Source organism: Pelophylax lessonae (genome assembly GCF_965119305.1).
Source record: "Pelophylax lessonae genome assembly, chromosome: 4".
Classification (NCBI taxonomy): domain Eukaryota; kingdom Metazoa; phylum Chordata; class Amphibia; order Anura; family Ranidae; genus Pelophylax; species Pelophylax lessonae.
The window spans coordinates 11,653,849-11,798,027 of NC_138771.1; the positions used below are offsets into that span (position 1 = coordinate 11,653,849).

General features: G+C 45.3%; 3 protein-coding genes and 1 long non-coding RNA gene across 6 annotated transcripts in view; 3 read left to right on the forward strand and 1 right to left on the reverse strand.

Moving 5' to 3' along the window:
* The window catches only part of BLM (BLM RecQ like helicase), a gene marked incomplete at its 5' end in the record, with an annotated part of 97,740 nt that extends 92,181 nt beyond the window's left edge, over positions 1-5,559 (forward strand). The window contains 3 exons of the mRNA XM_082253460.1: positions 2,193-2,315; positions 4,011-4,215; positions 5,314-5,559. Coding sequence (XP_082109586.1) covers positions 2,193-2,315; positions 4,011-4,215; positions 5,314-5,488 — 503 coding nt within the window. The 3' untranslated portion in view covers positions 5,489-5,559. The remainder of the gene's footprint in view (positions 1-2,192; positions 2,316-4,010; positions 4,216-5,313) is intronic.
* An 18,119-nt stretch (positions 5,560-23,678) lies between these two features.
* WDR76 (WD repeat domain 76) lies at positions 23,679-87,701 on the forward strand. 2 transcript variants are annotated; one of them, XM_082253004.1, is made up of 15 exons: positions 23,679-23,768; positions 32,054-32,305; positions 41,562-41,828; positions 44,319-44,552; positions 47,189-47,278; positions 49,389-49,444; positions 50,506-50,617; positions 51,818-51,925; positions 58,730-58,776; positions 65,008-65,161; positions 70,716-70,874; positions 74,553-74,770; positions 78,066-78,218; positions 81,199-81,252; positions 87,291-87,701. In XM_082253004.1, the coding sequence occupies exons 1-15, from the start codon at positions 23,766-23,768 to the stop codon at positions 87,550-87,552; spliced, it is 2,169 nt and encodes a 722-aa protein (XP_082109130.1). In that variant the 5' UTR covers positions 23,679-23,765; the 3' UTR covers positions 87,553-87,701. The 2 variants fall into 2 exon arrangements, with proteins under 2 accessions (XP_082109130.1, XP_082109131.1); XM_082253005.1 differs by having other exon boundaries at positions 44,322-44,552.
* Positions 87,702-110,055: 22,354 nt separating this feature from the next.
* LOC309554308 lies at positions 110,056-110,492 on the forward strand. Its single transcript, XR_014225227.1, has 3 exons — positions 110,056-110,134; positions 110,228-110,310; positions 110,406-110,492. It is a non-coding gene; the product is annotated as an uncharacterized lncRNA (long non-coding RNA).
* Positions 110,493-119,218: 8,726 nt separating this feature from the next.
* FRMD5 (FERM domain containing 5) overlaps positions 119,219-144,179 on the reverse strand; it is a 244,657-nt gene continuing 219,696 nt past the window's right edge. For both annotated transcript variants that reach the window (XM_082253018.1, XM_082253017.1), the window contains exons 12-14: positions 143,848-143,916; positions 133,703-133,809; positions 119,219-120,206 (exon numbers count right to left, since the gene is read on the reverse strand). In XM_082253018.1, the coding sequence (XP_082109144.1) occupies positions 119,659-120,206; positions 133,703-133,809; positions 143,848-143,916 (724 nt within the window). In that variant the 3' untranslated portion in view covers positions 119,219-119,658. The remainder of the gene's footprint in view (positions 120,207-133,702; positions 133,810-143,847; positions 143,917-144,179) is intronic.

A 144,179-nucleotide genomic window follows, 5' to 3' on the forward strand; every position in this document is an offset into this window, starting at 1 on the left:
TGGTGTGGTACAACGTACAAAAGGAGCATATGCCCCCACACGTAGAAGTGCTCTGGAGATCCCCACTGTTAGTCGTGTCTCCCCCAAGAAGCCGTATCCACACAGTGGTCACAAGGAGCACATAGAAGGGAATGGTTTAACACCTAGGGCATAATAGTAGAAGGAAGGAAAAATTACTATGGATCGCTGAGAATTAAAATGGAGCGCATCCAATTTTGTGAAGGAAAAAACTATAGTTTTTGACTTACCCGGTAAAGGGGATAGGATCCTGTATGGACAGCACAGATTCTTTATCCAACTGCAATGACCCAAAAGGTAATGGGGCATGCTCCTCAGAGTGCATTTATATGCTGCTCAGGGTGGTACTTACCTAATTAGGAAAGTGTATGTCTGTGTGGGGAGGTGTCGGTGGGTGTGTCCACCGTCCGTGTCCCCATGGGTCCTAAGTCAAGTGATATCCTGTCATATCGATCCCGGGGTGTATCCCCCTCCATAGAGAATGGAGGGAGGGTAGGTAAATCCATTCCAAAGGGTGCTCCCCCGATCAATGCGGCGTAGGGCACCGTCGCGCATAGATGAGGCAGCGGCGTCCCGATGTCACATGACCGCCGGCACAGGCGTGGGCCGCTGTCGCGGGAAGATGTAAAAATTCCCGCGAATGGGCGTGAACAAGGGACGCGTGACGTCAATGAAGGCGTCCGAGTCCCTCCACATCCCGAGCAAGCCGCCCAAACTACAGGCCCCAGCATGCATTGCGGGGGCCTTTGCGTGCCGGGGAACACTGTGTGGCCGGCCAATGGGAGAAGAGTCAACAAAAGCGGGTATGAATAGTAAAACATAAAACATGAAAATACGATCTACTGAGTTTTTTGGGGCCAGATAATGAGTAAGGTGAACGGGTATATATCTATTGATTGCTATAATGAATATCCCTTGAAGGAGGATGGAGGGATGGACAACGGTAGCACAACACAATAGCACAATACTTCACATATTGATTATATACGAATACAAAATATTAAATATTAAGAAAGTTCCTATATTGAATATACATATATATAAATATATATACAAATCCGATTGGTCAGTCAACATCTTAAACATTTAAACACACATCTTAAACATTTAGTTCATATTCTCTTATAGGCGGAAATAAATATATTGCATTACAAATCTAAACAACACAGTATATAAATAGTACATTTCATGAGAGGGGAAAAAAGAGGGGATGAAAGGGAACATAGAGGAGGATGTAATGTATACATAAAGGGAGCCAAGGAAAGATGAATCGGAGTTTAAAACAGCAATGCGGCAATGTATAAAAAATCTGGTATTTAGGGATTATCCTATAAGTCCCATTCAAAGCCACCCGAACTAAATCCCGGAAGAAAGGGTTTGAAATTAAAGGCTTCATTGAGCCCTGGTGGAAAAATCGCATTAAGGTCTGAAATCCATCGCTGCTCGCGTTGGAGGAGGACCTTATTCAGGTCTCCACCACGCGGGCTGGGGTGGAGTCTATCCAATGCCAAAAAAGTAACAAATGGAGTATTGGCCCCATGTACTAAGGCAGAGTGCTGGCCCAAGGGTACATCAGGGTGTTTCTGTTTGATTCTGAGGATGTGTCGGTTGATCCCTTTCCCAAATTTTTGGATAGTCTTTCCGACGTAGTAGCATCCACACTCACAAGATAGTAGATATACAACCGCTGTGGTTTGACAGTTAACATAATGTCTTGGACGGAAATTCTATCCATTGGGAAGTATTATCTTTTTCCTAGTATCAATATATCGACACTGGGCACATGACCCACACGGAAAGGTACCTAGATAGGTACAGGGATCACTCCTAGTATGGCTCCGATTTTCGCTACTTACCAAAAAATCATTCAGAGAGGGAGCCCTTTTGAAAGTAATTTGGGGTTTATCTGAGATAAAGGGGCTAATGGTGGGATCAGATGTAAGGACATACCAGTATTTATTGAGAATTTTTCTCTACCCAGTATCAGAACAGCCTGTCCCCCGCCAATAGTCTGCAGAGAAGGACCGCTCTACTCTGTATCAGAACAGCAGGCCTTCTGCAGCAGCCCCACATGGCTCCCTATGAAACCGCAGCAAAACCGAGGCAGAACAGTGTTGTATTTATGAGGCATGCTAGTCATTCCTAACCATTGACTTGTGAATTTTTTATTTCAGAGTCTCTGTCTGCAGAACCGGACGTTTTACTACAGATTGACGGAGTCACGGAAGATAAATTGGAGAAGTATGGAGCAGAGCTAATAGATGTTCTTCAGAAATATTCAGAATGGACTCTTCCAGGTAGGATGTGTTCTCTTAATATACAGTGCCTTGAAAAAGTATTCATACCCCTTGATATTTTCCTAATTTTGTCATGCTACAACCAAAAACGTAAATGTATATTATTGGGATTTTATGTGATAGACCGACACAAAGTGGCACATAATTGTGAAGTGGAAGGAAAATGATAAATGGTTTTCAAAATATTTTACAAATAAATATCTGAAAAGTGTGGTGTGCATTTGTATTCGGTCCCCTTTTACTCTGATACCCCTAACTGAATTCTAGTGGAACCAATTGCCTTCAGAAGTCACCTAATTAGTAAATAGAGTCCAACTGTGTGTAACTTAATCTCAGTATAAATACAGCTGTTCTGTGAAGCCCTCAGAGGTTGATTAGACAACCTTAGTGAACAAACAGCATCATGAAGGCCAAGGAATACACCAGACAGGTCAGGGATAAAGTTGTGGAGAAGTGTAATGCAGGGTTAGGTTATAAAAAAATATCCCAAGCTTTGAACATCTCACAGAGCGCTGTTCAATCCATCATCGGAAAATGGAAAGAGTATGGCACAACTGCAACCCTACCAAGACATGGCCGTCCACCTAAACTGACCGGCCGGGCAAGGAGAGCATTCATCAGAGAAGCAGCCAAGAGGCCCATGGGAACTCTGGAGGAGCTGCAGAGATCCACAGCTCAGGTGGGAGAATCTGTCCACAGGACAACTATTAGTCGTGCGCTCCACCAATCTGCCATCTATGGAAGAATGATAAGAAGAAAACCATTGGTGGAAGAAAGTCATAAGAAGTCCTGTTTGCGAGAGGCCATTTGGGGGACACAGCAAACATGTGGAAGAAGGAGCTCTGCTCAGATGAAACCAAAATTTAACTTTTTGGCCTAAAAGAAAAACGCTATTTGTGGTGGAAAACGAACACTGCAAATCACTCCGAGCACACCATCCCCACCGTGAAACATGGTGGTGGCAGCATGATGTTGTGTGGATGCTTTTCTTCAGCAGGGACAGGGAAGCTGGTCAGAGTTGATGGGAAGATGGATGGAGCCAAATACAGGGGAATCTTAGAAGAAAACCTATATTAGAGTCTGCAAAAGACTTGAGACTGGGGCGGAGGTTCACCTTCCAGCAGGACAACGACCCGAAACATCCAGCCAGAGCTACAATGGAATGTTTTACATGAAAGCTTATTCATGTGTTAGAATGGCCCAATCACAGTCCAGACCTAAATCCAATTGAGAATCTGTGGCAAGACTTAAATTGCTGTTCACAGACGCTCTCCATCCAATCTGATAGAGCTTGAGATATTTTGCAAAGAAGAATGGGCAGAAATGTCCTCTCTAGATGTGCAAAGCTGGTAGAGACATCCCCAAAAAGACTTGCAGCTGTAATTGCAGGGAAATGCGGTTCTACCCAGTATTGACTGCGGGGGTGAATACAAACACAGCCACACTTTTAACAGATTTTTTTTTTTTTTATTTGAAAACCATTTATCATTTTCCTTTCACTTCACAATTATGGCCACTTTGTGTCGGTCTATCACATAAAATCCCAATAAAATACATTTACATTTTTGGTTGTAATATGGCAAAATGTGGAAAATTTCAAGGGGTATGAATACTTTTTCAAGGCACAGATGTTGTGAGAAATGATTGTTTTGCGCTTGGTTATTGATTTCTTCATGTTCACATTTCTGGTCACAGCCGATGATGCTGCCCAGAGGTCCAGTGTAGCGAACAGCAATAATACGAGGAACTATGACAGCGATGAAGAGCAGGACACCACTAGGTCAACTTATTTCAAGGGCAACAACCAGAAGAGCGGAACGAAACGTAAGACGGCTCCCTACTTCCGTAAATCCAAGAAACGGAAAACTGGTGGAGAAGGGCAGCAGTTCCGCCCCAAAGGGTGAGATACCTTATCTGTACAGCGATGTGTCACTCCTGATTTATAATCAAATCGCAAATGTTTGTTTAACCACTTTAAGACCGGAAGATTTTACCCCCTTCCTGACCAGGCCCTATTTTGCGATTCAGGACTGCGTTACTTTAACGGACAATTGCGCGGTCATGTGACGCTGTATCCAAACAAAATTTATGTAGTTTTTTCCCACAAATAGAGCTTTCTTTTGGTGGTATTTGATCACCTGTGCGATTTTTTTTTTTTTTTTTTTTTTTTTTTTTTTTTTTTTTTTTTGCGCTATAAACAAAAACAGAGCGACAATTTTGAAAAAAACAATATTTTTCACATTCTGCTATATAACATTCCCAAAAAAAAAAATTAAAAAAATCAAAATTTAACTTTTTAGGCCAATTTGTTTTATGATTGTAAAAAGCGTATTTTGATTGGTTTGCGCAAAAGTTATCACGTTTATTAACTACGGGAAAGATTTGTCATTTTTATTTATTTTTTTTACAAGTAATGGCAGCGATCTGCAATTTTTAGCGGGACTGCGACATTGCGGCGGACAGATTGGACCCCTAACTGACATTTTTTACACTTTTGGGGGACCAGTGACATTACTACAGTAATCAGTGTTAAAAATATGCACTGTTACTGTAATAATGACACTGGCAGGGAAGGGGTTAACCCTAAAGGTTCAAAGGGTTAAATGTATGCCTCATGCTTACTGACGTGTGTGGGGGGAGGGGGTTGTGTGACACAGACACAGATCGCAGGTTCAGCTATGCTGAATCCTGTGAGCTCTCCCTGTCTGTCACAGAGAAGATCCGCCTGCTTTGTTAACATAAGCAGGCGGATCTTCTCACACTTTCCCCGACGATCTGGGAAGGGAGGCGGCGCTCGCCGCCTCTCCTCCTCCGGCCCGACTCCCGCTGTGTCTAAACACAGAGGGAGCAAGCCTCCGGCGGCGCCGAGACCACTAGGAGTCCAGCGACGTAGACCCAGGGGAGCCGCACTGCCGCAGTAGGATTACTGTGAGCAGTCGGCAAGTGATTAATAAAAAATATATCTAATCTTTTTATTTCTCCGTGTTTTCCTCACCAGTGGCAACAATTCAAAATCGTTCAGAAACAATGCATCCAGTAAAACGTTTGCAGAGTATAGTAACGATCACAACAGTGGACCAAGGCCGTCAGCAGTAAGAAGACCGGGGTTCATGGCTGTGCCCATGCCTCGGAACAACCGCCAGTTTCTGAAACCCTCCTTCACATTCCTTTGATGCGGAGCAGTGTTTGTACATTTGTTTTTGTATTAAATGTTATATATTTTTATGGACCCCCAAACTTCTAAGTAAATAAATATTTCTCCTAAGAACTCTTTATTAAACCTTGGTTGTTGTGTGTTCAGTGTGTCAGGACAAGGGCATCCACTGCCCAGGGTGAAGATGGGAAAACTGCGCCCCCAACTGCATTGGTGGTGCTACTGCATTGGTTGTGGCACTGGAAGAAAAAATTGTCCCTGAAGCAGTGGCAATCGAAGGAGAATCAAGAAAAAAGGGGTTCCCCTATTGGTGGGACTTTACAGGCACTCCAATGAGTTTACAAAAAGTAATACAAAAGTTATTTTATTGAATCAAAAATATATATATATATTCTATATAAATTTTTGCTTCAATAAAATTACTTTTGTATTTCATTGGAGTGCCTGTAAAGTCCCACCAATAGGGGAACCCCTTTTTTTCTTGATACAAGTATATGGGATCCTTGAGAGCAATTTCTTTCTTCAATGGAAGGAGAAAAATATCCCTGTTCTGAGGTATCAATGGAAAGAAAAACTGATCCTCCAGCCCCCCCCCCCCCCCCAAACTAGAAAGCTCTTCCCTCAATCCCACCAGTACAGTGTTCTTTCACCAACTACCCCCCCCCCCTCAGCTAGTCACCTAGACCTTCAGGGCAGGAACCCCCCCCCCCGGATACCTAATTTCCTGTTTGTGTGATTGGCTAACTGATTTTCTGCACTACTTTTGGTGACTTCGGGGGCTATTTCAATAGACATCTGTGCATGAACCCGCACAGATGTGTCTCAAATTGCCCTTGAAGTCCGACTGAAATAGTGTGAGTTCAGCTGAACTCGCACGACTTCAAGCATGCATTCAGTGTGAGCCTAGGCTAAAATCTGGAAGCTGATTGGTTTCTATGCACAGCTGCACCAGATTCTGTATGCACCAGTTATTGTAAATCGCCCCCCCCCCCCCCCAAGATACAAGTCAGTCAATTTGGGCATCCCCTGCAACAAAAATGTCATTTTTTTTGTTGAAGATGTTCTCAAAGGGAAATCATTTAAAGGGATGCAGACTAGTGATCAGCAAAGCCAATATATCGAGGGCCAATATGCACATTCCCAGATATATCGGAATCGGCCACCAAGGTGTCATGACATCACTTCTGGGTACTCCGCGCCAAATTAAAAAAATGACACCATTCAAAACAGCCAAACTTGGCGTTTTGAATGCCTTTAAGTGCAGAGGAGGGGTCCCTCCACAAAAGCACCTGTCAAGGAAAAAAAAAAATTTTTTTTCTAAATGTACAAAAATATCGGCCGATACTGATACGTGATGACCAAAATATCAGCATCGGCAATGAAAAAAGATATCAGTCGATCACTAATGCAGACCCTGTCACTTTCCAAATTTGAACACTGCAAGTGCAGCAGCTGATTGATATTTATAAAAACATTCACAGAATCCAACCTTTTGTTATTCTGAAGAAATAGCTGTTTTGTTTGTCTGTATCCATTTGCAAAGTTGGTTACAATCCCTGCAGTGTACAGAGATCACCCAGTGGGGAGGGCTTTTTTTCTCAACAAAAGTGGTGTTGCTCTTTCAGGCTGATTCATACAGGCAAGTATACTGGGAATACCTGTGGCTGGGTTCCCAGGTGCTGCTCAGCCTGTACAACTGATTGACAGGCTGTCAGTCACTGCAAGTATCTGTATGCATGTATCCAATCCAATGGTTACTTGCCGTTATGGACAGACGTTTTCCTCTGGGTATAGATAGATTGCTGGAGGTGCGGATACAGGCATGTGACAGCCTCTGCTCCCTTCAGCCTGTATTTCAGCTTTACAAGGTGGACAACCTCAAATATCTTACCGCAGTAGTGCTCCCCCCCCCCCCCCTCCTGTGTGAATGAGGCCTAGGTTGTGGGCTGGCTATGTAAGAGCTGACTCATAGCCTGTATTATACCACATACACACCTGGAATTCTGTCAGATGCAGAAGATTATTTTTTTTTTAGCTGCAACAGAATGAAGATAAGTCAGTGTGACAGTTGAGCATTAGCGCTCATTCACAACAGCAGCCTAGACCAGTGATGGGGAACCTTGGCACTCCAGATGTTTTGGAATTACATTTCCCATGATGCTCATGCACTCTGCAGTGTAGTTGAACATCATGGGAAATATAGTTCCAAAACATCTGGGGTGCCAAGGTTCCCCATCACTGGACTAGGTCAATGCAAAAACAAGATAATCTGCTTTTAGTTCTATGGCACATGTCAAACACGAGGCACGTGGGCCGAATCCAGCCCTCAAGGCTATCTCATATAGCCTCAAAAAAAGGGGGGATATGTGGGACTTTAAACGAGGCAATGACTGGGTAGGGTCAAATGCCTCCATCCCCTGATACAGATAAATAAGGAGGGAGGTTTGGGACTTTAAATGAAGCACACAGCTATAAAATGATGTAAAAAAATCAATGTATAAAATGTTTATTGGTACATATACACATATTGAGTCGTTTCCAAATACAATGAATAAATAGTATTGCTTATTAATCACACATAGAGTGTGTGTGTGTGAGATATATATATATATATACCAAGATCTATCGCCACACCATCGTGTTGTGGGTGTTATAAGTTGACCTAGACTTCGCTGTCAAGATGCATAGATGGGTGATGGTTGTATAAACAGGTAACACATCAGATAGTGGTAATTGCGTAGCATCGAAAAGGGTTCTACGCGTTTCGTGGGTTCTTTCCACTCATCAGGAGCCGATGCAGGGTAAATAAACTTGTACCTGCAATAAAGTATATTTGTAGTCTAGTATTAAATGCAAAAAGAGGGGAAGAAAAGTAAAAAAGGGGGAAGATAGGCCTCCCCTGGTTAAACACAGGTCAGCTAAAGGTTCCAAATGAGGTGCTGGAAGCCGAAGACATGGTGGGGGACCCATCTCGGGGAGCTGTGGCATGAAACCAACACAAACAAGGGTGGATGGACTACCATTGGAGTGGGGTCCCCATTAAAAATCAAAAAATGGTGCGATCTCATGTAGCCCTTGTACCTCTTCTGCAGCTGCAGGAGAGCTCCAGCCTTCCTTTGGTCCTCCTCCAATCCTTGCACTTTCTACTTCTCAGCAATGCCCCCAGCGTCTTCTCAGCAGCAGCATAAGGTAAAGGGAAGTACTGCGATGTAAGGGAAGGTGGAGGACTCCTGACTGCTGATTGTGGGTGCTCTTGACATCTGGTGTAAGGAGGGGACGGGTACTCTAGACATCTAGTCTTACAGATACAACCGGTTCTTTGAGGGCAATCGTAATGCTGATGCGGCCCGTGATGAAATTGAGTTTGACACTCCTGTCCTATGGATTCAGTTCACACCCATTTACTGCAAAAAAAATGTTTTTGTGCAAAGCATTCTGATGAGATGTGTTGCAGTACATAGATACAGGGCAGCTATTCTCATCAAGGGATTCCATGAGCTGTGGCTGATTGAACCCCATCTGATGTGTCAGCATAGTACCAGGACTATCCTGCCTCTAAACTTCCCTGCATGTTGGCCTACACACACACACACACACACACACCTTTTAAAATAAACACATTTTGTTGCTTTGCAGCCTAAAATGAACACACACAGTTTTTGATTTAATCAACTCATAACATCCAAGTAAAAGATATAACCCCAACATGTCCGAATAAAATAATTCAAAAGCAATCACTGAGTTGGAAAAAGGATCACCCCCTTGTTTCAGTATTTTGTCAAACCACCTTTAGCTTTAAGTCCAGCCTTTAGTCTGGGATAGTTGTGTACACGCTATACAAAAAATTGTACGAAAATGCTCACCCGATTTTCTTAGTGTGTACGAGCCTTAATTCTATATGTGCAAAGTTAGTAGAGACAATTCTACGGCAGATTCCAACCTTATGAACAAAAATTCCCGAAGGGACAAGCTCCAAAATGTTTCTCGTACGGGAACAGAAAAAACAGTTTTCGCTTAATGTGTATCGTTTTCGTACGTGAAAAATCAAAAACGAAAGACTGCGCATGATCAGAAACCATAAACAACAAAAAAGCCTTTGTCGTACGAATGTTCTTTCATCTGTTCCGATTTGCTGTGAAACGAGGAGGAAAATCTGACAATTGTTCGTCCTATTTTCTTCTAGTGTGTACCCCACTTTAGCAATATTTACCCATTCTTCTTTGCAGGACAGCTCAAGTTCAGTTAAATTTAATGGTGACCGTTTGTGGACTGCAGTCTTGTCATGCCACAGATTTTCAATGGGGTTCAAGTCTGGGCTCTGACTAGGCCATGCAAGGACATTCACCTTTTTCTCCTCCAAGCACTGTGTGCTTTTGGGTCATAGTCAAATTCTTGAAGAAAATCTGCTGGAACAACATGACAATTTTGCCCCATTCTTCATTTTTCCTTCTCCAGTCCCTGCTGCAGAGAAACTCCCCCATACCAAGATAATACCACCCCAGTAAGTTTTTTACCCCAAACCATGCTTTACTGTAGAAATGGTGTTATTTAGATGGATTTCCACCAGACATATCATTTGGTGTTGAGGCCAAATCATTAAATTTTAGCCTCATATGACCAGAACACCTTTTCCCATGTGGCCTCAGAATCTTCACGATGCGTTTTGGCAAAGCTCAGTGGTGACTGCTGGTGGCCTTTCTTGAGGAGTGGCTTTTTTTCTTGCACCCCCTCCCATACAAGCTACATTTGTGGAGAATTTGTGATATTGTTGTCACATGCACACAATGACCACTCTTTGTCAGAGTTGCTGTAGGCCTCTTGGTAGCCTCTGACCAGTTTCCTCCTGGCTCTTTCATCCAGTTTTGGAGTGACGTCCCGATCCAGGGAGGGTCTGTGTTCTACTGAATACCTTCCACTTCTTACTAATAGACTTCACTGTGATTCTATGCATTAATAAAGCCTTTGTATCCATCTCATGATTTGTGCCTGTCCTAAATTTTTCCCGGAGATCCCGGTGACAGTTTGCTTCAGTTGCATTACCAGGGACTGAAATGCTCCAAGAAAGCTCTTTTCATGCTGAGCTAATCAAAATTGACCACAGCTGAATAAGTCAGTTTTAGGTAGGGGGGTGATCCTTTTTCCAACTCTGGGATTCGTCTTTTGAATTTTATTTTCTCTTTTGTTCATCAACGGACATGGCGCTTCATAAATCATAACTAGTGGGTTATATTGCCTCCTCCAGGGGTAGGACTAGGCAGAACAAAAAACACCTGGCTACGCCCATGGGCAATCTTCAGCTGTTATATATATAACCCCCTTTCTGCTCTAGGTAATCAGTTTTAATCTGTCTAGTCAGGAATAGGGACCTAGGCTCCCGGCTGGGATCTCTGACCCTAGCTTTTTCCCCCCGTCCTTACAACTTTTGCTGTTTTTTCTCAGGAGATCTACAATCAACTGCTGGGCTGGATAATCTAGATCCAGTGGTCCCCCCCAGCCCAGCCAGAGAGCGCGGGCAGACCGCAGCTACGCGCTAGGTCGGCCATGACATAGCCTCATAGACAAGAGGCTGGCCCGCGAGTTGAATATCTCACAGGGTCGCATACAACCGGGCTTGGGTCCAAGTCACAGCAGTCTCTTGGCCGACAGCTTCCCTACTACGATGGTGAGGAGTTCTGTCTGGAGCGTTACCCGCACCATGGAAGGATAAGTACAGTGCCCCCTCTCTCCTTTTGGTGGTTTTCTTTGGGGTGGATGTGGGTAACCTCCAGGGGCGGTCGGACCTGCCTGCAGGTTCCCTCCTCCCATCCTTAAACCCCTCACTGAGCTGTTCTTCCCCCACTCCCATTCCCCCCTGTCTGCAAGCTACATGAAATTTTGGACCTCAAGGCGCTAACTGCTTTGTGTGGGTACAGAAGTTCCGAATGGAGTCCATTCGCACGGTAGTGGCGTCCCTACATCAGGGGGATTTTCTCATTTCGATCGTTATCAAAGACTCGTACCTTAACATTTAAATATGTGCCAGTCATCAGCGTTTCCGCTGCTTTGCCGTGGGTGAGGAGCATTATCAGTTTGTGGCGTTACCCTTTGGTTTCGCCTCCGCTCTTCACGAAAGTGTGGGCCCCGATACTAACATTGTTGCGTCAGTGGGGGATCGCGGTATTGAGGTACCTGGACGATCCTCTTCTGTGAGCGGATTCTCTGACTGCTCTGATGGACAACTTGGAGATTACTTTATGAACTCTGAGGGATTCTGAACCTTCAGAAGTATGCTCTGGTTTTCTTCCATAAGACTGGACTTTCTGGGACTGACTCTGGACTCACCCAGAGTGTTTCTTCCTCTGGAAAAACTCCAGAAACTGCAGGAAGCAATTCAATTGTCCAGCAGACTGTCATCCCTCCGGACTTATATGTGGGTGCTGGGCCTGATGGTGTCTACCTTTTTGAGATGGTTCCGTTTGCACAGTTCCACGCCTGATATCTGCAAAGAGATCCTGACGAAATGGGACAAGAAACCTCAGTCTCTAGCCAAATCTGATTCTGTTGAGCCAGGGTCTGAGGAGGTCCCTGATCTGGTGGCTTCGTTCTCCCGCACTTCGACAAGGAAAATTCTTTCTCCCCCTGTACTGGATGGATGTCACCACGGATGCCAGCTTGTGCGGGTGGGGAAGTGTCCTCAGCACAGATTGTGCCCAAGGGGGTCTGGAATCTTCCAGAGGCCAGACTGCCGGTCAATGTACTGGAACTCCGAGAGATTAGACTTTGTCTGGATCATACCTTCAGGAGTATCTGGTATGCATTCAATGAGACAATGCCGTGGCCTATGTCAATCACCAAGGGGGCACACAAACTGCCCTGGCAGCTCTGGAGGTAGCCGATATTGTAAGGTTGGCAGAACGATTCGTTCCAGCCCTCTCTGCTGTATGCATTCCAGGGGTGGAAAATTGGCAATCGGATTATCTCAGTCCAGTGGGGTACTCCCGAGGTGGAACTGTTGGCCTCGTCTCAACAGGAAGGTACAGAGGTTTGTGGCACGGTCTCGGGATCCTCTAGCCGACCCCACAGAAGCCTTAATGGCTCCTTGTAGCCAGCATTGTCTGATTTACGCCTCCCCCCGCCACTCTCAAACTTCTGCCAAGACTCCTATGCAGGATCGATGCAGAAGTAATTCTGGTCATTCTAGTGGCTTCAGACTCGTCTCGGTACACCGATCTGATATGGCCGGTCGCCGATGCTCCTTGGAGACTTCCGCTCAGGGAATATCTGCTGTCCCAAGGGCCAATCTTCCATCCTGCTTTATAGTCGCTGGCTTTAACGGCCTGGCTGTTGAAAGCCAGGTGCTGAAGGATGGAGGTTAGTATGATTCGGTGATTCCTATGCTGTTAATGGTTAGAAAATCTACCTCTAGGAAGATCTACCATCGTACTTGGAAGACGTACATTGCTTGGTGTTGAGTCTCCTGGGGTTCACCCTCGCTCCTTTTCGGTGGCTTGGATAATGGCTTTGCTCCAATGGGGGGTTGAGCAGCGCCAGGCTTTAAATACCATCAAGGGCCAGGTTTCGGCCTTGGTGGTTTTTTCATCATCCATTGGCCACACATTCCTTGGTGCGTACCTTTATGCAGGAAGTTCGAAACTTGGCTCCTCCAGTGCGGTCTCCAATGCCGTGGTGGGACCTCAATTTGGTGCTGTCTGCCTCCCTTTGAAAGTCTTCGGCAGGTTCCCCTGCTTACGTTGTTTCAGAAGGTGGCCTTTTTGGTGGATATTCTGTGCGCAGGGTGTTGGAACTGGCGGCGTTGTCTTGTCCACCTTACCTGGTGGTTCACAGAGATAAGGTGGTTCTTCGTCCCTGTCCGTCGTTCTTTCCAAAGGTCGTCCCTGATTTTCATTTGAATGAAGACGTTGCGATGTCCCAGGCCTAAACATCCTAGGAAAATTGCCTTGCATTCCCTGGATGTGGTTTGGGCAATCAGGGTGTACCTGGCAACTATGGAGACTTTTCGGGAATCAGACTCGCTATTTGTACTCACGGATGGACCTCGAAAATGGTTGGCTGCTTCTGCTGCGACCATTTCCGGATGGATCAGACAGTGGTTCAGGCCTATTCAATTAAGGGTCAGTTTCCTCCTTTCCCTGTTAAGGCGCACTCTACTTGGGCGATTAATGCAGCCTGGGCCTTCCGTCATCAGGTGTCAGTGCTACAGGATTGCAAGGCGGCCACTTGGTTGTCTGTGCAACCAAAAACTTCACAAAGTTTTAGAAAGAGGATGTGTTTGCATCTGCGGATGCTTCCTTTGGCTGCAAGGTTTTGCAGGCTGCTGTTTAGAGTTGCCTTCCCTGTGCCCCAGCCCAAAACATCAGAAGGAAATTGCTTTGCATGTTGTCCGGACGATTAGGGTGTACCTGGCAGCAACGGAGTCTTTTGGGAAGTCAGACTCACTATTTGTGCTTACGGATGGGCCTTGGAAACGGTTGTCTGCTTCCTCTGGGACCATTTCCAGATGGATCAGACAGACTGTGATTCAGGCCTATTCCATCAAGGGTCAGGTTCCTCCTTTCCCTGTCAAGGCACATTCTGTTTGGGCTCTTAGTGCCTCCTGGACCTTCCGTCATCAGGCGTCAGAGACGCAGGTTTGCAAGGCGGCCACCTGGTCATCTGTGCACACTTTCACAAAGTTCTATAAAGTGGATGAGTTGGCATCTGCGGATGCTTCCTTTGGCCACAAGGTTTTGCAGGCTGCTGTTTAGAGGACCTGATCCTCTTTGAGGGTGTATTGGTTTTTTTTTTTCCTCAGGTGAGCTCCAGTTGTTTTGGTTGAGCTCCATGTTACCTGGTTAGCCTTGGGAATTTCTTGCTGTTCCCACCCCTCCTGTTTTGACACTGCTTTGGGACATCTCAATGGTTAAGAAGATTAGGAGCTGTGTCCATCAATGGAAAGAGAAAATGGGATTTTTTGACTGTAAAATCCATTTCTCTGATGTTCATTGATGGACACAGCAACCACTCCGCTGTGGAGTTGTAATTCTCCTGACACTGCTTGTAACAAAACGGAGTGCCTGTGATGGTAGTCACCATCACTGGGAATGAAAGACAGACACTATATGTGGGGCCCTTGGAGTAATGTTACTTTGGATTCAAGTCCATGTCTCCCCAAGACTCATAGCAGATGCTAATAATATCAGCTCAACCACCTGTCTTCCACACATTGATGAATATGCTGATTTACTCGCCTGTTATCGACGATGGGTTCTGTGTTACTCGCCTGTTATCGACGGTGGGTTCTGTGTTACTCGCCTGTTATCGACGGTGGGTTCTGTGTTACTCGCCTGTTATCCACTGTGGGTTCTGTGTTACTCGCCTGTTATCCACTGTGGGTTCTGTGTTACTCGTCTGTTATCATCTATGGTGGGTTCTGTGTTACTCGCCTGTTATCCACTGTGGGTTCTGTGTTACTCGTCTGTTATCATCTATGGTGGGTTCTGTGTTACTCGCCTGTTATCCACTGTGGGTTCTGTGTTACTCGCCTGTTATCCACTGTGGGTTTGTGTTACTCGTCTGTTATCATCTATGGTGGGTTCTGTGTTACTCGCCTGTTATCCACTGTGGATTCTGTGTTACTCGCCTGTTATCGACGGTGGGTTCTGTGTTACTCGCCTGTTATCCACTGTGGGTTCAGTGTTACTCGTCTGTTATCCACTGTGGGTTCAGTGTTACTCGTCTGTTATCCACTGTGGGTTCAGTGTTACTCGTCTGTTATCCACTGTGGGTTCAGTGTTACTCGTCTGTTATCCACTGTGGGTTCTGTGTTACTCGTCTGTTATCGACGGTGGGTTCTGTGTTACTCGCCTGTTATCGACGGTGGGTTCTGTGTTACTCGCCTATTATCGACGGTGGGTTCTGTGTTACTCGCCTGTTATCGACGGTGGGTTCTGTGTTACTCGCCTGTTATCGACGGTGGGTTCTGTGTTACTCGCCTGTTATCGACGGTGGGTTCTGTGTTACTCGCCTGTTATCGACGGTGGGTTCTGTGTTACTCGCCTGTCATCCACTGTGGGTTCAGTGTTACTCGCCTGTTATCGACGGTGGGTTCTGTGTTACTCGCCTGTTATCCACTGTGGGTTCTGTGTTACTCGCCTGTCATCCACTGTGGGTTCTGTGTTACTCGCCTGTCATCCACTGTGGGTTCAGTGTTACTCGCCTGTCATCCACTGTGGGTTCAGTGTTACTCGCCTGTCATCCACTGTGGGTTCAGTGTTTACACTTATGTGGATTTGGTTTTCTTCTGAAACTGCTTGTAACAAAACGGAGTAACTTAAGCAGTAAGTGGGAGTATATCCCCTGGGACTGCCCATAAGCGTAGTAAATTTTTTGTCTGCCTAGTGTCTCACTCCTGTAGGGGAGCAGCATAACCTAACTGTCAAGATAAGGAGCTGTGTCCATCAATGAACATCAGAGAAATGGATTTTACAGTAAGTCAAAAATCCCTTTTGAACTTACCGTAAAATCAATTTCTGAGTTAATCGATGGACACAGCACCCACCCCTCTATGGAGTTCTGATGCTTTTAATACTGCGTTCTACTAAACTGATTACCTAGAGCGGGGGGGGGGGGGTGTTATATACCAGCTAAGGATGGCCCATGGGCAGAGCCAGGTGATGTTTGTTCTATCTAGTCCTACTCCTGAAGGAGGCAATATAACCCAGTAGTTTTGATTTATGGAGTGCTATGTTCGTCGATGAACTGGATTTTACAGTAAATACAAAAATCCCATATTTTGGTTTGTGTGTTGATAGAGTGCAGAGGGATTAGGACCCCTGTCAGGAAGATTTTACCCTTTTCGTCCTGTTTACCATTATTCTGGGCTGTCACCAGAACAGGAAGTAAGGGGAAATTTTCAATTGGGGACACTATTGTGACACCCAGGCATGCCCTCACTTTGAAGGGATTTCCTATTACTTCCTGTTTGGCTATGGGACAAGAAGTGAAGGGAAATCTCCTCCAAAAGGTGCACAGATGGCAAAAAACTGACAAGGGTTATAACCTTCCATTACTCTATACAAAATGAGGGGAATAAAAAAAAAAAAAAAAAAAATTATGCCTAAATTTTTGCTTGAACCTTTTCCTCGCAGACTTCCCTTTCCTGAACACTATTTCATGTAATGCAGTCCCTGTACCCTACCGGTACAAAAATACCAGAAGCATCGGTTACCTCCAGCTGGGTTCAGGGGAGCAGACTGCAAGTTTCTCATACCACCCCCCCCCCCCCACGCACACTGAAGTACGGTGGTGGGGGGGGGGGGGGGAGTGTAATACTGTACAGTATAATATAGGGGTGACAATCACCCCCCACATTGAGGTATGGGGGGTATACTGTACAGTATAATAGAGGGGTGGCACTCATACCCCCCCCCACACTGAGGTACGGGGGGGGTATACTGTACAGTATAATGTAGGGGTTACTATCATAACCCCCACACTCCGATATGGGGGGGGGGTAATACTGTATAGTATAATAGAGGGGTGACACTCATACCCCCCACACTGAGGTATGGGGGGGGGGTATACTGTACATATAGTATAATATAGGGGTTACTATCATAACCCCCACATTCCGATATGGGGGGGGGGGTGTAATACTGTACAGCATAATAAAGGGATGACTATCATACCCCCCACACTCAGATACAGAGGGTAATACTGTACAGTATAATAAAGGGGTGACTATTGTACCCCCCACACATACTGGGGGGTAACACTGTACAGTATAATAAAGGGGTAACTATCATACCCCCACAATCTGAGATAATGGGGGGGGGGTAACACTATACAGTATAATATAGGGGTGACTATCATACCCCCACACGCAGATACGGAGGGTAATATACTGTACAGTATAATATAGGGGTGTCTATCATACCCCCCACACTCAGATACAGAGGGTAATACTGTACAGTATAATAAAGGGGTGACTATTGTACCCCCCACACATACTGGGGGGTAATACTGTACAGTATAATAAAGGGGTGACTATCATACCCCCACAATCTGAGATAATGGGGGGTAATACTGCACAGTATAATAAAGGGGTGACTAACATACCCCCCCCCACAATCTGAGATAATGGGGGGGTAATACTATACAGTATAATATAGGGGTGACACTCATTACCCCCCCCCCCCCCCACACACACACACACACTGAGGTACGGAGGGGGAATACCGTCCGATATGGGGGGGGGTGTAATACTGTACAGTATAATATAGGGGTGATTATCATACCCCCCACAATCTGAGATAATGGGGGGTAATACTGTACAGTATAATATAATATAGGGGTGACTATCATACCCCCCACAATCTGAGATAATGGGGGGTAATACAGTACAGTATAATATAGGGGTGACACTCATTAACCCCCCCCCCCTCAAGTACTGGGGTGGTAATACTGTACAGTATAATAAAGGGGTGACTATCATACCCCCCACAATCTGAGATAATGGGGGGTAATACAGTACAGTATAATATAGGGGTGACTATCATACACCTCCACACACGCACAGATACAGGGGGGGGGGGGGGGTAGCAGTACAGTATAATATAGGGGAGATTATCCTCTCCTCAGCACCTCAGGCACAGCTCTGCCCGGCTGAGGAGGGAACAGTGACGTCACATCCGCCCTTCTACTTACACAACTGTAGTGGCGGGAAGTGTCAGCTGTGTGTTATACAATAATCTGTGACTGAGATCCTTCATAGACAGACATGTCCGGACACCGATCTCCTCCACACACCGATCACCACCGATCTCCTCCACACACCGATCACCACCGACATCTCCCCTCACCGAGAACTGACACAGCACAGGTAATGTATATAGAGAACCATAGGAGTCTGTCCTCTATATACAGGGGGGGGTCTCTATATTCTATATACAGGGAGGGGGGGTCTCTATATTCTATATACAGGGGAGGGGTCTCTATATTCTATATACAGGGAGGGGGGGTCTTTATATTCTATATACAGGGAGGGGGGGTCTTTATATTCTATATACAGGGAGGGGGGATCTATATTCTATATACAGGGGGGGTATCTATATTCTATATACAGGGAGGGGGGGGGTCTATATTCTATATACAGGGGAGGGGGGTATCTATATTCTATATACAGGGGAGGGGGGTATCTATATTCTATATACAGGGGAGGGGGGTATCTATATTCTATATACAGGGGAGGGGGGTATCTATATTCTATATACAGGGAGGGGAGGGGGTCTCTATATTCTATATACAGGGAGGGGTCTCTATATTCTATATACAGGGAGGGGGGGGGGGTCTATATTCTATATACAGGGAGGTGAGGGGTCTATATATTCTATATAAAGGGGGGGGTCTCTATATTCTATATAAAGGGGTCTCTATATTCTATATACAGGGGGGTCTCTATATTCTATATACAGGGGGGGGGGATCTATATTCTATATACAGGGGGGGATCTATATACAGGGGGGGTCTCTATATTCTATATACAGGGAGGGGGGGGTCTCTATATTCTATATACAGGGGGGGGGTCTCTATATTCTATATACAGGGGGGGGGTCTATATTCTATATACAGGGAGGGGGGGGTCTCTATATTCTATATACAGGGGGGGGGATCTATATTCTATATACAGGGAGGGGGGGGTCTCTATATTCTATATACAGGGGGGGGGTCTCTATATTCTATATACAGGGGAGGGGTTTATATATTCTATATACAGGGAGGTGAGGGGTCTCTATATACAGGGAGGGGTATCTATATTCTATATACAGGGAGGGGGGATCTATATTCTATATACAGGGGAGGGGGGTATCTATATTCTATATACAGGGGGGGTATCTATATTCTATATACAGGGGGGGGTCTCTATATTCTATATACAGGGGGGGGGTCTCTATATTCTATATACAGGGAGGGGGGGTCTCTATATTCTATATACAGGGGAGGGGGGTATCTATATTCTATATACAGGGAGGGGTCTCTATATTCTATATACAGGGAGGGGGGGTCTCTATATTCTATATACAGGGAGGGGGGGGATCTATATTCTATATACAGGGAGGGGTCTCTATATTCTATATACAGGGAGGGGGGGGATCTATATTCTATATACAGGGAGGGGGGATCTATATTCTATATACAGGGAGGTGAGGGGTCTATATATTCTATATAAAGGGGGGGGTCTCTATATTCTATATAAAGGGGTCTCTATATTCTATATACAGGGGGGGGTCTCTATATTCTATATACAGGGAGGGGGGGGTCTCTATATTCTATATACAGGGGGGGGGGGATCTATATTCTATATACAGGGGGGGGGGTCTCTATATTCTATATACAGGGGGGGGGATCTATATTCTATATACAGGGGGGGGATCTATATACAGGGGGGGTCTCTATATTCTATATACAGGGAGGGGGGGGGTCTCTATATTCTATATACAGGGGGGGGGGGTCTCTATATTCTATATACAGGGGGGGGGTCTATATTCTATATACAGGGAGGGGGGGGGTCTCTATATTCTATATACAGGGGGGGGGATCTATATTCTATATACAGGGAGGGGGGGTCTCTATATTCTATATACAGGGGGGAGGGGTCTCTATATTCTATATACAGGGGGGGGGGTCTCTATATTCTATATACAGGGGAGGGGTTTATATATTCTATATACAGGGAGGTGAGGGGTCTCTATATACAGGGAGGGGTGTCTCTATATTCTATATACAGGGAGGGGGGTCTCTATATTCTATATACAGGGGAGGGGGGTATCTATATTCTATATACAGGGAGGGGGGTCTCTATATTCTATATACAGGGGAGGGGGGTATCTATATTCTATATACAGGGAGGGGGGGTCTCTATATTCTATATACAGGGAGGGGGGGGATCTATATTCTATATACAGGGAGGGGTCTCTATATTCTATATACAGGGAGGGGGGGTCTCTATATTCTATATACAGGGAGGGGGGATCTATATTCTATATACAGGGAGGTGAGGGGTCTATATATTCTATATAAAGGGGGATCTATATTCTATATACAGGGAGGGGGGAATCTATATTCTATATACAGGGGGGGGGTCTCTATATTCTATATACAGGGAGGGGGGGGTCTCTATATTCTATATACAGGGGGGGGGATCTATATTCTATATACAGGGAGGGGGGGTCTCTATATTCTATATACAGGGGGGGATCTATATTCTATATACAGGGAGGGGGGGGGTCTCTATATTCTATATACAGGGGGGAGGGGTCTCTATATTCTATATACAGGGGGGGGGTCTCTATATTCTATATACAGGGGAGGGGTTTATATATTCTATATACAGGGAGGTGAGGGGTCTCTATATACAGGGAGGGGTCTCTATATACAGGGAGGGGTCTCTATATACAGGGAGGGGTGTCTCTATATTCTATATACAGGGAGGTGAGGGGTCCCTATATTCTATATAAAGGGGGGTATCTATATTCTATATACAGGGTAAGGGGTCTCTATATTCTACATACAGGGAGGGGGAGGGTTCTCTATATTCTATATACAGGGAGGGGGGGTCTCTATATTCTATATACAGGGGAGGGGTCTCTATATTCTATATACAGGGGAGGGAGGTATCTATATTCTATATACAGGGGAGGGGGGGTATCTATATTCTACCTATATTCTATATACAGGGGAGGGGGTCTCTATATTCTATATACAGGGGGGGTTATCTATATTCTATGTACAGGGGGGGTTATCTATATTCTATATACAGGGGAGGGGTCTCTTTATTCTATATACAGGGAGGTGAGGGGTCTCTATATACAGGGAGGGGGGGTCTCTATATTCTATATACAGGGAGGTGAGGGGTCTATATATTCTATATAAAGGGGGGGTCTCTATATTCTATATACGGGGGGGTATCTATATTCTATATACAGGGGGGGTCTCTATATTCTATATACAGGGAGGGTCTCTATATTCTATATACAGGGAGGGGAGGGGTCTCCGTATTCTATATACAGGGAGGGGAGGGGTCTCTATGCTATATACAGGGAGGGGAGGGGTCTCTATTCTATATACAGGGAGGGGAGGGGTGGAGTCTCTTTATTCAGGGAGGGGGGGGGTCTATCCTATATACAGGGGTCTTTATCTTCAGGTAGAAAGCTCAGTCTGCACGCACACCTTACTCTTCTCCTGCATGCAGTCTCCATGCACTCCTGTAGGTGGCACAGGCACATGTAAACGCTGTTCACACCACATGTGAGGCATTGCCGTGAATGAACTTTCTAGTGAGCGCAACAAATCTACACCCTGACTTCCACTCTAAAGCCCCGTACACACGTACCGATGGTCGGCTTACAAATGTTCCTCTTTTCTCCCCGGGATGTCGGTGTCTGCTGAAAAGTGCAAAGACAGCACAAGGACAGCACAAGAATTTTGTCCGCCGACTGCAGAAGTGATGTCATGTAATGGTTAACTTTCCCTGTGTTTTCTATTTTCTGAGCATGCCCAGTCTTGCAAATCTGCGGTCTGTCGGCCGAATTGTGTACTGACAGGCGAACAATCGTCCGTTCGGGTGTCGGCATACAAATATTTTCATGTTTGCACGAAAGACTTTTGTCCGCGGATTGTGCGCAGACATCTGTCGGAGGCACCATACTAACACGCGTACAATCGGCAGATCCTTCGTCCACCGACGTTTGTATGCCGACGATCGGTACGTGTGTACGGGCCTTTACTCTAAACTGGTAACCTGTAAAGGCTTTTATAGCTTCGCCTACGGATAAGTTGTAGCTTAGTTTGCAGTCGTTCCCCGGGTGTACACAATTTTAAAGTGTGGCATGTTTGGTATCCATTTACTTCGTGTAACATCATCTTTTATATTTTACCAAAAAAAAAAGGGTTTATATTGTATTTTTGTGCATTAAAAAATGTGTATTTTTTTCCCAAAAAAATTGCATTTGAAAATTTGCTGCACAATTACCGCTTGACTAACAAATTGCAAAACTCACCTTTTTGTTTCTCTAGGGCCTCTGCTTAAAAAAAAAAAGATTATATATAAATTATATATATATATATATATATATATATATATATATATATATATATATACAGGCCTCGACAAATCCCGGGCGCCAGGTCGCATTTGCGACTAGAATTAGCGACCTGGCGCCTCGGGTGCCCTGCAGGATGTGTCCTGTCCCTTTTGCGCCCCCCACCTCCTCTTCAAATTCACGGACTTCCGCGGCGTCCAAAAATTTAGTCCCCGGCTTTTCGGCCTTCTTCTGTGAGATGAGAAGCTAGGGGAACTGGCGCCCTCTTGTGGTGGCCGGGAGTAATGCATGTTCTCAATGCCAAAGAGGAGAAGAGAGGGAATTTTTTCTTAAGGCTTCATCTCTCTGTCCAGTTACCTTTGCTTAAAGGTAAGTGGACAGGGAGTGTGGTTATTATTAATAATTTATTTTTTAAATGTAAAAAAAATAAATAATATTTTTTTTTTTAATTATTAAAAAAAAAAAATGTTTTTCTTTTTTTTTTTCAATTCTTATTAAAAAAAAAATAAATTTATATATATATATATATATATATATATATATATATATATATATATATATATATATTTTTTCCCTCATCGCCGTGCCACAGCCGAAGGCCCCTTTCACACGGGCTGTCTGATCAGGTCCGCCTGTCAGTTTTTCAGGCAGACCTGATCGGACCGTTCAGTCTCCTCTATGGAGCAGTAATCTGCCGCCATCTGACCCTGCCCGCCAAAAACAGACGGATGGTGGTTCTATTTTCTATCCATCCCGTGGATCGGATCAGATGGCATCGGATCAGATGGCATCGGATGGAAAGAGACAGACAGTCTGTTTCCATCCAATTGTGCTATAGAGGAGAGTGGGGTTCTAGTCCTATTTATGTGTAAATTTAGTATCCGTTTTATTAAATAAAGCTTGGTTGTTAGTTTAAAAAAACAAAAAACAAAAAAAAAAACTGGCTCCTAACTTTTTTAGCTGGCTCCTAGATTTCAGGCAAATTTGTCAAGCCCTGTATATATATATATATATATATATGGTTCCAAGTAGTTTTCTAGCAAAAGAAGAATGTCAGAATTGGCCAGGCGTTGTAGTGGTTAAAAAAAAAAAAAAACACAGATATCACTTTAATCTTCGCAGCACCGGAAGATCACATCTGGAGGGGTAACCGGGGGAAAAGGACTGAAAAATTCAACCAAACACAGCAGCCACCAGCACACAGGAAACCCTTCATTCATGGTGAGTGCCGACCCCGGTGCTGTTCAGGCCTCATGCACACTGGGAAGTAAAAACTTTGCTTTTATGCCCCATACACACGTGCAGATTATCTGCAGACTTTTGTCTGCAGACTTACCAAAACCATATAATATGAGGTCAAACCTAAACACTTTCAATTTGTATGCAATCCGGCAGGCCCTTGCACTACATAGAAAAGGTAAGTCTGCAGACAAAAGTCTGCAGATAATCTGCACGTGTGTATGGGGCATTAGGAGGCATTTTGCAATGGTTTTGTTTGTTTTTATTTTTTCCTCTTAGACTCAGTTCACACTAACGCGACCATAAGTCGCCCAATGACAGAGCGACTTTTTACCGCGACTTCAGTGCAACTTGTGAATTATTTAAAGCGACTTATATGATAGACGACTTTGTATTTGGCCAATCAGAATTAGACATATGCCGGTTTTCGGTATTTCGATATATCGCGGTATTGCATACCCACGGTATTGTTATTGTGGCATTTTTAAAATACCGAGTTAGGGCTCTTTCACAGGGGCGTTCCTTTTTTTTTGCCCGATCAGGTCCTTTTTTTTTTTTTTTGTAACGGACACGGATGACACTTGTGTCATCCGGTCCGTATGTCCGTTTTTCATCCCATCCGTTTGCGGATGAAAAACTGACATAATGCATGTCTATGTAAATACGGATGTCTGCGGATGACACCACTGACATCCGTTTTTGCTTCAGTTCCGTTTTTTGAAAGGAAGAAAAAATAGGGTTCTCCTCCATTCAAAAAAACTGAACTGACAAAAAACGGATGTCAGAGGATGATCATCCGATGACATCCGTATTTACATAGAGATACATTATGTCAGTTTTTCATCCGCAAACGGATGGGATGAAAAACGGACATAAGGAACGCCCGTGTGAAAGAGCCCTTTCTCTGCTCCTCAGTCTGACTTGTGAATTGATACATTTGGATGACTCATTCCTCACACAGCAGTTCACTCACTCAATAGAAAACAGCTCTGGTAATATGATCCTAGAGTGAGAGACTTAGCTCCTCCCTGTAACCAATCAGACGGCTCCCACTCAGCACACACCCACATGCTTCCTTCCCAGGCTCAGAGAGACAGTGAGAGACACAGTGCCTTCTACAAGCAAGTACTTTTACCATACACTGTCACTAAATAGATAGATGGAGAGATATATACAGATAGATATACAGACAGATATACAGATGGAGAGATAGATAGATAGAAATACATACACGGGCATAGCAGCATATATATATATATATATATATATATATGTGCACAGGCATAGCAGTGTCTGGCCTACCTGGTGATGACTGGTCCTGGCGCTCCGATCCGATGGCCTGGTCATTAAGGGGGCAAATCCTTGCGGCCCAGAAGTGGTTAAACCTGCAGGAGGACCGGTGTTTTTATCTATAAATTACTTTACTATTGCTTTAGGCCGGATTCACATGTATGCGGGTTAGCAGTTCACATGTATGCGGGTTAGCGGTTCACATGTATGCGGGTTGGCGGTTTACATGTATGCGGGTTGGCGGTTTACATGTATGCGGGTTAGCGGTTCACATGTATGCGGGTTAGCGGTTCACATGTATGTGGGTTGGCGGCCCATATTTGCACAGGGATAGGGATAGCAGCCCATTGATTTGAATGGGGTTGGGCTGCTATGCCTGCGTTTTCAGCTGAAAAAAGCCGCATGCAGAATTTTAAAAAATGCAGTGGCCGTGAACCCCATCCTGCTTTTGCACCATGTGACTTACTTGCAGTTCCTGCACACGCAAACTGTGTTTTTATGCTGGGCCCATGTATTTAAAAAACGCAGAAAGCTTGCCAGAGCAGAAACTGCAGGTAAGTCGCATGGTGCAGAAGTAGGATGGATTTAAAGGCCACTGCATTTTTTTAAAATGCTGCATGCACCTTTTTTCTGTGTAAAATGACGGCATAGCAGCCCATTCAAATCAATGGGCTGCTATGCCTGTGCAAATATGCGCCGCATACATGTGAACCGCCAACCCGCATACATGTGAACCGCCAACCCGCATACATGTGAACCGCCAACCCGCATACATGTGAACCGCCAACCCGCATACATGTGAACCGCCAACCCGCATACATGTGAACCGCCAACCCGCATACATGTGAACCGCCAACCCGCATACATGTGAACCAGGCCTAAAGCAATAGTAAAGTCATTTATAGATAAAAACACTGCTCCTCCTGCAGGTTTAACCACTTCTTGGCCGCAAGGATTTAGCCCCTAATGACCAGGCCATCGGATCAGAGCGCCAGGACCAGTCATCACCAGGTAGGCCAGACACTGCTTGATGGCTTATTTTAGGCCTGGTTCACAGAGTCTGTACTGACTGACTATATAATAATGTGCAAAAGTGAACCAAAGTCCCTAAATTCAGCAATGAAATTGAAGTGAGGTAGAAATTTCATAATTTAAGTTTAATAATTGAATCCCGTGATAATATCGTATACCGTGATAAAACCCTAATCAATTAATCGCAGCATGGAAATCTGATATCGTCCCATGCCTAATCAGAATATGATGTGTTGTGACCTAATTCCCCTTTTCTGTTTTTTTTTTACTCATTTCCTCATTGCCACGTATCAGTATCCACCAGTGCCACTTATGTGTCCACCAGTGCCACTGCCCACCAGTGCCACGTATCAGCGTCCACCAGTGCCACAAATCAGTGTCCACCAGTGCCACAAATCAGTGTCCACCAGTGCCACAAATCAGTGTCCACCAGTGCCACAAATCAGTGTCCACCAGTGCCACAAATCAGTGTCCACCAGTGCCACAAATCAGTGTCCACCAGTGCCACAAATCAGTGTCCACCAGTGCCAGGTATCAGTGTCCACCAGTGCCAGGTATCAGTGTCCACCAGTGCCACAAATCATTGTCCACCAGTGCCACAAATCAGTGTCCACCAGTGCCACAAATCAGTGTCCACCAGTGCCACATATCAGTGCCACAAATCAGTGTCCACCAGTGCCACGTATCAGTGTCCACCAGTGCCATGAATCAGTGCCACGTATCAGTGTCCACCAGTGCCATGTATCAGTGTCCACCAGTGCCACTCACACAGACCAGGCAGAGATAATGGTATATAGGAACTGTAGGCATGGCTGCAAAGTGGGGAATGCCTGGCTAATTTTCCTTCTTCTTCCTGGAAAGTCTGATCACAAGTCACTTGACAAAAGATAAGGATGCGACTTGGAGGCGACTCCCATTGAAGTCTATTGGCCCAAGTTGGATACAAGTCGTCTCAAAGTAGTACAGGACCCTTTTTTGAAGTCGGAGCGACTTCAGTAGTGCATATTAAGACGGCTCTCATTCATTTACATTGCATTTGTTATGACAAGAGACTTGGGGCGACTTGAGGGCACACAAGTTAGTAAATATCTATGTATGCATGGTCACAGACTGACGTTTAGAGGCAGAAAAAAAAACAGGGACAGCACTTTCAGGAGGGGAGAGTTTTGCTGCAAAAAAGCATAACTGCTTTTAAATGGGGAGCACAGTAGTTAGCACTTCCGGAAGCGCACAAAAAAAAAAGTTTGTAGGGTGTATCACGCAGTCCACTACCTGGCCCTGATCCCTCTGGGGCTGAAGGCTCCTGACAGGAAGTGGGGTACACCTGGCCCACCCAGACAGAACCAGGTGGACCCTCATTCTTCATGAAGCTTGCCAAGGCAAAGTCCACCCATGCAATAGGTCCACAAATGGGCACCCCATGGAAGAGGGAGAACCTGACCATAAGGCCACATGGCCCCCTCCTCCTTCCCCAAGACTTTCAGGGCAAGTTGGAGGACCTACATTCTACGAATTTTAAAAATATATAGGGATGCACTGATACAGGCATCAGTGCCGATACCAAGCATTTTCACGAGTATCGGTACTCCCATTCCCAGTGTCATTAGTACAGTGACAGTGCATATTTTTAGCACTGATCCCTGTATTCGTGTCACTGGTTCCCACAAGGTGTCAAAAGTGCCACTTTAACCACTTGCCGACTGCCGCACGACTATTTACTGCGGCGGTCAGCCCCTCACAGGCAAAGCGACATAGAACTAGCCTGTGAGGCTCTAGGGAGCGAGCGCGCGCCGCCGGAGGCACGCTCCCGCTCGCTCATGGACCATCCCCCCCCCCCCCCCCCCCGTGCGTGTGCCTGGCGGACCCGATGTCCGCCGGTCACTCGCAATCGTCTGTTAGAGTGGGAGAAAGGCAGGCGGCTGATGTAAACAAGCCGCCTGTCATTCTCCCCTGTGTAAGAATAGTGATCATACGGTTCTACTATGTAGGACCGTTGATCACTGTTCCTACACCTCAAGCCACAGCCAATCACAGTTAGAAGCACGCCCCTAGGGACACACTTAACCCCTCCCTCTCAAATATAGTTAATCCCTTCTCTGCCAGTGTCATTTTTACAGTAACCGTGCGTATGTATAGCACTGATTACTGTAGTAATGTCACTGGTACCCCCAAAAATGTCAGTCAAGGGTCTGATCTGTCCGCCGCAATGTCGCAGTCCCGCAAAAAAAAAAAAAAAAAACGCAGATCGCCGCCATTACGCGTTAAAAAAAAAAAAAAAGACAAAAATCTTTCCCTTAGTTAGTAAACGCGATAACTTTTGCGCAAACCAATCAAAATACGCTTTTTGCAATTTTTTTTTTTTTTTTACCAAACATATGTAGCAGAAAACAAATTGGCCTAAAATGTTAAAAAAAGTTTGATTTTTACATTTTTTTGGGGGAATTTCATATAAAAAAAATTTGAAAAATATTGTTATTTTTGCAAAATTGACGCTATTTTTTTGTTTATAGCGCATGATCAAAAAAAAAAAAAAAAAAAAAAAAAAAAAAAAAAAAAAAAAAAAAATCGCACAGGTGTTCAAATACCACCAAAAGAAAGCTCTGTTTGTGGGAAAAAAGGACATCAAATTCGTTTAGGTACAGCGTCGCACGACCGCGCAATTGTCTGTTAAAGTCACGCAGTGCCGAATCGCAAAATAGGGCCTGGTCAGGAAGGGGGGTAAAATCTTCCGGGGCTTAAGTGGTTAACACTTGTATAATCACGCAATTTGAAGCAATCCCTGTGTAATCCTGAGGTATTTGGACCTCAAGTCCCATCAAAGTCACACCAAATTAGTGCAGAGATTACTTTGAAGTCGCTGCAAATGAAAGTTGCAAAGATATGAATGGTGCTGATTGGAAATTATGGGGTACGACAGGACAAGTCGCACAAGTGTGAAAGGGGACTTAAGCCTCGTACACACGTACCGATCGTCGGCCGAACGATCGGCCGTCTTTTGTCCAGGGCTGTCCTGTCGGCTGAAAACTGCAAAAGACTGCACACGAATTTTGTCAGCCAACAACAGCCGACTGCAGAAGTGATGTCATGTGATGGTTAACTTTCCTTGTCTTTTTTCTTCTCTGAGCATGCCCAGTCTTGCTAATAGGCTGTCTGTCGGCCAAATTCTGTATTGACTGGCGAACAATCGGCCGTTCTGGTGTTGGCCAACAAAAATTTTAATGCCTGCAGGACAGATTCTGTTCGGCCGAAAATGCGCTGTCGGAAGCATCATACTAACAAGCCTACAATCGGTCGTCGGCCGAATATTTACGGCCGACAATTGGTACGTGTGTACGGGGCTTTAGTGTCCAATTTGTCCGCTGCAATATCGCAGTCCCGCTATAAGTCGCTGATTGCTCCCATTACTAGTAAAAAAAAAAAATTATTTAAAAATATGCCATAGTTCGTAGAAGCGATAACTTTTTTGCGAATCAATATACCCTTATTGGGATTTTGTTTACCAAAAATACGTAGCAGAATACATATTGGCCTAAACTGATGTGGAAATTTGGGTTTTTTACATTTTTTTTTCTGGATGTGTTTATAGCAAAAAGTTAAAAACATTGCTTTTGTGTTTTTTTTAAATTTTGGTTATTCTTTGTTTTTAGTGCAAAAAAATAAATAAAATCAAATACCAAAGGTAGCTCTATTTGTGGGGAAGAAAGGGACATCAATTTTATTTGGCTACAGCGTCGCACGACCGCGCAACTGTCAATTAAAGCAACGCAGTGCCGTATCACAAAAAAATGGTCTGGTCAGGAAGGGAGGGGGGGGGGGTAAACCTTCCTGAGCTGAAGTGGTTAGTGTTTTTTTTTTTGTTCCCCCCCCCCCCCCCCCAAAAAAAAAAAAAACTAAAAAATTAAACTCGCATTTGCAAAACGCAATTTTAATTAACTTCTTCCCATCCGCGCTACAGCCTATATACGGCTGCAGCGCGGACTCGAATTTTCGGGAGGCCGTTTTTAAACGGCCTCCCAGTGACACGCCCCCAGCGCGCTCCCGCGAGCGCGCTGCGGGGAAAATCTGTGTCGGCCGTGTCCCTTGGACACAGCCGATCACAGATCGTGGTGAATGGCCAATCACAGCGGCCATTCACCACGTGATCGGGCCGTCCAATGAGCGATGATCTCATATGTAAACTTATGAGATCATCTCTCATCGCCGGTGCTCCTTCCTCACACAGAGACTGCAGTGTGAGGAAGGAGGAGAGCCTCACAGCACCGGGGACACAGGAGAATGTAATCAGGGCACCGATCACCAGTGCCCTGATTACTGAAGGTAAAAACACACACACAGTGCCCCGCCATCAGTGCCCCCCATCAATGCCCACAATCAGTGCCCATAGTGCTGCTAGTCAGTGCCCATCAGTGCCTGCTCATCTAGGCACTGATGAGCACTGACTGGCAGCACTATGGGCACTGAGTGTGGGCACTGATGGTGCTGCCCATCAGTGCCACCCATCAGTGTCCAGTGCCATCCGCCAGTGCCCATCAGTGCCGCCTCTCAGTGCCACCTCTCAGTGCCCAGCAGTGCCACCTATCAATGCCGCCTATCAGTGCTCATCAGTGCGGCATATTAGTACCTCCTCATCAGTGCCCATAAGTGCCACCTCATCAGTGCCGCCTCATCAGCGCACATCAGTGAAGGAGAAAAATTTATTTTCAAAATTTACTCGCAGAAAATAAGAAAAACTTTTTTTTTTTTTCAAAATTTTCTGTCTTTATTCTTTTTTTTTGTAAAAAATAAAAAACCCAGAGATGATTAAATACCACCAAAAGAAAGCTCTATTTGTGTGAAAAAAATGATAAAAATTTCATATGGGTACAGTGTAGCATGACCGTGCAATTGTCATTCAAAGTGTGACAGCGCTGAAAGCTGAAAATTGGCCTGGATGGGAAGGGGGTTTAAGTGCCCAGTAGGCAAGTGGTTAAAGTGTGTTTTTTCTAAAAAAAAAAAAAAAAAAAAAATTGCGTTTGCAAAACTGCTGTGAAAATACCGTATGACGTAAAAAAAATTGCAACGATCGCCATTTTATTCCCAAGGGTCTCTGCTACAAAAAATAAATTATATTTGGGGGTTCTAAGTAGTTTTCTAGCAAAAAAAAATACTGATTTTAACTTTTAAACAAAAAGTGCCAGAAAAAGCCTGGTCAGCAAATGGTTAAAAACACTGTGAGGTACCCCAAAGTGAATTGTTCTGGCACCCCTGAACTGCCACACCAGGGGCACCACCGGCTTTTCTCAGCACATAATTTACCCCTGATCGCCTGGCCCTTCTGCCTGCATTACCTGTTGTGAAGTAAGTGGGACAGTCACACTTTGGCCATTACACTTTAAGGGCTCTTTCACACGGTCCGCCTCCGTAGGCGGATCCGTGCTGCTCAGCGGGGATCGATCCACCGATCCCCGCTGAGCCGGTGGATGACAGCTCCGTCTCCGCTTGCAGTGCGGAGAGGGAGGTGTCACAGCTCCCGCTGCTCTCTATGGGGGATCGGATGAGAGCGGACCGCCTGTCCGCGCTCATCCGATCCGATCCGATTCCTGAACGGATGGAAAAATAGGGTTTCCATCCATCCGGATTTCACGGACAGGATCGGATACGGGTGTCAGCGGACATGTCACCGCTTACATCCGCTGCCCCATAGAGCTGCATGGAGGATCCGATCAGATCCGCCTAAAAAACTGACGGGCGGATCTGATCGGACCGCCCCTGTGAAAGAGCCCTTAGTATATTACAGCAATTTGCACCAATTTCATAAATGCAACACATTTTGTGCACCAAATTCACCTGCGCTGCACCATTCGGCCACTGCCATCAATGATAAAGTCCCCCTTATAGTGTTGAGCTTCTTTCCTCCTAGGTGATAAATAATAGAATTACTCAGATTTTCATTTTGCCTTAAACAGGAAAGTACACCAAATATCGGGAAGACCACTGATGGAGTGTCTGCTCATTCCTCTCTGGAATACGATGTGATGTCCACACCCAACAAGAGGGCTAAGAAGAGGAAACACACGATGGAGGAAGAGCAGCCTATAGAGGGCGATGCAGGAAAGAGAACCTCCCCATCGTTAGAGACGAGCTGTGTGAGGAGAACACTCAGCGTCCTGCTGTCTCACCTGAAGGCAGAACCTGAGAACCTTGAGAAGTCCGATCAGGTGAGGTCTCTTCAGTGTTTGGTTTGCAGAGATGCCTTTTTACATGGAGGGGCCATAAAGTCTATGGAGGGGTATTCATAACGTGTACCGTGTTTCCCTGAAAATAAGACAGGGTCTTATATTAATTTTGGCTACAAAAATCATACTAGGGCTTATTTTCGAGGGATGTCTTATTTATTTACGGTATGTACAATGACGATCCTAACCACTTAAGCCTCAGAGGATTTGGCTGCTAAAAGACCAGGGGGTATTTTGCGATTCGGTACTGTGTGACTTTAACAGACAATTGCGCGGTCGTGCGACACTGTACCTAAACGAATTTGACGTCCTTTTTTTTCCCACAAACAGAGCTTTCTTTTGGTGGTATTTGATCACCTCTGCGATTTTTTTTTTTTTTTTTTGATCATGCACTATAAACAAAAAAAGAGCGACAATTTTGAAAAAATAACAATATTTTTCACCTTTTTTTTATATGAAATTCCCCCCAAAAAAAAGTAAAAATCAAAATTTTTTTAACATTTTCGGCCAATTTGTTTTATGCTACCTATGTTTGGTAAAAAAAAAAATCGCAAAAAGCGTATTTTGATTTGTGCAAAAGTAATCGCGTTTACTAACAAAGGGAAAGATTTATGTCATTTTTGTTGTGTTTTTTTTCTTTTTTAACTAGTAATGACGGCGATCTGCGATTTTTTTTTTTTTTTTTTTTTTTTTTTTTTTGCGGTACTGTGACATTGTGGCGGACAGATCCTACCCCTGACTGACATTTTTGACACTTTTGGGGTTGCCAGTGACATTTCTACAGTAATCAGTGCTATACATATGTACTGTTACTGTAAAATTACATTGGCAGTGAAGGCGTTAACTTTATTTGAGAGGGAGGGGCTGTGTGTGTCCCTAGGGGCGTGATTCTAACTGTGATTGGTTGTGGCTTGAGCTGTAGGAACACTGATCAACGGTCCTACATAGTAGAACCGTGTGATCAGTGTTTCTACACAGGGGAGAATGACAGGCGGCTTGTTTACATAAGCCGCCTGCCTTTCTCCCTCTCCCCCGATGATCGCAGAGTGACCGGCGGACATCGGGTCCGCCGGTCACATGCGCGCTCGCTCCCCAGAGCCTCACAGGCTAGTGACGTTTATTTACGTCACTTTGCCTGTGAGGGGCTGACCGCCGCAGTATATCTACTTGCGGCGGTCGGCAAGCGGTTAAAGCGATTGTAACCCTAAAATAAATAAATATCCTGATCCTTTAGTGCCGGTTCACACTATAGCGTGTGCGGCGATCACATGTAATATCGGAGCGCACTGCTCCTTCATTACATGCGATCAGATGTGCAGTGCAAATTCAGCCATACACTTTGTATGGCTAAATTCGCACCACACCCGCAGCAAAGACGCACATGAGGCTTTTTTTCAGCTGCATCAGAATCTGATCGCACAGCGGTTCACACTTGTAAGATCCGATCCTGTGCGAACTGTCAGATCGCACTGCGATATGCGATCAAACTGGGGGTGTCGTTAACATTTAATTGACACCCCCTGCGTATCGCATATGGCGGTGTGAACTGCCAGATGTGCGGGTGCGGTGCGGGAACACGCTGCAAATTCGCAGCCTTCCCGCATCGCACAAGTGTGACCCGGCACTTAAAGCATGATAGACAGCACAGTGCTTGTGTTCTGTCATTTAGCCCTCTCTATGTTCTAAAAAACCTGGAATAAAAAAATAAAATGTTAAAAAAAGTTCTCTCCCCACTCTGAAGTCTCAGAAGTCATCAATTACGACATTCTGTAATCCCAAAAATAAATCTTGGATAAAGTCATTGTAAAATGATGTAATCGATTTTGTAAAAAGATTATGTAATGTGCAGTGCGTCTCCTTTTGTAACTTTATTGTAGAAAATACCTCATTTACAGCGCCGCTGGGTACTCGCGTGACCCTCTGGAGCTCTACTTTCCCTCTCCGAATACTGCAGAGGGAGGGGCTGAGATCAAGGATTTTACTAGGGCTTATTTTCAGGGTAGGGCTTATATTGCAGCCATCCCTGAAAATCACGCTGGGTCTTATTTTCAGGGAAACAGGGTATTTACAAAGACATTTCTGTGCGTTGTGCAGCATGTCTAAGTCCTGGGTCACACTTGTGCGATGCGGGAAGGCTGCAAATTCGCAGCCTGTTCCCGCATCGCAAACGCACATCTGGCAGTTCACACTGCCATATGCGATACGCAGGGGGTGTCAATTAAATGTTAACGACACCCCCCAGTTTGATCGCATATCGCAGTGCGATCTGACAGTTCGCAAAGGATCGGATCGCACTAGTGTGAACCACTGTGCGATCCGATCCTGATGCGGCTGGGAAAAAAGGGTCCTGTGCGTCTTTTGTGCGGGGTGCAGTGCGAATTTCAGCCATACAAAATGTATGGCTGTATTCGCATCCGCACATCCGATCGCATATAATGAAGGAGCAGTGATAGCAAGCGATGCAAATTTAGACACAGTTTGTATGGCTGAATTCACATCCCATGTGATCTGCACAGCAATGCGGTGCGAATCCCATGCGATGTCTGGCATCGCACTAATGTGAATCAGCCCTTAGCCCCTTTTCACATCGGCAGGATTTGACATGCAATTTTACTTGTCAAATCGCAGCCTATTGCCAGCCATGGGAGATTCCCAATCAGTGTGATGACGACTTTGCGGCACTGATTTCCAAAAGTGGTTCCTGCACTACTTTTTGGCAACTTTCAGGACGATTTTCAATACGCCCCTGTGCATGAAGCTGCACAGATGTCTTCGAAGACGCCCCGAAGCCGGACTTAAATCGTGCGAGTTCAGATCACCTCGCACAGTTTCAGCGTGAACGAGGGCTTAAAGCACCATTCAGCTCCAGTTTGTAAATGTTCAACACAGATCCTAATGGGGAGTGCTGATTGGCACTTTAACCACTTGCTTACCGGGCCCATTCTCACACATACATGTAAAAATCAGTGTTTTTTTGCTAGAAAATTACTCTTCTCGGGTCCCCCATTGCTGCTCCCGGCCCCTCCCACCTGTTGAGTGCCCCCCCACAGCAGGCAGATTGCTATGGGGGCACCCGAGCCGAGCTGCAGCTCCGTGTATCTATTCAGAAATGTAGCTGCTGTTCGCCCTTGACCCCTCTCTCTCGTGATAGGCTAATTGACTTTGACAGCCACGGGAGCCAATGGCGCCACGGCTGTGTCTCAGCCAATCAGGAGAGAGCGTCCTGGATGGCTGAGGCACTCGTGGATATCGCTGGATAGAGAAGGGGCTCAGGTAAGTATGAGGGGGGCTGCTGCACAGAGAAGGCTTTTTATCTTAATGCATTGAATGCACCTTCTGCCTTTACAAATCCTTTAACCTTCATGACCAGGCCATTTTTTTTTTCACGATATGGCACTGCGTTACTTTAACCACTTTACCACCGGAGGATTTTGCTGTCTTACGTCCAGGACACTTTTTGCGATTCGGCACTGTGCGAATTTAACTGACAATTGCGCGGTCGTGCGACGATGTACCCAAACAAAATTGACGTCCTTTTAATCCCACAAACAGAGCTTTCTTTTGGTGGTATTTGATCACCTGTGCGATTTTTTTTTTTATTTTTTGCGCTATAAACAAAAAAAGAGCGTAAATTTTGAAAAAATAACAATATTTTTAACATTTTTTATATGAAATCGCGTTTACTAACAAAGGGAAAGATTTCTGTCATTTTTGGTGTTTTTTTTTTTTTTAACTAGTAATGGCGGCGATCTGCGTTTTTTTTTTTTTTTTTTTTTTTTTTTTTTTTTTTTTGCGGGATTGCGGCGGACAGATCGGACCCTTGACTGACATTTTTGACACTTTTGGGGGTACCAGTGACATTACTACAGTAATCAGTGCTATACATATGCACCTTTTACCAAAAAGTTCTGGCGCTACTCCAAAATTGGAAAGTCCTGGAATGTTTCTTCACAGAGGATACACAAAACCTGTAAAGTTAATGTGTTAATGATGTATGGGGATAGCAAGACTGTTCGCCCAATCCCTGGTGCAAGACAGCATAGAAAATGAACTTGGAACTAGATATGAGAGATGGCGCTCAGTTTGCATATAAATGGTGATAAACCCCAATATAGACTTGAGTGAATAGTCTCATGAACACTTTATTATATTGATCCAATGATAAAGCATAGTATGGATGAAACAAGATCAGTCCTACCGCCCTTTGTAGCCTCTGGACATTCACACCGATGGTATTGGAATCCTGCAGGGAACCGGTGGCTACAGTTAGACACTGGCTGTCAGATGGGGTCGCAGGCAGGAGGGCTCAATCGGTCTGATGTGCGGCCGCTTCTTCAGATCGGAGCCTCTGTGTCACACTCCCTCGGCACCCGGTGTGAGCCTCGGGAGTCGCACTGTGATGACGTCACTGCGTGGGACCGAAGATCCGCAGACAGCCGGCTCCAGGATTACTGGGATGTCAAAAAGGACGGGGGACTGCTTGAGTTTACTTCTGAAGAGCCTCCCGATCGCCACAACGACATGTTTCGCTACAATAGTAGCTTTATCAAGTTGTGGCAAGAGGCGATCGGAGGCTCTAAGAAGCCAAAAGATGGGCGGGGTTAGGCGCACTGGCCAATAGAATGACCCCAAACAGCTGAATCAGAAAACACACTAGGAGATCAATGAATAAATAAGAAGATTGGAGAAAAGGATTAAAATGAATAAAAATAGAAAAAATCGGGAGAAAGATAAAAAAATGAAAAAAATAAATGATAATGGAAAGAACAAGGGGCGTATGATAAACAAAAAAATGTATATAAAAAAACATATATAACGGTATATTGAAGGTCCAGAATGCTTCATGGGGCTAACAAGAATTAGTATATCACAATTAAATATATACGGTTATAATACCTTAGTTGACATACATGGAAATATCTAAAAATTGATAAGATAATAAATATGTGTCTAATCAGTAAAAATACATATCTATAAAATATATATCTATAAAAAATATATAGTAATAAGATTAACCCGTAAGCACCTGAATCTCTAAAGACCGGCAGGCTTAAAATTAAAACGTCATTATTCCAAATTAAATAATACTTTAAAATATTTGGATTATAAAATGCATCAGATAAGGCAATTTACTTCTAATTCCTCGTTGAGGCCTTGAGGCGCTAAACAATTAAATTTATAAATCCAGTCCGGATAGATCGGACCCTTGACTGACATTTTTGACACTTTTGGGGGTACCAGTGACATTACTGCAGTAATCAGTGCTATACATATGCACTGTTACTGTAAAATTACACTGGCAGGGAAGGGGTTAATTTTATTGGAGAGGGAGGGGTTAATGTATGCCTGGTGCTTACTGACGTGTAGGGGGGGAGGTGACTATGTGACACAGGGACAGATCGCATGTTGAGCTATGCTGAACCCTGCAATCTGTCACTGTTTGTCACTTAGGACAGTGGTCCTCAACCCTGGCCTACAGGGCCCACTAACAGGCCAGATTTGCAAGATAACTGAAATACATCCCAGGTGATATCATTTGCTGCTCAGTACTCTAGTCTGCATCTCCCCAAGGTAATACCTAAAATCTGGCCTGTTATGCCCCATACACACGTGCAGATTATCTGCAGACTTACCTTTTCTATGTAGTGCAAGGGCCTGCTGGATTGCATACAAATTGAAAGTGTTTAGGTTTGACCTCATATTATATGGTTTTGGTAAGTCTGCAGACAAAAGTCTGCAGATAATCTGCACGTGTGTATGGGGCATTAGTGGGCCCTGTAGGCCAGGGTTGAGGACCACTGACTTTTAGGAGATCCGCCCTCTTTGTTTACACAAGCGGGCGGATCTCCACACTCGATTCCCCGACGATCGGGGAAGAGCAGCAGCGATCGCCGCCGCTCCTCCCCTGGCCCGACTCCCGCTGTGACTGAAAACAGCGGGAGCGAGCCTCCGGCGGCACGCGCACCGCCGAGAGAGGGGAGTGTCTGGTGATGTAGGTCTACGTCGCCAGACGTTATCGAGCCACTTTTCTGCAGTACAGCTCTAGTGAGCAGCGGTAAAGTGGTTAACTTACATTTGCGCAGTCATACAACACTGTACCCAAATAAAATTTATATTGTTTTTTCCCCACAAATAAAGATTACTTTTGGTGGTATTTGATCACCTCTGCGGTTTTTATTTTTTGCGCTATAAACTAAAAAAAACCGACAATTGGGCAAAAAAAAAAAAAAAAAAACATTTTTTACTTCTATAAAACATATCCTTTAAAAAAAAATGTAAAAAATCGAATTTCTTCATCAATTTAGGCCAATATGTATTCTGCTACATATTTTTGTTAAAAAAAAAAAAATTTCAATTAGCGTATGTTGATCTGTTTACTTGAACGTTCTAGTGCCTACAAACTTTGGGATATATTTATGGAATTTTTTTAATAATGGCGGCGAATGTCAGAAGATCAGCAACTTCTAGCAGGATTGCGATATTGTGGCGAACATTCTGACACTTTGCCTGGAACCAGTGACACTAAGGCTAGTTTCACACTGGTGTGATGCGGGAACCACAGCGACTCCTTTGCGGGTTCCCGCATCGCATCTGAATCGCAGGCAGTTCACATTGCTCTCTTCGAACCTCTGTGGGGTGTCATATAAGGGTAATGACACCCCCAAATCGGTTTGCAGATCACAGTGCGAACTGTGAAACTGGATGGAATCAGATTGAATGGGTTTGAACACCCATGCCATCCGATTCCAGTGCAGACAAAAAAAAAAAAGGCTCCTGCACCATTTTGGTGGGAGTGCGAGGTGATTTCAGCCATACAAACTGTGTGGCTGAATTTGCATCACACAGACATCGCATGTGATGTGCACAGCAATGCGGTGCGAGTCACATGCAAGTGTGAACCCAGCCTAATACAGTGATCAGTGCTAAAAATATGCACTAGCACTGTGCTAATGACACTGGCTGGGAAGGGGTTAACAACATTAGGAGTGATCAAAGGGTTAACTGTGTGCCTGACCTGTTTGTGTGCTGCTTTTACTAGGGGGGGGGGGAAGAAATGGTTTCTAGTCTGTGCTTTGCAGAGACACAGAACACGCTCCTTCCCCGCCCTTCTCAGAACAGAGATCTACCTTGTTTACATAGGCAGATCTCAGTTCTCTGTGTTTTACTGATGATTGGTGGAGGACATTGAGTGCCTGACATTCGCCCTCTGCAGGCAGAAATCTGGAACTGGTATACATGATATATACATGATCTGGCGCACAGCTGCCACCCTGTAGCAATAGAACTGCTATAGAGAGGACAGCAACTGGTTAATTACAACCTTTATAATCACTTTAACCACCTCCTGCCCGCCGTATAGGGAAATGATGGCTGCGGTGTGGTTCTATTGTTCATGGACGACATCTTATGACGTCGTCTCCCTCTTGCGCGCCTGCGCTGTGTCCCATCTCCGGTCACAGTAAAGAGCCGATGATGCGGCTCTTGACCCATGTGATCAGTTGTGTCCAATCACACAAATCAGACAAATGATGGCAGGCGGAAAGCTCTGCAGCGCTGCGATCACAGGTGCGCTGTGTCACTGGGACACGGCGCGACTCAGATCTCAGTAAAGAGACAATGATGCGGCTCTTTACCCATGTGATCAGCTGTGTCCAATCACAGTTTATCACATGTGAACAAGTTTATGACGGCTATCATCTTTCCTCTTTTCACACTGACAGAGTGTGAGGAGAGTCTATCAGCGGCATCTCCTCACAGAGGAGACCTGTACAGGTAATCGGGGCACTAATTAACAGTGCAGCCCCAACAGTGCCCATCAGGGATGCCAGTCAGTGCTGCCTTTCAGTGCTGCAAATTAGTGCCACCTCATCAATGCCCATCAGTGCCGCCTCATCAGCGCACATCAGTAAAGGAGAAAATTTATTTACAAAATGTTCTACCTGACACTAAAACTATTTTTTTTTTTTTTTTTTCAAAATTTTTTTTTTTTTTTAATTTTACCAAAAAAAATAAAAACCCAGTGACGATTGAATACAACCAAAAGAAGGCTCTATCTAAAAGAAAAGAAAATGTCATATGGGTTCAGTGTTGCATGACCGCGCAAAGTGTGACAGCGCTATAAGCTGAAAATTGGCCTTGGCAGGAAGGGGGTAAAATCGCCCGGTATTGAAGTAGTTAACCACTTGCCGACCGCCGCACAACTATTTACGTCGGCAGTCAGCCCCTCACAGGCAGAGTGACGTAGGGCTACATCGCTAGCCTGTGAGGCTCTGGGGAGCGAGTCCGCGCCGCCGGAGGCGCGCTCCCGCTCAGTCACGGACCCCCCACCCACCCGCGCATGTGCCCGGCGGACCCGATGTCTGCCGGTCACTCAGCGATCGTCCGTTACACTGGAAGAAAGGCAGGCGGCTAATGTAAACAAAGCCGCCTGTCATTCTTCCCTGTGTAAGAATGGAGATCATACGGTTCTGCTATGTAGGACCATTGATCTCTGTTCTTACACTAGTAGCCACAGCCAATCACAGTTAGAAACACGCCCCTAGGTTAACCCCTCCCTCTCCAATAAAGTTAACCCCTTCCCTGCCAGTGTCATTTTTACAGTAACAGTGCATATTTATAGCACTGATTACTGTAGTAATGTCACTGGTAACCCCAAAAGTGTCAGTCAAGGGTCCGATCCGTCCGCCGCAATGTCGCAGTCTCGCAAAAAAAAACGCAGATTGCCGCCATTACGCGTTAAAAAAAAAACAACAAAAATTACAAATCTTTCCCTTAGTTAGTAAATGCAATAACTTTTGCGCAAACCAATCAAAATACTCTTTTTGCGATTTTTTTTTTTTTTTTTTTTTTTTTTTTTTTTTCAAACATATGGTAAAAAAAAAAAAAAAATTGGCCTAAAATGTTAAAAAGATTTGATTTTTACATTTTTTTGGGGGGGAATTTCATATAAAAAAGAGAAAAATATTGTTATTTTTGCAAAATTGACGCTCTTTTTTTGTTTATAGCGCGTGATCAAAAAATCGCAGAGGTGATCAAATACCACCAAAATAAAGCTCTGTTTGTGGGGAAAAAAAGGACGTCAAATTAGTTTAGGTACAGCGTCACACGACCGCGCAATTGTCCGTTAAAGTCACGCAGTGCCGAATCGCAAAATGGGCCCTGGTGAGGAAGGGGGTAAAATCTTCTGGGGTTTAAGTGGTTAATGTGTATTATTCCTCCCCCCCCCCTTTTTTTTTAGAAGAGCTCAGCTGGTAAAAGAAAAGCCCAAACCAAAACCCCTCTTCAGTCTATACCTACACACCAAATACTTAATACTTCCAGTAAAAAGTCTGTGGTTGGAAGTCATCAGGAAGCCCCCTCTGAGGAGAAGTGTGACGTACCTCCGGAGATGAGACGGGGAAATAGGCGTCCTGTGGTTGAGCTCGTACGCTTGAGAGAAGATTCTGAAAATCTGGAGGAAAACGTTTTCGAAGAGACATTTAACAGTGAGAATGGCGTGGATCAGGTGAGACCTCCTCCTCTGCTGACTTACCGGGTTAATGGGTGGCTTGGTAAAAGATCGTCTTTAGTTTTGCCGTATTCCAGTAATTTATTTTCATGAATATTTCACATGAATCTGTCATAAGGAAAATATCTCCCTTGAAAATCTTAGATCTCTGGCTGTCTTACTGATCATTTGGCTTTAACCATTTTTTAAATCTTTGACCCAGAATAAGGATGGCCATACATGATTCCAACTGTTGATGGGCACGCTGAATGCACCAAGTTGATCGATCAATCAACTAGCCTGTCAGATTCTCTTCTGATTATTGCTAGCCGGGACAGTGTTCATGTGGGAATCCCTCCCGCCGGAAGAAGATAATGGCCCAGCAGGAGGGATTCCTGCATTAACACTGTCTGTGTTAAATTTATTTCCTGCAATCTATGGGGGGAGGAGAGTAGAGGTGCACAAAATGGAAATTTTGGTATTGAAACCGAAAATGCAGGATGCACTTGGCTGAAAACTAAAAATGACAGCTAAAAAAAAAAAAAAAAATATATATATATATATACAGTGGGTACGGAAAGTATTCAGACCCCCTTAAATTTTTCACTCTTTGTTATATTGCAGCCATTTGCTAAAATCATTTAAGTTGATTCTTCTTCCTCATGAATGTACACATAGCACCCCATACTGACAGAAAAACACAGAATTGTTGACATTGTTGCAGATTTATTAAAAAATAAAAACTGAAATATCACATGGTCCTAAGTATTCAGACCCTTTGCTCAGTATTTAGTAGAAGCCCCCTTTTGATCTAATACAGCCAGGAGTCTTTTTGGGAAAGATGCAACAAGTCTTTCACACCTGGATTTGGGGATCCTCTGCCATTCCTCCTTGCAGATCCTCTCCAGTTCTGTCAGGTTGGATGGTAAACGTTGGAGGACAGCCATTTTTGGTCTCTCCAGAGATGCTCAATTGGGTTTAAGTCAGGGCTCTGGCTGGGCCATTCAAGAACAGTCACGGAGTTGTTGTGAAGCCACTCCTTCGTTATTTTAGCTGTGTGCTTAGGGTCATTGTCTTGTTGGAAGGTAAACCTTCGGCCCAGTCTGAGGTCCAGAGCACTCTGGAGAAGGTTTTTGTCCAGGATATCCCTGTACTTGGCCGCATTCATCTTTCCCTCGATTGCAACCAGTCGTCCTGTCCCTGCAGCTGAAAAACACCCCCACAGCATGATGCTGCCACCACCATGCTTCACTGTTGGGACTGTATTGGACAGGTGATGAGCAGTGCCTGGTTTTCTCCACACATACCGCTTAGAATTAAGGCCAAAAAGTTCTATTTTGGTCTTATCAGACCAGAGAATCTTATTTCTCACCATCTTGGAGTCCTTCAGGTGTTTTTTAGCAAACTCCATGTGGGCTTTCATGTGTCTTACACTGAGGAGAGGCTTCCGTCGGGCCACTCTGCCATAAAGCCCCGACTGGTGGAGGGCTGCAGTGATGGTTGACTTTCTACAACTTTCTCCCATCTCCTGACTGCATCTCTGGAGCTCAGCCACAGTGATCTTTGGGTTCTTCTTTACCTCTCTCACCAAGGCTCTTCTCCCCCGATAGCTCAGTTTGGCCGGACGGCCAGCTCTAGGAAGGGTTCTGGTCGTCCCAAACGTCTTCCATTTGAGGATTATGGAGGCCACTGTGCTCTTAGGAACCTTAAGTGCAGCAGAAATCTTTTTGTAACCTTGGCCAGATCTGTGCCTTGCCACAATTCTGTCTCTGAGCTCTTCAGGCAGTTCCTTTGACCTCATGATTCTCATTTGCTCTGACATGCATTGTGATCTGGAAGGTCTTATATAGACAGGTGTGTGGCTTTCCTAATCAAGTCCAATCAGTATAATCAAACACAGCTGGACTCAAATGAAGGTGTAGAACCATCTCAAGGATGATCAGAAGAAATGGAAAGCACCTGAGTGTCACAGCAAAGGGTCTGAATACTTAGGACCATGTGATATTTCAGTTTTTCTTTTTTAATAAATCTGCAACAATGTCAACAATTCTGTGTTTTTCTGTCAGTATGGGGTGCTATGTGTACATTCATGAGGAAGAAGAATGAACTTAAATGATTTTAGCAAATGGCTGCAATATAACAAAGAGTGAAAAATTTTAGGGGGTCTGAATACTTTCCGTACCCACTGTATATACCAGAGGGCTAGTGGAGTCCATGCTGGGTCAGGGCTGTTTTGGTTGGGAAAGGGGGACCTACTCAATAGGTGGGTGGCCATAAAGCTATGGCCGATGGATGACACTTTTTTTTTTTTTTTTTTTTGCAACATGTTTTGTTTTGGGGGTGTCAAGTATTGAAGCCAGAAACAGTCAGGCGATTAGTATTTTCAAAAGAGTGCACACCTCCCCCCATTAAAAATCCATTGTCCATTAGTATTTGTGTTGAATTATTCGCTGTGTATGTGAAATCTCTGCTGTCTTGTTATTTGAAGCAATCTGATTGTGATCCCAGCAGGAAAGTGGATCCAGTATCTCCGCTCCCAGTACACACAACATTGCAACTACAAACGGTGTAAGGAGAAGTGTTAGGAATAAGAAGCTTCAGTATGACACCCTGGAGGAGGAAAAGTTATTTGTTGAGACGGACGATGCAGTCAAACTCCTGGCCAACATGAATGTTAATCATAAAGTTGTAGAAGAGAAACCATCCACAGAGGAATCGGATAGTGAGGAAGAGTCAGATCAGGTATTGTTTCTTCCATTACTTTTACTGTGCAAGTGATGTTTATTGGGGGGCCAGTGTGCATTGATTGAGGGGCCAGTGTGCATTGATTGAGGGGCCAGTGTGCATTGATTGGGGGGCCAGTGTGCATTGATTGAGGGGCCGGTGTGCATTGATGTTTTGAGGGGCCAGTGTGCATTAATGCTCCATGGGGGGGAGCCGGTGTGCATTCATGTTTATTGGGGGGCCGTTTGATGCTCCATGGGGGGAAGCGGTGTGCACTGATGTTTATTGGGGGAAGCGGTGTGCATTGATGTTTATTGGGGGGCTGTTGTGCATTGATGTTTATTGGGGGAAGCGGTGTGCATTGATGTTTATTGGGGGAAGCGGTGTGCATTGATGCTCCATGGGGGGGAGCCGGTGTGCATTGATGTTTGAGGGGCCAGTGTGCATTAATGCTCCATGGGGGGGAGCCGGTGTGCATTGATGTTTATTGGGGGGCCGTTTGATGCTCCATGGGGGGGAGCCGGTGTGCATTGATGTTTATTGGGGAGCCGGTGTGCATTGATGTTTATTGGGGGGCCGTTGTGCATTGATGCTCCAGGGGGGGAGCCGGTGTGCATTGATGTTTATTGGGGGAAGCGGTGTGCATTGATGTTTATTGGGGGAAGCGGTGTGCATTGATGTTTATTGGGGGGCTGTTGTGCATTGATGCTCCATGGGGGGGAGCCAGTGTGCATTGATGTTTGAGGGGCCAGTGTGCATTAATGCTCCATGGGGGGGAGCCGGTGTGCATTGATGTTTATTGGGGGGCCGTTTGATGCTCCATGGGGGGGAGCCGGTGTGCATTGATGTTTATTGGGGAGCCGGTGTGCATTGATGTTTATTGGGGGGCCGTTGTGCATTGATGCTCCAGGGGGGGAGCCGGTGTGCATTGATGTTTGAGGGGCCAGTGTGCATTGATACTCCATGGGGGGAGCCAGTGTGCATTCATGTTTATTGGGGGGCCGTTTGATGCTCCATGGGGGGGAGCCGGTGTGCATTGATGTTTATTGGGGGGCCGTTGTGCATTGATGCTCCAGGGGGGGAGCCGGTGTGCATTGATGTTAATTGGGGGGCCGATGTGCCTTGTTGCTCCATGGGGGGGAGCCAGTGTGCATTGATGCTTCGTGGGGGGGCCGTTGTGCATTGATGCTTCGTGGGGGGGCGGTGTGCATTGATGCTTCATGGGGGGGGGCGGTGTGCATTGATGCTTCATGGGGGGGGGGGCGGGGCGGTGTGCATTGATGCTTCATGGGGGGGGCGGGGCGGTGTGCATTGATGCTTCATGGGGGGGGGGGGGCGCGGTGTGCATTGATGCTTCATGGGGGGGGTGGTGGGGGCGGTGTGCATTGAGCTGCAATACCACTTGCCACATTTAAAAAAAAAAATAAATGAAAACCCCAAAACTTTCCATAGTTATATACAGTATATTTTTATTTTTTTGTTGTGTACCGTTTGGAACATTTCCCATCACTTCCTGTCCCATAGACCCAACAGTAAGACAGTGAAAATCTCCCAAAGTCAAGTAAATTCCACTCTTAGACAAGTGTTCCCCCATGGAAGATTACCCCTTGGGGACAGCTCTAAAACTTTGGATTTCCCTTCACTTTCTATTTTATTCACAACTTTCCCCATTTCATTCACAAAAATCTCCAGTAAAATCAGATCAATAATTACTAATTTTGTAAACTGGTGAAAGTGGAGGGGGGGGGGTGCAGTGTCCATAAAGAGTTAAATACTTGCTGCAGCTCCTCAGAGACTGAAGATCTCTCTGTAAATTTGAATGAACATTAGAGGGCACTAATCTGAGTGTAGTAAAATTGTACTGCACTCAGATTAGCGCCCTCTGGTGTTCATACCAATGTAAGTAGAGAATTTCCCCAATGAGGAAACCGACAGCCCCACCAACCCCGCATCCAACACTAAAAAATGAGTTTGACTAGAGAAGGATTTCAATAATGCATATACAATTGTAAATGAAGTACCTTTACTGTTTAGAGTTCCCCTGCTAATACCCCCGTGTACCGGGCTTTAGAGCAACCCAACAGGCTTGTGGCGATATTGAAGTGGAAGTAAACACTCCTATCATTTTCAAGCAAGGAATCTTGGCCTTTGTTTGATCTTCAACTGCCATGATGCTGCACATGTGATCAGTTATGATACCAGCCATTGGATGGTTTGACAGTTTGGTTAAGAGCACAGCCAATGGGAGTGTTACATTTCCAGCACGGAAAGACGGAAATGTAACTGTTGTTTCAAACTTTTAAATTAATGGGTTTACTTCCTCTTTTAAATATAAAAAGTGTGTGTGTATGTATGTGTGTATATATATATATATATATATATATATATATATATATATATATATATATATATATATATATATATATATATATATATATATATATGTCTGTGTATATGTACAGTATGTGTGTGTGTGTGTGTGTATATATATATATATATTATGTGTGTGTGTGTGTATATGTATGTATGTGTGTGTGTATATATATATATATATATATATATATATATATATATATATATATATATATATATATATATCTCTGTCTAAAATTTACATTTAGTTTCACAATGTTTTTTTTTTTTTTTTTTTTCAGGAGCAGATGGAACTCTCTGCATATGAGCGTGAAAGACTGAAAAATATAAAGGCGAATGCAAAATTCCTCAAGTCCATAAAACTGTTGGAGGTTAGTTGTGTTTGAATATGCCCTTTTATTATGGCTATTATGGCACACTCCATTACATGTTCATACTGTTCTCTGTTATGGTGATAGGAATTTCAAAAGATCTAGATCCTTTTTTTTTTTTTTTTTTTTTTTGCAACTGTTTAAATGTGTCTCCCTAAACATGCATCTCCTTTTGTAGAGCATTGAAGCCATATAAAATAACCCATGTTGTGTGATAACCCATGACCATGTGATATGAACAGGAAAATTAGTGTCACTGGTGGTGACAGTGCCCCCCCCCCCACCCCCCCATGTTGTGTGATAACCCATGATCATGTGATATGATCATCACATGATCATATCTTGTGATGATCATGTGATATGAACAGGAAAATTAGTTTGTGTCAGATCATCCGCCGTACTATCACCGCAGTCCCATTATCAGTCACTGATTACCATCATTGGTAGTATAAAAAAAAAAATTCCAGTATATATACCAGGGATATGCAAACTGTGGCCCTCCAGCTGTTGCAAAACTACTATTCCCATCATGCCTCTGGGTGTTATGCTTGTGGCTGTCAGTCTTGCTATGCCTCATGGAACTTGTAGTTCTGCAACATCTGGAAGGCCACAGTTGCATATACCATAGATAGATAGATAGAGAGATATATATATATCTCATATCTCATAGAGATAGATAGATATATATCTATCTCCTAGATATAGATACCATAGATGTATTTATATATATATATATATATATATATATATATATATATATATATATATATATATATATATATATATATATATATATATATATATATAGATTGTAGACGTTATAATCATGCAAACCAATCAATATACACTTATTGTTTTTTTTTATTTTTTTCTAAAAACAGAATACACATTGGCCTAAGCGCCGGTTCACATTGCAGCGAAGCTACTTCATAACATTGAAGTCTATGGCGGTCGCCTCCGGGTCGCCCCAAAGAAGCTCCGGACCCTTTTTCTAGGTCGGAGCGACTTGTGTCGCTCCTATTAGAACGGGTCCGCAGCTTCCCTATGGGAGGCGACCTGCGGCGACCTGTGAGGCGACCAGGTCGCCTCACAGGTCTCCCTAGTGTGAACCGGCACTAACTTTATGAAGACCTTGATTTTTTGTTTGTTTGTTTTTTTCATTTTATATATAAAAAAGGCACTGGTGATCAAATACCAACAAAAGAAAGCTCCACTTGTGTGAAAAAAATGATGTAAATTTTGGTTGAGTACAGTGTTGCACATCCGCGCAATTACCACTAAGCCCCGGTTCACACTTGTGCGATGCGGGAAGGCTGCGAATTCGCAGCCTGTTCCCGCATCGCAAACGCACCCCCGGCAGTTCACACTGCCATATGCGATGCGCTGGGGGTGTCAATGTAATCTTAACGACACCCCCAGTTTGATCGCATATCGCAGTGCGATCTTGCAGTTCGCACAGGATCGGATCGCACAAGTGTGAACCGCTGTGCGATCCGATCCTGATGCGGCTGCAAAAAAGGGTCCTGTGTGTGTTTGCTCCGGGTGCGATGCGAATTTAGCCATACAAAGTGTATGGCTAAACTCGCACCGCACAGCCGATCGCATGTAATGAAGGAGCAGTGCTCTCCGACATTACATGCGAACGCCGCAGCCGCACAAATGTGAACCGGCTCTCAAGCACTGTGCTGAATAGCAAATAAAATGGCCTGGTCATGAAAGGGGGGGGGGGGGGGGATCTCCCGGAGCTGAAGTGGTCAAATCAGTTCAGTGCGATGTCCTTTAGAAAACGGAACCTAAGCTGCGAATATGCTAGCCTATCCTGTTCTCTGTTCATCCCAGATGGCAGCTGGTCTTGTATCCCTATTTACCTTTCACTAAATTACATCCCGTATTATTTTGTTCTTATGTTGATCTACATTTTATATGTCTCCTTTTTATTCTCTGACCTCCAATATTCCTAGTACCGGGGTTGCTAATATTTCTTAGTATAAGGCACTTCGGGGGATGTGTCTCTATGCACACTACAAATAAAGAATGGTCTTTGGAAAGAAAAAAGGAAAATGTAATTCAGATTGATGTCTTATATATTTTTTTTTGTTTATTCCTAAAGTCTGCAGCAAGTCTTCATCCTCCTAAAAAGAAGAGACAGAGCCTTGTTCTCAAAAGGTAATCTATTCATATATAAAGGTTTAATCCAGCGGCATGTACTAAACTGTAGTTGCGGATTTGACTTTTTATATTCTAGTCAATTGTAACCTGTGGAAAAGGCAGAATGCATTCTAATTTTTGAACATTCACTCGCATATCTATGATTTCACAAACTCTAAGTTCATTACATGCCAGTGTTCCTCCTTTTGTGAGGAAGTCAAACCAATTTCCGCTCATCCATTCCCTTAGAGAAGTATGGGGTTCGGGGTTATTGCCCAGTTATACTTGCCTAGATGGATGCTGCATCTGTCCTCCCAGCACCTCTGCGCTGAGAACCGTGCGAACGAACAATGCCCATTGGTCGGTTCTGACAACTCCCCGAGCAGAGAGCTGCTGACTGTCAGTCAGCAGCTCTCTACTCTGCTCACTGGAGCGATGGGGCGGGGAGCGGCTGACTCAGGCTGTCAGGGGCTCGCTGAGAGGCTGAGCCGGGTACCAGTCCTGGCACCTTGCTGATCCCGACTCGTGATCGTGATGACATGTCGCCTCCACCGATATCTGTGACGTCAGCAGAGAGCGGACTTCAGACCGCTCTCTGCTGAAAATGGGTCACAGGAGTGCAAAACTAACTTCCCTCCTGTGATCCATAGGAGATACACAGCTAAACCAGCTTTCCCTGTACATCTCCATTAGGCCCCTTTCACACAGGCACCTCCCGATGTAGTCCGTTCTGCTCAGCAGGGGATCGTTCCGCGGAGCAGACGGATGACGGCTCTGTGTGCCGAGCTGTCAGACCCCCCCCGCTGTCCTCTATGGGGAGATCGGATGAGAACGGATCGCCTGTCCATTCTCATCCGATCCGATCCTCCAGACGGATGGAAAATCGGGTTTCCATCCGTCCGGATTTCACGGACACCCGCAGCCCCATAGGAATGCATGGAGCATCCGATCGGGTCCGCCTGAAAAACTGACAGGCGGATCGGATCGCCCGTGTGAAAGGGGCCTTAAAGTAATTTTGATATTTTGCACTTTATATAATATGTGTAACATTTTGTATCACTGTTTTTTGTTTTCTTTAGAGAGAAGCCTCAGAATACAAAGAATACAGTTGTACGCCGTTCAATGCGGCTGCAGAACGTAACTCCTTCCCAAGTTAAACTGGAAGAGGAATCTCCAGCCGTGGAAGAGAATGTAAGAGGAAGAATAACTCTGGCAATTAGTAATGTAAGAGGAAGAATAACTCTGGCAATTAGTAATGTAAGAGGAAGAATAACTCTGGCAATTAGTAATGTAAGAGGAAGAATATCTCTGGAAATTAGTATTGCAGTTGGGCAACAAAAAAAAAAAGCTACTGCTGTTGGTTTGAGTAGGGAAGGGTCAAAGCCGGTCAGAATATTGGTGGCTGGCTTGTTGAGGAGATTTCTGTTCATGTTGCATCTTCAGTATAGGAAGTGAAGTGAAAGTAAATACAGACTGAGAAGAATTTCCCTTGTTGGGGGGGGGGGGGGGGGGGGGGGGGGGGGTTGCACTGTGTACATTGTGCAGGTCTTGGGGGGGGGGGGGGGGGGGGTTGCACTGTGTACACTGTGCGGGGTTCAGCTCTCTTTCACTGGCTGATGCTCCATCCCACACTGCACCTGAGTGCAGGGATGCCAGAGATCTGTGAATTCCTCTGAGCAGAAAGCTGTCCCTGTAAACACAGAAGACTTCTGTGATTAAAAGTGACAGTGGCAAGCGAATAGCAGAGAACGACTGCCGGAGGAGGCAGAACAGAGTTCCACTACGTGCAAGGGCCACATGAAGTAGCCTGGTTGGCCGGATTCGGCCCACGGGCTTTGTGTTTGACACGTGCTCTCTATAGTGTGTATTTGTCTCAATTCAGAGTACGAAGTGTCATTTCTGTCTGCTGCCTCCTTCCTCTGCTATCAGCATGAATCACTTCTGACAAGTTTCCTGACACCAAGAGAAAATCAGTGACAGGGTAGGATCTCCAGCACACGGCCTGTGATTGACAGCCTCAGCTTTGGTGCTGTGGAAAGGGGGGTGTCCCTTCCCTCGATCAGCTCTCGCTGAGCTCTGCACAGTATAACTTCCGCTTCATGTTCCCCGCTTTCTGGAAGCTCAGACAAGCTGTATAAATTCTGCACTTAGCTGGGATGTTAAGAAATGAAGACTGCAGATAAACCGGTACACCCTAAGTGGGAGGATTTGTTTAATCTGTGTATCACCGGAGGTCAGTCACTTCACTGGGTATATGGAAAGGGATACAGACACTTTAAATGGGATTTTATCATCGAAATTGTCACTCCAAATGTGTGGGAAGGTTTTATATATTTTTTTAAATTGGCATATCTTGTATTTTTGACAAGTTCCGTGTTTTTGTTATACAAGGTGTGGCTTATGAAACCTCCAGGTCCCATTGAGATGATTCCAAAGAACCAACAGGATGACGATAAGGCATTGGACCAATTCATGAGAATGTGGACTTCGATTAGCCAGGTCTGGTATTAGGAAGTTTTTACTTTGCTTATCTTTTTCCTAATCTGTTAAATAAATGTCGAAATTATTTAACCACTTCCCACCCAGCTTATTGCAAAATGACAGCCGGGCGATACTTTTATCATTCCGGGTGGACGGCATATGCTGCAGGCGCAGTCTGTCACCGGCTGTGTCCACGACAGATCACTATACCGACCCTGCTGCTGATACCATGTGACCGCTGTGACCAATCACAGATCACATGACAATTGTAAACCATGTGGATGGCTTCCTTTCATGCCATTCATTGTGTACGGCTGTGTTGCTAGCTGTGATTGGTCACAGCTATCACATGGTACAGACAGAGCCAATCACAACTCCTCTGTAAAATGTGATTAGCTGTGGCCAATCACAGCTAATCACAATAGTAAACCCTGAATAAATCAGTTTTATTCAGTAAAAAGGGTTGCTTATACCAAATTCTCTGGTATAAGATATCGTAAATTAAAAAAAACTTGATTACTCCCCTAGAGTAGTACAGTGTTTACTGTGGATCTCAGTGTGTTAAATTGTATAAAAACAACTTCCTTCCCCCCCCCCCCCCCCCATACTGTCACCAGTCAATGTCTCTGATCAATCACCTCCACACCCATTACATGATGACGCTGTACTGCACTGGTGACCGTATGTTTAAAAAAGAAAAACAAAATTCTCTTTCGTTCATTGATGGACACAGTTCCTGATCTTCTTAACCATTGGCTTATACTGCCCCCTACAGGAGTAGGACACTAGGCAGAAAAAACGTCTGGCTATGCCTATGGGCAATCCCAGGGGGTATACTCCCTCTCTCTGCTATAGGTATAGGGAGGGTTTTGGGGTAGTAGTGGGCCCCTCCATGGGACGGTCGGACCCCAGGGTTACCCTCCTTCCCATTAGGCACCTCCTCATCGGTCTGGTGGTCTCTGTGGGCCATATCACTCCCCCTCCCTTGCTGGGGCTGGGCTGGTCCACCACCTATGGTGGGGGCAGGGTACTGTGCTGGCTATGGGGGAGGGGGGGTGCAGTGCCGGCGAAAGGGCTATTGGCTGTGGGGGTAGGGGGGGAGGGTTGTATCTGGAGGGGGCTCCCCCCGCCTGTCCTGTTTTCCTGAGGCCTAGGGATCCCTCTTGGGTCCCTGGAAGAATCATGGTGCCATTTTGTGGTGCTTTGCCATTGAAAATGGTGGCGGCCATGACAATGGAGCCCTTTGGACGGTGATATTTGCGGTGGGCACCCCTCCTCATTCCCTGGTGCTGACTCATTGGATCCTTTCAATTCCTGATTGCCGCACGTGGAGTGCAGATTATCCTAGTGGCTGCAGGTGCCTGTTTCTGGTGGGGTCCTCTCCCTCTCTGCTGAGGATCGATTAGGTGCTCTGTTACTGTTGATGGAGTGGTGCTGTCAGAGCAGTGTTTTTTTACACCTTTTCTTGTGGGGTCCCCCTATTGACTCATGGAGTCTTTGGAGCACATTTGCCCACTTGATGCCCTCTGAGGCTGCGGGCTCTCCGGGTCCCAACCATCCTCATGCACTGACGGTGGTCCTGGTGTCCCGGTTGGAGGTGGTTTTTGGGCGACGGGCTAGCAAAAAAGGGCCCCCTGGCTTCCTCTGCCTCGTGTGTCTCCTCAGATCTTGAATCTGATTCGGCCATCGCGGAGGTGGGTCACTCTGCTGGATCTGCGACCACGCGCCCCGAGTTCTCAGATATTGAGGATGATTCCTCCACTTCTGCAACTGCGCACGAAAAGGCGCTGGTGGATGCACTGATTGTATCTGTGTGTGAGACCTTAAAAATGGAGGACGCAGCTGAAGCTGTAACGGAGGTGCAGGTTCCCTTTGGCACTCTCAAGCCATCCAGAGCGGCAAAGGCGTTTCCTTTCCCCGCCTATTTCGACAGAATTATCACTAAAGCGTGGGAATGGCCAAAACACTTCCCCTTGTGGTCTCTAAGCGATTTGCTATGCAGTACCCTTGTGGGTCCAGACTGAACAAAGCAATAATGATTCCGGTTGAAGAGTCCCTGGCCCTTAAAGAACCCGGCTGACAGGAAGGCGGAGGCTGCGGCCCGCAATATGTACACCCTGGCTGGTTCGGCACTGAGGCCGGTATTTACCATTGCACTGGTGTCGCAAACTCTAGCCGAGTGGGCTAAGCTTTTACGCCGTGACCTGGAGGGGGAGCAGCTCCTCCCTATCTTTGCTCAACTGGGGGACCAGTTGGTCCAGGGGCTGCAGTTCATCTGTGACGCCTCCTTTTTAGATGCTGCTCCCCTAGTCGCTAGGCTCTCTGTTTCAGCAGTGGTCCTTAGGCATCTTTTTGGCTTAGAAGTCTGGTCCGCAGACCAGCATTTAAGAAGGCCTTGACCTATCTTCCTTTTCAAGGAGTTCGCCTGTTTGGAGCTACCCTGGATGACATCATTAAAGGTCTCCCAAGGGAGAAGAGTACCTTCCACAGGCTACTAATGGCAAGGACCCTCATTGTAGACGTGGGCCATCTTTCTCGGCTTATAAGAAGTTTTTCGTCCCTCATGGGTGACTAACAAGGGATCAAAGCTGTTCAGGGCCTCCTCTGGTGGATCCAAGCGAACTTGGTCTGGCAAGTCGAGAGTGGACTCATCCAGACCTGCGGACAAGGCTCCTTCAGCATGAAGGTGCGCCCACAGCCGTATCGGAGGTGAGGTGATGTCTTCACTGGTTTCCAGACTCGAGGACTTCCCTTATACAAGACAAATGGGTCCACAAAGTCATATGGTCCAGCCCCCGGCAAGGTTCATTTCCAATTTGCGCCTGTCTCCAGACCGCTTACAGGGTCTGTTTGGGGTGGTACAAGACCTGTTACTTCAAGGGGTGGTTGTCCTTGTTCCGAAAAGGAACGTTTTCAGGGTTTTTACTCAAACCTGTTTAGTTCCCAGGAGGGAGGGCAAGGTGCGTCCAATCCGGGACCTTAAGGCACTGAACTGCTTTGTGCGGGTACAGAAGTTCAAAATGGAGTCCATTCGAATGGTGGTGGCTCATGTCAATCACCAGGGGGGCACAAGAAGTGTCCTGGTGTCTCAGGAGGTAGCGGGCATTCTAAGGTGGGTAAAACGGTTAGTTCCAGCCTTCTCCGCCGTACACATTCCAGGGGTGAAAAACTGGCAGGTGGATTACCTCAGTCGGCAGGTGTTCGATCAGGGGGAGTGGTCCCTTCATCCGGGGGTGTTTTATCAGTTGTATCTCCAGTGGGGCATTCCCGAGGTGGATCTGTTGGCGTTTAGGCTCAACAGAAAGGTGCAAAGGTTTGTGGCTCGGTCATGGGATCCTCTGGTGGATGCCACAGTTGGCCCTGGGGGGTCAGTATCATCTGATTTACACCTTCCCTCCTCTCATGCTTCTACCAAGACTTCTACGCAGGATTGAGGCAGAAGGGATTCCGGTCATCTTAGTTGCCCTGGACTGGCCTCGCCGGGCTTGGTACGCTGATCTGTGGGGCTGATCACCCGATGGTCCTTGGTAGCTACCTCTCAGGGAGGATCTGCTGTCGCAAGGACCAGTCCTCCAGCCTGTTTTACAGTCGCTGACTTTAACAGCTTGGCTGTTGAATGCCAGGTGTTGATTGATAGGTTTGTCTGAGGTGGTGATTCCAACGCTTTTAAAAGCGAGAAAATCTACTTCTAGGAAGTTCTACCATCGTACATGGAAGATGTACATTGCGTGGTGTGAGTCTCTCTTGGGGTTCATCCTTGTTCCTTTTCAGTGGCTTGGATCTTGAGCTTCTTTCAATGGGGGGTTTAGCAGAAACTGGCCTTGAGTACTATCAAGAGCAAGGTGTCGGCCTTAGCGGTCTTCTTCTTTCAACGGCTCTTGGCCACATACTCCTTGAGGCATAGTTTTCTTAAGGGAGTTCGCCACTTGGCTCCTCCAGTGCAGTCTCGGTTACTGCCTTGGGACCTCAATTTGGTGCTCTGTCCTCCAGAAACCTCCCTTTTGAGAATCTTCGGGAGATTCCCCTGCTTACACTGTCCCAGTAGATGGCCTTTTTGCTGGCTATCACCTCTGCTCGTAGGGTGTCCGAATTGGCGGTGTTATCCTGTTGTTCATCTTACTTGGTGGTTCACAGAGAGAAGGTGGTTCTTCGACCCTGTCTGTCATTTCTTCCAAAGGTTGTCTCTGATTTTCATTTGAATGAAGACATTGTGTTGCCTTCCCTGTGTCCCAGGCCAAAACATCCGAAGGAAATTGATTAGCATGCCTTGGATGTGGTCCGAGCGATTAGGATGTACCTGGCAGCTACTGAGGAAATCGGACTCACTATTTGTGCTCGCGGATGGACCTCCTGAAAGGGTTGTCCTCTTCCCCCTGCGTCCATTTCCAGATGGATCAGATAGACCGTGGTTCGGGTCTATTCTATCCAGGATCCATTTCCTCCTTTCCCTGTCAAGGCGCACTCCACTCGGGCGCTCAGTGCCTCCTGGGCCTTTTCATCATCAGGCGTCGGTGATGCAGGTTTGCGAGGCGGCCACCTGGTCATCGATGCACACTTTCACAAACTTCTAAAAAGTGGATGTGTCGGCATCTGTGGATGCTTCCTTTGTCCGCAAGGTTTTGCAGGCTGCTGTTTAGAGGGCCTGGTCCTCTTTGAGGGTGTATTGTGTTTTTCAGTTGAGCTCCAGTTGTTTTGGTTGAGCACCTGTTTACCTGGTTGGCTATAGTTTTGCCTTGGGAATTTCTTGCTGTTCCCATCCCTCATGTTTGACAATGCTTTGGGACATCCCAATGGTTATGAAGATCAGGAGCTGTGTCCGTCAATGAACGAACGAAAGAAAAAATGGGATTTTTAAATTACCTTAAAATCCATTTCTCTGCTATTCATTGACGGACACAGCACCCACCCCTCTGTGGAGTTGTAATTCTTCTGACACTGCTTGTAACAAAACTGAATACCTATAGCAGAGAGGAGTATACCCCCTGAGACTGCCCATAAGCGTAACAAGACTTTTTTTTTCTGCCTAGTGTCCTACTCCTGTAGGGGACAGTATAACCCAATGGTTGAGAAGATCAGGAGCCGTGTCCATTAATTAACCGGTTGCCGACCGCCGCACGACTATATACTGCGGCGGTCAGCCCCGGCCAGGCAGAGTGACGTATCGGTACGTCACTCGCCTGTCACTGACTTGCGAGCCTATCGCGGGCGGGCGCGCGCCCGCCGCGGCTCGTTCACAGACAAGTCAGTGCGTGTGACCGGCGGACTCGATGTCCGCCGGTCACACTGCGATCGCTCCTGTGAAGGGAGAAAGACAGAGCAGCTTGTGTAAACAAGCTGCCTGTCCGTTCTCCCTGTGTAAAAGTGAAGATCTGTCCGTTATACTATGTAGAACGGTTGATCTTTGCTTTTACACCAATAGGAATGTCCCTGCACAGTTAGAATCACGCCCCTAGGACACACTTAACCCCTCCCTGTCCAATAAAGTTAACCCCTTCCCTGCCAGTGTCATTTTTGCAGTAACAGTGCATATGTATAGCACTGATTACTGCAGTAATGTCACTGGTACCCCCAAAAGTGTCAAAAATGTCAGTCAAGGGTCCGATCTGTCCGCCGCAATGTCGCAGTCCCGCAAAAAAAAATCGCAGATCGCCGCCATTACGCGTTAAAAAAAAAACACCAAAAATGGCAAAAATCTCTCCCTTTGTTAGTAAACGCGATAACTTTTGCGCAAACCAATCAAAATACGCTTTTTGCGTTTTTTTTTTTTTTTTTTTTACCAAACATAGGTAGCATAAAACAAATTGGCCGAAAAATGTTAAAAAATTTTGATTTTTACTTTTTTTTTGGGGAATTTCATATAAAAAAATGTGAAAAATATTGTTATTTTTGCAAAATTTACGCTCTTTTTTTGTTTATAGCGCGTGATCAAAAAATCGCACAGGTGATCACATACCACCAAAAGAAAGCTCTGTTTGTGGGAAAAAAAGGACGTCAAATTCGTTTAGGTACAGCGTCGCACGACCGCGCAATTGTCCGTTAAAGTCACGCAGTAAAAAATCGCAAAAAAACCCCTGGTCCTTTAGCAGCCAAATCCTCCGGGGCTTAAGTGGTTAACATCTGAGAAATGGATTTTACAGCAAGTCAAAAATTCCTATATTTTTTTTTTTTTTTTAATATAATTTTCCAAAAAATTGTGAGAAATTACAACTTAAAAAAAAAAACTTGCCATGCCTTTTACTTAATACCTTGAACTGTCTACTTTTTTTTAAAAAAAAGGGTCTTTTGGGGGTATTTGTGCTGTTCTGGTGTTTTTCGGGCCTCAAGAAATGAGATCAGCCGTCAGTACAACAGGATTGATATATTAATTTTTATATATATATATAGATCTCTATCCCATAGTTTGTGGACTCTCCTGCAGACTACATATTAAACACTAATTTTGGATTATTTTCACCAAAGAAATTGAGCAGAATACAGTTTGGCATAAACTTCTGAAGAAAGGTTTGCAAAATTTTATAATACCTGAAATGAAAAACAAAAAAAAAGTGTTCCTCCCGAAATTTTTGGTCTTTTTGTTTTTTTCTTTTACCAAAATAATGAGTACCCCAGTGGTTTTTAAATACAAGCAAAAGAAACTCTATTTGTGTGGAAAAAATTATAAAAAAATTGGTATGGGTACAATGTTGCATAACCACGCAATTGTCATTCAAAATGTGGCAGCGCTGAAAAATGAAAATTTCCCTGGGCAGGAAGGGGGTGAAAGTGCCCGGTATTAAAGTGGTTGAGTAACTTTTTCCTTTTTTTTTTTTTTCCTTAACACAGGAGACTATTAAAACCCCAGTAAATAAGGCTGTAAAGGACCTAAAGAGGTAAGCACAGGAGTTGAACATCTCAGCTGGCTTTTTCTGAACAGTCACTTTAAAATGTATTGGTACCATTTGCAGGAATGCATTTTTTTTTCATTGCTTTTAAAGTGTAAATACTTAAAAATGCATTTTTCTTATTTGCCCCTTTTTGGTCAGGTAAATCTGCAGAGAAGTGCACAAAAAAAATCTGTTCATGCAGCCAGAAATAATGTGAGCTCATAAATTCCTGTACTCTTCCCTAGGGTGACCACTCTTCACAGTAAGGTTGTCACCCCAGGACAGGAAGCAATTTAATGGCAGGGTAGTCAGGTTAAAATAAAGGGGGGGGGGGAATGTTATGGGAAAGTAAAACAAATACAGCCACAACATCCAAGGACCCACTAAGCTGCATCTTTTCCATCTTTTTAAAGTTCCATTACCTTGTTATGCAGCTCTTTTAACAGTTCGTTTTATCCTGTACAATGGCTCAGTATCTAGCCTGCTCAGTGCATCCATGTGGGAGCTTACAATCTCTGACTATTTATAAACCGACCCTATTTGCAATATAAAAAGCCACAGATGTGGGAAATTAACCTTTCTATTGGCATTGTCACCTTGTGTGTCTGTACCAAGGCCAAACATTCCAGGGAATGGAAAATTTTGATCAGAGCCATTTGAGGGATTTCTGTTTATCATTATGATTTAAAAAATAGCCACACAACTATGTGAGAATAATTGGCTTCATATTATCACTATTCTTAAAAAAAAAAAGTTTTTTGACATTAGTCACTTGCGGAGCGCCTACCACACTCATACTTCGGCAGGTCGGCTCTATTGTGCGAAACTACATACCTGTATTTAATTTAGTGCAGTAGAAGCTGGGGGCACATGCACTGCCGGAGGCTTGATCGCACACTGATTGGACACGGGATGCCAATCAGCTGGTCCGGCGAACCCGATGTCCGCTGGTCACCTGCGATCGTTGGGAGAGGCAGAACGGCAAAATGGCGTAAACAAGGCAGATTGCTGTTCTGACAGGGGAGAAGATAGAGATCTTGTGCTAAGCAGGAACACCGATCTCCGCCAGCCACCCGCGATCGTTCCTGGAAGAGGCAGAACGGCAAAACGGTCCGCCGGCCACCCGCGATCGTTCCTGGGAGAGGCAAAACGGCGTAAGCAAGGCAGATCGCTGTTCTGATAGGGGAGAAAAAAGAGATATTGTGCTAAGCAGGAACACCGATCTCTGTCTTCATCCATTCAGAGCATCCCCCCTCGCCGTTAGCAAGCATCGGCTAGGCACACAGTTAACCCTTTGATCGCCCCTGATGTTAACCCCTTCCCTGCCAGTGTTAGTACACTAACAGTGCATATTTTTAGCACTGATCACTGTAATAATGTCACTGGTTCCCAAACAAGTGACAGGTGTCCGATTTGCTTGCTGCAATGTCACAGTCCCGCTAAAAAAATCGCTGATCGCTGCCATTACTAGTAAAAAAATAAATTAAAAATGCCATAAAAATATCCCATAGTTTGCAGACTCTATAACTTTTGTGCAAACCAATCAATATATGCTTTTTTTTTTTTTTTTTACTAAAAATGTGTAGCAGAATACATATTGCCCTAAACTGATGAAGAAATTTTATTTTTCTTTCGTTCATTGATGGATACAGCTCCTGATTCGTCTTAACCATTGGTTTATACTGCCCCCTACAGGAGTAGGACACTAGGCAGGAAAAAGCTTGACTATGCCTATGGGCAGACCCAGGGGGTACACTCCCAATCTCAGCTATAGGCACTCTGTTTTTTCTGCCTAGTCAGGAGTAAGGACCTAGTTCCTTGCTGGGATCCTGGTCCTGGCAATTATTTCTTTTTAAATGTAATTTAAAAAAAAAAAAAAAAAATTTTCCTCTTTTTATTTTGTTCCTGTGAGAGCTACAATGAAGTGCCGGACTGGGCGAGGAACTGGATAATATAGATCCTTAGGGTCCCCCCAGTCCAGCCAGCGAGCGCATGCAGACCGCAGTTCCACACTAGGTCGGCCGCGACATAGCACCACTGGACGGAGGCTGGCCTGCGAGTTAAACGTCTTGCGCGAGGACGCATAAGAACTGACTTTAGCCTGAGTCGCAGCGTTTCCTCCTGGTTGACAGCACCCACATTACGACGGAGCGGTGTCCTGTCCGAAGTGGTGCCCCCACCCTGTTCCTGGTGTGGTAAGTAGCTGCTGCCCCCCCCCCCCCCCCACTACCCCTGGAGGGTTTTTGGGTTGACGTAGGCCCCACCCTGGGATGGTCGGACCCCTGGGTTACCCTCCCTTTCCCTCAGCCCCTCTAAATGTTTGGACACTTTGGGTCTTTCGGCCTCCTCCCTGGGTGAGGTTATGAGCTGGCTGTTGCACCATGCTCTTATGGGGGGCTGGTTGGAGTTGCTGCTGACCGGGTTTTCCTGGTGCGTATCGGGGGGGTTGATCAGAGTTCCCTGCCATCCTGGGGGTTGGTGACTAGGGCAAGGATGTCCTCTGGGTTCCCTGCGGCAGTTGTTGGGCTGGGAAACCGATAGTTAAGCATCCGCAGGCCTCACACGGCTGAAAATTTAGGCCGTGGCTTTGCGGCCTACTACTCAAAAAGTACGTGAGGCAGCCCTGTGAGCATGGCTGAAGCCACTGCCTCCCATTTGGGCACCTGCCTTCCCTGCCCCTGGGTGGTCAGCTCCACTAGGACTTGCTTCCTGGCGGTTGGGCAGGCTAAAAAATTTAGGCCATGGTTTGCGGCCTACGTCTTGCGCGAGGACGCATAAGAACTGGCTTTAGCCTGAGTCGCAGCGTTTCCTCCTGGTTGACAGCACCCACATTACGATGGAGCGGTGTCCTGTCCGAGGTGGTGCCCCCACCCTGTTCCTGGTGTGGTAAGTAGCTGCTGCCCCCCCCCCCCACTACCCCTGGAGGGTTTTTGGGTTGACGTAGGCCCCTCCCTGGGATGGTCGGACCCCTGGGTTACCCTCCCTTTCCCTCAGCCCCTCTAAATGTTTGGACACTTTGGGTCTTTCGGCCTCCTCCCTGGGTGAGGTTATGAGCTGGCTGTTGCACCATGCTCTTATGGGGGGCTGGTTGGAGTTGCTGCTGACCGGGTTTTCCTGGTGCGTATCGGGGGGGTTGATCAGAGTTCCCTGCCATCCTGGGGGTTGGTGACTAGGGCAAGGATGTCCTCTGGGTTCCCTGCGGCAGTTGTTGGGCTGGGAAACTGATAGTTAAGCATCCGCAGGCCTCACACGGCTGAAAATTTAGGCCGTGGCTTTGCGGCCTACTACTCAAAAAGTACGTGAGGCAGCCCTGTGAGCATGGCTGAAGCCACTGCCTCCCATTTGGGCACCTGCCTTCCCTGCCCCTGGGTGGTCAGCTCCACTAGGACTTGCTTCCTGGCGGTTGGGCAGGCTAAAAAATTTAGGCCATGGTTTGCGGCCTACTAGGCCGCGGTCTGCGACTTACTAGGCCAGGCGGTCGCTGCCGTTGGGGGCGACCCCAGTGCATGTAGCTGAAGCTCCCACTCTTCCTTTGGGCTTCTGCCGGGCTGAGGATCTGTGTAATTGTGGCTGAGCCCCCACAAAAATTTAGGCCGTGGCTTGCGAATTGCTGGGCCATATGGTCAGCTTGGCACCTCCCTTGGACTGAGTGGCGCTGTGGGGGGCACTTCATTTTTAATAAGTCTTGCCGCCATTATTGCGTGGGGCACCTGCCTTGTTTTGGAGAGGGTACCCTGCCCGCACGTCTGCGTCATGGTGGCGGGCGGCCCCCTTTTTAAGAGGGCTTTTGTCCGATTAGGTCCTCTTCTGAGGGCAACTCCCCTTGTTTTTTTGCAGGTGCAATAGGTGTTCCATTTGTGGACCCTTGGCCGGCGTCCCCTTGCAGGATCGCAGTCGGCAGCCTCCCATGCTTGTTATGTTTTCAGGGTGAACTCGGTATATAGCGACCCTACTGCCTCTGTGTTCACGCACCCTGAGTGCTCAGATAGTGAGGATGATTCCTCTGTTCCTCTAGGCGCGTTTAAATCGGTGGATGCGATGTGTCAGCGCGTGAAACTTTAAAAATGGAGGTTGTGGCTGATGCCGCGTCATAGGCACTGGTTCCTTTTGGCACCCACAGGCCCTCCAAAGCGGCGAGGGTGTTCCTCTTTCCGCTTACCTTGACAACATTGTGCCAAAACACATTGCTACGCATTTTTTGCTTGCAGTATCCTTATGAGGATTTACTGCATTAAAGGTAAACAGTCCCACCTGTAGTGGACTCCCCGGTTTCCAGGTCAAATTGGGTTACCTTCATCCTGGTTGAGGAGTCGCCGACCTTTAGAGGTCCAGCTAATAGGAGGGTGGATGCTCTGGCCCGCCATATGTGCGCTGTGGCTGGTTCGGCAATTAGGCCAGTAATTACTATTGCCCTTGTGTCGCAAACTCTGACCAAGTGGGCTACGCTTTTACGCCGGGAACTGAAGGGAGAACAGCTTCCCCCTGTCTCTGTAGAGCTAGCCAACCTGTTGGTCCAGGGGGGCTACAGTTTCTTTGATGCCCTTTTGGATGCGGCTCCTTTGATTTTCTAGGCTGTCTGTATCAGTAGTGGTCCTTTCGGCGTATTGTCTGGCTGAAATGCTGATCTGCAGACTAGACTTCTAAGAAGTTCTTATCTGATCTCCCTCTTGTAGGGGGATCGCCTGTTTGGAGCTTCCTTGGATGACATTGTTAACCACTTGTTGACCGCCGCAAGTACATATACTGCGGCGGTCAGCCCCGGCCAGGCAAAGTGACGTACCGGTACGTCACTAACCTGTCACTGGCTTGTGAGCCAATAGTGGGCGGGCGCGCGCGCGCCCGCCACGGCTCGTTCCCTAACAAGTCAGTGCGTGTGACCGGCGGACCCGATGTCCGCCGGTCACTCGCGATCGTTCGCCGGGAAGGGAGAAAGGCAGGCGGCTGATGTAAACACGCCGCCTGTCATTCTCCCCTGTGTAAAAATGGAGATCAGACGGTTCTACTTTGTAGGACCGTTGATCTGTTTTTACACCAGTAGCCATGTCCCATCACAGTTAGAAACACGCCCCTAGGACACACTTAACCCCTCCCATTCCAATACAGTTAACCCCTTCCCTGCCAATGTCATTTGTACAGTAACAGTGCATATGTATAGCACTGATTACTGCAGTAATGTCACTGGTAACCCCAAAAGTGTCAAAAATGTCAGTCAAGGGTCTGATCTGTCCGCCGCAATGTCGCAGTCCTGCAAAAAAATTTGCAGATCGCCGCCATTACTCGTTAAAAAAAAACGCCAAAAATGACAAAAATCTTTCCCTTTGTTAGTAAACGCGATAACTCTTGCGCAAACCAATCAAAATACGCTTTTTGCTAATTTTTTTTTTTTTTTTTTACCAAACCTATGTAGCCTAAAAAAAATTGGCCGAAAATGTTAAAAAATTTTGATCTTTACATTTTTTTTTTTGGGGAATTTCATATAAAAAAAATGTGAAAAATATTGTTATTTTTGCAAAATTTACGCTCTTTTTTTGTTTATAGCGCATGATCAAAAAATCGCTCAGGTGATCAAATACCACCAAAAGAAAGCTCTGTTTGTGGGAAAAAAAGGACGTCAAATTCGTTTAGGTATAGCGTCGCACGACCGTGCAATTGTCGGTTAAAGTCACGCAGTAAAAAATTGCAAAAAACCCCCTGGTCAGGAAGGGGGTAAAATCTTCCGGGGCTTAAGTAGTTAAGGGTCTCACAGGGGGGAAGAGTACTCTTCTTCCGCAGGCTACCAAGGGCAAGGAGCCCCGTTGTACACGTGGGCCATTCTCCTCGGCTCCTAAGCGGCCTGCCGGAGGCTTAATCGCACACTGATTGGACACTCAATGGATGTGTTTGCAACGGGATGCTTCTTTTGGCCACAAGGTTTTGCTGGCTGCTGTTTAGAGGACCTGTTCCTCTTTTGGGGGTGTATTATTTTTCAGGTGAGCTCCAGTTTTATGGTTGAGCTCCATGTTACCTGGTTGGCTATGGTTAGCCTTTTTTTTTTCTAATGTTTTCCCACCCCTTATGTTTAACACTGCTTTGGGACGTCTCAATGGTTAAGAAGAATCAGGAGCTGTGTCCATCAATGAACATCAGTTTCCAGTTTTAGTAAATCTCTCCCCTAAATGTCCTTCACAAAGGTTCACATCTATTCCAAGTTCCTTTCAAACACTGTGTGACCATTTTTTGTTTAATATCACTTGTCAGCTATGAAAAAAGTCTGAAAAAAATGAAACTGAGAGCTGAGGATGTTGCCAAAGTTGTTCCTGGTCGAATATTGTCTGTAGCCATCCATCCCTCTGAAAGGCGGACACTTGTGGCATCCGGAGATAAGTACGGGAATGTTGGACTCTGGAATGTGGTAAGTGATAGACCCTTATCTGTCAGTTATCTGGGAACCTTTTTGTGATGTTTTAACGGAGCCCAGGATAATTTAAACTATTTGGAGAAAAGTTTTGATCATTACTAAGCCCTGGTTCACATCTATGCGTTCTTCCCACGGCTGCTTAGGCACAGCAGCCTATTTATTTGAATGGGCTGCTGTACAGTGATGATTATGGAAACGGCAATGTTTTGCCCTGTCATGAATGGGTTTCATTCATAACAGCCGAGGTTACTAGTGATCTGTGATTGACTACAGCTCACCACATGGTACAGGGTGCTGTGATCGGCCCGGGTACCATGTGATAGCTGTGGGAAAATTACAGCATCACTAGTAATCACGGCCGTTCTGAATGAAAGTTACTCATACGTTTTTTTTTATATTGTGATCATGTGATTGCATAGCGTTTTACATGATTTGCTGCGCCCCCGCCCCCCCCCCCCTCCCAGCAGCAGCAATCAATTTGCTATGTCCACCAAGGCGTGGGAGCAGCGTGCTGCTCACTCTTAACCCGCAACAGGCTGGAAGAAATAAATGTACGTGATTTAGCCTGCCCGTGCCGTCCACAATAAATGTACTGTTGGCGGTTGGCAAGTAATTAAAGTGTATTTTAACCACTTCCCCACTGCTCACTGTGCTGCTACTGTGGCACAGTGGCTCGTTCTCGTCTGGTGACGTAGACCTACGTCACCAGACATTCCCCTCTCTCAGCGGCGCGCGCACGCCGCCGGAGACTCGCTCCAGCTGTATTCATACACAGCGGGAGTCGGGCCAGGAGAGGAGAGGCGGTGATCACCGCTGCTCTTTCCCGATCGTCGGGGATCAAGTGAGGAAATCCGCCCACTTGTGTAAACAAAGTGGGCGGATCTCCTAAGTGACAGGCAGGGACAGATCACAGGATTCAGCATAGCTCAACGTGCGATCTGTGCCTGTGTCACACAATCCCCTCCCCCCCCCCCACACACGTCAGTAAGCATGAGGCACACATTTAACCACTTGATCACCAATAAAGTTAACCCCTTCTCTGCCAGTGTCATTTTTACAGTAACAGTGCATATTTATAGCACTGATTACTGTAGTAATGTCACTGGTCCCCCCAAAAGTGTCACTGTCAGGGGTCCGATCTGTCCGCCGCAATGTCGCAGTCCCGCAAAAAAAATCGCAGCTCGCCGCCATTACTAGTAAAAAAAATAAATAAATAAACAATAAAAATGACATAAATCTTTCCCGTAGTTAGTAAACGCAATAACTTTTGCGCAAACCAATCAAAATACGATTATTGTGATTTTTTTTTTTTTCCCCAAAAATATGCAGCAGAAAACAAATTGGCCTAAAATGTGAAATTTTGATTTATATATTTTTTTTTTTGGGAATGTTTTATATATCAGAATGTAAAAAATATTGTTTTTTTTTTTTTTTTTTTTCCAAAAATTAAAAATTGCAGAGGTGAACAAATGCCACCAAAAGAAAGCTCTATTTGTGGGGGAAAAAAGGACATCAATTTAATTTGGGTACAGTGTCGCACGACCGCGCAATTGTCCATTAAAGTAACGCAGTGCCGAATCGCAAAATATGGCCTGGTCAGGAATGGGGTAAAATCTTCCCGTCTTAAAGTGGTTAAAAATAAGCTCATTGAGAATTTTAGACATGTAGCTAAATACATTTTGGCCTAAATATATGACAAAAATTTAATATATTTTTTAACTGTCAAAGTAGAAAATGTCAATTTTTTCGCAAAATTTTCTCTTTTTTTTTTTTATTAATATCGCAAAAAATGAAAAGTGCAGAGGTGATCAAATACCACCAAAAGAAAGCTCTGTTTGTGGGGAAAAAAGGACGTAAATTTAGTTTGGGTACAGCGTTGCATGACCGCGAAATTGTCAGTTAAAGTCGCGCAGTGCCAAGTTGCAAAAAGTGGCCTGGACGTAAAGCAGGAAAATCCTCCAGTGGTAAAGTGGTTAAGGCAAAATGGGGGGGGGGGGGGCATATGCAGTATATCTCCTTCAATATACACACTTGCCAAGGTTTTTTACCAATCAAAGACCAGCCCTTTTTCTGACATTTGTTGCTTACAAGCTAGAATCTGTATTTTTTGGCTAGAAAATTACTAAGAAAACCCCCCCCCCCCCCTAAAATTAAATATATAATTGGCAGAAACCCTAGAGAATAAAATGTCAGTCGTTGCAATATTTTATATCACACTGTATTTGCACAGCGGTCTTTCAAATGCAATTTTTTTTTTCTGGAAAAATACACTTCTATTATTAAAAAAAAAAAATCTAAATCGTAAAGTTAGCCCAATTTTGTAGAACGTGAAAGATGATGTTATATTGGTAAACAGATACCGAACATCACGCTTTAAAATTGCACGCACTCATAGAATGGTGACAAACTACTGTACTTACAAATCTACATAAGCGACACTTTAAAAAGTGTAAACGTTTACCTCTTTAACCACTTAAGCCCCGAAAGATTTTACCCCCTTCCTTACCAGGCCCTATTTTGCAATTCGGCACTGCGTGACTTTAACGGACAATTGCGCGGTCGTGCGACGCTGTGCCTAAACAAATTTGGCGTCCTTTTTTTCCCACAAACAGAGCTTTCTTTTGGCTGTACTTGATCACCTGTGCGTATTTTTTTTTTTTTTTTTTTTGATCATGCACTATAAACAAAAAAAAGAGCGTCAATTTTGCAAAAATAACAATATTTTTCACATTTTTTTTATATGAAATTCCCAAAAAAAAAATATGTAAAAATCAACATTTTTTTTTAACATTTTAGGCCAATTTTTTTTTTTTTTACCTATGTTTGGTAAAAAAAAATCGCAAAAAGCGTATTTTGATTGGTTTGCGCAAAAGTTATTGCGTTTACTAACAAAGGGAAATATTTTTGTCGTTTTTTGTTTTTTTTTTACGCGTAATGGCGGCGATCTGCGATTTTTTTTTTTTTTTTTTTTTTTTTTTTTTTTTGCGGGACTGCGACATTGGGGCGGACAGATCGGTCCCTTGACTGACATTTTTGACACTTTTGGGGTTACCAGTGACATTACTACAGTAATCAGTGCTATACATATGCACTGTTACTGTAAAAATGACACTGGCAGGGAAGGAGTTAACTGTATTGGAGAAGGAGGGGTTAAGTGTGTCCTAGGGGCGTGTTTATAACTGTGATTGGCTGTGGCTTGATGTGTAAGAACAGAGATCAACGGTCCTACATAGCAGAACCGTTTGATCACCATTCTTACACAGGGGAGACTGACAGGCGGCTTTGTTTACACTAGCCGCCTGCCTTTCTCCCGCTGTCACGGACGATCGCGAGTGCCCGGCGGATATCGGGTCCGCGGGGGGGGGTCCGTGACTGAGCGGGAGCGCGCATCCGGCGACGCGTGCTCGCTCCCAAAACCCTTACAGGCTAGCGACGTAGCCCTACGTCGCTTTGCCTGTGAAGGGCTGACTGCCGACGTAAATAGTCGTGCGGCAGTCGGCAGGTGGTTAAAGTTACAGAGGAGGTCTAGTGCTAGAATTATTGCTCTTGCTCTAAAGATCGCTGTGATACCTCACGTGTGGTTTGAACACTGTTTACATTTATGGGCACAACTTCAGTATGCGGTTTCTTTGACGCGTGAGCACGGAGGGATGGTGCGCTTTAAAATTATTCTTTTTTTTTTTTTTTTTTCATTTTTGCTGTCCATGTAAAAAAAAAAATTCTGATCACTTTTATTGCTGTCATAAGAAATGTAAACATCCCTTGTGACAGTAATAGGCAGTGACAGGTACTCTTTATGGAGGGATCTGGGGGGTCAAGACCCCAAACCCCTCCTCTGCACTTCAAAGTATTCAAAATGCCAAGATCAGCGTTTTTGATTACTTTGGGTTTTTTAAAACTGAAGCCGTTGGGTTTTTTAAAACTGAAGCCGTTGGGTTTTTTAAAACTGAAGCCGTTGGGTTTTTTAAAACTGAAGCCGTTGGGTTTTTTAAAACTGGAGCCGTTGGGTTTTTTAAAACTGGAGCCGTTGGGTTTTTTAAAACTGGAGCCGTTGGGTTTTTTAAAACTGGAGCCGTTGGGTTTTTTAAAACTGGAGCCGTTGGGTTTTTTAAAACTGGAGCCGTTGGGTTTTTTAAAACTGGAGCCGTTGGGTTTTTTAAAACTGGAGCCGTTGGGTTTTTTAAAACTGGAGCCGTTGGCTGCCAAGTACACCTGAAGCAACGTCGTGATATCGCTTCCAGGTTACTACATCAGAGACCCGATCAAAGCCGATTCTGGCTTTGTGCGGGGTCTCCGGCCAGCCGGAAAACGTCCTGGCTAGTGGCTCGGGTCTCCTGGTGGGATGGGAGACCAGGGAGGAGCAGTGGGGGGGGGGGGAGACATCCCCTCCCGCTGCTTGTAATAGGCAAGCAGCTGCTTAGCCGCATCGATTATTCTGAGAAAATTGACCGTCGGCTCCAAAAAACAGTACCGGGGTGATGCCTGCGGCTGCAGGCATCACCCCTGTACAACCACTTAAAGCAAAATTAATTACAGGTACCTGATTTTGCAGCAACTGGTTAAAAACACTACAAGTGACTACCTATTGATTAGGGATGAGCTTGGGTTTGGTTTAAAACCCAATCTTTGCCAAACCTGTAAGGTAGCTTTCAGTGCTGGCCCGCCCAGCGCTCCCCACCCTGCAGCTGCACGTACAAAAAAAGGGCGGGAATGCTCATGACATCAAACTAATATGACCATGTGGCCAGCTGATTGGGCCGGCAATGACGGTCACCTTCTGGGCTCAGACCAAACCCAAGCACTGAAGACCGGGAACATCCAACAAGAGCTGCAGTTTTGGAGTTTCTCTGACCCAGTCGTCCAGCCATTATGATTTGGCCCTTGTCAAAGTTACTTGAATTCTTACATGTGCCCATCTTTCTGCTTTCAACACCTCAACTTCAAGGACAATATGTCCACTTGCTGCCCAATAAATCCCACCCACTTTCATGTCCACTTGCTGCCCAATAAATCCCACCCACTTTCATGTCCACTTGCTGCCCAATAAATCCCACCCACTTTCATGTCCACTTGCTGCCCAATAAATCCCACCCACTTTCAAAGACCATTGTAACACGATAATCAATGTTCTTTACGTTACCTGTCAAATGGGTCATAATGTTATGGCTGGTGTAATATACATTAACATTTAGAAGTAGTGTATTCCGTCTGCCCATGACCCACTAAGGTTAGCTCAGTGATGTGGCCAAAAGTACAGTGCTGTGCACTTTATGCCAAGAAAGATTTCTTCTCATAGAAGAGGATGTGATTTATGCTTCATCTCCCCGAAATTTAATGAGCCATTGCAGAACTCTGCGTTGCCAGATGTACAGAATGGGCACAAACTCCAGTGGGCTGTACTAGGCATTTTATGGCCAGACAAATTTTAGATCCGGTTTGCCAGCCAGATTTTTTGGGGGATGGTAGCCCTGACTTTGCACCGGTGTGGTGAGAAATTTACAGATCGGTTGATCAGCACCAATGTTTGTCTTTAATCTTTGTTTTGTAGGATGACCATTCGGATGAAAGGGAAATTTTTATGTTTGAACTCCATTCACGTAGTGTCGGCCGCCTGTCTTTCTGTCCATGCAATCCGGCTCATTTGCTGTCACTCAGCTATGACGGCACCGTGCGCTGTGGAGATGTCACACGCTCTGTCTTTGATGAGGTCAGTGTTTAGTTTTTTTCCCCCTTTTTGAAATCTTTATTAACAATGCTACAATGTTAAGGGTCCCCCCCCCCCTAATGCACATAATCAAATAGTGTGGTGCTGAATCAATACAGCATAGTAGAAAATATACAATACTTAAAGCGGAGTTCCACCCTGGGACATTTTTTTTTGGACAGTCAGGGCTAGTGCATTCCACAATGGATAGCCTCTGATCTGTCCCGGGTCGCACTTACCTGCAAGAAGAAATACTTACCTTGAAAAAGTATTGTCCAGCGCTGCCATCTCAGGTGTGGGCAGCTTGAAGCCAGCGTGATCCTCTTCTGTGTCCTCTTCCATCTTCTTCGGTCCCACGATGCACTGCACCGGCCCCGCCGTCACTTCTGGGGCTGCAGCGTCATCCCTGCACAGCTTCTGGGCATGCCCAGGAGCTGTTTAGCAAGGTATGACGGCGCCCGCACCGGAACTGACGTTGGGAGGCCGGTGGAGGCGCATTGATTCCTGGGAGCGATGACGTTCAGCTCCCAGGAATCATTGCAAAGCCAGGAAGTGACGAATCGCCATGGCCGCCGAGGGGAGGAAGAGGAAAGTAAGTATATTTTCTTCTAAACGAGGTAAAAAAAAAAAAAAAAAATTGCGATTATCCATTTGTTTTTCAGGTGACCCGGAGCGAGAAGATGGAGGTAAGTATAATTTTAGGGTGGAACTCCGCTTTAACTGACCTCTTTTATACTATCCTCCTGTCTCCTAATGCTATGTGTCCCTGTGTGTGTGATTTATAAAAAAAAAAAAAAATGCCGTCTCTACCTGATTTCAGAGAGCTGCTTGGTGCTCATGTGACCAGCCGCCTCGCTTTCCTCCTTGTCTGACAGCTTCACCGGGAGGGGCCGAGAATCTCCCGCTGACATCAGCTGGGAGGATGGAGGCGGCCGGTGACGTGAGCGGCGCTCTGAAAGCAGGTATAGACAGAGAGGATAGTAAAAAAAAAATGTAGATGTTGTTTCATCAGCAGGAGTGGAGGGGTGGGCACTGTCACTAGCTGACAGGTAGGGAGGGGAGGTGGACAGAGGAGGGCTGTGGATGACTAAGGCACATAAACTGACCACGGTGTCAGGGCTCAGCAGCCATGATATACCGTGGTCAGTTTACAGGGGTCAGGATAGAATCTGGCAGTATCAACCAGGTTTTTAGGTTCAACAAATGGGCCAAATTACACAGCACAAGCACTGTGCTGTATAACATGCTTTAGAGGGACAGAATCCTTTGTTACCCATAAAACAAAAAAAACGCTTTTAATGTGCATAAAACAAAAATATATCTATCTAATGCATTAAAGGAGAAGTATGGGGAGAGCTTGTTTGGCTGTATTTCTGCTGTGGATCACAGAGGAGTGCAGTTTGTTTTTTATCTGAAAGCGGGCTGTATCGGTCGGCGGACGTCACAGAGCCAGTCCAGGGTTGGGCATGTCTGAGCTAAGGGCGGACGAATTACAGGAAGTAAATGCTACATGAGTCATCTGCCTATACTAATATATAATATATATAATGGCCATGGCTGGAAATGCAAGATGCGGAGGGTGGGTGGGTGGGTGAAGGGGATTTCAAAGTGATTTCTTAGCAAAATAAAGCATGGAGACATGGATTGATGGGGGAGTTTGCTTTAAATATTATAAATGCATGAAATATGGTTTTCAGTCTGTGGTCTGTTTAGCTTTAAATACATATTTTGTTGCATCTTGAGGTGCAGGCAAAAATGCATTGACATCTAGAGGAAATACACCATAGTCTGTTCACATTATGTACCGTTGCAGTTTGGAAAATAGATCCTGCATGCTGCATTGTGGTTGTGCTGGTCTAAATGGTGTGCACCTTTTTTTGGGGGTGTTTTTTTTTTTTTTTTTTTTTTTTTTTTTTTTTTAAAGCCCAGCTGCTGTCAAACGTTTGGGCCATGGATCAGGTTTTTTTTTTTTTTTTTTAAATAGTATTTTATTAAGGATTTTCCAAAAGGTACATAGAAAGAAACGTGAACGTGAGCAAAAGGATAATGCAGCGTTAAACCAGTCAGTTACAGATACAGGTGACAAGTATACAAAGGTTAAATAGCATAGTCCGGGTAAGGGTTCCAAGGGAGAGGGGGGGGGGGGGAGTATTCGGTTCTGTTGGTTGCTTCGGAAGTAGAGCATACATTGATCAGGTTTTTATTGCAGTCTCTGTCCCTCGCCATTGCAGAGGTCTCCCCTCCCTGACCCGATGATTTAGAGCGGGGATCTCCAAACTACAGCCCTCCAGCTGTTGGGGTACTGTACGTCCTATGAGACATTGTAAAACTCTGACATGACTAGGCATGATGGCAATTTTATTTCCTGAACAACTGGAGGGCCATAGTTTGGAGACCCCGATTTAACCACTTGCCGACCGCCGCACGACTATCTACGTCGGCGGTCAGCCCCTCACAGGCAAACTAACGTAGGGCTACGTTGCTTGCTTGTGAGGGTCTAGGGAGCGAGCGCGCGCCCCCCGGGGCGCGCTCCCGCTCCAGCGTGGTCACGGACCCCCCCGCGCGTGTGACCAGCGGACCCGATGTCCGCCGGTCACTCGGCGATCGGCGGGGGAGAGGGAGAATGTCAGGCAGCTTGTGTAAACAAACTGCCTGTCATTCTCTTCGCTGCAAAGACACTGATAAAACGGATCTGGTATGTAGATCCGTTGATCAGTGTCTTTACAGCTAGAGCCACAGCCAATCACAGTAGAAACCACGCCCCTAGGGACACACACAGCCCCTCCCTTCCAAATAAAGTTAACCCCTTCACTACCAGTGTATTTTTACAGTAACAGTGCATATATATAGCACTGATTACTGTAGAAATGTCACTGGTAACCCCAAAAGTGTCAAAAATGTCAGTCAAGGGTCCGATCTGTCCGCCGCAATGTCGCAGTACCGCAAAAAAAATCGCAGATCGCCGCCATTACGCGTTAAAAAAAAAAACAACAAAAATGACAAAAATCTTTCCCTTTGTTAGTAAACGCGATAACTTTTGCGCAAACCAATCAAAATACGCTTTTTGCGATTTTTTTTTACCAAACATAGGTAGCATAAAATAAATTGGCCGAAAATTTTTAAAAATTTTTGATTTTTACATTTTTTTTTGGGGGAATTTCATATAAAAAAATGTGAAAAATATTGCTATTTTTGCAAAATTGACGCTCTTTTTTTGTTTATAGCGCGTGATCAAAAAATCGCACAGGTGATCAAATACCACCAAAAGAAAGCTCTGTTTGTGGGAAAAAAAGGACGTCAAATTCGTTTAGGTACAGCGTCGCACGACCGCGCAATTGTGCGTTAAATTCACGCAGTGCCGAATCGCAAAATACCCCCTGGTCGGAATGGGGGTAAAATCTTCCGGGGCTTAAGTGGTTAAAGGAAGCTATGGGGGATGGCGGTAAAACCCCTGGCAGTTTTTATTTTTTAACAAATGAGACCTTGTGCTTGCTGCTAGGCGCCGGCAGCAACAAACACCTGACTGTGGTATTAAACCCTTTTTACATGTTATTCAATGTAAAGGCCGGAATTAGGGTTTCATTATAGAGCTTTTAAATAATAAGCTAAACGTTCCTTGATCACAGACTTAGCCGTTTTCTGATACGGGAGGGATGTAATGCTTGTCCTATATCTCTACAGATCTATCGTGATGAGGAAGAAAGCTTCTCTTCCTTCGGTTTCTATTCAGCTGATGGTTCTGTGCTGATAGTCAGTCATTGGGATTCAACGCTATCTCTGATGGATCGCAGAACCCCTGGAACAACCTATGAAGTACGAGCGCCTGTAGACCTATCGAGCCCCCGTACTGTTAGTGTTCATCCATTGCAGAGAGAGCTGTGCGTTGTAGCAGGAGCTGGGTAAGCATTGGACCACACATTTTTTCTTTTATCTCCTGGCTTTATTGCATGCTGCAATTGTCTACTATGTTTAAATCCTCAGTAAATTCACAATGCTGAAGTAATGGTAAAGCTTGATTCGACTACATGTGCATGAGCGTTTAGCCACATCGTGAGAAATTCTGAATGAACCCTCTGCACGCTGCTATATACCCTTTCTGGCACACTTTGCAGTGAAAAACAGGGATTTTTAGTTCACACATATTGCAATACATGTTTAAGCTGGCATGCGGCTTTAAAGTAATCCCTCCTATGGCCATTCCTGCTCTTCTCTGCCAGTGCAAATGCTATGGTGGACACAATGCTAACATGGGGCAAACAGAACCAAGGTGGGGGAGAGCTACTAGGTTCAGGTCTGGTCACCAGCGATCTGCCTTGTTTAGGCTACATTCACACCTGAGCGTAGCGTTTTCGCGCGTTTTTTACTGCGATTTTTACCGCGATTTTTGTGCAGGCGTTTTTAGATTGAATAGAGATCAATGGAAAACGCCTGTAATCTGCCCAAAAAGAAGCTCATGTACTTATTTGAGCGTTGGGCGTTTTGCTTACAGCGTCAAAAGGCTCAGATGTGAACAGGGGCCATTGAAATGAATAGGATTTGTCTTGTTGGGCGTTTTGAGAGCTGATCCTAGAGCAGAAAAACTCCCCAAAAACGCCCCAAAACACCTACATGTGAACGGAGCCTGACATAGACAGACCGTCGTTCTGCCTTTCTCGGGAACGATCGCCGGGTGCTGGTGAACATCAGCTCCGCCTGACCCGCAGATCGGCGTGTGCCCCAGACCCAGAAATCTAAATGACTTACAGGTATATGATTTCACGCTGAATGTCCGCCCTGTCGCAGTATATGTACGTGGGGCAGTCTGGAAGCGGTAAATCCACCATGGTGCCGGGTGACAGGCCGGATATATACAAGGGTTCTTGGGACTCGGCGGCATTGAATGCCAATTTAGATGTGTTTAGTCCCACCCACCATCAGAGCTGTGATTTGACTGGGTGGGATTGAATACTAATTAGGATGTTTTTAGTCCCACCCACCATCAGAGCTGTGATGTGACTGGGTGGGGTTGAATGCTAATTAGGATGTGTTTGGTCCCACCCACCATCAGAGCTGTGATGTGACTGGGTGGGATTGAATGCTAATTAGGATGTGGTTAGTCCCACCCACCATCAGAGCTGTGATGTGCCTGGGTGGGGTTGAATGCTAATTAGGATGTGTTTAGTCCCACCCACCATCAGAGCTGTGATGTGACTGGGTGGGATTGAATGCTAATTAGGATGTGTTTAGCCCCACCCACCATCGGAGCTGTGATGGGACTGGGTGGGATTGAATGCTAATTAGGAATTGTTTAGTTCCCACCCACCAGCAGAGCTGTGATGTGATTGGGTGGGGTTGAATGCTAATTAGGATGTGTTTAGTCCCACCCACCATCAGAGCTGTGATGGGACTGGGTGGGATTGAATGCTAATTAGGAATTGTTTAGTTCCCACCCACCAGCAGAGCTGTGATGTGACTGGGTGGGGTTGAATGCTAATTAGGATGTGTTTAGTCCCACCCACCATCAGAGCTGTGATGTGACTGGGTGGGATTGAATGCTAATTAGGATGTGTTTAGCCCCACCCACCATCAGAGCTGTGATGTGACTGGGTGGGATTGAATGCTAATTAGGATGTGTTTAGCCCCACCCACCATCGGAGCTGTGATGGGACTGGGTGGGATTGAATGCTAATTAGGATGTGTTTAGCCCCATCCACCATCGGCGCTGTGATGGGACTGGGTGGGGTTGAATGCTAATTAGGATGCGTTTAGTCCCACCCACCATCAGAGCTGTGATGTGACTGGGTGGAATTGAATACTAATTAGGATGTGTTTAGTCCCACCCACCATCAGAGCTGTGATGTGACTGGGTGGGATTGAATACTAATTAGGATGTGTTTAGTCCCACCCACCATCAGAGCTGTGATGTGACTGGGTGGGATTGAATGCTAATTAGGATGTGTTTAGTCCCACCCACCAGCAGAGCTGTGATGTGACTGGGTGGGATTGAATGCTAATTAGGATGTGTTTAGCCCCACCCACCATCAGAGCTGTGATGTGACTGGGTGGGATTGAATGCTAATTAGGATGTGTTTAGTCCCACCCACCATCAGAGCTGTGATGTGACTGGGTGGGATTGAATGCTAATTAGGATGTGTTTAGCCCCACCCACCATCGGAGCTGTGATGGGACTGGGTGGGATTGAATGCTAATTAGGATGTGTTTAGCCCCACCCACCATCGGAGCTGTGATGGGACTGGGTGGGGTTGAATGCTAATTAGGATGCGTTTAGTCCCACCCACCATCAGAGCTGTGATGTGACTGGGTGGGATTGAATACTAATTAGGATGTGTTTAGTCCCACCCACCAGCAGAGCTGTGATGTGACTGGGTGGGATTGAATGCTAATTAGGATGTGTTTAGTCCCACCCACCATCAGAGCTGTGAAGAAAGTGACGTCTGCAGAGTCTGAAAGACTTCACAGGAGGCGTGAAGGTATCGCCATGAACGTTAAAGCAGAGTACAGACTCGATCTTCTGCAGGAAGTGGCTGTGGGAGGGATGGAGGCTGTGGGAGGGATGGAGGCTGTGGGAGGGATGGAGGCTGTGGGAGGGATGGAGGCTGTGGGAGGGATGGAGGCTGTGGAAGGGATGGAGTCTACCAGCAGGCTATACAGAATGTCACATGACACACAGCCACAACTAAACCCAGAATATCAGGGGATCTGCAGACAACATGGTACAGAGGTATGATCTATGCTGTGAGTGATCATTCCATTCAGTTCTAGTAAAAAAAGAAAGTCAGTGTTCAGCTTTAGGAACGTGCACAGTGCAATTTAGAACTGGTTGTATAAAGTTTCGGATACATGTCTAAAATACATGGAAATGGTCTGGCAGTAACCCAAGCAGCCTGCATGGTATAGGAATAGCGCCGGAGCTATCAATACCTCCTGTGTAAGAGAAGCTTGCAGTGCAGAGTCAGCAGAGGGAACACATTCATGTGCTGAAGTATTTGGAGATGTGCCCTGTCCAGCAATCCCATACTGCTGTCATTAGAGACGGATAAAGGGCTCAGCTACACATCTGTGGAAAGTCACCTTAAATAATCTTTATCACACTTCAGCCACAAAGTGACAGAACCTTATGAGAGACGAGGAAACCGCAACCATCTTTAATTTGTGTGTTTTTTTTAATTTTTATTTATTTTTTTCTCTTTGCAGAGACGTCTGTATTTATGACGTCAGACAGATCTCCAATAAGAAGCTTCGCCCTGTGGTTTCCGTACCTGGACACTCGAAAAGTGTGTCGTCTGCCTACTTCTCCCCAGTCACAGGCAATCGTATCCTCACCACCTGTGCTGACGATCGCCTACGGTAACAAATGTTCATTTTTGTAAAATTAAAGCTGAAGTGTGGTATATATCTATAATCAACCTGCAACTAAAATGTTTCAACTAAGAGCCCATTCACATTCACGCGACTTGTCAGCCTGACAAGTCGCGGTGGGTCGCAGTCCATTGATTAGCACAGGACCCGTTCTAATAGGAGCGACACAAGTCGCTCCGACTTAGAAAAAGGGTCCTGTACTACTTTGGGGCGACCTCGGAGCGACTTGCATTGACTTCCATTATGTGAAGTCTCTGCAAGTCGCGCCGAAGTCGCGGTGCACGCGACTTCACAGGTCGCCCCCCAAAGCTGTGTCGCGCTAGTCTGAACGGGCTCTAAATCATTTTGTTTTCAAGAAATATTTATTTTAGGACCCAGTGACCTCCTCACAGGGTCAGTCTGCTGACGTTTTGCTCTGCAGCAGAATGGAGTTTTATGAGCGGGCTTTTCAGGCTCTTTTAAATATTGCAGCACCCTGCCTGGAGCATTATATGAAATAAAACATCCCCAGACTTCCGTTTTTTAGATGTACATCCTTGCTGGCCACTGGATACTGCAGACTTAGAGGAGTTTCACCCTCCCTCCTATTATTCTTATTTATTCGCTCCTCTCCTTTTCTTTTGCTGAAATGGCATCAGCAAAAATAGTTACCCCCCGACCCCCCCCCACACACACACACACGCACACACGAGATCCAGTGTTGTCCTACAAAGATCCCTTCTCAGCAGCTGCCGGGTCCCAGACCACCGTGTTCATCAGTGATGTCATTGGTAGGCTAAGCTGGCTCCTCCAGGTTCTGCCGCAACCTGCTCATGACACGCCAATAGTCTTGCCCTACTCCTCCGTTATTAAAGTGATTGTAAAGTCTCCTTTTTTTTTTATTAAAATAACAAACCTATTATACTTCCCTCCTCTGTGCAGTTGGGTTTTGCACAGGGCAGCCCAGATCCTCCTCCTCGGGTCCCTGGCTGGAGCTCTCCTGGTCCCTCCCTCCTGTTCAGTGCCCCCACAGCAAGCAGCTAGCTTGCAATGGGGGCACCCGAGGCAAGCTGCAGCTCCATGTATCCATTCAGACACGGAGCTGCCATTCGGCCCCTTCCCCTCTCTCTCCTGATTGGCTAACTGAGTTTGACAGCAGTGGGAGCACATTGCATTACTGTTTTGACAGCAATGGGAGCCAATGAAGTCGCTGTTTTGTCTAAATCCCAGATGGCTGAGGCACTGGTGGACATCGCTAGATAGAGAGGGGGTTCAGGTAAGTATGAGGGAGGCTACTGCATACAGAAGGCTTTTTATCCTAATGCAAAAAAAAAACCTTCTGATTTTAAAACCCGTTTAAATGGGGTGACATGCGGCACTCCCCGGTGCCTCCTGGAATATGTTGCCTATCTCAGGAAGCGCCGTGAGCACTGATGACATTCACCTAGGTAAATGATTGCGGGGGGGGGGGGGGGGGGGGGCGGCAGAGATTTAAAAAAAAAAAAAAACACCTGATCATTGTGCAGCGCAAGGTGGTCAGGGCATGCAAAGAAGCCAAGTCCCTGAAATAGGTGAAGATCCACTTTAGGCTGTGTATTTTGCTGATCAGTTGCTTGATTGCACCATTTTTGTAGAGCGTAATCAAGCAACTGATTGAACAGCTATATTCTGCACTCAGTAGAGAGCAGGGAGGAGAATGCATGTCTGAAGGGATATCGGGTATGTGTTCTTTCATATAATGCTCGTGACAAACAGTGCGGTGACTGATGCCAGCCCTAAAGATCACACCCACACATGCTGAAAATTAAAACTTATGGGGGAGGGGGACCAACACTGGTGCAGGTTAGGAGGGAGGTGATTGATGATGATTTAGGTAGTTAACTGCCTATTGAAAATGCATGTAAATGGGGGAACTGCACGCTGAATGCAGGCATTGTGGTGTAAAGCAGCAACCTATCTAGCTGCAGACTGGAGCATCACTCGATCCGTGTCTGAACCTAGGTCCGCCATTCAATGTAGGTTGATCTACTTACAGTATACAGCACTGTGTTCCAGCAGCAGTATGGGGACTTCCTATCAACGTTCTTGAAACAAAATCGATTTGGGCAGAGCACTGCTCAGCCATTCATAGGAATCCTTATATTTTTTTGAATGAATACAAGGCTTCGTCTGATGGCTGAGGTAGCTAACGCTCTCCACAACAACAGCCAATCAGAGGAATCTGTGTATTCATTCAGAAAAATGCAATGCTTCCTATGAATGGTTGGGCAACGGTTTTGTTCCAGGAACAGGATGGGAAGTCCCCGTACCGCTGCCAAAACAGCGCTGTATACTGTATATAGATGATTTTACATCTAGTTTATACAGCGCTCACAGCGAGTACATCTGTTAGTAAAGGAAATAGTTGTGAGACAGCTTGGCCCAAACGGAACAATTTGATGTCATGGATTTAGGCGTTAAGAAGTGATGACCTGTGGGGTAATTTTGTAAAATGACTTTACGCTGATTTTATTAGAACAGCCAATGAGCACAGTGTACACTGGTAGGGAGTAAAATACCAGTATGTACAGAGCAGGCTAAATAAAGAGCGTGATGCAAGTTTGTGAATTGAGCGTATAGGAAGGAATTTTGTAGGAGAGATTAGAAAGTGTGAAAAGCTTCTGTGAACAGATGGGGCTTCAGGAAGTGATGAGTCGCTGAAACGCCGCTGGACAGCCCTAATGTAATAGAGAAGAACGTCTCAGTGTGACTGGGAATGAATGGTCGTTACCTCATTGTATGCTCAGGACTGACAGCCCATCCGGAAGGATCACATGTGTTTGGAAGATGACATTTTTCAGTTTGATATTCACTGCAAAATCAATTTTCTGCAGTTATTGCAAATGTCAGGAAGTACAGAAAAATGCATGACTACTGATTAGTGTTTTTTGCTTTACCTTTTTTCTTCTCTTTATTATTAATTTGCATTAACATTGATTTTCTTTTGCAGGGTGTTTGATAGCAGCAGCCCGAGCTCCACCGTGCCACTTCTCACTTCAATCAGGTAATATCTTCCAGCATATCCACTAGTCAGATGAAATTATTTTCAGCCTTGTAAATGTACCTTATAGGAGATGCAGTGATTCAAAAGTCTGGGTGTAGACCAGGGATCCTCAAACTACGGCCCTCCAGCTGTTGTGGAATTACACATCCCATGAGGCATTGTAAAACTCTGACATTCACAGACATGACTAGGCATGATGGGAATTGTAGTTCCTGAACAACTGGAGGGTCATAGTTTGAAGACGCTTGGTGTAGACCCGGGGTCCTCAATAGGCGGACTCCGGGCCGCCTCCGGACCCACACGGACTTAAATCTGGACCGCCAAAGCGGTCTGCTTCCTTCTGTCTCAGCGGGGGGCAGAATTGAGAGGATCGGGAGGATCGGAGTGGCTGTGTCTTACACTTACAGCGCTGCATAATTACAAAAAGTCGAGTTCTTCTGCGGCGGAGAGGATGTCCTACAAAGTCCCACCTCCTGGGCCGGCTCTTACCTATGATAGACAGAACACTGGTGACATCTATCATAGGAGCCAGTGTCCAGGAGGCGGGACTTTGTAGGACATCCTCTCCATCGGGTAAGACGCTCTGCATTAATGGGGACACGCTCTGCATTAATGGGGGCACGCACAATGGTCGCTCTGCATTAATGGGGGCACGCACAATGGTCGCTCTGCATTAATGGGGGCACGCACAATGGTCGCTCTGCATTAATGGGGGCACGCACATGGTCGCTCTGCATTAATGGGGACACGCTCTGCATTAATGGGGGCACGCACAATGGTCGCTCTGCATTAATGGGGGCACGCACACTGGTCGCTCTGCATTAATGGGGGCACGCACACTGGTCGCTCTGCATTAATGGGGGCACGCACACTGGTCGCTCTGCATTAATGGGGGCACGCACATGGTCACTCTGCATTAATGGGGGCATGCACAATGGTCGCTCTCCATTGGATGGGGGCAAGTTTTGGGGAATGCCTTTTTTTTTTGTTGGCGTTCTGTATTTGGAATTTGACGGTCACTTTTCCGGACCTCAGACTGAATGGAAAATTTGTAAGTGGACCTTTCAAGTTTACATTTGAGTACCCCTGGTGTAGACTGTCACTGGCTGATATGTGTAAAATGTGCAAGAGCTATAGGCTGCTTAATCACTTCTGGACCGGAAAGGTTTTATCCCCTGCGTTACTTTAATGGACAATTGTGCGGTCGTGTGATGCTGTAGCCAAATAATGGCGCTTTTCAACTGCATGGAACCAAACGGTTCGGCTCGCTTTTGCGCTTTTCCACTGCATGGTACGGTGTTGGTACGGTACGGTACGGTACGGCGGCACTTTTCCACTACATGGAACCGAACGGTACTGCTCGCTTAAACAGTACCACCTCGGTTGTGGTTCCAGGAGGGCCGTACCGGTACCATATCCCACAATCCTTTGCATGCAGCCTTGACTGTTTGTCACTACTACATAGTTACATAGTTACATAGTTAGTGAGGCTGAAAAAAAGACACAAGTCCATCCAGTTCAACCTATGATGTGTGTGTGTGTTTGCTTTTAACCGTACATTGTATACCCCTGTATGTTGTACATTGTATACCCCTGTATGTTGTACATTGTATACCCCTGTATGTTGTACATTGTATACCCCTGTATGTTGTACATTGTATACCCCTGTATGTTGTACATTGCATACCCCTGTATGTTGTACATTGTATACCCCTGTATGTTGTACATTGTATACCCCTGTATGTTGTACATTGTATACCCCTGTATGTTGTACATTGTATACCCCTGTATGTTGTACATTGTATACCCCTGTATGTTGTACATTGTATACCCCTGTATGTTGTACATTGTATATCCCTGTATGTTGTACATTGTATACCCCTGTATGTTGTGGTCTTTAAGGTGTCCATCCAATAGTTTTTTGAAACTATCAATGCTCCCCGCTGATACGACTGCTTGCGGAAGAGAATTCCACATCCTTACCACTCTTACAGTGAAGAACCCCTTACGCACTTTAAGGTTAAACCGCCTTTCCTCAAGTTTTAGTGAGTGGCCACGCGTCTTATTGTATTCCCTTACTCTGAATAGTTTGTTCCTTATGCTAGGGTCACCAGTACAGTATTTGTACATTGATATCATATCCCCCCTCAATCGTCTCTTCTCCAGAGAGAATAGGTTCAGTGCTTGTAGTCTTTCCTCATAGCTGATGTCCTCCATTCCCCTAATCATTTTTGTTGCCCTTCTCTGGACTCTCTCCGGTTCCAGCACATCCTTCCTGAGGACCGGTGCCCAGAACTGGACAGCATACTCCAGATGTGGCCGGACCAGAGTTTTGTAGAGTGGAAGAATAATCTCTTTATTTCTGGAGAGAGAATCGTTGTTATCCCACCCACTTACTACTTTAGTGGAAAAGCAAACCGTACCGAACCGTTCCACCCTCGTACCATGCGGTACCATGCAGTGGAAAACTAAACTGAGCCAAGCAGGGCCGAGTGGAGCCGAGCCGGTAATTGCAGAGGAAAAGTGCCATAAAGTTGATGTCCTTTTTTTTTCCCCCCACAAATAGAATGCATGGGTGTGGTAGCGCTGCTGAAAAGAGAGAGGCTTAATTGTAAAGTGTATAAAATACAATAAAATCCATACAAAATATAATACAAAATAAATATATGTCTTACTAAAGTGCAATGTGGTTATATAAGGTGCAACCAACAGGATTAAATCCAAAACAAATAAATAATAAATAAATATGATAGCACTACTAAAAAAATTTAAAACATAAATTCTATAACATACATAATTATTTAATTTAGGATGTAGTGCCAAATAAGGTGAAGAGTATAGAAAAAGTGCAATGTGGTATAAAAGTCCAGTTCTTATTAGTGCAAAACAAGCGAAGAAGTCCAAATGGAAAAAACGGAATAAATATCCACTCCAAAAGTGCAAATGTGCAATATAAAGGAAGTCCAAAAAAATGTATCCCAAAGAACGCCCATGGGTCATTCCATGTGTATCCACTCTTTGGATAATGTGCTGCTATCACCAGGTGAAATGTCTGCTCACCTCCATAATTCACCCACTAGGGGGTCTCAAGCAGTTAAAGAGGTTGTAAACCCTCTTGTATAACTTTTACCTATAGGTAAGCCTATATTAAGGCTTACCTATAGGTGCTATAAATATCTCCCAAACTTGCACCGTTTAGGAGATGTTTACAGCGCAAACTGCCGATGACGTCATCGGCGCAGGCGCTCTGAGGGAACGGCCACCCGTGCCGTTCCTTCAGAGCTCAGTGCCGTGAACGGCGGCTCCCGCGCGCATGCGCGGGAGTGATGTAATCGCGCTTCCGGCCAATCAGATGGCCGGAGGACGCGAACCCGGAAGCGGGACGGCAGGACATGTCGCCGTCCTGTCGCTGAGGTGGCGGCACGGCGGGGGCTTCGTTTTAAGGTAAGTACTACATAATGAGCTAGTATGCGATGCATACTAGCTCATTATGCCTTTCTCTTTACAGGGCTTTTTTTTTCTCTGTTTTTTTTTTTTTACTTTACTTCCTCTTTAAGGGGCTGATGGATTCGTGTCGTCTGTTCAAATAGATCACTCCAGTATAATCCGCGTTACTCCAAATAAGGTTTAGCACATGTGAAAAAAAAAAGAGACAATCTCCAATGGTGCAGTACCGATAAATTCAGGAGGCATGAACCCAAAACCCAACTTCAAATATTAAACTCACATTTATTATAGTAAACAGCTTTAGAAAATCATGACTTCAAAAAGGTTACATCAAAATGTTAAACCTGCCCACCGCTTGGTACCTCTAAGCGTTACGCCATATCCATCATGGCTTCAACTGGAGGAAGGAAAAAATCTGCGATTTTTAGAGGGACTGCGACATTGCAGCAGTCAGATTGGACCAATGACATTTTTTACACTTTTGGGGGGACCAGTGACATTACTACAGTAATCAGTGCTAGAAATATGCACTGTTACTGTACTGATGACACTGGCAGGGAGGGGGTTAACCCAGGGGCGATCAACGGGTTAAGTGAGAGCCTAGGGGGTGCTTTCTAACTGTATGGGGGAGGGACTTGTGGAATCAACACAGAGACCTGTGATCCTATACAGGAGGACCACAGGCGCTCTGTGTTCATTCCAGAGAGAACGGTCTGCTGTGTTTGCAACAGCAGACAGTCGTTCTCTCTCCGCGGGGATTCATCGCGGGTGCCCGGCAGCAATTACAGCCGCCGGCCCCATGGATCGGCTTCCCCGCTGCCTAATAGGGAGTGCGCGCGCCCCCACGAGCACGCTCTTGCGAACCGACGTACCTATAGTAGATCTGCGGCGGGTGGTCGGCAAGTGGTTAACTGACAATTGCGCGGTCGTGCGACGCTGTACCCAAGTAAAATGAATGTCCTTTTTTCCCCCCCCCACAAATAGAGCTTTCTTTTGGTGGTATTACCTCTGCTGTTTTTTTATTTTTTGCGCTATAAGCAAAAAAAAAAGCGACAATTTTTAGTTTAAAAAAAAATATATATTTTTTTACTTTGTGCTTTAAAACACAGCCAATAATTTTTTTTTAAAAAATCTACTTTTTTCATCAATTTAGGCCAATATGTATTCCGCTGCATATTTTTGGTTAAAAAAAAAAGCTCCGATGTCCGCCGGTCACTCGCGATCTCCCGCTGGAGAGGGAGAAAGGCAGGCGGCTGATGTAAACAAAGCCGTCTGTCATTCTCCCTGGTGTAACTGCAGAGATCATACGATCCTGCTATGTAGGATCGTATGTCTCTGTGGTTACATCACAAGCCACACCCCTTTACAGTTATAATCACGCCCCTAGGGACACACTTTACCCCTTGATCACTAATAAAGTTAACCCCTTCCCTGCCAGTGTCATTTTTACAGTGACAGTGCATATGTATAGCACTGATTACTGCAGTAATGTCACTGGTCCCCCCAAAAGTGTCAAAAATGTCAGTCAAGGGTCCGATCTGTCCGCTGCAATGTCGCAGTCCTGCAAAAAAAAATCGCAGATCGCCGCCAGTACTAGTTAAAAAAAAAACAATAAAAATGACATAAATCTTTCCCGTAGTTAGTAAACGCAATAACTTTTGCGCAAACCAATCAAAATACGCTTATTGCAATTTTTTTTTTTTTTTTACCAAAAATATGTAGCAGAAAACAAATTGGCCTAAAATGTTAAAAAATTTTGATTTTTACATTTTTTTTTTTTTTTTTTTTTTTGGGGAATTTCATATAAAAAGCGAAAAATATTATTTTTTTCAGAATTGACGCTCTTTTTTTGTTTATAGTGCAAAAATTAAAAATCGCACAGGTGATCAAATATCACCAAAAGAAAGCTCTGTTTGTGGGGAAAAAAAGGACATCAATTTAATTTGGGTACAGCGTCGCACGACCGTGCAATTGTCCGTTAAAATCATGCAGTGCCGAATCGCAAAATAGGGCCTGGTCTTTGAGCAGCCAAATCCTCCGGGGCTTAAATGGTTAAAAAAAATCCCTACGCAAATACTGTGTGACGTTAAATTGCAATGACCGCTTTTATATTTTCTAAGGCCTCTGCTAAAAAAAAAAAAAAAAAATTATATGTATGTATGTATGTATGTATGTATGTATGTATGTGTATATGTATGTATGTATGTATGTATGTATATATATATATATATATATATATATATATATATATATATATATGTATATATGTATATATATATATATATATATATATATATATATATATATATATATATATATGTGTGTGTGTGTGTGTGTGTGTGTGTGTGTGTGTGTGTGTGTGTGTATGTATGTATGTATGTATATATATATATATATATATATATATATATATATATATATATATATATATATATATATATAATATATAATATATTGCAAAGGGTGCTGTGAATGAAAATATGTGGAGAAATGCTGGGCTAGATATTGGCCACCTCTATATTATTGTCACCAGTCTATTATTGGCATTTATCTACATGCTGACCTTTTTAGATCTTCTCTCTCCATTGTAGGCATAACAACTTCACAGGTCGCTGGCTGAGCCGTTTCCAAGCATTGTGGGACCCTAAGCAAGAGGACTGTTTCATGGTAGGCAGTATGAGTAGGCCTCGGCAGATTGAGGTTTACCATGAAGGCGGGAACCTCGTAGATAATTTCTGGGATGAAAACCTGAACTCTGTGTGCTCCATCAACATCATGCATCCCACCAGGAGTATCTTAGTCGGTGGGAACAGCAGCGGGAGGCTACATGTGTTCCGGAACCGGTCTGCCTAATACAAGAGGCTCTGTGAGGTCAGACCGAAGTCCGGTGATGGAAGCTGGAGGTTCATGATGAATCCGCTGCAATGTTTACTTGAATGATTCCAGTTGTGGAATGAATCCTGGTTCGCCCTGCTTCAACTTCTCAGGCGACTTTCTGTGATGTGCGAACACAGAAAATGCATGACAATGAAAAACCTTTTTATTTCAACAGGTGTTCTCTTCAGTGCTGCAACTCAAGTCGCAGCGCAGAAAAAAATAATGTTCCTGCACTACCTTTCTGCATCTTCCTTGTGACATGAGTGCCATAGGCTGCAGTGTTAAATTAATATTAAAGGCAAATTGTTTTTTAAATAACATGTTATAATTACCTGCTCTGTGCAGCAGTTTTGCACAGAGCAGCCCCTATCCTTCTCTTTTCGGGTGCCCTGACGACACTCCTGGCCCCTCCTTCCTACTGTGTGCCTCCACAGCAAGTAGCTTACCATCGGGGCACCAGGCTTGCTTCTGAGCCGCAGCTCTGCGTGTCCATTCACACAAAGCCACAGCTCAGCCCCCTCTCTCTCCTCATTGGCTCACTGGCTGTGATTGCCAATGGCTCCTACTGCTGTCTCAGCCAATGAGGAGGGAGAGCCGAGGCTCTTCTGCACATCTCTGGAGGAAGATCGGGCTCAGGTATTAGGGGGGACTGAGGGGGAAGCTGCATGAAGGTAAAAAACCTTCTGTGTGCAAAGAATGCAAGAACGCTGAGCCTTCCCCAAGGAAGTCTTTTCTTTCTGATCTTTGCGACTTTGGCTGCGACCTTAGAGGATTTTGTAAGTTCAGTTATGTGTTACACTCTGTATTGTTATGATTTGCCAAAGTTGCAAAACTTCAAAGTTGCATCATGGCACAAGCAAGTCGCAGTGCAAAGTCTAACTGGAAATCGCACGACTTTTGGAGTCACAGCAGTGTGAATCGAGCTTGAGTGTCGGTGGGTTATTTGCAGGGGCACCACATCCCAATTTTCTGAAGAACAACACAAAATACTATTGGAAATGGACTTTATAGGTGCCCAAAGACTATCCTAAAATATCTAATAAACTGTCATAGATAATGATCTAATAAATGATCATAAAATAACTTTTACAAATGTATTGATCGCATTAATAAGAACAGTTTACATATTAAATTACTTGTTAAAAAAAAAAAAAAAAATGGGGTTGTGTGACTCCCTCCTATTTAGGGATCCCTTGACGACTCTCTTTACAACATACATATATTGTTAGATCTGAGCATTCCTTTCCGGTAGTCTATCAATATTTTGTCTTGTTGAGGCATATTGTCACTAGTCAGGAGACTTCATCAGGGAATATTGTTTCCGCTACGCTTTTCACAGGGTAATAAAACCACATTGAATACGGAACAATCTCTGCGGACATACGACTCACTCCCACCACATTTCCGGTCCTCTGACTTGTTACTTGGCTCCGCCCCGCGCGTATTATCCCTAATCACAAGACTTCATCAGGTGATCTTGTTTCCTCAACACTTTTTGTGGGGTAATCATACTGCATTAATTAAATGTGTAACAATCTCTGGGGACATCCGACTCCCATCACATTTCCGGTCCTCGTATTTTGGCCTCCGTTGTCTCCACCCCCCGCATATTGTCACTAGTCACAAGACTTCATCAGGGAATGTTGTTTTCTCAATGCTTTTTGCATGAGGGAGAACCATAAATGTGCAACACGCAAAGAGTTGATCTTAGTGCAAAGTTTGGATTATTATGATGTTTCAAGATGATAAAGATTTTAGCTGTAATATAGGTCTAAATGTGCTGCTCCCACTTTGGGCATTGTGTAGACTGCCCTTCAGTTTTGACATGTCTTTTGCTTGCCCACTTTATTATTCATGGTTTACTGTGCCTTTAAGGGCTCGTCTGCTCAGCTACGTGTCTCTGTAAGATTAACTCAGAGCCACATAGAAGCTGCCATAGTGTATTAAAAAAAAAATATATACTCCCATTTCAACAAATTAAAACCGCATTGAATGTGTAACAATTTCTCAGGACATGCGGCTCATTCCTGCCACATTTCCAGTCCTCCAACGTCGCCGGGTTCCCTCCCATCGCGTTTCGTCACTAGTCAAGGGACTTCATCAGGGGTCATGTTTCCTCAACACTTTTTGCAGGGTAATACAATTGCATTGAATGTGTAACAATCTCTTCGGAAATATGACTCCATCCCGCCACATTTCCGGTCTTTCTACGTCACCTGGCTCCGCCCCGCGCATGTTTTCACAAGACTGTGTAAGAGAATGTGTAACAATCTCTTGAACATACAACTCACTCCTGCCACATTTCCGGTCCTCCGACTTCGGAGTCACCTGGCTCCGCCCAATGAGTGTCGTCCCTAGTCATGAGACTTCATCAGGGGCTCTTGTTTCCTTGATGCTTTTTGTGGGGTAAAAAAAACGCATTAAATGTGTAACAATCTCTTGAACATACAACTTACTCCCGCCACATTTCCGGTCCTACGACTTCGGCGTCACCTGGCTCCGCCCCACGAGTGTCGTCCCTAGTCACGAGACTTCATCAGAAGATCTTGTTTCCTCTACACTTTTCATGGGGTAAAACCTGTTTCCTCAGAAGAATGGGGGATAGCAATAAATCTGCAACAAAAATTGATCATAGAAAGTGCAAAGTTTTGCTCATCGTGATGTTTCAAGATTAGAATAAAATTTTCGCACAGTCACACAGTCCTTTTTAGGTTCTTAAGCCTGTTTTATATATGGTTGTAATAATGCTATCCATAAATATTGGGCATCCTAAAAAGTTAATTTATAATAGTATTGTGTGTGATTCTAGTTGTGGGCGAATTAACTATTTTCAAGATCATATTTTTCCTTGTTTTTATTAAATTCATTTTGTATATTTTGTCTCTTTGTATTTTTCATGTGAAACAGTTGTTTGTATAAAAAAAATATATTAAATATATGTTTAACTTTTTACAGTGCTTATTTTTCCTTACCTGAATGTTAGAAGTAGCAGTGCGCATGCGTTGGGCTGGTGTGCACATTTCTATTGTCTTCTTTTCCTGCCTGGTGGTCAGTGTGATCCCTCAGTCCGCTCCGACGGATCGCACTTGGCTTAGTACAATTACTGTGGCTCAATGATGCCAGTTTTCTTCTCTTGCAGTCAGGGGGAGCTTTTCTCACGACCCGCTTAGTCTGCCAGTGCATGGGACATATTGATTTCAGTGTGTTGAAAGTGAGATGGATGCTAATGAGAGGTTAAAGCACTTAGTAGTAATTGCCTGACTACCGTGCTGCTGCTGCAATGATGACGCCTTTGAGTTACTGTCACTGATCCACAACATGTATGAAGAGCAGGAGATCGAGTCTCTGACCTACAACATGTATGTAGAGCAGGAGATCGAGTCTCTGACCTACAACGTGTATGTAGAGCAGGAGATCGAGTCTCTGACCTACAACGTGTATGTAGAGCAGGAGATCGAGTCTCTGACCTACAACATGTATGAAGAGCAGGAGATCGAGTCTCTGACCTACAACATGTATGTAGAGCAGGAGATCGAGTCTCTGACCTACAACATGTAAGTAGAGCAGGAGATCGAGTCTCTGACCTACAACATGTATGTAGAGCAGGAGATCGAGTCTCTGACCTACAACGTGTATGTAGAGCAGGAGATCGAGTCTCTGACCTACAACGTGTATGTAGAGCAGGAGATCGAGTCTCTGACCTACAACATGTATGTAGAGCAGGAGATCGAGTCTCTGACCTACAACATGTATGTAGAGCAGGAGATAGAGGCTCTGACCTACAACATGTATGTAGAGCAGGAGATCGAGGCTCTGACCTACAACATGTATGAAGAGCAGGAGATAGAGGCTCTGACCTACAACATGTATGTAGAGCAGGAGATCGAGTCTCTGACCTACAACGTGTATGTAGAGCAGGAGATCGAGTCTCTGACCTACAACGTGTATGTAGAGCAGGAGATCGAGGCTCTGACCTACAACATGTATGTAGAGCAGGAGATCGAGTTTCTGACCTGCTACGTGTATGTAGAGCAGGAGATCGAGTCTCTGACCCGCTATGGAAGAATGGTCAAACATTCCCATAGTCGCACTCCTAAAATTTGTGAACAGCCTTCCCCAAAGAGTTGAAGCGGTTATATCTGCAAAGGGTTGGCCAATTCAATATTGAACCCTACAGACTAAGACTGGGATGCCTGTAGAGCAGGAGATCGAGTCTCTGACCCTCTACGTGTATGTAGAGCAGGAGATCAAGTCTCTGACCTGCTACGTATATATAGAGCATGAGATCCAAGTCTCTGAGCCTCTATGAAAGAATGGTCTAACATTCCCATAATCACACTCCTAAACCTTGTGGACGGCCTTCCCCGAAGAGTTGAAGCTGTTGTATCAGCAAAGGGTGGGCCAACTCAATATTGAACCCTACAGACTAAAGCCTCGTACACACGCACCGATTGTTGGCTGTGAATTTTCGGCCAACGTCCGATCGACCGATTGTCGGCTTGTTGGTATGATGATTCCAACAGCCGACTGCAACTTTTCGGCCGAACAAAATCTGGTGTGCAGGCTATAAAATTTTTGTTGGCCGTCAACAGAACGGCCGATTGTTCGCCAGTCAGTACAGATTTCGGCAGACAAAAATCAGATGAGCAAGACTGGGCATGCTCAGAGAAGAAAAAACACACGGAAAGTTAACCAGCACATGACATCACTTCTGAAGTTGGTTGTTGTTGGCCGACAAAATTTGTGTGCAGTCTAGAGCACATTTCAACCAACACAACAACACTGGACAAAAGACGGCCGATCGGTCGGCCAACAATCGGTGCGTGTGTATGAGGCTTTAGACTGTGATGCCTGTAGAGCAGGGGATCGAGTCTCTGACCCACTGTGTATGTAGAGCAGGGGATTGAGTCTCTGACCCACTGTGTATGTAGAGCAGGGGATTGAGTCTCTGACCCACTGTGTATGTAGAGCAGGGGATCGAGTCTCTGACCCACTGTGTATGTAGAGCAGGGGATCGAGTCTCTGACCCACTATGCGTATGTAAAGCAGGAGATAGTCTCTGACCTACATGTATGTAGAGCAGGAAATCGAGTCTCTGACCTATAACATGTATGGAGAGCAGGAGATCGAGTCTCTGACCCACTATGCGTATGTAGAGCAGGAGATCGAGTTTCTAACCCACAACATGTATGGAGAGCAGGAGATCGAGCCTCTGACCCACAACATGTATGGAGAGCAAGAGATTGAGTCTCTGACCCACTATGCATATGTAGGGCAGGAGATCGAGTCTCTGACTGACATGTATGGAGAGCAGGAGATCGAGTCTCTGACCTGCAAAATGTGTGAAGAGCAGGAGATAGTCTCTTGCCCGCAACATGTATGCACAGCAGGAGCTCCAGTCACATGACCCGCAACATGTTCGAGGACCACAAGATCATGTCTTTGACCTGCACCATGTATGAGGAGCAGGAGCTCAAGTCACTTTTTCTTGGACCGTTACTATAGTCCCACAGCAAGTATGAATTATAATGCCTCCATTACTTGCTTTATACTGTTTTCTTGTACCCTGAATAGTATAAATATATGTTAAAATTGTCTGGAAACCAGGAATGTTTGTAACCTTTTCACTTATACAATGATAACCTTTTTAAACTAGGGCACTAAATCCCACTCTTCAGAGCTCAGTCTCAGGTGGATGACCCAGTATTGCTGCACCATTTTCCACACACCTTACTGCCTTTTCAGCCTAACATCCCTTTTGCCTCAAGGACTTTTGTTGCTGGTTTGTCACTACCCGGGTTTCTACTCTCTCCATCACAGACAAGCTTTCCCTGTTTCCACACCCTGCTCTGTGACTGACCCACAGGGGAATAAGCTCACTTATCGCAAGCATGGAAACCATGCACAAGGGAACGGTGGCAGAAACCAAAGGCATGCAAAACATGCTACCCTTGTACTGAAGCAGGACCCTGTTTTAACCCCTTCATGTTGACTGTACGCATATATGTGGCCTTATGGAAGTGAGTCTTTATCCATGGGGCCACATACACTATATTGTCAAAAGTATTGGGACACCTGCCTTTACACACACATGAACTTTAATGGCATCCCAGTCTTAGTCCGTAGGGTTTAATATTGAGTTGGCCCACCCTTTGCAGCTATAACAGCTTCAACTCTTCTGGGAAGGCTGTCCACAAAGTTTAGGAGTGTATCTATGGGAATGTTTGACCATTCTTTGGCCATGGTGTGCAGTTATGTTGGAACAGGAAGGGGCCATCCCCAAACTCCTCCCACAAAGTTGGGGGCATGAAATTGTCCAAAATGTCTTGGTATGCTGCCGCCTTAAGCGTTCCCTTCACTGGAACTAATGGCGCTTTTCCACTGCATGGAACCGAAAGGTTCGGCTCGCTTTTGTGCTTTTCCACTGCTGGTATGGCACGGCGGCGCTTTTCCACTGCATGGAACCGAACGGTACGGCTCTCTAAAACAGTACCACCTCGATTGTGGTTCCAAGAGGTACCATATCCCACAATCCTTTGCATGCAGTCACTACTAGCCACTGATTGGTCAGAGAATCGTTTTTATCCCACCCACTTAACTTTGGTACTACTTTAGTGGAAAAGCAAACCATACCAAACCGTTCCAACACCGTACCATGCGGTACCAGCAGTGGAAAAGCAAACTTGGCCAAGCAGGGCCGAGTAGAGCCGAGCCAGTACTTGCAGTGGAAAAGTGCCATAAGGGGCCAAACCCAACCCCTGAAAAACAACCCCACACCATAATTCCCCCTCCACCTAATAATTTGGACCCGTGCACAAAGCAAGGTCCATAAAGACATGGATGAGCGAGTTTGTGCAGGCCAGTCAAGTTCTTCAACCCCAGAGTCCTGACCTCAACCCGATAGAACACCTTTGGGATGAATAAGAGCGCAGAGCCTTCTCTCCAACATCGGAGCCTAACCTCACAAATGCATTTCTGGAAGTATGGTCAAACATTCACATAGACACGCTCCTAAACCTTGTGGACAGCCTTCCCAGAAGAGTTGAAGCTGTTATAGCTGCAAAGGGTGGGCCAACTCAATATTGAACCCTACAGACTAAGACTGGGATGCCATTAAAGATCATGTGTGTAAAGGCAGGCGTCCAAATACCCCTCAGCACTGTTGGCAGTAGACACTGTACTTACCCCCCCTGGATTGGTGTCATTGACTGCAATAACAACCCCCTGCATTGATGTCACTGACTGCATTAATAACCCCCTGCATTGGTGCCAGTGACTGCAATAAAAAACCTCAGCACTGGTGGTCAGTTGCAGCGCTGTTAATTCCCCATCACCACCACCTTCATTGGTTAACCTCCTCCTTGCACCGGTAGTCAGTGTCAGTGCTGTTAACTCTCACCCTCATTGGTGGTCCCAATGAACCCACTTGTGGCAGTTTTACTTACCAGATCACACACTTCTGCACCGCTTTCTTCATCATGATGTCAGGATAAAACTACACTTCTACTGCCAGAAGATCACTTGGAAAATGTCCCAGCACTCGGCATCTTGCTGCCACTCTGCAGAGTGCCCAACACGCAGCGGACCCCTTGTCTGTCTTTAACCACTCCCCCCCCCCCCTTAGGTGTGCGCAGCCTATTGCATTAGAGAGTGCACCCCAATGCTCACACACACACATGAACACCACCAGCTTTCACAAGGAGGAGGCTCTGGTGGTGTAAATACGGGTGTAATGTGTTCCTAAAGTTGAACCTAGCCTTTCCTATAATGGGGACATTTACACTGGCCACTGGCACCCCCAACCACCCACCTAGTGCTGCCCCTGGATTGCTAATGCACATGGGGTGATTCGAGTGTGCGCAGACCTATGTCCCCCCCACCCTCCATGATTGCAAGTCCCGACCTATAGGCCAACCATACAAACAAAGGAAAGACACAGAGCCCAGAGTGGATCATGATACATCTTTTATTCTTATTTAAAAATATTGTCCCAGGTAAGGACCATTATGCATGTCGTTTCTCCACACCCCATGGCAGGTGGCACTGTGGAAAAAACATGATCCGGAATTGGCACAAGGACATGTCAATTATCAGCTGGATGAGACTTAAAAGATTCACAGTTGCAGTAAGTTTCCTTGGCAGATATATCACGCGGTCTACTGGCTCATGCGTGACCGCAACATATGTGCGCGGGACAGGAAACGGGCAGATCTGGGAAGAACACATGACTTTTTTTTTTTTTCTACGCCCAAAAAAAGAAAAAAAAAAAAAACCAGCAATGGGATGCTCCCTGGTAAGGCAGCTTTATTTTTCTAATGCTTGATACAGTCACAAAGCAACTCAGCACCAGAATGAATCCATTGTTCTAGAGCAAATTCTAGAAAGAAAACTGCATAGAAGGATTTAGTTATTTTTTTTGTTTACATACCATGAACATGAATTGAAGTGCTAAACTGCGGAACGATCCGTATACTAGGACTGGACAACTATTGGATGGCACCAGTGTTGGCATAAAAGCAATTTGTTGTCTGGTATTTGGGTGTCAGAGCGTAGAATCCAGCTACACCCCGACAATGACACAGGACAGATATGCACTGGTGACAATATGGAATGTTGAGCGGCCACAGACCGTATAAAATGGCTCCTTTCATAAGCGTGGCTTTGTATCCTAAGTCTTTTTTTTTTTTTTAAAGGCGTCTTTCACAATATCAGTGTGCTGGTTTTTAGCTTCATGCATTTGCTAAGCAGGCAGCTCCAAAGACGTATTGATTAATCATTGCACCCTCTCCTCTCTGATCAGAATTGGAAGCGATGACTGTCCTTTGCATGCACTTCTGACGTGTTTTGCATAGTCCAGCTTGCCACTGTAGAGTGGTTTGCAGGTTCTCCTTACAGAGGAAATGATCAGAAATACTCAGGAACAGTCATCGGCTGCCAGAAACAATGGCTTGTGGTGTCTCTGTATGGGGATTTTATCTGTGCACATCTGGATCTGACCCCCTCCCCGAGTCAAGTATATCTACCACAAACATGCAGCATGTCTTCTATGGATTTCAGCCCAAAGGCTGTGGGTTTGTTTATTTCAGGATTACAGATATGAATCATGTATTATTATATAGGCGGTCCCCGGGTTACAAACATCTGACTTACAATGTTCCCTCTAATTTTTTACTGTGCTGAGCTAATAAAAAAATTTCTGAGCGCAAAGTGCCCACAGCATTGCCCCCAATCAATGCAGAATGCCCACAGTATTGCCCCCAATCAATACAGAATGCCAACAGCATTGCCCCCAATCAATGAGATGCCAGCGTTCCCCCCGCAAGACCCGCACACTTACCTCACGGCAGCTTGACTTCAGTCCCCGCGTCACCCCGCGTCTCCTCAGTCCTCCCGCCTCCTCCTGGGCCAATGGCATGGCTTTTGCCTTTCGGCCAATCAGGAAGTGGGAGGACCCGCTCCCTGATTGGCCAGGAGGAGGATCCGTCTGACAATAGCGAATTTTAATTCGCTATTGTCACACAATGGGCGGGCTCGGGGCGCACTGCTCTGCTCCCCGGCTGCCACAGTAAAATAATGTAAAGTTCCTCGAGCGGCCCGGTACCGTTTCATCCACGGACCGGTACCAGTGCGCGGCCCGGTTACCTTCACGTCGTCTGCGGCTGCGCGGTCTGAATTTGTGCTGCGCGGGACCATCAATTAGAACGCGCGTCCGCGCAGCTTAAAGGGAACATTGCTTACAAACGACTCCTACTTACAAACAGAGGGAGACAACAGGAAGTGAGGGGAATCTACCCCTGGAAGAGTTATCATCAGGGCCATCTTACCGAATGGGCACACTGGGCAGTTGCCCGGGTGCCCCACCTGCCCAGCAACCTAGCCCCAGCCAAGCTTTAGTCCCGATTCCCATGTGCATCCCGCCGCCGAACTTAGCAGGTGGCAAGTGCCTGTCGACCCTGCGCTGCTGTCAGGCCACTTGGGCCGTGGAGGGGGAGCCCACAACTGCAGCAATGCCTGTCCGCCCCCACAGGAACAGGCGCACACAGGACAGTCGAGTCTGACTCCCGTCCGTGTGTGTGTTCACTGGACCCAGCTGCCCAACTTAGCAGGTGGCAAGTGCCTGTCGACCCTGCGCTGCTGTCAGGCCACTTGGGCCGTGGAGGGGGAGCCCACAACTGCAGGAATGCCTGTCCGCCTCCACAGGAACAGGCGCACACAGGACAATCGAATCTGACTCCTGTCTATGTGTGTGTTCACTGGACCCAGCCGCTGAACTTGGAAGCTGTCATTTAGCCTGGCACTGCTGTAGCAATAAATATCGCCTTATTGAAAATTTGCATTTTTATTCTCGTGGGTGATTGTGTAGACGGGGCCCCAGTGCACTGCATTGCTCGGGCCCTTTAATGCTCTTAAGATGGCACTGGTTATCATGGGGAAAAAGGTGTCTCCACTGGGGCTGTATCACCAATCCTTGTTTCCACAACAACCCAAAATTTGTAAAAATCCAATTGTCCTAAGGACAGAAAGTGAGGTGAAATCTTCTGAACAGGGACACAAGACAGCAAAAAAAATGTTACAATGTTAACCCTTTCCCTATGCTATCTAAAAAATATTAAAAATATTTTTTTGGCTGGAGCTACACTTAAAAAAATGTACCTGTTCTGACTTACAAAGTCACCTTAGGAACAAACCTACAAGACCCTATCTTGTTCGTAACCCGGGGACCGCCTGTATATGGGTTGTACCAAAAGTATTGCAAAAGTGGGCACCATTTTTGTTAATACATTACATAGTTCGTTCAAATTTCGAATGTTGGTAGAATACCTCTTCATCTACAGTAACTCTTCTTTTTTATTCATTGCAGGTAAATAATAGTTTCCAAGCAGACGCAATGTGTCGTCATTGAGTTCTTGACCTACACTATATTACTAAAAGTATTGGGACGCCTGCCTTTACACACACATGAACTTTAATGGCATCCCAGTCTTAGCCCTTAGGGTTCAATACTGAGTTGGCCCACCCTTTGCAGCTATAACAGCTTCAACTCTTCTGGGAAGGCCATCCACAAGGTTTAGGAGTGTCTATGGGAATGTTTGACCGTTCTTTGGCCATGGTGTGCAGTCATGTAGGAACAGGAAGGGGCCATACCCAAACTGTTCCCACAAAGTTGGGAGTATGAAATTGTAGAAAATATCTTGGTATACCGACGCCTTAAGCGTTCCCTTCAGTGTAACTAAGGGGCCAAATCCAACCCCTAAAAAACAACCCCCACACCATAATTCCCCCTCCACCAAATGATTTGGACCAGTGCACAAAGCAAGGTCTATAAAGACACAATAGTAAAAACTGGATACTAATATTTGGACTGAGTTATACTAGGAGTTGGAAGCTCTGGTGCATGAGGAGAACTATGATTTAATTGGTGTTGCTGAATCTTGGCTTCATTCTTCACATGACTGGGCTATTAATATTCCTGGCTTTGCTCTCTTTTGGAAAGACATGGTAAAACGGAGGGGTGGTGGTGTCTGTCTCTATGTGAGAAGTGATCTCAAAGTGAGTGTGAAAGAGGACCTAGCTGATGGAGAGTGTGATGAGTCTGAAGCAGTGTCGGTGGTGGGACGGTACTCACCGTCACTGGGAGTGAAAGACCGTTACTTAAGGGGCACTGAGAAAATGGTTTGGATAACTTCAAATGGGTTAATAATTTATCAACAGAGTAATATTTATCAACAATATCTCTCAAGAACTATGAAGATTTAATCCCACTTTACACTGTGAGACCAATAGCCTGTTGCCATGAAATCTGTGACACCTAAATAATCATAAAAATACGTAGATGTGTATTCCATGTACTTCAATGTAGGAGACGGACAGACTGTCTTTGGCAGTCTTGTCCTATTGTCTATTTGGTTGATGGGGATTGTGTTAAGTCTGCCTGTCCCATTGTTAAATGTTAATGACCTCACATTGTTCTGTCTAGATAATTAGTTCAGGTTAATTCTGTTTCTGTATACAATTTAATCTGCATATGATAATGTAATCAGGCAGAAGGGAGGGATTGTGTACACTGGTGGGAGTGACTGAATGTAAAACTCTGTTTTTATTGGATTGTGAATGTATTGCTCTGGTAACAGTGTGTCTTAAAAAAAAAAAAAAATTGTAATAGTGTCACCAGTGTCCCTGGTCACCGCCACACAAGTTATATGATGACGCTGTACTGCTCTGAAGACAGTATGTAAAAAAAAAACTTTTATTAACCACTTCAGCTCCGCAAGATTTTACCCCCTTAATGACCAGGCCATTTTTTTGCGATTCGACAGTGCGTTATTTTAAGGAAAAATTGCGCGGTCGTGTAGTGCTGTACCCAAATACAATTGATGTCCTTTTTCTTCCCACAAATAGACCTTTATTTTGGTGGTATTTGATCACCTCTGCAGTTTTTAGATTTTGTGCTATAAACAAAGAGCGACAATTCTGAAAAAAAAAAAAAACACAATATTTTTTATTTTCTGCTATAAAACATTCCTAATAAAAAAAATTAAAAAATCCATTTTTTTTTTATCAGTTTAGGCCACTTTGTATTCTGCTACATATTTTTGGTTAAAAAAAATCCCAAAAAGTGTATTTTAATTGGTTTGCGCAAAAGTTATCACGTTTACAAACGACGGGATGGATATTTGGACTTTTTATTTTTTTTGTTTTTATTAGTAATGGCGGCGATCAGCGATTTTTAGCGGGACTGCGACATTGCGGCGGACAGATCGGACCCCTGACATTTTTGACGCTTTTTGGGGAATAGTGACATTACTACAGTAATCAGTGCTAAATAATATGCACTGTTACTGTAAAAATGACACTGGCAGGGAAGGGGTTAATGTATGCCTAACTGTGCTCACAGACTGAGGAGGGGGGGGGGGCACAGAGAGATCGGGGTATCCGCTTAGCTGAAACTCCTGATCTCTCTCTGCTTGTATGACAGAAGAGCCGCCTGCTTTGTTTACATAGGAGGGCGGGTCTTCTGTCAGTTTCTCTGACGATCGCGGTGATCGCCGCCGCTCCTCCCGTGGGCTGCCTCCCGCTGTGTCTTATCGCAGTGGGAGCGTGGCTCCAGCGACGTGCGCGCCCCGTAGAGACTGCTTGCACAAAATCACGTGATTTTGTGCAGCCGAGCAGCCCTCCTGCAGTAAATCTGCGTGGGGCGGTCGACAAGTAGTTAAATTGGATTGGGAAAAAAAACTATTTCTTTTAATTTCTTAATTTTCCAAAAAATTGTAACAAAAAAATGACAACTTCACGAACTCGCTATGGGCTCTTACTAAATACCTCGGACTGTCTACTTTCCAAAAAGGGGTCATTTTGGGGGTTATTTGTACTGTCCTGGCATTTTCGGGCCTCCAAAATGAGATCGGCCGTCAGTACATCAGGATTGAATTGATACATTTTCAGATACATCCCATAATATGAGGACTCTATAACTTTTGTACAGACTAAATAATATACACTGATTTGGATTATTTTCACCAAAGAAATGTAGCAGAATACAGTTTGCCCTAAATTTATGAAGAAAGATTATTTATTTGCAACTTTTTATAACAAAAATGAAGAAAAACTTTTTTTTTTTTTTCCTTAAAATTTTCTGCCTTTTTTGACTTGGAAAAAAAACAAAAAACCCCAGTTGCGATTAAAGAGGTTGTAAACTCATGAAAAAAAATAGTTTTCCAACCTGAAAGCGAAACATATAATAAGCTAGTATGCATCGCATACTAGCTCATTATGAAATACTTACCTTAGAAAGAGCCCCCGCCGTGCCGCCCGTTTACCTGTATGATGGGCGACATGTTCAGTCGCCCGTCTTCCGGGATCGCGGCATCCGGCCATCTGATTGGCCGGACCCACGATTACGCGTGGGAGCCGACGGTCATGGCACGGGGCTCTGAAGGAACAGCACCAGCGGCCGTTCCATCAGAGCGCATGCGCCGGTGACGTCACTGACTTCATGTAAGGTAAATATCTCCTAAACGGTACATGTTTGGGAGATATTTACAGTACCTATAGGTAAGCCTTATCATAGGCCCACCTATAGGTAAAAGTGTCCGAGGAGGGTTTACTTCATCTTTAAATACCACCAAAAAAAACCTCTATTTGGAAGAAAAAAAATTATAAAAATGTCATATGGGTACAGTGTGTCATGACCGCGCAATTGTCATTCAAGTGCAAAATCGCTGAAATCTGAAAATTGGCCTGGGCAGGAAGGAAGTGGGTGAAAGTGCCCGGATTGAGGGGGGGGGGCAGGAAGTGGGTGAAAGTGCCCGGATTGAGGGGGGGGGGGGGCAGGAAGTGGGTGAAAGTGCCCAGTATTGGGAGGGGCAGGACGTGGGTGAAAGTGCCCAGTATTGGGAGGGAAGCAAAAAGGCGGTGAAAGTGCCTGGTATTGGGGGGGAGGCAGGAAGGGGGTGAAAGTGCCCAGTATTGGGAGGGGGGCAGGAAGGTGGTGAAAGTGCCTGGTATCAGGGGGGGGCAGGAAGGGGGTGAAGGTGCCCAGTATTGGGAGGGGGGCAGGAAATGGGTGAAAGTGCCCGGTATTGGGAGGGGGCAGGAAGTGGGTGAAAGTGCCCGGTATTGAGGGGGGGCAGGAAGTGGGTGAAAGTGCCCGGTATTGAAGGGGGTGAAAGTGCCCGGGAATTGGGGGGGCAGGAAGTGGGTGAAAGTGCCCGGTATTGAGGGGGGCAGGAAGTGGGTGAAAGTGCCCGGTATTGGGGGGGCAGGAAGTGGGTGAAAGTTGCCGGGAATTGAGGGGGGGCAGGAAGTGGGTGAAAGTGCCCGGTATTGGGGGGGCAGGAAGTGGGTGAAAGTTGCCGGGAATTGAGGGGGGGCAGGAATTGGGTGAAAGTGCCCGGTATTGAAGGGGGTGAAAGTGCCCGGGAATTGGGGGGGCAGGAAGTGGGTGAAAGTGCCCGGTATTGGGGGGGGCAGGAAGTGGGTGAAAGTGCCCGGTATTGGGGGGGGGGAGCAGGAAGTGGGTGAATGTGCCTAGTATTGGTGGTTAAAAAAAAAAAACAGGAAACCAGCATTCAAGGCAAACCACAGTGGGAGACCATCAGTGTTGGACAGCCTGCCCTGCACCCCTCCTATGTCAAGAACTCAATGACCGTATGTTGCTTCTGCTTGGAATCCTGCAATGAAAAATAAGAGTTACTACAGTATAAAGGAAGAGTTACTCCACCAACATGTGAAATATGAACAATAAATGTAAGTTGTTAAAAACGTTTTGCCCACTTTAGCATTATTTTCGGCCTGTTAAAGAATTCTGTGATGGAAGAAGCCCCCCCAGGACCAAATACAAGCTCTAAGGCAGTGATTCCATTACCAGTTTGTAGTATGAGACACACAAGTCCGAGAGGCTGATTCCATCACAAGCTTCTCAAAGAGTTGTTTCATATCCTGATGGAGTCTCTTTAGGCCTGGTTCACACCTATGCATTTTTTAGTGCGTTTTCAGTCTGCAGAAAGCCACTACAGTCCATTTAGCATGGTTTCCTATGGGTCACGTTCACATCTCTGCATTTTATGGGAAGGGCCAAGGACTTTTTTCTGGTTTTTGCATAGGTGTGAACTAGGCCTTAAAGAATACGTTTGCTTTCTACATTACCTGGCCATTTGCAGGCAAAGGGACCCTGTAGTTTAAAATATACTGTGCTGCCATACCTGTGGGCCTTCTCTGTCACCCATGAAGCCTGGCTGAAATACTCTCCAGTTTTTATATTGCTACCTCCTGCTTTTTCCCAGGTCATTGGGAAAGTGCTTACCCCCCAGCCCTGAAGGAGCGAGCAGTTGGGTGCTTACCCCAGCATTGAATGAGTAGGCAGTTGGGGGCTTACCCCCAGCATCACAGGTGCGGACAATTGGAGCGCTTACCCCCAACATCTCATAAGCGGGCAGTTGGGTGCTTACCCCCAGCATTGAATGAATAGGCAGTTGGGTACTTATACCCAGCATTGCAGAAGTGGGCTTTCAGGCACTTACCCCCAGGATCGCAGGAGTGGGCAGTTGGGTGCTTACCCCCAGCATCGCAGAATTGGGCTTTCAAACACTTACCCCCAGGATCGCAGGTGCGGGCAATTTGGCGCTTACCCCCAGCATCGTAGGAGCAGGCAGTTGGGTGCTTACCCCCAGCATCGCATGAGCGGACAGTTAGGTGCTTACCCCCAGCTTTGTAAAAGTGATCTATTGGGTGCTTACCCCTAGCATTGCAGGATCGGGAAATTGGGCGCTTACCCCTAGCATTGCAGGAGCAGGCGATTGGGCGCTTACCCCCAGCATCGCAGGAGCCGGCAATTGGGTGCTTACCCCCAGCATCGCAGGAGCGGTTAGTTGGGTGCTTACCCCCAGCTTCGTAGAAGCGAGCTATTGGGTGCTTACCCCCAGGATCGCAGGAGCCGGCAATTGGGCGCTTACCCCCAGCATCACAGGAGCAGGAAATTGGGCGCTTACCCCCAGCATCACAGGAGCAGGAAATTGGGCGCTTACCCCCAGCATCACAGGAGCGAGCAATTGGGCGCTTACCCCCCCCCCCCCCCAGCATTGCAGGTGCCGGCAATTGGGCGCTTACCACCAGTATCGCAGGAGCGGGCAATTGGGTGCTTACCCCCAGCATCGCAGGAGCTGTTAGTTGGGTGCTTACCCCCAGCTTCGTAGAAGCGAGCTATTGGGTGCTTACCCCCAGGATAGCAGGAGCCGGCAATTGGGTGCTTACCCCCAGCATCACAGGAGCGGTTAGTTGGGTACTTACCCCCAGCTTCGTAGAAGCGAGCTATTGGGTGCTTACTCCCAGGATCGCAGGAGCCGGCAATTGGGCGCTTACCCCCAGCATCACAGGAGCAGGAAATTGGGCGCTTACCCCCAGCATCACAGGAGCGAGCAATTGGGCGCTTACCCCCCTCCCCCCAGCATTGCAGGTGCCGGCAATTGGGCGCTTACCACCAGCATCGCAGGAGCGGGCAATTGGGCGCTTACCCCCCCCCCCCCCAGCTTCGCAGGTGCCGGCAATTGGGCGCTTACCACCAGCATCGCAGGAGCGGGCATGTTCCATGAATAAAAAGCTGCACATGGGCAGTGCGCAGCAAAGACTCCCCAGTTGCACATCTCCCACCAAGATTCTCCCATTGTTGCAGCCCTTCTCCATCTCACTCTGGGTTATAACAAAATGGCCACCAACCATTCCTTCTTTGAGGACAACTAAAGAGACTATCGCTTTAGTTGTCCACAAAGAAGATGGCTCAGCGGCCATTTTGCTGTAGCCCATTTCCTGGGCAAAGACGTGTCAATATAAGTTTTGGGAGTATTTCAGCCAGGCTTCATTGGTAACTAAAAAAGGCCTACAGGTATGGAATTTGCATTAAAACTAGGGATGCACCGGGATTGAGGCCGATACCAAGCATTTGCACGCGTATCGGTGCTCCCAATACCAAAAACTAGACTTTTTTTTTCCGCGTTGACGCAAATCGCACCGCAAAGAACCGGTAACTAAAAAGTGGCACAGTGTATTTTTTTTACTACTGGGTCTCTTTGTCTGCATGGGCCTGCTTATGTAAAAAGTGAACTTAACAATTAGGGCCAGTTCACACTAGGAATCGCACAGGAACACGCTGCGCATTCCTGTGCCATCTGAGCATCACTTTGAATGGGCTCAAAACGCACTGCACCAAAAGTAGGGCATGCGCTACTTTTAGAAAATGCACTGCAACCAAATAGCATGGTACTTTTCTACTTCTGTACCATGTGATCCGATGCAGGCAAATGCACTGCATTTGCGACCTGCGTTTGGAGTGTTGCTCACTTAACATTGACACCCGCTGCAGGTTGCAACGGCAGTGCGTTCTGAATGTGGTGCGGGAAACTAGCACTGAACGTGGGCTTCCCACACCGCGTTCTGGGTTGATCCTTAAAGTGCTTTCACATTCAGTTACAACTTCTCCTAATTTGGCTTCCAAGGAGGTGAGAATTGTCCCATAGAAGCTGCTTGCTATGGCTGACACAACCAGTAGTTGCTGTAGTTTCTTATAGTAGTAAGAAAAGGGGTGTTGTCAGCGGGGTCATGAAAGTGTAATCAGCCAGTCTCTCTTAGCAGGTGGATGTAATGTGCTCCTAGGTGGAAAACCTTTAAGCCAAACTCCATGCAAAATTGATATCTCAGTTTTATGTTTCTGCTGCCGATATTTCAGGGACTACAGGGGTGATAAATCTGCAGACTTCCCATTTCTGACAAACTTCAAATGTCTCGTCCTGCCATGAATTCATAATGCAAACACCCAAAGGAGAGTAAAATATCACTTGGGAATCCAACTACGAGACAGACGACACCCTTCTGGCCTGTGTTGGTGGTGATTGCTCATTTCAGCACTGCTTCTCTCCCTCATACAGGTCAGGGGGAATGCAATGCAGCTTAGAAGGGGGGTTAAATGAAACTGTACAAGACTTGGAAATGATCGCAGAAGCTTCTCAAATGCATCCAAAAGCAAGCTCCAATTGCCCATCAACACAGGCCCTTGTTATGGCTGTTGGGGAAAACTCATAATCTGCAAAACATATAAGAAGGTGGTTGATGATTAAGCCCTGGTTCACACTGCCGTGACTTGAGAGTTCAAAGTCGCATGACAAGTTGTGCCCCACTTGCGGCAATGGAACCGTTCTAATAGGAGTGCCTTGAATCGCTCCGTCTTAGAAAAAGGATCCTGCACTACTTTTAGTCCGATTTCAATATGACTTGCATTGACTTCTGTTAAAGAAGTCGCATGCAACCCGCGATGAAGTCGCCCTGGCATGTTGCATTCAATGTCACGGCAGTGTGAACTGGGGCTTACAGCTGCAGGAATTCAGTATCTTTGTCAAAAGTGCAGGCAAACTATAAGTTAAATTCAACGAGGTGCATGCCACCTGGTGGACTTATCACTTAAATTGACAGTTTTTATGGTGCTCCAGGAAGGTAGCTGCCGAAGCTCCCACACTGGGTGCTTTGGTTTTTGCCCCTTCAAGTGTAGAATTGGTGCAGCTGCAATGCCTATCCCTCCCCTCCCCTCCTCCTTCCCAATCACAGAAGCCTATGTATTATGTTAACTCATTCACAAAATATAAAGTGTGAATGGGAAGCAGAGAGGAGGGGAGGGCATAGATGCTGTGTGTGCTTCTCCTCTCTCAAAGCCTGGAGTGTCTCAAGTGTATCCTCTGGAAGAGCCATAAAACTGTCAGACATAAATAATATAGATAAGTCTGAAAGGTGGCATGTACTCCAGGAAATTAGCAATTTTTTAAAAAGTGCAGGCAAACTTTGAGTCAAATTCAACAAAGTGCATGCCACCTAGTGGGCTGATCTCTCTAATTTGACAGTTTTATTGTGCTCCAGGAAGGTAGCTGCCAGAGCTCTCACACTTGACGCTTTGGTTTCAGCTCCTTCAAGTGTAGAATTGGTGCAACTGCAATGCCTGCCCCTCCCCTCCTCCTACCCAGTCGCAGAAGCCTTTGTATTATGTTTACTCATTCACAAAATACAAAAGTTTCTGTGAATTGGAAGCAGAGAGGAGGGGAGGGCATTAGCTGTTGTGTGTGCTTCTCTCCTCTCTCAAACCCTGGAGTGTCTCAAGTGTATCCTCTGGAAGAGCCATAAAACTGTCAGACATAAATAATAGAGATAAGTCCAGGAGGTGGCATGCACTCCAGGAATTCAGCTCTGTCTTAGAAAAAGGTCCCTTGCACTACTTTTAGTCCGATTTGAATATGACTTGCATTGACTTCTATTATAGAAGTCGTATGCAACCCATGATGAAGTCGCCCTGGCATGTCGCGGCAGTGTGAACTGGGGCTTATAGGTCCAGGAATTCAGTTAATTTGTCAAAAGTGCAGGCAAACTATAAGTTAAATTCAACGAGGTGTATTCCACCTAGTGGACTTATCGCTTAAATTGACAGTTTTATTGTGCTCCAGGAAGGTAGCTGCCGGAACTCCCACACTGGACGCTTTGGTTTAAGCACCTTCAAGTGTAGAATTGGTGCAGCTGCAATGCCTGCCCCTCCTCCTGCCTAACCACAGAAGCCTTTGTATTATGTTAACTCATTCACAAAATGCAAAGGCTTCTGTGAATGGGAAGCAGAGAGGAGAGGAGGGCATAGCTGCTGTGTGTGCTTCTGTCCTCTCTCAAAGCCCAGCGTGTCTCAAGTGTATCCTCTGGGAGAGCTATAAAACTGTATGAGATAGAGATAAGTCCTGGAGGTGGCATGCACTCCAGGAATTCCGTTCTTTCTTAGAAAAAGGTTCCTGCACTAATTTTAGTCCGATTTCAATACGACTTGCATTGACTTCTGTTAAAGAAGTCGTATGCAACCCGCGATGAAGTCGCCCTGGCATGTCGCATTCAATGTCGGGGCAGTGTGAACTAGGGCTTAAAGGTCCAGCAATTCAGTAACTTTGTCAAAAGTGCAGGTAAAATATAAGTTAAATTCAACAAAGTGCATGCCACCTAGTGGACTGATCTCTTTAATTGACATTTTTTTTGTCCTCCAGGAAAGTAGCTACCAGAGCTCTCACACTTGACGCTTTGGTTTCAGCTCCTTCAAGTATAGAATTGGTGCAGCTGCAATGCTTGCCCCTCCCCTCCTCCTGCCCAATCACAGAATCCTTTGTATTATGTGAACTCATTCACAAAATACAAAGGCTTCTGTGAATGGGAAGCAGAGAGAAGGGGAGGGCATAGCTGCTGTGTGTCAACTCTCCTCTCTCAAAGCCCAGCGTGTCTCAAGTGTATCCTCTCGAAGAGCCATAAAACTGTCAGACATAAATAATAGAGATAAGTTCGGGAGGTGGCATGCACTCCAGGAATTTAGCAACTTTTTAAAAAGTGCAGGCAAACTTTGAGTCAAATTCAACAAACTGCATGCCACCAAGTGGACTGATCTCTTTAATTGACAGTTTTATTGTGCTCCAGGAAGGTAGCTGCCAGAGCTCTCACACTTGACTCTTTGGTTTCAGCTCCTTCAAGTGTAGAATTGGTGCAGCTGCAATGTCTCCTCTTTCCCAATTACAAAAGCCTTTGTATTATGGTAACTCATTCACGAAATACAAAGGCATCTGTGAATGGGAAGCAGAGAGGAGGGGAGGGCATAGCTGCTGTGTGTGCTTCTGTCCTCTCTCAAAGCCCAGCGTGTCTCAAGTGTATCCTCTGGGAGAGCTTTAAAACTGTATGAGATATAAATAATAGAGGTAAGTCCAGGAGGTGGCATGCACCTCAATGGACTTAGCGTATAGTATGCCTGCACTTTTCACAAAGTTGTTGAATTCTTGGATTTCAGCTTTAAAACATGTGGTATGCACACCACACTGGAATCAACCTTGTGATTAAAAGGGTGCTGCAACCGTTTCAACTGGTCACGGTGCACATGTATGAAATCTGGAGCTATCCATGATGATTTAATACCACCCAAAACTGAGACATCAACCTCTAGTGGAGCCTTTCAACAACCAGTAGCCTATTCCTAACCTGTCACACCATTCATGTTGGAGGATAAACCTTTTCTTGTGTATTATTATGTTTAATTTTTTCATTTTTTTTTCTTTCCTTTTTTATTTTTATTTTTTTGCCATCAAGTTGCTCTGTGACTATAGTTCACTACACATCTATCATTGTGTTCATTTATTCACATAGCACAACCAACAGAAAGTCTAAAAAGCAATTAAAAAAACTAAATGTAATCTTGATAATAAAATAATACTATTTTCTTAAAATATAACCTTGAAACAGTCTCTGCGATACAAAAGTAAGATAATATGTTTGGAGGCAAAAAGAGACATCCCCCGCCGGTGGGGGAATGGGTAAGAAGGTCCAATGGAAACGAAATAGGCCTTTAGCTACAAAGCACAAGAAAACAACGATGACACCTACAGGGTGGGAGGACACAAGACATCTCACACTCCGTGACGCACAGCTCTGGTGGACCTTCTCCTAAACGAACACAATAGTTTCATATGGATCTGTACAGACTGGCCTTCCAGCCGGCATCTGTAAACAATATTTTCAGGAGACAATCTCCTCAGACTTCTAACGTAACAATAAAGTCCTAAGACAGAAAATCAGAATCCCATCTCCCAGCTCCTTCTAATACAAAACACAGGGATACACATTGTTCTAATACACAGGGGAGGAGGGGATGAAAAAAACACAACTGGCAGTTTGATACTTCAAAGAAACCTCAAAGCTACATCCTCTAATCCTCTTTAAAAGGGCTTTTTGGGATGGCTGTTACTTGTCCTAGCTGAAGTTTCCATCTAGTGTTAGAGGATACCATTGCAAAACTCCGGGGAGTGGTGTAAGATCCAGAGGAGACCAGACTAATGATTTTCTCTTGCAGTGATGGAGAATACCACTGCAAAATCTCCAGGGAGTGGTGCAAGGTCCAGAGGAGAATAGACTAATGCACCTTCTCTCTGGGAGTGCTAGATGGATGATACCATTGAAAAACTCCAGGGAGTGGTGCCAGGTCCAGAGCAGACCAGACTTATGCACCTCTTTTCCAGCAGTGCTGGATGGAGTATACTATTAAAAAAACTGCAGGGAGTGGTGCAAGGTCCAGAAGACACCAGACAAATGAACCTCTTCTCTGGCAGTGCAGGATCATAGAGGATACCATTGCAAAACTCCAAGGAGTGGTGCAAGGTCCAGAGGAGACCAAACTAATGAACCTCTTCTCTGGCAGTGTGGGATCATGGAGGATACCATTGCAAACGTCCAGGGAGTGGTGCAAGGTCCAGAAGACACCAGACTAATGAACCTCTTCTCTGGCAGTGCAGGATCATAGAGGATACCATTGCAAAACTCCAGGGAGTGGTGCAAGGTCCAGAGAAGACCAGACTAATGAACCTCTTCTCTGGCAGTGCGGGATCATGGAGGATACCATTGCAAAACTCCAGGGAGTGGTGCAAGGTCCAGAGAAGACCAGACTAATGAACCTCTTCTCTAGCAGTGCGGGATCATGGAGGATACCTTTGCAAAACTCCAGGGAGTGGTGCAAGGTCCAGAAGAGACCAGATTAATGTGCCTTTTCTCTGGCAGTGGTGGATGAAGAATACCATTGCAAAACTCCGGGGACTGGTGCAAGGTCCAGAGGAGATGGCTAATTCACCTCTTCTCCCGCACTGCTGGATGGAAAATTCAGCTGTTACAGGAAAAATCTTTCTTGATGGCTTCTCTTAAGCTAAGCCATTACTGTACAAATGTGAAACATGGAACTATATTACATTCAGTTATTAAAAATGTGGACGTATCGGGTGTGGAGTGTCTGCCACTTTCCCACTTACACTAGGTACTAAGGATGAGCTTCGATTTGGCCTGAACCCAAGTTAGTCTGAAGCCAGAAGTTAGATGTCACTTCTGGGCCAATGAACTGTGGGTGGGGGATTCCCAACCCCACAGCTGCATGTATAGAAAAGGGTGGGGATGCTTGTGACATCATTAATCTAATATGGCCATACTAGTTCATTGATAGTCACCTAATTGGGCCATGTGCCCATATTAATTCAAGTCCAGACAAACTCAAGTTTGGACTGAACCCAACAGGTACCGATCACACATTTGTCCCAAAGTTTAAGCAAGCATATCTCACATACTAAGGCACAAGCAATCCTGTATCCCCTTGGATGAAATGCAGAGAAATAACCAATGGGATGATCTCTAATGAGCATGCTGCAGTCTTCCTAAAGATGGTATCATGCTTTCCCCTAATCGAGCTGATGAATGTGGCACAGGCCCGTGAGGGTATCATGCAGACAGACAGTCATTCCCTCTGAGCTGATGTAATGGTTCTCAGCACAAGATAAGGAAAGAGGGGGTGTGATATTTCTCTGGAGAGGTCTTCCTGTTTATTTCAGTAGTACTCCACCCAGGATAACACCATTAACTTGGTGGGCATGTCGCAGGACACCGAGGCGGACTATGCAGAAGATGCCTTTTTGGCCTTAGATGCCTTCAAAGAAATACAGGAGGAAATAGCATCCACATATGGCATTGTGTGGTAAGTTCCTCAATGACCAAATCGCCAAGCTGATCAAAGGGTGCTCCCTGGTTTGGAAGGCTCTTTGAGTTCAGGGTGTCTTTTTAAGCCTCGTACACGCGCAACGATTATCGGCCGACCGATCGGCCGTCTTTTGTCCAGTGTTGTTGTGTTGGTTGAAATGTGCCTAGACTGCACACGAATTTTCTCGGCCAACAAAAACCAACTTCAGAAGTGATGTCATGTGATGGTTTACTTTCTGTGTGTTTTTTCTTCTCTGAGCATGCCCAGTCTTGCTCATCAGATTTTTGTTTGCCGAAATCTGTACTGGCTGATGGAAAATTGGCCGTTCTGTTGACGGCCGCCAACAAAAATTTTATAGCATGCCCACCAGATTTTGTTCGGCCGAAAAGTCGGAGTCAGTTCTCGGAAGCATCATACTAACAAGCCGACAATCGGCCGATCGGACATTGGCCTTGAATTTTCCAACAATTGTTGCGTGTGTACGAGGCTTTACTCTTTACAGTAATTAATTATTCAACAGTAAAACCCTTCAGGAAAACTGCAGTGTGCCACAACTCCCAGCTGGCCTCGTCCTTACACCGAACACACATCGGCAGACCATACACATCACACTTCCTAATACACATACATAGACTCTCGCCTATTCAAACACATACGTACAGATCTCTCACGTTCTACTACAAAGCCATTGAGACAACCTCTTACTTCCTAGTCCAGGGATCCTCAAACTACGGCCCTCCAAGCTGTTGCAGAACTACACATCCCATGAGGCATTGCAAAACCCGGACACTCACAGACATGACTAGGCATGATGGGGATTTTGGGTTCCTGAGGTGGAGGGCCATAGTTTGAAGACCCATGCCCTAAGCCAGTGGTCCTCAACCCTGACCTACAGGGCACACTAAAAGGCCAGATTTGCAAGATAACTGAAATACATCACAGGTGATATCATTTGCTGCTCAGTGATTGCAGTACTCTAGTCTGCATCTCCCCAAGGTAATACCTAAAATCTGGCCTGTTAGTGGGCCCTGTAGGCCAGGGTTGAGGACCACTGGCCTAAGCGTTACCATAGACCTTGGATGATGCTTGTAAACCTGGAAATGTCTCACACACTATTTAGCACACAATCACAGCTCTGAGGTTAAAAGAAAGCTATAGCATTTTTCCAGATTTCTGTGTCAATGTTAGGAATAAAAAAGTAAAATGTAATGTATTTCATTGTAGCCAGTTATACATGAAATACTGCACACAAATATTTCATGTTTACATTCTGCAACCAGCAGGTGGCATGTGTGAGTCTGGGACTTTTGGGTTTCAGGTAGACCGAGTGGGTCATTGTGTCTGTTTTATATATGTTTTGTATTGTTTTATTTTTTTTTTTTTGTCTAAGCATCAATCTATGTTTGTCCCAAGCATGTTTGGAGCCATTTATTGTTGACTGTCTCACTACCTCTGCTGGAAATTTATTCCAAGCATCCACTACCCTTTCAGTAAAATATCACTTTCTAAGATTCCTTTTTAACTTTCCTCCAGTGAGTATGAGGTCATGTCCCCGTGATCTTGGTTTTGGTTTCATTATCAAAATTCTGCCCTCCTAAAACCTTATTCACCCCCTTGATGTATTTAAAGGTTTCATCCATGTCTCTCCTTTCCCTTCTTTCCTCCAGACTGTACATATTAACTTCCTGAAGTCTCTCCTGATATTTTTATCCCCCAAACCTTTCACCGTTTTCGTTACCCATCTCTGGACTCGTTCTTTATTATCAATATCTTTCTGCAAGTGAGGTCTCCTGAACTGGACACAGCATTCTAAATGAGGTCTCACTAAAGATCTGTATAGAGGAATCAAGACCTCCTTCCTCCTGCCGGTGATCCTTCCAATCATATAAAGATCTATATAGACGAATCGGGACCTCCTTCCTCCTGCTGGTGACCCCTCTAGTGATATAAAGATCTGTATAGAGGAATCAAGACCTCCTTCCTCCTGCCGGTGATCCTTCCAATCATATAAAGATCTATATAGACGAATCAGGACCTCCTTCCTCCTGCTAGTGACCTCTCTAGTGATAAAAAGATCTATATAGAGGGATTATAACCTCCTTCCTCCTGCTGGTGCCCCCTCTAGTGATAAAAAGATCTATATGGAGGAATCAGGACCTCCTTCCTCCTGCTAGTGACCTCTCTAGTGATAAAAAGATCTATATGGAGGAATCAGGACCTCCTTCCTCCTGCTGGTGACCCCTCTAGTGATATAAAGATCTATATAGAGGTATGAAGTCCCATCCATCCTGCTGGTGACCCCTCTAGTGATATAAAGATTTATACAACTGAATCAGGACCTCCTGCCGGTGACCCCGCTAGTAATATAAAGATCTATATAGAGGAATCAGGATCTCCTTCCTCCTGCTGGTGACCCCTCTAGTGATATAAAGATCTATATAGAGGAATCAGGACCTCCTGCCAGTGATCCCTCTAGTGATATAAAGATCTATATAGAGGAATCAGGACCTCCTTCCTCCTGCCGGTGACCCCTCTAGTGATATAAAGATCTATATAGAGGAATCAGGACCTCCTGCCTACTTCCGGTTAACAGTCTAGTGATATAAAGATTTTTATAAACGAGTCAGAACCTCCTTCCTCCCGCCGAAATATCTATATCTATAGAAAGATCTATATAGAGGAATCAGGCCTTTCTTCCTCCCGCCGGTGATCCCTCTAGTAATATAAAGATCTATATAGAGGAATCAGGACCTCCTTCCCCCTACTGGTGACCCCTCTAGTGATATAAAGATCTATATAAAGGAATCAGAACCTCCTTCCTCCCGCCGATGACCCCTCTGATATAAAAGATCTATAAAGAGGAATCAGGACCTCCTGCCTACTTCCGGTTAACTGTCTAGTGATATAAAGATTTTTATAAACGAGTCAGAACCTCCTTCCTCCCGCCGAAATATCTATATCTATAGAAAGATCTATATAGAGGAATCAGGCCTTTCTTCCTCCCGCCGGTGATCCCTCTAGTAATATAAAGATCTATATAGAGGAATCAGGACCTCCTTCCCCCTACTGGTGACCCCTCTAGTGATATAAAGATCTATATAGAGGAATCAGGACCTCCTTCCCCCTACTGGTGACCCCTCTAGTGATATAAAGATCTATATAGAGGAATCAGGACCTCCTTCCCCCTGCCGGTGACCCCTCTAGTGATATAAAGATCTATATAGAGGAATCGGGACCTCCTTCCCCCTACTGGTGACCCTTCTAGTGATATAAAGATCTATATAGAGGAATCGGGACCTCCTTCCCCCTGCCGGTGACCCCTCTAGTGATATAAAGATCTATATAGAGGAATCAGGACCTCCTTCCCCCTACTGGTGTTCCCTCTAGTAATAAAAAGATCTATATAGGGGAATCAGGACCTCCTTCCTCCTGCCGGTGTTCCCTCTAGTGAGAGATCACCACCCTCTACACCTCCTAGTACCGACCAGTCAACTAGAATCCTCAATCTGCAGGAACAGTCAACTGGTGCAGAGCTAGTGCTGGGCTTTCTAATTAGACAACCCGCATAAACTTGCACACACGGTAACATAGACGCTCCCTGTAATAAATGTTTATTTGTAAACATTTAAATTAAAAAAAATATATAAAATATCAGTTTACAAACTTTCATTAACAAAAAAAATAAACACTGTAACTTCCCTTTAAGTCCTTGTTTACACTGAAGACTCATATACGCATCTCCATCTTGGATGGCCTCGTTTCTCTGATAGCTACATAGTATGTGTGACATACTTTGGCATAAACATAATGGCCAGATATGTTAGATATCTGGCATGGATGGGTATTCATCTAAGGTGCATACATACAGATATGCAGACATCGCAGTTTCTCCAAATTCACACAATCCCCAGCTAAAATAGCAATCATACACAAACGTGGGTTCTAAGAACAAGCATGAGGAGACCACTGTACACAATGGGGGTAATGTTCAAACGTGGACTGATCACGACTTGTTGTAAGTTGTCCATAGAATGGGCCAACGAGATGAAGAAAATACATAAACAAAGATGGACGCAGATATAGATACTGTGCATGCGTCCCCCTTGTTGTGAACTATTACCACCCACTTAGTGTGACACCGAACACTCCTGCGTGTCCTGGATCACTGCCCCATGCTCCTCATTGAGACTTGTGTTGGCAACACTTGCTGCTTCAGCTCCAGCAAACTTCAGCCATTACAAAGCACCCATGTTCCGGGTAATGTATGCATGTGTATGCACCGCACAGACATGCCTCCTAAAGCAGTGGTCCTCAACTCCGATCCTCAGGGCCCACTAACAGGCCAGATTTTAAGTATTACCTTGGGGAGATGCAGACTAGAATACTGCAATCACTGAGCAGCAAATGATATCACCTGGGATGTATTTCAGTTATCTTGCAAACCTGGCCTGTTAGTGGGCCCTGAGGGCCAGGGTTGAGGACCACTGTCCTAAAGGATTCCTGGTGAAGATAAGTAAAAAGTCCCCGCCTCTGACCTACTGAGTGTGGGATAAGGAAAGAGTGCAGCCCCCCGCCCCTAGCATGGATGGTGTAAGCTGTGTCTGAGCAGAGGCCAGTTCCATGCCTTACTGGAGACTCCCCTCCTCCGGCCTGCCCCAACCGAGCTGTCCCAGTTCCCCTCAACCCTCCCTGCTGGCCAGGTCGGGGAAACCGTATTAGGCTGGTGAGTAGAGAGTACCTGGAGCGGAGCTTCAGCATGGAATGGGGGTTAGGAGGAGGCCGGGAAGAGAGAGAGTGGGAGGGGGCCGAATTGCTGCACCATGGGCCTCTGGTTTGTACTTGCCCCCTGGATGTTCCCTGATTTTAGGTCATGCCCCTCTGTAGGTTCCCTGTTGCCTGGAGTTCCTCTTTACACCATTTTAATCTCTAAACTGATGTCTAGTGTCACATTCTGTAGACAGTGACTATTTATACATGAAGACTGCAGGAAGGCTGTGCCTCTAGTGCTGGCCATTGCAGTAAAGCTAATCTGCTTTGATTGATAGGCAGGTGCTAAAATTCTTTCCTGTTCAAGCCTAGTTTAGACACTATATTACGGGTGGATAATGCAATAAAGCATGAAATACTTGGCCGGTGAGTCTACCTTTTATTTTTCCAAAATACCAGCTGGTTTTTTGGAAAGAGCATTACATTAGACAAGGGTTTCTCAATAAGGAATCCTCCAGAAGTTGCTGAGGGTTCCTTAAACAATGAGCAATTTCTGCCTCTCAGATAAGTTCCCACTGACACCATTCATCTTTTTAGCTATCTGTAAAGATTAATTCTTCTCAATAACACCAGTTGCAGATATAGCATTTTTAGCAGGGGTTCCCTGAAAGCGGAAATGTATTTTAAGGGTTCCTCTGTGTTGAGAAAGATTGCATTAGACCATTAAATCTACAAAAAAAGCATAATTTGAACATACAATGGTCTAACAAAGTTCGGTCTCCATTCGCTCTACCTAAATATGCTTGGATACAGCAGATATCATTGATAAAGAATGGATTGCCGTTTATATATGCACTTTGTACATTTAAAAACATTGTTTCTGTTTCTTTGCATGCAGTACTCCCAGTCAGCCTCTAGATGTCCCCGCTGCAGTTGGTGTCAGTTGACATTCCTGCGCAGTGGCAGTTGGATGGAAATCTCTACCACATGTTTTTATACAAAATGTTTTGTTAAATTTTAACAATAAATGGCACGACTGATAAAACAAAAAGATACAGCCCTATTTTATAGACTATGTCAGAGGTTTTAGATCTGTGACATCACCCTACATTAATAATACAGATAAAAAATAAAAAGCATTAGACTATTTTTGTCCCCCTGACCTCAGCTAACTGTCTAGTTTTCCCATTACATATAAAAGGAGAGGTTTGAGTTACATGATAATACATTTCTGGAATTGAGGGATTAGCCTTTGTTAGTCCTGGCTTGCAGCCTATAATATGATTACATGATACACAATATTACCAAAAGTATTGGGACGCCTGCCTTTACACACACATGAACTTCAATGACATCCCAGTCTTAGTCCGTAGGGTTCAATATTGAGTTGGCCCACCCTTTGCAGCTATAACAGCTTCAACTCTTCTGGGAAGGCTGTCCACAAGGTTTAGGAGTGTCTATGGGAATGTTTCACCATTCTTCCATAGCGGGTCAGAGACTCGATCTCCTGCTCTACATACATGTTGTAAGTCAGAGACTCGATCTCCTGCTCAACATACATATTGTAGGTCAGAGACTCGATCTCTTGCTCTACATACATGTTGTAGGTCACCATTCTTCCAGAAGCGCATTTGTAAGGTCAAACACTGTTGTGGGATGAGAAGGCCTGGCTTGCAGTCTCTGCTCTAATTCATCCCAAAGGTGTTCTATCGGGTTGAGGTCAGGACTCTGCAGGTCATTCACGTTCCTCCACCCCAAACTGCCTCATCCATGTCTTTATGGACCTTGCTTTGTGCACTGGTGCGCAGTCATGTTGGAACAGGAAGGGGACATCCCCAAACTCCTCCCACAAAGTAAGAAGCATTAAATTGTCCAAAATGTCTTGGTATGCTGATGCCTTAAGAGTTCCCTTCATGAACTAAGGGGTCAAGCTCAACCCATGAAAAACAACCCCACACCACAACACCCCCCCTCCACCACATGATTTGGGCCAGTGCACAATTTGTTCCTATTTGGCAGAATTATGCAGAAGTTGGCACTCCCAATGATCACAAATACAAGCCCAGTCTATGCTGAGCGCCCATACAACCTGCGAAAGCCTACATGTGGATGAGCCCCAGTTAATCCCCCCTCCAACAAATGATTTGGACCAGTGCACAAAGTAAGGTCCATAAAGACATGGATGAGCGAGTTTGGGATAGAGGAACTTGACTGGCCTGCACAGAGTCCTGACCTCAACCTGATAGAACACCTTTGAGATGAATTAGAGCGGAGGTTCAACATCCGTGCCTGACCTCACAAATGCACTTCTGGAAGAATGGTCAAACATTCCCATAGACACTCCTAAACCTTGTGGACAGCCTTCCCAGAAGAGTTGAAGCTGTTATAGCTGCAAAGGGTGGGCCAACTCAATATTGAACCCTATGGACTAAGACTGGGATGCCATTAAAGTTCATGTGTGTGTAAAGGCAGGCGTCCCAATACTTTTGACAATATCGTGTAGCTTTATTTACCAACTCTCCAAATTCAGACTTCTACTCTCTTTACGACAGTAAGACAAATAGAAGTTGATTTCCAGTTGGCTACTGTTGATTGTTTAATAAAGCAAAACAGCAGCGATAATAAAGGATTATGGAGGTGATTTACTAAAGGCAAATAGACTGTTCACTTTGCAAGGGAATTTTCCCCAGAGAATGAGGTGAAGCTCTGCTGACTTGCATCATCCAATCATGTGCAAGCAAAATTTATTATATATATATTTTTTTTTTCTTGGGCATTCTTTGCAAAGTGAATTTTCACTCTAATCTCTGGCAAAAATTCCCTTGCAAGTTTCAGCTTCCCCTATGTGTAGGGAGTATAGGGAGTATAAAATAGATCCATTTTAACCCTAGGTGGGTTTTATTAAACTGCAAGAAACCCGAATATTCCTTAAACTTCAGTTCTTCCATGCATACACTGGTTAACGTGCTCTCAGTGCTGCCACCTACAGGCACCTTCTAGCTAAGTGTGCAGGAACCTGAAGAAGAACAATGGCTGTTTGTTTCCTGGAGCTGAGCAGGCTGGTAGGACTGATGGGTGATACAGAAGGAACTACAAAGCAGATCTGACCCCCCATGCAATGTATCAGAGGCACCCTGCACCTCTATCACACCCTCATACATCCATGCACACCCACAGAACCCTCAGCAAAGGTTTTTTTTTTTCCGCTGACCTTTGAACCGGGGGAAGGGTTGGATAGACAAGACAAGGGTGAGAAAGGGAGGACACTGGAAGACATCACTCCTCACGTACACTTAGGGTCAGTGTGTGCAATCTCTATGAGATCAGGAGTCGATGAGGCGGATGATTGGGTGTAGTTTGCAGGACACCCATCGTCGCAGGGGACAGAAGTACTGATAATGAAACTGCTGGAATTCGGGGGTGAGCCGGATGTCCCTCAAAAAGGCTAACTCCAGGTCAGACTCAGCCAAGATCACCAGCAGCAGAAGCAATGCCAGCAGTAGGCACAGAGTGACGGCCAGCAGCCGGAGGACGCTCTGGAGAAATGTATTTTCCTGCTCTGGCTCAGGTTCCCTCTGAACAGATCCCTCTGGCCCCGGCAGCGCTGGTGGAGGGGTCTCCATATCGGGAATGGTGGGAGCGGCGAGGTCACTCTCCTCATCCTTGGTGGCACATGTGGTTCCGTTCACTTGTTGGCCGATGGATAAGTCCAGGTTGGACTCATAAACGGGGGTGGGGAGGATGCTGCAGCACGGAGTGTACGCCTCGTCACTGATCACCGTCTCACGAGAGCCATGAGGGGTCAAAGCATCCAAGTGGTCGGAATAACGCACCGGGGTGGAGTGGGTACTGTCACGTAGGGACTCCAGACCTGGGGGGACAGGAGAAGAAGGTTCAAAGGGACAGCAAACACAGACAGATTTCTAGACATGTGCGACTCGTTTCGTTACAAATAGAAATTCGGATGAAATTTTCATTATACGGAGATTGGGATGTATCTGAATTTCCCAATCACAATAGTAACAAATTTCAACGAATGCAAAAAAAAATTATAAAGAAAAGAATTATCCAAATTGAAATTAGAAAATGAAACATGTTGCAATAATTACAGTAAGGAATAAAAGTGAAAGCGGATGACGATTCCTACTTAGGCTGTTATTTAGAATAGAATAAAACAAGACAGAATAGAGTAAAATAGAATAGAATAGATCAGTGTTTCTCAACTCCGGTCCTCAGGGCACACTAACAGGAAAGGTTTGCAAAAAAAAACGGAAATACATCCCAGGTGATATCATTTGCTGCTCAGTGATTGCAGTATTCTAGTCTGCATCTCCCCAAGGTAATACTTAAAATCTGGCCTCTTAGTGTGCCCTGAGGACCGGAGTTGAGAAACACTGGAATAGAAAATAAATGAATAGAACAGAAAATAATTGACTAGCCTAGAACAGAATAGGACTAGAATAGAATAGAAAACAATAGAATAGACAAGAACTGAAAACAAAAGAACAGAATAGAATAAAATAGAATTGTAACGAATAGAAAAAAAAAATAGAAGAGATAGGAATAGAATAAAATAGAATGAATATAGCCGTCTTCCAAATTTTGTATCATAGTTACATAGTTGTTGAGGTTGAAAAAAGACATCAGTCCATCCAGTTCAACCTATGATGTGTGTGTGTGTGTTAACCGTACATTGTATACCCCTGTATGTTGTACATTGTATACCCCTGTATGTTGTACATTGTATACCCCCTGTATGTTGTACATTGTATACCCCTGTATGTTGTACATTGTATACCCCCTGTATGTTGTACATTGTATACCCCGGTATGTTGTACATTGTATGCCCCTGTATGTTGTACATTGTATACCCCTTGTATGTTGTACATTGTATACCCCTGTATGTTGTACATTGTATACCCCTGTATGTTGTACATTGTATACCCCTGTATGTTGTGGTCTTTAAGGTGCCCATCTAATAGTTTTTTGAAACTATCAATGCTCCCTGCTGATACGACTGCTTGTGGAAGAGAATTCCACATCCTTACTGCTCTTACAGTGAAGAACCCCCTACGTATTTTAAGCTTAAACCGCCTTTCCTCTAGTTTTAGTGAGTGGCCACGTGTCTTATTGTATTCCCTTTCCCTAAAAAGTTTGTTCCTTATGCTAGGGTCACCAGTACAGTATTTGTACATTGATATCATATCCCCCCTCAATCGTCTCTTCTCCAGAGAGAATAAGTTCAGTGCTTGTAGTCTTTCCTCATAGCTGATGTCCTCAATTCCCCTAATTATTTTTGTTGCCCTTCTCTGGACTCTCTCCAGTTCCAGCACATCCCTCCTGAGGACCGGTGCCCAGAACTGGACAGCATACTCCAGATGTGGCCGGACCAGAGTCTTGTAGAGTGGGAGAATAATCTCTTTATTTCTGGAGTGAATCCCCTTTTTTATACATCCCAGTATTCTGTTGGCTTTGCTTGCGGCGGCTTGGCATTGCATGCCACTGCCAAGCCTGTTGTCTACCAGTACCCCCAGGTCCTTTTCCATCCTAGATTCACCCAGAGGTTCCCCCCTAGTGAGTAGCTTGGTTTCTGGTTTCTGATGCCCAAGTGCATTACTTGACATTTTTCAACATTAAACCTCATCTGCCATGTAGTTGCCCACCCAGTTATTTTGTTCAGGTCCTCTTGTAAGGTTTCCACATCCTGCATAGAAGATATTGGCATGCTTAGTTTAGTATCATCCGCAAATACTGAGATTGTAATAGATATCCCCTCCTCTAGATCATTTATGAAAAATTAAACAGGATTGGTCCCAGGACAGAACCCTGGGGGACCCCACTTTCCACACCCGCCCAATCCGAGTGCTCCCCATTAATCACTACCCTTTGCACTCTCCCCTGGAGCCAGTTCTCTATCCAGGTACTCACCTTATGATCCATACCTACCTTCCTTAGTTTGTAAAGTAAGCGTTTGTGGGGAACGGTGTCAAAGGCCTTTGCAAAGTCCAGATACACCACATCCACAGGCTTACCTTTATCTAGGTGGCAGCTCACTTCATCGTAGAAGGTTAATAGATTGGTTTGGCAAGAATGATTTTTCATGAATCCATGCTGATTGCTACTAATAATACCGTTTTCATTACTAAAGTCTTGTATGTGGTCCCTTAACATCCCCTCCAAAATCTTGCAGACTACAGACGTTAGGCTGACAGGTCTATAGTTACCCGGGATACATCTCGGCCCTTTTTTAAATATTGGTACCACGTTGGCTTTTTTCCAATCAGCTGGCACCATACCCGTCTGTAAACTAACCTTAAAGATCAAGAATAATGGTCTGGCAATCACCTGGCTGAGCTCTTTAAGAACCCTCGGGTGCAAGCCATCTGGTCCCGGTGATTTATTTATGTTAAGTTTCTCTAGTTTAGTTCTAAATCTATCTTCTGTTAGCCATGGCAGTATTTCCTGAGGTGTGTTGTTTAGTTCGGCCTTACAAGCTGGGTTAGTGTAGCCCCCCAATTCTTTTGTGAAGACTGAAGAGAAGAAACTATTTAACACTTTTGTATCAAATTGAAAATAACAAATATACGAAACTAAGAATCATTCTAACATAACGAATATGACGAAACAAAACTTAAAGAACAAATACGAATTTGAACAAATCTTTTCATTGCGCACATCTGTACATATTTCATTGGACAAGATAACTGCATGCAAGCACAGCAACCAACCAGATTTTGGTTACTTCAGTGAGTTTAATGAAAGAAAGAATTCTGATTGGCTGCAATGGAATACTGAATTACACATTGGGGGTTGATTTACTAAAGGCAAATATGAGCAGGGGGTCTTCAAACTATGGCCCTCCATTTGCTCAGGAACTACAATTCCCATCATGCCTAGATCGAGGAAAGAAGAATTCTGATTGGCTGCAATGGAATACTGAATTACACATTGGGGGTTGATTTACTAAAGGCATGTAGAGCAGGGGTCTTCAAACTATGGCCCTCCAGTTGTTCAGGAACTACAATTCCCATCATGCCAAGTCATGTCTGTGAATGTCAGAGTCTTACAATACCTCATGGGATGTGTAGTTCCGCAACAGCTGGAGGGCCGTAGTTTGAGGATCCCTGATGTAGAAGTTGCACTTTGCAAACTTCCCCCAAAACTTAGTGAATGAAGTGAAGTTTTGCTGATTTCGATCATCCAATCATATGCAAGCAGAATTTTTTTTTTTTCCTTGCGCCTGATTGGATAAAGTGAGACTTTGCCGCATTCACGAATTTCCGGGGCATGTCCCTTTGCAGAATGCAACTCCCCCTTGCAAAGTGAACAACCTATTTGCCTTTAGTTAATCACAGTACATCTACATAGACGTAGAAGGCCTTCTAGGTTGTGAAGTATTCACCTGAGATTCCGATCTCTCGGAATATGGAGGTCGGTGGGTTTGGCGCAGTAGTTGTAGTAGCAGGGGACCCCCCTCGGGTCAGAGCTGGGAAAAGAGGCAAAGCCCCCAGAGCTCTACCCAGCAGCCTCGGCCCCAGGCTGAGCACGCGGATCTTCACATCGCGGTAGCAGTGGTTGATCATACGCAGGTGGACGTTCACCTTGGTCCTAATGCGGATCAGACACTTCACCATGCTGGCCAATCGTTCGCTCTTCCTCCACCGATAACGTCTATAATGGATTCCCTCTGCGCCAAATCTCTTCCCACAATCCGATAGTCGCAGAATTGTCTGCACTGTCTTTCTGTATATTCACGTTCTGGACCCCTTCTATCCCTACCACCTCCCTGTTTCTGTCTGATCCCGTCCTCACACCCAGCGCCCCCTCCCCCCCCCCTCCTCGCTGACATACAAGGTGAAGCTTCAGCCTCCCAGCAGCTATTTTAGGCGCTCGTATATTTACTAGTGAGCTCAGGCAGCAGTTTCCTGACGACTCTGGCGACTGGGTGTCCAGCTGTCACTTGCCTCCCCCACAAATGTTGTATGTTAGCAGACATGAGCACCCCCCCTGTACCCCCAGATACTGACCAGTAAAGCGTGCTCTGCACCCCCAGCACACCACCTGGGCTCACATCCCTCATTCACCACTATGGAGATTAACCAATTGTCTACTGGGGACATTTTTTTTTAAATTTCCCCACACATTAAAATCTGTAACTTTTAACCCCCCCCCCCCCCCCCCCAAAGAATACATTGTATAAAAGCAAAGACCCTGGAGAATGAAATGGTGGAGGTTGCAATTTTTTATGTTTGCATTTTTATTTGTCAAACACATATTTTCAGGAAAGAAATACACTAAAGTGAAGACAAACAAACAATAAGACCAAACATTTTGAAAACAAACAAACAAACAGTTTTCATAGTTTGTTTAAAACTTTGCAAACCGGTAATCTTTCTCTTTCATTGATGTGCACTGATAAAGCTTCACTGATGAGCATAGATAGGCACTGAAATGGGGGCACTGGTGGGTACTGATTAGGAGGCACTGATGAGGCTGCACTGATGAGGCTGCACTGATGGGTACTAATAGGTGGCACTGATAAACGGGACTGAAGGGCACTGATAGGCGGCACTGATGGGCACTGGTAGGTGGCATTGATGGGCACTGGTAGGTGACACTGATTGGCAGCAATGATTGGTGGCACTGATGATGAGGCACTGATGGGCACTGATAAGTGGCACTGGTGGGCATTGATAGGTGGCACTGCTTAGCAGTACTGTTATGCACTGGAAGGTGGCACGGAGGGCACTGGAAGGTGGCACTGGTTATAGGTGGAACTTGAATAACAATTGCATGATCATGCAACAATGTACCCATATGAAATTTGATTTATTTTTTTCACACAAATAAAGCTTTCTTTTGGTGGTTTTTAATCACCGCTGGGTTTTTATTTTTTTGCTAAGAGAAAAACAAAAAAAAGACCGAATATTTTGAAAAAAAAAAAAAAAAAAGAATTTTGTCTTAATTTTTGTCAGAAAATTTTGATAATAAGAAATTGTTCTCCTTCACTGTTGGGGCATTGATGAGGCTGCACTGATAGGTAATGATGAGATGGCACTAATATGCAGCATTGATGGACACTGATAGGTGGCACTGATGAGGAGTTACTAATATGCAGCACTGATGGACAATGATAGGCAGCACTGATGGGCAGTCACTAATATGCAGCACTGATGGGCACTGTTAGGTGGCACTGATAGGCAGCACCTATGCGCAATGACAGGTGGCACAGATAGGCGGCACTGATGGGCACTGAAAGACAGCACTGACTTGCATCACTGATGGGCACAGATTGGCATCCCTGCTGGGCACTGTTTGGGCTGCACTGACGATCAGTGCCCTAATTACCTGTACAGTCTCCCCTGTGAGGAGATGCCACCGAATGGCTCTCCTCTCACTCAGTGTTGAGGCAAGGAGAGCTGATAACTGGCATTTCCTTCTTTACATTTGATTGGACACAGCTGATCAGCTGAGCCGTGTCATCAGCTGTTTATTGAGATTGGGTTCCCGCCGTGTCCCAGTGACACAGCGCGCCCGCGATCACCGCACTGCGCGCCCCCCCACAGGTGTGAAAGTGTAGGCAGACTTGGGCGGTGTCATATGATGCCATCCCAGAACAACAGAGCATCCCGCCCACCATCATTTGTCTATATGGCAGATAATTTAACCACTTCTGGACCAGAAGGATTTACCCCCTTAATGACCAGGCCATTTTTTGCGATTCGGCACTGCGTTACTTTGACAATTGCACAGTGGTGCGACGCTGTACCCAAATAAAATTTACGTCCTTTTTTTCCCACAAATAGAGCTTTCTTTTGGTGGTATTTGATCACCTGTGTGGCTTTTACTTTTTGCACTATAAACAAAAAAACAATTTAAAAAAAAAAAACAATATTTTTTACTTTCTTCTATAAAAATATCCAAAGAATGAATTAGTTTTTTTTGCTTTTTTACATTTTTTCTTTATCAGTTTAGGCCAATTTGTATTCTGCTACATATTTTTGGTTAACAAAAAAAAAAAAAAAAACCCCAATAAGTATATATTGATTGGTTTACGTAAAAGTTATGGCGTCTACAAACTAGGGGATATATTTTTGGAATTTTTGTTTATGTACACCCTCCTAGGTAGGTGCTAGGGAAGGAAAGTATAGTTGCTCTGTCTACTAATCAGGGGAGCCTGATCAGTAGTTCTGCCTGTTCCATGTGTCCAGGATGTGATTCATCTGGACTGAGGGAGTGTCCCCCCTGTATCCAATAAGGGGAGCCTTTTGGACAGTGGAGGAAACCCAGCCAGTGACACACAGGCTTTTGTAACTAACCCAGTGGGTTGGCACAGACAGTGGTGCATCCTGGGATATGTTATAAAAGCCAAGGGCTCATGTGGCAGGGGGTCTTTGGGTGGGAAGCCAGGTCCCAGGGGGAGGGTGACGGCTGTCTCTCCTCCGGTTTGCTGTGGATGGTGGTCACAGGCGGTCGGCCTAGTGGACCAGAAAGTGTGGCTGAACCCAGAGGTCCAGTGTAAGCTGACTGTGGAGGTGAAGGCAGAGCAACTCTGGAAAAACAGTGTCCGTGAGTACAGGCAGGGGAGGACTGGGCCAGGGGGGCAACTGCCCCCTGGGCCGCTCTTATGCCCCAAAAAAAGGCTGCACTGCTTCTGCCACAGACATGCCTTAAGGAATCCTGGTAAAGAAAACTAAAAAGTACTACAAGAAAACAACAAGAGAAGGGCGCACCGACCTTGTGCATTACCACTTAAAAGTTTATTAAAATCAAAGAAGGGTGGCGTACAATATTCTCACAAACGTAGCATATGAACAAGCATATAGGAAATGGGCACCGCTCGCTTCCAGGACACTTCTCTATTGCTGGATAGCGTGATGGCGTCCTCAAAACTTGATGTGGCTTAAGCGTTTCGAGGGAGGACCCTCTTCCTCAGAGCCTGTGGCGATTTTGGCTCTGAGGAAGAGGGTCCTCCCTCGAAACGCGTAAGCCACATCAGGTTTTGAGGACGCCATCACGCTATCCAGCAATAGAGAAGTGTCCTGGAAGCGAGCGGTGCCCATTTCCTATATGCTTGTTCATATGCTACGTTTGTGAGTATATTGTACGCCACCCTTCTTTGATTTTAGTAAACTTTTAAGTGGTAATGCACAAGGTCGGTGCGCCCTTCTCTTGTTGTTTTCTGGTAGTGCATTTTGGATACCCTTGGTCCTGAGGGGGGCAGCAAGACCACTTCTTTTGTGTCATAAAACCGCCTAGAAGATTCACCTTCCCGCATACCACTTGAGCGCAGGAGAGATATTGTTGTTTAAAGAAAACTAAAAAGTCCCTGTTGACCTACTGAGTGTGGGTAAAAGACAAGGACAGAGCTCAGCCCCCCCCCCCCCCCCAGCATGGATGGTGTAGATTCTCCTCCCCCGGCCAGCACCAACCAAGCTGTCCCAGCTCCCCCCAACAGCCCCCTGCTGGCCAGGCCAGGAACCCGGATTCAGCCAGTGAGTACAGAGTACCTGGAGTAGAGCTTCAGCTTGGAATGGGGGTCAGGAGGAGGCCAGGAAGAGGGAGAGTGGGAGGGGGGCTGAGTCGCTGCACCATGGGCTTCTGGTTTGTACTTGCCCCCTGAGCCGAAAGTTGCCAGTCAGCCCCTGAGTACAGGGAAGCTTTCAAAGGGGTCTGCCCAGGAAGGGGACCACTCCAGTGGCTAGAGTCAGCGGAGGGGTGTCAGCACACAGGCAGTGAGAGTAAAGGGGGTGCCAAGGTATTAACCCTGAAGAGAGTCTTCAGGCGGGAACAGTAATCTTATCTTAACTTCAGCGGCAAGGTGAAGCAGCGGCCTTGCCGCATTCTACAGTGAGTTGTCCTCAGATTTGTGCATAGTTCATAGTTGGAGTATCCCACTCATCCCTTCTCCTATCCCAGTTCTAAATAAAACACAAAAAACCAAAACCCCTGGATTGATCATCGACTGAGCCAAGAACTTTTAACCACTTTAGGACTGCTCACTGTGCTGCTACTGCAGCATTGCGGGTCCCCTGGGTCTAGCAATGTAGACCTACGTCGCTGGATTCCCTGCCGTCTTGGTGGCGCGTGTCTAAACACAGCGGGAGTCGGGCCAGGGGAGGAGAGGCGGCGATCACCGCCGCTCTTCCCCGATCGTCTGGAAAAGTGAGAGAAGAACCGCCTGCTTGTGTAAACAAAGCGGGCGGATCTTCTCTGTGACAGACAGGGAGTGATCACAGGAATCAGCATAGCTGAACCTGCGATCTGTGTCTGTGTCACAGAATCCCCTCCCCCCACACACGTCAGTAAGCATGAGGCATACATTTAACCCCTTGATCACCAACAGTGTTAACCCCTTCCCTGCCAGTGTCATTATTACAGTAACAGTGCATATTTTTAGCACTGATTACTGTAGTAATGTCACTGGTCCCCCCCTAAAAGTGTAAAAAATGTCAGTTAGGGGTCCGATCTGTCCGCCGCAATGTCGCAGTCCCGCAAAAAATTGCAGATCGCCGCCATTACTAGTAAAAAAAAAAAAACAATAAAAATGACAAATCTTTCCCATAGTTAGTATCTTTATGCGCAAACCAATCAAAATACGCTTATTGTGATTTTTTTTTTTTTACCAAAAATGTGTAGCAGAAAACAAATTGGCCTAAAATGTTAAAAAATTTTGATTTGTAAATTTTTTGGGGGGCATTTTATATATCAGAATGTGAAAAATATTGGTTTTTTTTTTTCAAAATTGTCGCTCTTTATTTCAAAAATTAAAAATCGCACAGGTGATCAAATACCACCAAAAGAAAGCTCTATTTGTGGGGAACAAAAATAATGCAAATTTAATTTGGGTACAGCGTCGCACGACTGCGCAATTGTCCATTAAAGTAACGCAGTGCCAAATCGCAAAATATGGCCTGGTCAGGAATGGGGTAAAATCTTCTGGTCTTAAAGCGGTTAAAAATACGCTGATTGAGAATTTTTTTTGTCAAAGACATGAAGCTAAATACATTTTGGCCTAAATATATGACAAAAATTGAATATATTGGATATTTTTTAACTGTCAAAGTAGAAAATGTCAATTTTTTCGCAAAATTTTCGCTTGTTTTTTTATTAATATCGCAAAAAATAAAAAGCGCAGAGGTGATCAAATACCACCAAAAGAAAGCTCTGTTTGTGGGAAAAAAAAGAACATAAACTTCGTTTGGGTACAGCGTTGTATGACCGCGCAATTGTCAGTTAAATCGCGCAGTGCCAAGTTGAAAAAAGTGGCCTGGTCATTAAGTAGCAAAATCCTCTGGGGCTAAAGTGGTTAAAGCCTTGCCTAAGAAGAATTTTGGGTACCGTAGTTTTTTGAGATTTCACCGGAGCACACAATTTTAAGACTTTGTTGTTTGATGTTTGTGTACTAGATGTAAGATAGATTTCTGTTAGTGTAGGTAAATGTATTTAGGGGCTAAGCCTGAGCTGTGAATCTGGGCCATGGTTTGGTGACTCCGGGTTGGATGACTCATCCTGACAGCTCATCTGGTGCCTCCCCTGGTCTAGGGGGTTGTAGAAACTTCTAGAGCTGGTGGGTGGAGGTGAGGAGGGGCTGTTTGAAATATATTTTTGAGGGCCTCAGCCAATCTCCAGCAAATGGGTTGGCAGAGGGCAGAGTCACCTCATAAATAGACATGAAGCCATGTCAGCAGGGGTGGAAGATGGAATGCTGAGGAGGCTGTCAGTGGCCCTCAGGGGTGCCCCCTAGTCTAGAGACCTTGGGCCGGAGCTCAGGTGCTGGATGGATCCAGCCAAAACACACAGAGGAAGCCCTTTCTGGAGGCACGGGAGCAAGGAGAGAAGACAGTGGAAGCAGGTCAGCAGGTCTGGGAGATCTCCTAAGAATCAGCCAGGTGGGCTGGTGAGGATCAGTCTGGAGGACTATGAGGAGAAGTTAGTCTGAAAGGCTAGGAAAAGGACAGCTGCAGCCAGGTGGGTTGGCAGTGCATGGAGAGGTGGTGCTGGGATCAGGAAGAAGAGTACAAGCAGATTACTGTGTTCTGCTACACAACAAAGGGGCCTTGGGTTCCTGCCTGTAATGGGCTATTGTCTTTAATCTGACTGAGGACCTGTCAGATCCTTAAACAGTGATCCAGCAGGAGTCTGCAAGCGAATGCTGGAGGAAGAATTGGAGCTGTATATATATATATATATATATAGGAAGTTGTCCCTGAAGCTTGCTGTTGAAGTCAACTGGTGGGGCAGGTGTTACAAGAGGTTGTAAGTGTGGGGAATGAGCTGATGGAAGAGGTAAAATATAAGTTGGAGGTGTGATAGGCTTCCCTGAAGAGATGAGTTTTCAGGGATCGCCTGAAGGCAGCTAGAGTAGGAGATAGCTGGACAGGTTGAGGTAGAGCGTTCCAGAGGATGGGAGAGGCTCTGGAGAAATCCTGGAGACGAGCATGAGAGGAGGAGACAAGGGAGCTTGAGAGTAGGAGGTCTTGAGAGGAGCAGAGAGGACGTTTTGGATGATATTTGGAGACAAGATTGGTGATGTAGCTTGGGGCAGAGTTGTGAATGGCTTTGTATGTTGTGGTTAGTATTTAGAATTTAATTTGCTGGGCAATCGGGAGCCAGTGTAGGGATTGGCGGAGAGGGGTGGCAGACACTGAGCGGTTGGTAAGGTGGATAAGCCTGGCAGCAGCATTCATTATAGACTGAAGAGGGGAGGAGCCTATGGAGTGGTAGGCCTATGAGAAGAGAGTTGCAGTAGTCGAGGCGAGAAATAACAAGGGAGTGAATGAGTAGCTTGGTGGTTTGAGTTGTTAAAAAGGGGCGAATTTTAGAGATGTTACAGAGGTGAAGTCTACAACTTTTTGATAACGATTGGATTTGGGGCTGAAAGGACAGGTCAGAGTCTAGGATTATACCTAGTACCCTGGCATGAGGGGAGGGATTGATGGCTGCATTACTGATTTCTATGGAAAAGTCATGGAGGGGGGGGCACGGGTGGAAATATTACCAGCTCAGTTTTAGAGAGATTTAGTTTGAGAAAGTGGTGCGACATCCATGCTGATATGTCAGTTAGTAAGTTGGTAATGCGAGAGGAGACTGAAGGGGTGAGGTGAGGAGTAGACAGATAGATTTGAGTGTCATTGGTGTATAGATGGTATTGGAAGCTGTGGGCGGTTATCAAGTGACCAAGGAAGGCGGTGTAGATAGAGAACAGAAGGGTTTCAAGAACAGAGTCTTGGGGAACCCCCGCAGACAGTTGTCCAGAAGACAATCATTGACACCCTCCACAAGGAAGGTAAGTCACAAAAGGTCATTACTAAAGAAGCTGGCTGCTCACAGAGTGCTGTATCCAAGCATAATAATGGAAAGTTGAGTGGAAGGAAAAAGTGTGGTAGAAAAAGATGCACAAGCCACAGGGATAACCGCAGCCTTGAGAGGATTATAAAGCAAAGGCCATTCAAGAATTTGGGGGAGATTCACAAAGAGTGGACTACGGCTGGTGTCAGTGCTTCAAGAGCCACCCCCCACACAGACGTATCCAGGACATGGGCTACAACTGTCGCATTCCTTTTGTCAAGCCACTTCTGAACAAGAGACAATGGCAGACGTGTCTTACTTGGGCAAAGCAGAAAGAGGACTGGACTGTTGCTCAGTAGTCCAAAGTCCTCTTTCCGAATGAAAGGTAAATTTTGCATTTCATTTGGAAATCAAGGTCCCAGAGTCTGGAGGAGGAGTGGAGAGGCACAGAATCCAAGTTGCATGAGGTCCAGTGTGAAGTTTCCACAGTCAGTGATGATTTGGGGAGCCGTGTCATCTGCTGGTGTTGGTCCACTGTGTTTTATCAAGTCCAAAGTCAGCGCAGCCCTCTAGCAGGAAATTCTAGAGCACTTCATGCTTCCCTCTGCTGGCCAGTTTTATGGAGATGCCGATTTCATTTTCCAGCAGGACTTGGCACCGCCCACACTGCCAAATCTACCAATACCTGGTCACATGATCATGGGATCACTGTGCTTAATTGGCCAGCAAAACTTTCCTGACCTAAACCCCATAGAGAATCTGTGGGGTATTGTCAAGAGGAAGATGAGAGACACCAGACCCAACAATGCAGATGAGCTGAAGGCCGCTATCAAAGCAACCTGGGCTTCCATAACACCTCAGCAGTGCCACAGGCTGATCGCCTCCATGCCACGCCGCATTGATGCAGTAATTCATGCAAAAGGAGCCCCGACCAAGTATTGAGTGCATCCTATACTGTACATGGACAGACTTTTCACTAAGCCAACATTTCTGTATTAAAAATCCTTTTTTTTATTGGTCTTATGTAATATTCTCATTTTATGAGATACTGAATTTTGGGGTGTCACTCGCTGTAAGCCATAATCATCAAAATTAAAATAAAGAAATGCTTGAAATATATCACTCTGTGTGTAACACATCTATATAAAATATGAGTTTCACTTTTTGAATTGAATTACTGAAATAAATTCAATTTTTGATAATATTCTAAGGTCTCATGCACACGGGACGTTTTACCTGTTTTTGGCTTCAGGCATATTTTTCTGCAGCCAGTAAAGCATGTTATCCTATGTGTCCATGCACACACAGGCTGTGATCAGCAGTTTTTGGCAGGGGCGTTTTATGGCTGGAAACCACCCCCACCCCCCCAGGATTAGTGAGTTTTAAGAGGAGCTTTTCAGCTGTAAAAACACTCTCTAACTCTGATAAAAGTATAAAAACTATGAAAAAACGCAGCTATTCAGCGTTTGTCAGAGTTTGTGAGCCATAAGCTTTTTAGCAGTTTTGCTAAGAAAAAAAAAATATCAAATACCACCAAAAGAAAGCTCTGTTTGTGGGGGAAAAAAGGACATCAATTTTATTTGGGTACAGCGTCGCACGACCGCGCAATTGTCAGTTAAAGTAACGCAGTGCCGAATCACAAAATATGGCCTGATCATTAAGGGGGTAAATCCTTCCGGTCCAGAAGTGGTTAAGACCGCGGCCGCAGAGGGAGGAAGTGGAAGGAAGGTGAGTATATTTTCTTCTAAAACAAGGTAAGTAACCAAAAAAAAAATAAATAAATCGCCAGTATCCATTTCTTTTTTCAGGTTCTCCTTAGCAAGCGGATGGCCCAAAATCGATTTTATCGATTTTGAGGCCGGAACTCCGCTTTAAGAAGTCTTGTATTCTGGTGTACATTATTTGTTGTCTGTTTGCCGCTTGGTTTTTGTACCTTTGCTAAAATTTCTATAGGAGTTATTGGAAAGGAAAAAAAATGCAAAAACAGCTCTGGCAGCAAAGAGGTTAACATATACAAAACTGTATCAATAAATAAATAAATAAATAATAAATATTGAAGTAGAGCACCCTGCATACCTTCCATGATAGATATGTGTACGGCTCTCCTGCGAGTCCGCGGAACGCTACTCAACCGCAGTCCATGACTGATGGAGGGACAACTGCGACTGGGTACCATCCCCGACCTGTGACACAAAACACATCTGGTTAGCAATGGAATCCAACACATACTGTAACTATCAATACTAAAAAATATATCCATCTACACCCATCAGGAAGATCTTAATAAGTGTACAAGCAATGTGCAACACAGATACAGTGAGGGGGAAATAAGTATTTGATCCCCTGCTGATTTTGTACGTTTGCCCACTGACAAAGAAATGATCAGTCTATAATTTTATTGGTCGGTTTATTTTAACAGTGAGAGACAGAATAACAACAAAAATATCCAGAAAAACGCATTTCAAAAAAGTTATAAATTGATTTGCATTTTAATGAGTGAAATAAGTATTTGATCCCCTATCAATCAGCAAGATTTCTGGCTCCCAGGTGTCTTCTATACAGGTAACAAGCTGAGATTAGGAGGATTCTCTTAAAGGGAGTGCTCCTAATCTCAGCTTGTTACCTGTATAAAAGACACCTGTCCACAGAAGCAATCAATCAATCAGATTCCAATCTCTCCACCATGGCCAAGACCAAAGAGCTGTCCAAGGATGTCAGGGACAAGATTGTAGACCTACACAAGGCTGGAATGGGCTACAAGACCATCGCCAAGCAGCTTGGTGAGAGGGTGACAACAGCTGGTGCCATTTTTTGCAAATGGAAGAAACACAAAATAACTGTCAGTCTCCCCCAGTCTGGGGCTCCATGCAGCATCTCTCCTCGTGGAATTTCAATGAAGCCAGGGCATTGAAAATGGGTCATGGATGAGTATTCCAGCATTACAATGACCCAAAACACAAAGCCAAGGCAACAAAGGAGTGGCTCAAGAGGAAGAAGATTGTAGATCTACACAAGGCTGGAATGGGCTACTAGACCATCGCCAAGCAGCTTGGTGAGATGGTGACAACAGTTGGTGCGATTATTCGCAAATGGAAGAAACACAAAATAATTGTCAATCTCCCTCAGTCTGGGGCTCCATGGAAGATTTCACCTCGTGGAGTTTCAATGATCATGAGAACGGTGAGGAATCAGCCCAGAACTAAACAGGAGAATCTAGTCAATGATCTCAAGGCAGCTGGGACCATAGTCACCAAGAAAACAATTGGTAACACACTATGCCGTGAAGGACTGAAATCCTGCAGTGCTCACAAGGTCCCCCTGCTCAAGAAAGCACATGTACAGCCCATCTGAAGTTTGCTAATGAACATCTTAATGACTCAGAGGAGAACTGGGTGAAAGTGTTGTGAGATGAAACCAAAATCGAGCTCTTTGGCATCAACTCAACTCGCAGTGTTTGGAGGAGAAAAGCTGCCTATGACCCCAAGAACACCATCCCCACCGTCATACATGGAGGCAGAAATGTGATGCTTTGGGGGTGTTTTTCTGCTAAGGGGACAGGACAACTTCACCGTATGAAAGGGACAATGGACGGGGGCCATGTACCATCAAATCTTGGGTGAGAACCTCCTTCCTTCAGCCAGGGCATTGAATATGGGTTGAAAATGGGCCGTGGATGGGTATTCCAGCATGTCAATGACCCAAAACACAAGGCAAAGACAACAAAGGAGTGGCTCAAGAAGAAGATTGTAGACACAAGGTTGAAATCGGCTACTAGACCATTGCCAAGCAGCTTGGTGAGAGGGTGACAACAGTTGCTGTGATGCTTCGCAAATGGAAGAAACACAAAATAACTGTCAATCTCTCCCGATCTGGGGCTCCTTGCAAGACCTCACCTCGTGGAATTTCAATGATCATGAGAACGGTGAGGAATCAGCCCAGAACTACACAGGAGGAGCCTGTCAATGATCTCAAGGCATCTGGGACCATCGTCACCAAGAAAACAATTGGTAACACACTACGCTGTGAAGGACTGAAATCCTGCAGCACCCGCAAGGTCCTCCTGCTCAGGAAAGCACATGTACAGCCCATCTGAAATTTGCTAATGAACATCTGAATGATTCAGAGGAGAACTGGGTGAAAGTTTTGTGGTCAGATGAGACCAAAATCGAGCTCTTTGGCATCAACTCAACTCGCCATGTTTGGAGGAGGAGGAATGCTGCCTAAGACCCCAAGAACACCATCCCCCACCGTCATACATGGAGGTGGAAACATTATGCTTTGGGGGGTGTTTTTCTGCTAAGGGAACAGGACAATTTCACCCCATCAAAAATACGATGGACGGGGCCATGTACTGTCAAATCTTGGGTGAGCACCTCCTTCCCTCAGCCAGGGCATTGAAAATAGGTCATGGATGGGTATTCCAGCATGACAATGACCCAAAACACACGGCCAGGGCAACAAAGGAGTGGCTCAAGAAGAAGGAGATTGTACACCTACACAAGGCTGGAATGGGCTACAAGACCATCGCCAAGCAGCTTGGTGAGAGGGTGACAACAATTGCTGTGATGCTTCGCAAATGGAAGAAACACAAAATAACTGTCAATCTCCCCCAGCCTGGGGCTCCATGCAAGATCTCACCTTGTGGAGTTTCAATGATGATGAGAATGGTGAGGAATCAGCCCAGAACTACACAGGAGAATCTTGTCAATGATCTCAAGGCAGCTGGGACCATAATCACCAGGAAACTAATTGGTGACACACTACACCGTGAAGGACTGAAATCCTGCAGCACACACAAGGTCCCCCTGCTCAAGAAAGCACATGTACAGCCTGTCTGAAGTTTGCTAATAAACATCTGAATGATTCAGAGGAGAACTGGGTGAAAGTGTTGAGGTCAGATGAGACCAAAATCGAGCTCTTTGGCATCAACTCAACTCGCCGTGTTTGGAGGAGGAGGAAAACTGCCTATGACCCCAAGTAAACCAGCTACACCGTCAAACATGGAGGTGGAAGCATTATGCTTTGGGGTGTTTTTCTGCTGGGGGACAGCACAACTTCACCGCATTGAAGGGAGGATGGACGGGGCCATGTACCGTCAAATCGTGGGTGAGAACCTCCTTCCCTCAGCCAGGGAATTGAAAATGAGTCGTGGATGGGTATTCCAGCATGACAGTGACCCAAAACACACGGCAAAGGCAACAAAGGAGTGGCTCAAGAAGAAGGAGATTGTAGACCTACACAAGGCTGGAATGGGCTACAAGAACATCGCCAAGCAGCTTGGTGAGAGGGTGACAACAGTTGCTGTGATTCTTTGCAAATGGAAGAAACACAAAATAACTGTCAATCTCCCCCGGCCCGGGGCTCCATGCAAGACCTCACCTTGTGGAGTTTCAATGATCACGAGAATGGTGAGGAATCAGCCCAGAACTACACGGGAGAATCTTGGATGGATATTCCAGCATGACAATGACCCAAAACACACGGCAAAGGCAACAAAGGAATGGCTCAAGAAGAAGCACATTAAGGTCCTGGAGTGGCCTAGCCAGTCTCCAGAACTTAATCCCATAGAAAATACGTGGAGGGAGCTGAAGGTTCGAGTTACCAAACAGCCTCGAAACCTTACTGATTTGGAGAGGATCTGCAAAGAGGAGAGGGACAAAATCCCTCCTGAGATGTGTGCAAACCTGGTGGCCAACTACAAGAAACGTCTGACCTCTGTGATTGCCAACAAGGGTTTTGCCACCAACTACTAAGTCATGTTTTGTGAAGGGGTCAAATACTTATTTCACTCATTAAAATGCAAATCAATTTATAACATTTTTTAAATGCGTTTTTCTGGATATTTTTGTTGTTATTCTGTCTCTCACTGTTAAAATAAACCGACCATTAAAATTATAGACTGACCATTTCTTTGTCAGTGGGCAAACATACAAAATCAGCAGGGGGTCAAATACTTTTTCCCTCCCTGTAATTCTCATTTATTGCACTTTGCTAACTGAAATGAGAAATTTACTGACCAATACAATACTGCGTAAATTGGTTCCCCAGCAAAGTAGGCCCAGGCTGGCTATATTGAAATTTGCTGAGAGTATCTGTGGGCCTGTGTGACCTTCAGAGGGCTGCTTGGCTTCAGTGCATAATGTACCAATGTGGGCAGGGATACCGATTCCTACACTTTTCTCAAAGTTAAAGCCGAACTCCAGATATGATCACTACAGTGATAGCCAGGATCTTCTGGTTTCCCCCTGCACACTGCCCACAAGGGGGGGGGGGGGGTCTCTCACTCAGCCACCCCACTTATCCACCTTTATCCAATCAGAGAATGCCTTGCATTTATTGGAAAAAAAAAATACAAGGCATTCTAGGAATGGTGGCAGTGCTGAGTGAGTGCCCCCTTGTGGTCAGTGTACAGCACAGGTGTCAAACACAAGGCCCAGGGCCCGAACCTGGCCCGCCAGGTCATTTTATTTGGCCCTCGCACCTCTCCTGAACTGAGACATCCCCCTCTTCTCCGCCCACCCCCTTGTCTCAGCAGTGGGCAGCAGAAAGGAGGATAAAACGCCTCTGCAAGATCCTGCGCTTCTCTGTGAAGTTGCCGAGAGACTCGTCTCTGCCCTTGCCCATCTCAGGAGTCAGCAGCTGAGAGGACAGAACTCCTCCTACAGATCTTGTGCCTCTCTATTCTGGGCTACTGGATGGGATAATATGCAGATATCTTATATGGAGATTTGGAGGTGATACCAGATCCCCCACAGACAATGCGTTAAACCAGTGGTCCTCAACTCCAGACCTCGGGGCCCACTAACAGGCCAGGTTTGCAAGATAACTAAATTACATCACAGGTGATCTCATTTTCTGCTCAGTGATTGCAGTATTCTAGTCTGCATCTCCCCAAGGTAATACTTAAAATCTGGCCTGTTAGTGGGCCCCGAGGACCGGAGTTGAGGACCACTGTGTTAAACCACATGCTCGTCTCCAGCACTTCTCCAGAGCCTCTCTCATCCTCTAGAACAGTGTTTCTCAACTCCGCTCCTCAGGGCACACTAACAGGCCAGGTTTGCAAGATATCTGAAATACATCACGGGTGATATCATTTGCTGCTCAGTGATTGCAGTATTCTAGTCTGCATCTCCCAAGGTAATAACCTACAATCTGGCCTGTTAGTGTGCCCTGAGGACCGGAGTTGAGAAACACTGCTCTGGAACTCTCTACCTCAATCTATCTGGTTATCTCCTTCTCTAGCTGCCTGCAGGCGATCCCTGAAAACTCATCTCTTCAGGGAAGCGATCACACCTCCAACTAATCTTTGACCTCTTCCATCAGCTCATTCCCCACAGTTACAACCTTTTGTACCCTTGCCCCACCCTATTAGATTGTAAGCTCTTTTGAACAGGGCCCTCCTAGCCCTCTTGTATTTTATTGTATTGTAACTGTACTGTCTCCCTTTCATAGTGTAAAGCGCTGGGTAAACTGTTGGCACTATATAAATCCTGTATAATAATAATAATAATAATAGGACACTTTTTTATAAAGGGTCCAGTTGTTCTGGTAAGGGTCCTCTTCATCTTGGATGGTGGTGCACTCTGGTGCTGCAAGCATCCGGATTTACAAGATTCCTCTTATCACATTCGTGGATTTGGGTTCGGACACACTGGGGTTAATTTACCAAAACTGGAGAGTGCAAAATCTATGCAGCTATACATGGCAGCCAATCAGCTTCTAGCTTCAGCTTGTTTGATTAAGCTTTGACAATAAAACCTGGAAGCTGATTGGTTTCTATGGAGAGCTGCCTCAGATTTTGCACTCCCCAGTTTTACTAAATCAACCAAATAGGGACGGTTATTCATCGTTTTCTTTTCACTTATTAGGACACAATTTTGGTTTGTATGCTTTTTGGTTATCATAATAAGAGTGGCAATATAAATGTATACAGTGCCTTGAAAAAGTATTCACCCCCCCTTCAAAATTTCCCACATTTTGTCATGTTACAACCAAAAACGTAAATGTATTTTATTGGGATTTTATGTGGTAGACCGACACAAAGTGGCACATACAGTATCTCACAAAAGTAAGTACACCCCTCACATTTTTGTAAACATTTTATTATATCTTTTCATGTGACAACACTGAAGAAATGACACTTTGCTACAATGTAAAGTAGTGAGTGTACAGCTTGTATAACAGTGTACATTTGCCATCCCCTCAAAATAACTCAACACACAGCCATTAATGTCTAAACTGCTGACAACAAAAGTGAGTACACCCCTAAGTGACAATGTCCAAATTGGGCCAAAAATTAGCCATTTTCCCCTCCCCGATGTCATGTGACTCGTTAGTGTTACAAGGTCTCAGGTGTGAATGGGGAGCAGGTGTGTTAAATTTGGTGTTATCGCTCTCACTCTCTCATACTGGTCACTGGAAGTTCAACATGGCACCTCATGGCAAAGAACTCTCTGAGGATCTGAAAAAAAGAATTGTTGCTCTACATAAAGATGGCCTAGGCTATAAGAAGATTGGCAAGGCCCTGAAACTGAGCTGCAGCACGGTGGCCAAGACCATACAGCAGTTTAACAGGACAGTTTCCACTCAGAACAGACCTCGCCATGGTCGACCAAGGAAGTTGAGTACATGCTCATCGTCATATCCAGAGGTTGTCTTTGGGAAATAGACGTATGAGTGCTGCCAGCATTGCTGCAGAGGATAAAAGGGTGGGGGGTCAGCCTGTCAGTGCTCAGACCATACACCGCATACAATGCATCAAATTGGTCTGCATGGCTGTCGTCCCAGAAGGAAGCCTCTTCTAAAGATGATGGACAAGAAACAGTTTTCTGAAGACAAGCAGAATAAGGACATGGATTACAGGAACCATCTCCTGTGGTCTGATGAGACCAAGAAAAACTTATTTGGTTCAAATGGTGTCAAGCATGTGTGGCGGCAACCAGGTGAGGAGTACAAAGACAATAGTGTGTTGCCTACAGTCAAGCATGGTGGTGGGAGTGTCATGGTCTGGGGCTGCATGAGTGCTGCCGGCACTGGGGAGCTACAGTTCATTGAGAGAACCATGAATGCCAACATGTACTGTGACATACTGAAGCAGAGCATGATCCCCTCCCTTCAGAGACTGGGCTGCAGGGCAGTATTCCAACATAACAACCCCAAACACACCTCCAAGATGACCACTGCCTTGCTAAAGAAGCTGAGGGTAAAGGTGATAGACTGGCCAAGCATGTCTGCAGACCTAAATCCTATTGAGCATCTGTGGGGCATTCTCAAACGGAAGGTGGAGGAGCGCAAGGTCTCTTACATCAACCAGCTCTGTGATGTCATCATAGAGGAGTGGAAGAGGACTCCAGTGGCAACCTGTGAAGCTCTGGTGACCTCCATGCCCAAGAGAGTGAAGGCAGTGCTGGAAAATAATGGTGGCCACACAAAATATTGACACTTTGGGCCCAATTTGGACATTGTCACTTAGGGGTGTACTCACTTTTGTTGCCAGCGGTTTAGACATTAATGGCTGTGTGTTGAGTTATTTTGAAGGGACAGCAAATTTACACTGTTATGCAAGCTGTACACTCACTACTTTACATTGTAGCAAAGTGTAATTTCTTCAGTGTTGTCACATGAAAAGATAGAATAAAATATTTACAAAAATGTGAGGGGTGTACTTACTTTTGTGAGATACTGTAATTGTGAAGTGGAAGGAAAATTATGCATGGTTTTCTCAATTTGTTACAAATAAATCTGTGAAAAGTGTGGTGTGCATTTTTTTCAGACCCTTTTACTCTGATACCCCTAACTAAAACCTAGTGCAGGGATCCCCAAACTACGGCCCTCCAGCTGTTGCGGAACTACACGTCCTATGAGGCATTGTAAAACTCTGATCTAGTGGAAGCCATTGCCTTCAGAAGTCACGTAATTAGTGAATAGGGTCCACCTGTGTGTAATTTAATATCAGTATAAATACAGCTGTTCTGTGAAGCCCTCAGAGGTTTGTTAGAGAACCTTAATAAACAAACAGCATCATGAAGGCCAAGGAACACACCAGACAGGTCAGGGATAAAATTGTGGAGAAGTTTAAAGCAGGTTTAGGGTAAAAAAAAAAATCCCAAGCTTTGACCATCTCACGGAGCGCTGTTCAATCCATCATCGGAAAATGGAAAGAGTATGGCACAACTGCAACCCTACCAAGACATGGCCGTCCACCTAAACTGACCGGCCGGGCAAGGAGAGCATTCATCAGAGAAGCAGCCAAGAGGTCCATGGGAACTCTGGAGGAGCTGCAGAGATCCACCGCTCAGGTGGGAGAATCTGTCCACAGGACAACTATTAGTCGTGCGCTCCACAAATCTGCCCTTTATGGAAGAGTGAGAAGAAGAAAGCCATTGGTGAAAGAAAGCCATAAGAAGTCCAGTTTGCAGTTTGTGAGAAGCCATGTGGGGGACACAGCAAACATGTGGAAGAAGGAGCTCTGCTCAGATGAGACCAAAATTGAACTTTTTGGCCTAAAAGCAAAACGCTATGTGTGGGGGAAAACTAACACTGCACATCACCCTGAACACACCATCCCCACCGTGAAACATGGTGGTGGCAGCATCATGGTGTGGGGATATTATTCTTCAGCAGGGACAGGGAAGCTGGTCTGAGTTGATGGGAAGATGGATGGAGCCAAATACAGGACAATCTTACAAGAAAACCTGTTAGAGTCTGCAAAAGACTTGAGACTGTGACGGATGTTCACCTTCCAGCAGGACAACGACCCGAAACATCCAACCAGAGCTACAATGGAATGGTTTACATCAAAGCATATTCATGTGTTAGAATGGCCCAGTCACAGTACAGACCTAAATCACATTGAGAATCTGTGGCAAGACTTGAAAATTGCTGTTCACAGACGCTGCTCTCCATCCAATCTGACAGAGCTTGACATATTCTGCAAAGAAGAATGGGGAGAAATGTCCTCTCTAGATGTGCAAAGCTGGTAGAGACATCCCCAAAAAGACTTGCAGCTGTAATTGCAGGGAAAGGCAGTTCTACAAAGTATTGACTCCGGGGGGTGAATACAAATGCAGCCACACTTTTCACAGATTTATTTGTATCATTTATCATTTTCCTTCCACTTCACAATTATGTGTCACTTTGTGTCGGTCTATCACATAAAATCCCAATAAAATATATTTACGTTTTTGGTTGTAACATGACAAAATGTGGAAAATTTCAAGGGGTGTGAATACTTTTTCAAGGCACTGTATAAATTCATATTATGACAACCAAAAAAACATACAAACAAAGATTGTGTCCTAATAAATGGATTTTCAAGGGGTATAAATACTTTTTCAAGGTACTGTATCCGTAAAAAATGCAAACAAAAGGAGCAGTGCTACTTCCCATACAGATCACCAATAGGAGAGCTCCTGGGTGCCCCATCCACAGCCGTTTAACTGAGTACGTATGTAGAAAGATGATCCGCACAATGGTAGTTGCTCTTAAAAAATCTTCATCTTTATTCAGCAACCACAGAACACAACTGCTGACAAGGTCAGTTGATGCGTTTCAGCCTATGAGGCCTTAGTTATGACTAAGGCCTCATAGGCTGAGGCCTTAGTTATGACTAAGGCCTCATAGGCTGAGGCCTTAGTTATGACTAAAGCCTCATAGGCTGAGGCCTTAGTTATGACTAAGGCCTCATAGGCTGAAACACGTCAACTGACCTTCTCAGCAGTTGTGTTCTGTGGTTACCGTATCTGTACACAATTTATCCAATTGTTTTTTCCAGCTGCTGATATTGGATCTGCGACTGTGATTTCTGTTTTGATACAATAAATACGTAACATGGTGTAAAAGGTGAACTTAGACTTTAAAGCTACATGCACATGGGTGCCGTTGCCCATGTAGTGTAAAGACACTGCAAATTTCCAGCACCCAGGATGTCCTAGAGCTGCAAACAGCCGCCTATAGACATAGATGGGTGAAGGAGACTGCAGTGCAGACAGCTATGCACCACTATTTGGGGAAAGCAGCGCACGCACACAGATGGAATGCACAGAGTGCACATTCGATGCATTACGCCTGTGCGCACGCGCAGTCTTAGGACACCCTGGGCACCAGCAATACGCAGTGTCATTATGCTGCAAGGGCCATTGCACCCGTGCGCATGCAGCCTAGAGATCTTCTAAATGAATAGGAAACACAGAGCGGAGTCAGTATGTAACGATTGCGCTGACCTGTGTATCTCAGGCGGATCCCTCTTGATCTTTGCACTGGATTCCATCACTTCTTTGGCAACTCGTCCGCTATTGTAGGAACAGGAATATTTAAATATTTTTTTCAAACACAAGAAAAAAAATCCCAAATAAATTCGTATTTATCCTTCCTAAACACACTGACCCCGAATAAACAGAAAATATATTTTTTATCGTCTTTATTTTTTTATTTATTTTTTTATTTTTTTACTAAAACACACTGACCCCGAATAAACAGAAAATATATTTTTTATCATCTTTATTTTTTATTTTTTTTACTAAAACACACTGCCCCCGAATAAACAGAAAATATA

Excerpts from the sequence above, each read along its gene's own strand:
- WDR76 (XM_082253004.1), top strand. Across the intron at positions 32,306-41,561 it reads ACCTTGAGAAGTCCGATCAG|AAGAGCTCAGCTGGTAAAAG; the intron begins GTGAGGTCTCTT and ends CTTTTTTTTTAG. Across the intron at positions 44,553-47,188 it reads GTGAGGAAGAGTCAGATCAG|GAGCAGATGGAACTCTCTGC; the intron begins GTATTGTTTCTT and ends TTTTTTTTTCAG.